The sequence below is a fragment of the Cajanus cajan genome, chromosome 4, assembly GCF_000230855.2.
Source record: "Cajanus cajan strain Asha chromosome 4, NIPB_CcT2T_4, whole genome shotgun sequence".
Taxonomy (NCBI): Eukaryota; Viridiplantae; Streptophyta; class Magnoliopsida; order Fabales; family Fabaceae; genus Cajanus; species Cajanus cajan.
The window spans coordinates 70,737,185-70,881,363 of NC_138520.1; the positions used below are offsets into that span (position 1 = coordinate 70,737,185).

At 30.5% G+C, this 144,179-nt stretch overlaps 7 protein-coding genes across 16 annotated transcripts in view; 5 read left to right on the forward strand and 2 right to left on the reverse strand.

The window, feature by feature from the left end:
• LOC145956948 (uncharacterized) overlaps positions 1-7,671 on the forward strand; it is a 16,962-nt gene extending 9,291 nt beyond the window's left edge. The window contains exon 3 of the mRNA XM_083072962.1: positions 7,321-7,671. Within this exon, the coding sequence (XP_082929088.1) occupies positions 7,321-7,358 (38 nt within the window). The 3' untranslated portion in view covers positions 7,359-7,671. The remainder of the gene's footprint in view (positions 1-7,320) is intronic.
• Positions 7,672-22,955: 15,284 nt separating this feature from the next.
• LOC109803047 (gibberellin 20-oxidase-like protein) lies at positions 22,956-24,649 on the forward strand. Its single transcript, XM_020364504.3, has 2 exons — positions 22,956-23,358; positions 23,839-24,649. The coding sequence occupies exons 1-2, from the start codon at positions 23,003-23,005 to the stop codon at positions 24,446-24,448; spliced, it is 966 nt and encodes a 321-aa protein (XP_020220093.1). The 5' UTR covers positions 22,956-23,002; the 3' UTR covers positions 24,449-24,649.
• A 12,136-nt stretch (positions 24,650-36,785) lies between these two features.
• Positions 36,786-41,028, forward strand: LOC109802295 (rop guanine nucleotide exchange factor 3). 6 transcript variants are annotated; one of them, XM_083072966.1, is made up of 9 exons: positions 36,786-36,803; positions 37,464-37,772; positions 38,126-38,245; positions 38,559-38,713; positions 38,802-38,876; positions 38,972-39,265; positions 39,559-39,714; positions 39,909-40,253; positions 40,705-41,028. In XM_083072966.1, the coding sequence occupies exons 2-9, from the start codon at positions 37,499-37,501 to the stop codon at positions 40,825-40,827; spliced, it is 1,542 nt and encodes a 513-aa protein (XP_082929092.1). In that variant the 5' UTR covers positions 36,786-36,803; positions 37,464-37,498; the 3' UTR covers positions 40,828-41,028. The 6 variants fall into 6 exon arrangements, with proteins under 6 accessions (XP_082929092.1, XP_082929091.1, XP_082929090.1 ...); XM_083072965.1 differs by lacking the exon at positions 36,786-36,803 and adding an exon at positions 37,076-37,093; XM_083072964.1 differs by lacking the exon at positions 36,786-36,803 and adding an exon at positions 37,100-37,380.
• A 7,600-nt stretch (positions 41,029-48,628) lies between these two features.
• On the reverse strand, positions 48,629-60,750 carry LOC109802691 (mediator of RNA polymerase II transcription subunit 12). Its single transcript, XM_083072969.1, has 12 exons — positions 60,486-60,750; positions 59,214-59,273; positions 58,802-58,907; positions 58,491-58,559; positions 57,806-57,859; positions 57,535-57,642; positions 56,517-56,663; positions 56,065-56,412; positions 53,537-55,944; positions 50,477-53,044; positions 49,691-50,009; positions 48,629-49,520 (listed from the first exon to the last, which is right to left on the reverse strand). Exons 1-12 carry the CDS (start codon positions 60,596-60,598, stop codon positions 49,080-49,082), a joined length of 6,741 nt encoding a protein of 2,246 aa, XP_082929095.1. The 5' UTR covers positions 60,599-60,750; the 3' UTR covers positions 48,629-49,079.
• Positions 60,751-60,848: 98 nt separating this feature from the next.
• LOC109801938 (pre-mRNA-splicing factor CWC22-like protein (DUF3245)) lies at positions 60,849-62,544 on the forward strand. 3 transcript variants are annotated; one of them, XM_020363111.3, is made up of 5 exons: positions 60,849-60,980; positions 61,281-61,423; positions 61,567-61,654; positions 61,937-62,016; positions 62,122-62,544. In XM_020363111.3, the coding sequence occupies exons 3-5, from the start codon at positions 61,583-61,585 to the stop codon at positions 62,384-62,386; spliced, it is 417 nt and encodes a 138-aa protein (XP_020218700.1). In that variant the 5' UTR covers positions 60,849-60,980; positions 61,281-61,423; positions 61,567-61,582; the 3' UTR covers positions 62,387-62,544. The 3 variants fall into 3 exon arrangements, with proteins under 3 accessions (XP_020218700.1, XP_020218701.1, XP_020218702.1); XM_020363112.3 differs by having other exon boundaries at positions 61,281-61,414; XM_020363113.3 differs by lacking the exon at positions 61,281-61,423 and having other exon boundaries at positions 60,872-60,980.
• A 1,108-nt stretch (positions 62,545-63,652) lies between these two features.
• On the reverse strand, positions 63,653-71,653 carry LOC109801860 (uncharacterized). Of its 3 annotated transcripts, XM_020363003.3 has the most exons (9): positions 71,126-71,653; positions 70,957-71,016; positions 70,548-70,653; positions 68,148-68,421; positions 67,666-67,733; positions 65,836-67,483; positions 65,578-65,714; positions 65,226-65,406; positions 63,653-64,897 (listed from the first exon to the last, which is right to left on the reverse strand). In XM_020363003.3, exons 4-9 carry the CDS (start codon positions 68,296-68,298, stop codon positions 64,251-64,253), a joined length of 2,832 nt encoding a protein of 943 aa, XP_020218592.1. In that variant the 5' UTR covers positions 68,299-68,421; positions 70,548-70,653; positions 70,957-71,016; positions 71,126-71,653; the 3' UTR covers positions 63,653-64,250. The 3 variants fall into 3 exon arrangements, with proteins under 3 accessions (XP_020218592.1, XP_020218593.1, XP_029127989.1); XM_020363004.3 differs by lacking the exon at positions 70,548-70,653; XM_029272156.2 differs by lacking the exons at positions 70,548-70,653; positions 70,957-71,016; positions 71,126-71,653 and adding an exon at positions 69,034-69,182.
• A 44,244-nt stretch (positions 71,654-115,897) lies between these two features.
• On the forward strand, positions 115,898-122,739 carry LOC109801932 (U-box domain-containing protein kinase family protein). The gene is made up of 9 exons (XM_020363102.3): positions 115,898-116,688; positions 117,097-117,218; positions 117,293-117,414; positions 117,890-117,994; positions 118,619-119,060; positions 119,329-119,466; positions 119,766-120,293; positions 120,732-121,496; positions 122,303-122,739. Exons 1-9 carry the CDS (start codon positions 116,442-116,444, stop codon positions 122,483-122,485), a joined length of 2,652 nt encoding a protein of 883 aa, XP_020218691.1. The 5' UTR covers positions 115,898-116,441; the 3' UTR covers positions 122,486-122,739.
• Positions 122,740-144,179: the final 21,440 nt, after the last annotated feature.

A 144,179-nucleotide genomic window follows, 5' to 3' on the forward strand; every position in this document is an offset into this window, starting at 1 on the left:
ATTATTCTGGAAGATACCTTGAGTAGGATGATCTTTCGCCTACCACATTTGATGATTTAAGGGTTGGATTTGACTAAAGAACTTAGAGACTTAAGCGTGATGTGTGAGCTCACCCTTAGGAGCATTGAATTTAGTATGTTGAAAGTAACTAAGGAATTAATGGACGAGATTAGAGAAGCCTAGGAGTTAGATTCTTTCCTAGTGAACCAAGTGGAGAGGATTGATAGGGGTATAAATAGCCCTTTACGAGTGGAAATTGATGATGTTTTGGGGTTCAATGATAGGATCTATAGCCTAGGAAGATGATCTTAAAGGGAGGACACAAGAGTATTCTTAATATCCATTTAGGGGCTACTAAGGTGTATCAGAGTGGTGCAACGGAAGCATGGTGGCCTTAAGTGTAGAGAGGAATAGAGGATGGTGTGTACTCATATTTAGTATAGTATAAGTCTGAGATAGAACATTAGAAGCCTTTTAGGACTTTTGTAGCCTTTAGATGTTCCTATTTGAAAATGAGATAATGTGTATAGACTTTGTTGTGGGTTTTCCTAGGAAGTTTAGGAAGAATCTTGAACAAGATATGGATGGAGTTTTAAGGTACAAGTGCAGAATTTGTATTCCACAAGATGCAGAATTGAAGAAGTTGATACTTGAGGAAGGTCATAAAAAGCAAGTTGAGTGTACATCAGGGTATGACAAAAATGGTGGAATGGTATAAAGAGGGAGGTGGCCGAGTATGTTGCATCTTGCATTGTGTCAGAAAGCTAAGGTAGAACATCAAAAACCAGGAGGTTTATTATAGATGATGGAAGTGCCAGAATGGAAATGGGATAGTATAACTATGGATTTTGTTGTTGGATTTCCAAGGTCTATTAAGAATTGTGATTCTATTTGGGTGATTGTGGATAGATTAACTAAGTGTGCTCATTTTCTTCCAGTGAATATAAAGTGGTCCTTGGAAAAGTTAACTCAGTTGTATATTAAGGAGATTGTTAGATTACATGGTGTGCTCTCCAGTATTATTTCTGATAAGGATCCTCGTTTTACTTCTCGATTTTGGCAGAGTTTGCATCAGGCATTAGGGACTAAGTTGAGACTCAGTTCTGCTTATCACCCACAGACTGATGGACAGTCTCAGAGAACTATCCAATCTTTGGAGGATTTGTTGAGGGCTTGTATTTTGGATCATCTAGGGAGTTGGGAAGAAATGTTACCTTTGGTCGAGTTCACTTATAATAATAGTTTTCACGCAAGTATAGGAATGACACCATTTGAGGCTCTATATGGGAGGAAATGTAGAACACCTTTGTGTTGGTTTAAAGAGGGAGAACATGTATTTTGAAGGTGACTCCTACCACAGGTGTGGGAAGAGCTATTAAAGCTAAGAAGTTGAATCCTAAGTTTATTGGGCCGTATCAAATTCTCAAGGGGATTGGATCAGTGGTATATCAGATTGCATTACCTCCATTCCTGTCTAATTTGCATGATGTGTTTCATGTTTCACAACTGAGAAAGTATATTCACGATCCGAGTCATGTTTTGGAATCAGAGGCAGTACAAGTTAAGGAGAATTTAACTTTTGAGAAACAGCCAGTCTCAATGATAGATAAGAAAGTTAAACATTTGCGGAGAAAATCTATCAATTTGGTAAAGATTATTTGGAATGAGGTTACTAATGAAGCCACTTGGGAGTTGGAAGATAAGATGAAGGATCAAATCTCTTTTCAAGTAAGTGAATTTTCGAGGACGAAAATTTTTGTTGTTGGGGAGAATTGTAACATCTCAGTTTTCAACATGATTATTACTATTATTATTATTATTGTCATTATTACTATGTGGTATTTGGTCATAATTTGGTGGTTATATTTTACTTCAATTATAGATAATTCACACTCCATTTATGCTTAGAAAGATATGTGTGTTGTTAGATCTAATTAGATAGTTGTGAAATTTTTTTTTTAGAATCATTTCTCGCTAGGCTGACTGACTAGTCTCAGTGTCCGAGGCATAACTTGGGCTGTGATGGTCCAAATGATGCAAAATTGGTGTCAATGGAAATATAAGAGAAAAACGCACAACTTTTGCAGAAATAGCCATTTGCAAAATCGGTCGTTTAGGAGGTCAAAATTGGACTTTTATTAATACAATTGTTTCTCGCTGGGCTGATTGGCAAGCCTCGGTGTTTGGGGTATAACTTGGTCGGGGGTTGTTCAAATGATACAAACTTGGTGGCTATGGAAAGATAAGAGAAAATCCTACAACTTCCATGAAGGAAATATTTTCAGATTCGGCTGTCTATAAGGTCCAAATCAGTAGCCAAAGTCGGTGCGGAAAAGAACATGGCACCAACTCCATTAATTCACACCAACTCCATTAATTCACACCAACTCCATTAATTCATCCCACCAACTTCTATAATTCATTCCACTAATTCATTCCACTTAGTTTTGTCTATCTTTTTCTCCATTATTTTACATTTTTTTAATGTGTTTTGGAGGCTATAAATAGGCCTTCACTTCTCCATTGCAAACCATCCCAAGAAATACTTCTCATCCCTCAATTCTCATTCTCTCTTCTCTTATACTCTCTTCTTTCCCTCTTCTTCTCTTTGAAGACCAAGAGAAATCCAGAGGAAGAGGTTCTGTCCTAATTTTAGCTCCGGTCCCTGTTTTAGACGGAAGGAGCCTTGGGGAGGCAGCTGTGCTATAGTCTCAGTTTCTGCCCGAGTTTCAGTTCAGGATTATCCAAGTAAAGGTGGCATTTATAAAATTAATCTAGTATGGGTAGTACTTATAAGACTTAATCTAGTATACATGAGCATGATAGGAGTAGTATAACTTTTAATATGCTATTTTGTTTGTATGAAGGTTGTTATTTATTTAAATTGATGGTTGTTATTTATTCAAGTTGGTGGTTGTTTTGGATATTTAATTTGGCATGGTTATGATTATGTTTATATATATAATTATGAAGTATGTGTATGTGGTTTGGAAAAGTAAATAGGACTGAGAGGAGTAAGGTTATGGATGGGAGGTCTCTTGGTGAGATCAGGGATATAATCTTTGGAGAAAATATGGTATTTCGGAATCCCATTGTGAGGATTTCCAATTTGGAAATTTTCCAAGGATTATATAGTAAACCGCTTCAGATGTTAGGTGGATTCTGAAGTACTCCTCTAAGTATCTATTTGCTACCGGTATGGGTCTGGGTCGAGTCATACCGATGGATGAGGTGACCCCACCAGGGTTACGTGACGACGTAATCCAACTGTATACTTTCCATGAGAGGTTAGGCGTGAGACATGGGTTGCTGACATGTTTCACCGTATCAACACTTGGTTTGGATAGGTGTTGAGGCCAACATTTGGTTTGGATGTGTTGGTTACATCATGGATTATACGGTGGTGTGACTTTGCTTTGGATGTGGATTATGTATACATATGGTATGGATTGTATACTAGGGTTATGGATTTCTTTAATTAATATGTATGCTATTGGTTTATATCTATCTTGGAAATACATGTTGGTTTGAACAAATAATTGTTAAATGATATTTATACTATGGTTGGTTTTATACGTGCTAACCCTTATGTTTCCATGTGGTGGAACTGTGATGATCTCACTATGTGGGGGAGCAGATCAGGTGTGAAGCCATAGGATAGCAAGGAGTCTTCTGGGTAGCTGCTTTGAGAAGTGGCTAGGCTTAGAGCTTGACCAGCACCTAGGGTGTTTCTGTTAATGGTTAATGTTAATATATTTTGGATGACTGTATGATTTTACTGAGAATGACTAATATACTTATGTTTGCTATTATGAAAACAATTTTTACACTCTAGCGTAGCTGGCTTTTGCTCTATTTTTTTTATTATAAATGCTCTTTTATTTTGGTTGGTTATTGATGTGATGACCTAAGGTGGGTCGTTACAAAAACTATCCTACCCATGACCTTGAGTTAGCTGCAATAGTTTTTGTGCTCAAGTTGTGGAGACATTACTTGTTTGGGTCTAGATTTGAGGTTTTTAGTGACCATAAAAGCCTTAAGTACTTGTTTGACCAAAAGGAATTGAATATGAGGCAGAGGAGATGGTTAGAGTTTCTTAAGGATTATGACTTTCAATTAAATTATCACCCTGGCAAGGCTAATGTTGTAGCTGATGCTTTGAGTAGAAAATCTTTGAGAATGTCTTCCTTGATGATTAGGGAAATGCAAATGATTGAGGAGTTTAGGGATATGAGCTTAGGGTGTGAGTTGACCTCTAAGAGTATTAAGTTGGGAGCTTTAAGAGTGACTAATAGCTTGATAGATGAGATTAGAGAAGGTCAGAAGATGGATCCTTTCTTATTGAGTCGGGTAGAGAAGTTGAATCAAGCTGTGAAAAGTGAGTTTAGAATTGGAGTGGATGGAGTTTTAAGATTTAAGGATAGGTTGTGCATTCCTAGTGTGCCAGAACTTAAGAGAGCAATCCTGGAAGAAGGTCATAAGAGTATCCTTAGTATCCATCCAGGAGCCACTAAGATGTACCAAGACCTTAAGAAGATGTTTTGGTGGCCTAAGATGAAGAGGGAAGTGGAGGAATTTGTGTATGCTTGCTTAGTATGTCAGAAAGCTAAGGTAGAACACCAAAAACCTTCAGGTTTGATGCAACCTTTAGATGTGCCTGTGTGGAAGTGGGATAGCATCTCTATGGATTTTGTAGTTGGGTTACCTAAGACTGTGAAGAACTTGGATGCTATATGGGTCATTGTGGATAGATTGACTAAGTCTGCCCATTTTATTCCCATTAATATTAGGTACTCTTTGGAGAGGTTAACCAAGTTGTACATCAGTGAGATCGTGAGGTTGCATGGAGTTCCTACTAGTATTGTGTCTGATAGAGATCCTAGGTTCACCTCTAGATTTTGGGAGAGTTTGCATAAGGCTTTAGGCACTAAGCTTAGATTGAGTTCAGCTTACCATCCCCAAACAGATGGCCAAACTGAGAGAACCATACAATCTTTGGAAGACTTGTTGAGGGCTTGCATCTTAGAACGTGGGGGTAGTTGGGATAGTTTCCTACCTTTGATAGAATTTACCTACAATAATAGCTACCATTCTAGTATTGGGATGGCACCATATGAGGCTCTGTATGGTAGGAGATGTAGAACACCTTTATGTTGGGTAGAACCTGGAGAGAATGTCATGTTAGGACCTGAGATAGTTCAACAAACTACTGAACAGGTTAAGATGATCCAAGAGAAGATGAGAGCAACCCAGAGTAGGCAAAAGAGTTATAATGACAAGAGGAGAAAAGACCTTAAGTTTAAAGAAGGTGATCATGTATTCCTTAAAGTCACTCCTTGGACAGGAGTAGGCAGAGCACTGAAATCCCGTAAGCTTACTCCACGTTTCATTGGTCCTTATCAAATTCTTAAAAGAATCGGTGAAGTGGCCTATCAAATTGCTTTGCCTCCATCTCTTTCAAATCTCCATAGTGTCTTTCATGTTTCCCAACTCAGAAAGTATGTCCATGATCCTTCCCATATCATTGAGTCTGACAACATTCAGTTGAAGGATAATCTTACTTATGAAACGGTTCCTCTAAGGATTGATGACAAGAGAGTGAAACAACTAAGAGGAAAGGAAATCCCTTTGGTTAAGGTCGTTTGGGGAGGAAATATTGAAGAAAGTGCTACATGGGAATTAGAAAGCAAGATGCGAGAAGCTCATCCATTTCTGTTTTCAGGTAAATTTCGGGGACGAAATTTCTAAAAGGAGGGGAGAATTGTAACACCCAAATTTTTATTATTATTTTAATGGCATTTTCGTAATTTTAATAAAGTTATAGGGGTATTTTGGGTTCTGGAACGGGCCGTTCCAAAAGTGGAACGGGCCGTTCCAAATGTTGAAAATGTGAGGTTTTTGTAGTCCCAGAACGGCCTTGGAACGGGCCGTTCCGGTATGGAGAACGGGCCGTTCCGGAAGGAGAACGGGCCGTTCTTCTGAGATTGAGAACGGGCCGTTCTGATTTCAGAACGGGCCGTTCTGGTTTTTTGGGAACGGGCCGTTTCGATTTTGGAACGGGCCGTTCCAGTTACAAATTTTGCCCAGATTTGAAGGATCCGGAACGGGCCGTTCCGAAATCAGTACGGGCCGTTCCGGGTGCGTCAGATTGCCTATAAATAGGGGCAGGGGGGTGAAATTTTTTATACAGAGGAAGAAAGTGAAATTTTAGAGAGAGAAAGAGAAGAGAGAGAGAGAGAGAGAGAAAGAAAGAGAAAGAAAGAGAGAGAGAAAGGAAGAGGGAATCCAGAGGAGGAGGCTCTGCCTAAGTTCAGCTCCGCTTATCCAGGTAATGGGGAGTGAGAACCTCGCTCAGGGGTGTAGGGATAATTGTTGGATAGTTGTTTGTCGGATTGGCCCCAATCCTTTGTCGTTATTCTGTTTAATTTCTATTTACTCTACTTTGCTTTTTTGTTGGAGGTGCCGTTGTTCTGTCTAAATTTCTATTTACTCTACTTTGCTTTTTGTTGAAGGTGCCGTTGTTCTATCCGATTTTCTATTTATTCTACTTTGTTTTTGTTGAAAGTGCCGTTGTTCTGTCTGATTTTCTATTTACTCTACCTTGTTCTTTGTTGAAAGTAATAAATGAATATGAAATTAATGTTAATAATAAATGAGTTTTAATATGAATAAGAATGCTCTCTGGATCTCTGTGAATACCTATGCGGACCTTAAGAGGAGTATTGATGACATGACCATGTGAAATATGGACAAATGACATGAGACCTAAGAATTGACTATTGAGACAAACTATGATTATGAGACTATGACAAATGAGGACATGATGTACTAAATGAAATCATGTAAAAAGTTAAATATTGAGTCAATGAGATTATGATGGTATGACATGCATCATATGCATATATTATTCCAGGTGTGCCGCTGAGGCCGCATACCAGTGATGTAACATGCTAACAAGGTGTATCTTAGGGTCACCAGTGATGTAACTTGTAACCAGGTGTACCTTAGGGTCACCAGTGATGTAACCAGGTGTACCTTTGGGTCACCAGTGATGTAACCAGGTGTGCCTTAGGGTCACCAGTGATGATATGTGAAACTTCCTTATGGCGCCACATGCATGCATTTATAAGTCAAGATCATGACATCATTGCATGATAAATGAATATATATGTGATATTGATGATGTATGTGTATTATTTATAAGTGACTTATATTTGTTGTGTGTGTGAGTGCTATCTAGCCTTTATTTCTGCACCTGAAACTGAGTGAGATGTTTCTCACTCCCTTGTTGTTTTTGTATATGTTTAAATTATGTTGCAGGTGATCAGCATCATGAGGATGTTGGTGATGAGGCTTAAAGGCTTCAATTGGGCATGCTCTGATAGGATGTGACATCGGGGCATAGTTATTTTAGTTTAATATGTTATTGTTTTTATAACTTTAGTTTCTCTTCTTTTGTAATTTCTAACGAAGAAATAACGTAGATAACATATATAATTCAAGGAAAATATATGTTAAGAATTGTAATTTGAACGTTCTTGATAAAAGACCAAGATGTACATTTTTGTTATATTTTTTATTATATGATTTGGGAGTATAAATTAATTCCTAACCAGGAGGCACTGCCACCTTTACTGGAGTTAATTTATATTTCCTTTATTATTATTTGTATATATATGATTTCTTGTTTTACACTAAATTGTATTAAAAATCTTAACTTCTTTTCTTTTATAATTTTTACACTGGAGTTATGATTTATGAGTTACGAATGTGAATCTTCTACCTTGTTATATTTGAAATATTTGTCAACTATGAAAGATTTCATTTACCCAAAAAGAAGATAAGAAATATTTTATTGTTACATTTGTTGTATATTAATAACGGGGTAGAGGGTGTCACAAAAAGTATGTCAAATCATATATATAAAATGTTATATTAATCGAAGATGATTTCTTATAAAACAAAATTAAATCTGTCGGAAAATTTATATTTTTGATGAGAAAACTTTTGTAGGAAAAGCTATATTATTGATAGAATATTTCAGACAAATTTATATTTGTCGAAAATGTAAGAACTGGTTTTAAATTTGATATGAAAATATTATGATATAATTAGATAAGTTTTTAAGTTAGTATTTTATTAATGGTTGATAATTAAAAAATAAAACAAGGATAAATACATTTTTTGAATTTTATATGTTTGATTTAAGATAATTTACAAAATAACTCTTGGTAAAGTTATTCCGCTCAATAACTCATGGTGTGTGTTGAATTTCATCGATCCAATTAATTGTTAAATTAAAAGTTATTAAATTTTACTATTAATTAATTAAGAAAATTAATTAGTTTTGGAATAAATTATTTGCTAATTAACAATATAATTGAAACATTAATTATTTTAAATTATTTAACTAAAATCTTATTGACAATTTACTATATGATCTTAATATTTTTGTATAACTAATATATGATTTTAAATTTGATATGAGAATATTATATATAATTAGATAAGATTTTAAGTTAGTATTTTAATAATAGTTGATAATTAGAAGAAGAAAAAAAACAAGGATAAATACATTTTTTGAATTTTATATGTTTGATTTAAGGTAAATAAATATATTAAATTAATTAATAATTTATTTAAAATATTAAAATTTAATTTATAAGTATGTAATAAATAAATATATAATTTTATAAATTATATTATCATTATAAATTATAAAATTAAATAATTTAAATTATAATTTTAAATAGAAATAAGTAGATGTTAATTATAAAAGTAAGTACATATAAATAAAGAATAATTAAATATATTGTTATTATTATTATTATTATTATTATTATTCGTAATATAAAATTATTATATATTATTATTATAGTACAAATATGAGATTGTATATTTGAGGATGACTTAAATGAATTAATTTGAACAAGTTATAGTGACAACATACATATATATTTCGGTAGCTTACTCATCAGAACTTCACAGTTAAGCGTGCTTGACATGGAGTAGTACTGGGATGGGTGACCTTCTGGGAAGTTTTCCAGAAACTGCACAAGTAAGGATAAAACACGCTAAATAGTGAAATATTGTGAAATAGAACCCTTGAGAGGCCAAATATGAGGGTTGTTAAATTAATAAATTTATTATGCTCAATAACATTATATTAAATGTGAATTTTATAAATCTAACAATTAGATTACTATAAAATATAATAATATATAATAATTGTATTACGAATAATAATAATAATATATTTAATTAATCTTTATTTATATATACTTACATTTATAATTAACAATCTACTTCTTTCTATTTAAAATTATAATTTAAATTATTTATTTTTATAATTTATAATGATAATATAATTTATAAAATTATAAATACTTATTTATTACATACTTTTAAATTAAATTTTAACATTTTAAATAAATTATTAAATAATTTAATATATTTATTTATCTTAAATAAAATATATAAAATTCAAAAAATGTAATTATCCTTGTTTTATTTTCTAATTATCAACCATTAATATAATACTAACTTAAAATCTTATCTAATTATATCATAATATTTTCACATCAAATTTAAAACCAGATATTAATTATACAAAAGTATTAAGACCATATAGTAAATTATCAATAAGATTTTAGTTTAATAATTTAAAATAATTAATGTTTCAATCATATTGTTAATTAGCAAATAATTTATTCCAAAGCTAATTATTTTTTTCAAAATTAATTATTAGTAAAATTTAATAACTTTTAATTTAACAATTGGATCGATAAAATTTAACACACACCATGAGTTATTGAGCAGAATAACTTTACCAAGAGTTATTTTGTAAGTTATTTGATTCCTCCACTCTCTCTCTCTCTCTATATATATAGATAGAGAGAGAGAGAGGAGGGTTATATTAATACCGATGTAACTTTTACTAAGTATTACACATCGCTCAATAACTTTATATTAAATGTGAATTTTGTAAATCCAACCATTAGATTAAAAGTTCATATCACTTTATATGTTTATATCAAATTTTGTTAAATTTGAACAATAACGTGAAGGTACTTAAAATGTTCATATTTTAGTATATTTTGAAATGTATATATTACATTAATTTTGTTTTATAAGAATGAAGTATCAAATCATCTTGGATTAGTATAAAATTTTGTACATATGATTTAAGAGTAAAGAATTTTCAATTTAACGATTGGATTTACAAAATTCTCATTTGATATAAAGTTATTGAGCAGTGTAATACTTAACAAAAGTTATACCGGTGTTATTATAACCCTCATCATATATATATATATATATATATATATATATATATATATAATTTTATGGACCTTTATTTTTATATGATTGTCAATTTTCGTAAAAAGTTTTTACATTTTTTACAAATATAAATTTTTCGGACATATTCCATCGGTAATATAACTTTTCTTACAAATTTTTTTCCATCAAAAATATAGATTTTTCGATGGATTAATTTGTCATAATTTTAAAAAACAATTTAACATATATTCTTTAATTCTGCATAATTCTTGCATATAAAAATTTCATAAATAAAATTTATTATTTTGATAGGGATCAATAATTCTTCATAAATGTTGACAAAAATTTTCTCGTAAAATCCGTTACTAACTTATTTATTATAGTATTATGACGCATTTTTGTGAGAGAATATTTATAAAGAACTTAATCCGTCACAAAATCCGTCACTAATTTTATTTTTTTATTCAGTGACGGATTTTGTGATGGATTAATTTTTGTCTCTAAAAAATCCGTCACAAAATCCGTAACTAATTTTATTTTTTTATTCAGTGAGGAATTTTGTGACGGATTAAATTTTGTCTCTAAAAAATTCGTCACAAAATCCGTCACAAATTTTATTTTTTTATTTAGTGACGGATTAAATTTTGTCTCTAAATAATTCGTCACTAATTTTATTTTTTTATTTTGTGACGGATTTTTTAGAGACAAAATTTAATCCGTCATAAAATCTGTCACAAACTTCAATAAATGGTAGTCCGTCACAAAAATTAAAATTCTCTCACAAAATTCGTCACTGTTAGTGACGATATTTTTTTCGTCACAAAAAATCGTCACAAATATTAATTTTTCTAGTAGTGGTATTATTAAGATGAAATTTTAATTCTAATTGAATAACAACGATCACACCTAAAAATATATAATTTTTTTTACAAAACAAAAATCTTAAAAGTCGTCATATATATTAGTTGTTGTCCCATATGATGTAAATTAACATTAAATAAAGTTGGAAAACCAAGACATTTTATTTATTGTTCATTTAAAACATGCATTTAATAATGTTTTTCATGCGTTAAAAACATTATTTAATAACCCAAGCATCACATTTAACATAGTTAAAATCGTTCTCACATAAGATTAATAAAAGAGAAATATCAGTGATATATTTTTAAAATTAAAAAAAAATCAACATATTCTTGAATACATTTTTTAAAACATATTTTTCTACTATAAGCTAAAATTTATTAAGAATTATAAAAAATATATGTGATGTTCTCATAAATTATTTAATGAGTATCATTCATAATTTTATAGATTTTAATCGATTTCAAGTAAATATAATAAAAGGTGTTAGAATAAATGTGACACTCTCTATCCCATCATTAATACACAATAAACGTAAACAACAATTAAATTTTTTTTTCTTTTTGAGTAAATAAAACCTTTCATAGTTTAATAACAACTTTAATGAATAAAATAATTCCTTCAAATATCAAAAGGTAGAAGATTCACATTCGTAACTTATAAATCATAAAAAGTCATCATGTAAATATCAAAATTCAAGAAGTCATATAAAGGAAAATATAGATTAATTCCAGCAAAGGTGGCAGTGCCTCCTAGTTAGGAATTAATTTATAACTTTCAAGTCATGTACTAAAAATAATATGACAAAGATGCATATTTTGATCTTTTATCAAGGACGTTCAAAATTACAAAAGAAAGATTTCGCTAAAAATTACAAAAGAAAACAAACTAAAGTTATTAAAACAATAACATATAATTAGACTAAGTTAGCTAAGCCCCGATGTCACATCCTATCAGAGCATGCCCAACTGAAGCCTTAAGCCTCATCACCAACATCCTCATGATGATGATCGCCTGCAACATAATTTAAACACATACAAAAGCAACAAGGGAGTGAGAAACATCTCACTCAGTTTTAGGTGAAGAAATAAAGGTTAGATAGCACCCACACACACACAACAAATATAAGTCACATGTAAACAATACACATACATCACATCAATATTACATATATACTCATTTATCATGTAATGATGTCATGGACTCGACTCATAAATGCATGCATGTGGCGCCATAAGGAAGTTTCACATATCATCACTGGTGACCCTAAGGTACACCTGGTTAGCATGTTACATCGTTTGTGACCCTAAGGTACACCTTGTTAGCATGTTACATCGTGGGTGACCATAAGGTACACCTTATTAGCATGTTACATCGTGGGTGACCATAAGGTACACCTTATTAGCATGTTACATCGTGGGTATGCGACCTCAACGGCACACCTGGAGTAATATATGCATATGGTGCATGTCATACATTCATAATCTCATTGACTCAACATTTAACTTATTACAGAATTTCATTTAGTATATCATGTCCTCATTTGTCATAGTCTCATAATCACAGTTTGTCTCAATAGTCCATTTTTAGGTCTCATGTCATTTGTCCATATTTCACATGGTCATGTCATAAATACTCCTCATAAGGTTCGCATAGGAATTCACAAAGGACATTCTTATTCATATTAAAACTTATTCATTTTTAACGTTAATGACATAATTATTTATTATTTCCAACAAGGAATAAAGTAGAGCAAATAGAAAATTAGACAGAACAACGACAAGAGATTGGGATTATATAATCATTTATTATTCAAATAGAAAAACAGAATAACAGGCAAGGGATTGGGGGCCAATCCGACAATAAAACTATCCAACAATTATCCCCACACCCCTGAGCGAGGTTTCTCACTCCTCCCCATACCTGGATAAGCGGAGCTAGAACTTGGGCAGGGCCTCCTCCTCTGGATTCCCTCTTTCTTTCCCTCTCTTTCTTTCTTTCTCTCTCTCTCTCTCTCTCTCTCTCTCTCTCTCTCTCTCCTCTTTCTCTCTCTAAGATTTCACCTTCTCACTCCGTATAAAATTTTCACCCCCCTTGCCCCTATTTATAGGCATCCTGGTGCACCTGGAACGGCCCGTACTGATTTCGGAAAGGCCCGTTCCAGATCCTTCAAATATATGTAAATTTCTCAACTGAAACGGCCCGTTCCAAAATCGGAACGGCCCGTTTTCAAAAAACAGAACGGCCCGTTTCAAAAAGCAGAACGGCCCGTTCTGAAGTTCACGTTAACACTGATTGACCATAGTTGGAACGGCCCGTTTCCAACTAAGGTCTTTAGGCAATTTCATAACCTTGGAACGGCCCGTTCCCCTTTGGAAACGACCCGTTCTGGAAATACAAAAATGGGTCCTTTTCTTCTTTGGAACGTCCCGTTCCACTTTTGGAACGACCCGTTCTGGTCCCTCAAAAACAACTTATTTTCATTGTCTGGAACGGCCCGTTCCACTTTTGGAACAGCCCGTTCCAGCCTAAAATAGAATTTATAAAAAATTTATAAATAATTTTAAATTAATACAAACCTCTATAAAACCCCTTTAATTAATAAATAATAATCAACAAGAAAATTCAGGATGTTACAATAAATGTATTAGAAAATCAAAGTCTATTAATTAGTGTAACACTCATGTTAATGTATGGTAATCAAACTCAATATCAAAAAAATTTACAATAATTCATGTACATGAAAATATATTTTTTTTCTAATTATATATTCATTTTCAAGACTATACCCTAACATGTTATAAGTCTAAAATAAATGTTAAAGTAAAACTTTTGAAAATTAATAATAATAATATCTTTGATAAATAAAAAATAAAAATATTTTAGAGTAAAATAAATTTTTAAGAATGCAAAATTTAATTTTAAGTTACAAAAACCTTAAAATATATATATATAAATATTAATATAAAACATTTTTTTTAAATGGAACTTAAAACAAGAGCTTTTATTAATTAACCTAGTCCTTTGGCCAATCTGACACACCGTTCCACCTATATAAAGAAAGATTCACAATAAGAAATAGGATTATTAGAAAAGAGCAATGTCTTTATTTGCCAAAAGTGTTTTTTTACTTTTGTTGCTTACTCTACTATCATCCAACAATGTTTTGGGAAAAACACAGGTAAGGGTCACAAGTAAATTAGAAGGAGAACTAGACCAAACCGTTCACAGCAAATCTAGAGATAATGATACTAAAGTGCAATATCCTCGTCGCATTTCAATATTTCCCAAAACACATGTAAGGGTCACAAATACTTTAGAAGGAGGACTAGACCTAACCGTTCACTGCAAATCTAGAAATGATGATATTGGAGTGCAATATCTTCGTCCCAATGCTTTTTTTCAGTTTAGTTTTAGGGCTAACCTCTTTGGATCAACATTGTTCTTTTGTGGCTTTAGATGGAAAAATGCCTTTCATTGGTTTGACATATATGTTGCTAGCAGGGATGAGAAAAGATGTGATAATTGTTTTTGGGTTGTGAAAAAAAATGGACCATGTTTGTTTGCAAATGACAATTCAACCGATTGTTATCCTTGGAATAACCCATAAGAGGGGAAAAAATTATTTATTGTTTGCTCCTAATCTCTATATACATGAGGGCATTGAGATTCCTATTTCAGTGGTTATTAATAAATAGTGATGAATAAATTTTTTTAAGTATTATTCATGCCTTTTGTGGTTATATATTTTGTACTTTATTTTTTTTTCTTCTTCTTCGTTTCACTCGGTGAGACTTTTGTCCAAACAAATGATGTGATATAATCTTTGTGTTAATCTTTGGTATTTTATACGTCTTATTAGTTCTATGTATTAAATGCTCCACATTGTTATACTTACAATATTTTCTTCAAATTTTTACCGTGAAAATTTTTTTTCTATGATCATTGAAATTGTAGAAAAATTTGTAAGAAATATATGTAAATTATTTTTCGCAAATAAATTCGCAAAAAATTTCTGCAAATATTTTTTTGCAGGAAAATTCGCAAAAAAAATTTGCGATTTTTTTTTTGCAGGAAAATTTACAAAAAATTTCTGCGAATATTTTTTTGCAAAAAAATGACACTTTTCTCGTAGTGTCACCTAATCTATTTCCGGAAGAGATTGGGTGCAAAATCTTAAAATAAGTATCATGTTTATTTTTTAATGTAATATTAGTTATCGTTTCTAATAAAAATTAGGCTTAATTGCATTTTTTATCCCTCAAATATTGAAATTGTGCAATTTTGATCCCCAAAGTTTTAATTGGGGAATTTTAGTCCCTAAAGGATTGCAATTGTGCGATTTTGGTCTTTCAATTTTTAATTGAACAATTTTAGTCCTTCAAATATCATAATTGTACGATTTTAGTCTCTCCTATTAAAATTTAATAATTTTAATATAAATATATATACAATGTTTTAAAATTATACAATTATTTGTCTATTCAAGTTAACGCATATTATAATTTTCTTCAATGTAAATGATATATATTTATTATTAATAAATAAATAAAATTTATATATTATTATTTTATAATATTACTGATGAATTAATATCAATAATATTATTAGTATATTTATAGATAATAAATTATATTTATCAGTGATATTATTAATATCAAATTATTAGTTTATCTATAAATATACTAATAATATTATTGATATTAATTTATCAGTAATATTATAAAACTAATAATATATAAATATTTATTTATTAATAATAAATATATATAATTTGATACATTGAAGAAAATTATAATATGCATTAACTTGAATAGACAAATAATTGTATAATTTTAAAATATTATATATATATATATAATAATAATTTTTAATGGAAGAGACTAAAATCGCATAATTATGATATTTAAGGGACTAAAATTGTTCAATTAAAAATTGAAGGACCGAAATCGCACAATTGCAATCTTTTAGGGACTAAAATTACCCTATTAAACCTTTGGGAATCAAAATTGTACAATTACAATACTTGAGGGATTAAAAATGCAATTAAGCCTAAAAATTAATCATAAGTTTATTATTATAAAATTACTATTTCTTCATCTTTTTCATCTATTTCATCTATTTATTATATATTAGTTTTTTATATATATAAAATAACTTAGAACAACACTTATTATGAGACGAAAGAAATTAATATTGTTCACTTATTATGAGACGAAAGAAATTAATATTGTTCATTTACAACATGTATTTATTATTTTTAGATGCAATTCAAACATCATTTAATAACCTACTCTTCATATTTAACTTCATCAAAATCATTCTCACACGTGATTAGTAAAATTGAAATGTTAGCAACATAATATATATGTTCTCTAATTTTATTATAAACAAAAACAAATTGATTTTATACATATTAAGAAAGTTAACTATCAGCATCAAATTTTATTATTTTCATGAAATTCTTCCTAAGTTTTTTGTATTATAAATGTTAAAAGAATAATGCTACTGAAATCATGTATTAAATATTAAAGGACAAAGAGACAAAAATAATTAATATTTACTTATATTTAATAAAAAAATATTTTTTCCCTTACCATAGAGAACAAAGGGAGTACTCTAGTATATTTTTTTAAACATACTTTTTATTATCTGAAAATTTTAAAAACTAAATTCTGAAAATTAGCTTTTAGTTTTGTTTTCTTATCATTGGTTCAAAAGTTAGTTTTGGAGTAAAATTCTTAGAGCATCTCTAGTGAGGGTTGCTTATAAGCAATCCTGTGCCACATTATTGCCACATCAGCTCTAATCCACTTTATGGGTTGCTTAAATTTTAGCAAAATTGCTTAAAATTGAAATGTTAGAAGTAACTTTGCTAAAATTTAAGCAACCTATAAAGTATATCAGAGCTGATGTGGCAATGATGTGGCACAGGAGTTGCTTATAAACAACCCCACTGGAGATGTTCTTAACTGATTTCACACTCTAATGGAATCAGAGTAATTCAATTCAATTTTTTTAGTTTTATTTTTTTTATCATTGATTTAAAAATTAAATTCAATTTAAATATATTTTGGTTTCGATTGAATTGATTTTCAGTTTTTCAAAACTAACTATAATATTTTTATGGAAATAATAATAATAATAATAACAATAATAATAATAATATATGAAATCAAATAATCTATAACATAAAAATTACAAAATCACTGACTTTAAAAGTAACAATAAGTTGTTTCAATTTTCAATTACTTCAATAGTCGATATATATATATATATATATATATATATATATATATATATATATATATATATATATATATATATATATAAAATTTACCACACTGTAGAATATCATTTCAAATTTTAAAAAAAAATAAATTGCATTGACTAATCAAATGATTCTTTGTCCCTTACGAGAAATCGGGAGATTAACTTTAATGTGTGTGGCGGATCAGTGGACATTTAGCGTAATTTAAGTTAGCAAGTGAAAAATGTGGACACGTACTAACAATTATTTTAACTAGTTAAAAGAATAAAAACAAAAGTAATATACATCATTTTAAGTATAGGTGATAATTTAATTTTAATAATAGTAGTATATATTTGATCATAAGAAAGTTATCCGTTTGTTTTGAATTGAATCAATTTTTTTTTTATTAGAATCGAAATCGGTCTAATCCAATTTATAAAAAAAAAATAGTTTTTCGATTTTTGAATTTTGAAATTTATTTTATTTTTTTTATTTAATTGTTATAGTGATCGATTACGAGCACTCCTAATATACTTAACTTCCGACCATTGGTAATTAATTTACCATTGAACTTTATTGTCCAATTTTATGAGATTTGTGTAAAATAATTGATAGAAGTAATTAGAAAAACAATAATGTAATATTAAATCGTAAAAATTACAAATAAAAAAGAATATTAAATAATGACACTTAAAAAGCAATACAAGTCCTAAATTGAATGTTTTCTTAACTTTTTAAAACTTTTTTATTCTTCTTCTTTACATCAATAAAGTACTGAAGTCCCGAATTTTGTGTTAAAATAAAAAAACTAAATTATATTAACTAATTTTAATCAGCTACAATTTTAAGTTATATATTACTCATAGTTAAAACTAATTATAATAATTTTTACTTTAACTCAAACTTTCAAGGGGATTTAATCATTTTAAAATAACAGATAATTTGAAAAATAATTAAATTGAAGTGATAAAATATAATTTATTTATGTTATCAAAATTTAACTCAAATTCATGTTCGTTTTGTTGCTTACAAAAATTTCTAAATTTCATAACTTAAAAGGGATTTTATTTGGTTGACATTATAATTTGTTGTTCTTCCTGGTTTCTAACTTTCCATGCTTAAATTAACAAAAGTAAATTAAAAAAGCATTTGACTAGTGCCAAACGTGACTAATCAAAAAGACACTTTGGTGCTAAGAGCAAATTTGCAAGCAGCTTTTTTTTTTTTTTTTTTTTTTTTTTTCTGGATGTAATGATGCGATGTAATCATAATGTATCCCACTGCAGTTTAGTGGCAAGATTTAATTTTTTGTCTTACGTTGTTTGAAATATGGCATAAACTTCACGCTCAATTTTGTCCCATATAATGGTCAATCCTATCGTGTCCCGCATATCATTTTGTCTCATTTCCGGTTTAATTACAAAATGATTTGGTGAAAGCCACATTTAAAGTGTATCATTTGCTAATTGCTACAGAGAAAAGTTATGTAACTCAGGTGAATTTGAAAGAAATTATTACAATTTTTTATCAGAAAAAAAAAATCATATATTAGACGGATAAATGTACCCAATCCTTATACAAAATTTAAGGAGTTACAAAACCTTCCATATAAATCATAAATCATAGGATTCATACAAACGTAATAGCAATTTTTTTAAATATATATATATATATATAAATATAAGATAAAAATTGTTTGTTACTTATATACATTATTACAACTATTTTATTAGTTAATGTGAAATCTATAACACTGTATAATTTTATTTAGTTGTTAATTAATTATATGATTAATTGTTGTTTGGTTGTAGTTGATGTTGTATTAGAGCTCTATGAGTTAAGTGACCTTGAGATTAAGAGTTAAATTGTCATTGAGATTGTTGAATTAGAGTTAGGTTGTTTCAACATTAAGAAAATGTTATATAAGATTTTTCTTAAAACGTGAATCTCATAAATTCATGTTTTAAGAAAAATTAGAGAGAAGTTAAAGAAAAGTTCTCGACAGTATGAAGAACTCTTCTTCATCTTTTTCTATTAAATTCTTCCTTCAACCTTCCCTAACAATTGATCCAATTGCCTGACTTTGAGATTCAAGCTCTTAAAGTAGGAATCTCAAAGTCTAAGTCGTGCAAAGTTCTTCTTCCTCACTTTTTCTAGGTTGATCAACTAAAGATAAGGAAAAATTGTGTTTGATGATTGTTGAGTTGTATTTGTTTTATTGCTGGTAGAAATCACTTATGAATTAGTTGTTCAATCAAATTAAGATGAGATGGTAATTGTGATTGAGTTTTGGTTTTCTTGTTGATAGCTGAAAGAGACTAGGTGATTCTTGAAATGTAGTAGTTGCATATTGCTATTGGAGTTATTTTTAGTTGTTTTTGATGCATGAGTATTGAATTATATGTTACATGGTCATTTGCTAGATTTCAAGTGGATTGAGCCAAAATGAGATTTTGTCAAGTGCGAAAATTCTCATCACATTGGTCGTGTCTTTGTGGTGTTGGGCATGACTTGAGTTAGGATCTCTCTACCCTAATCACGCCAGGTGTGTAATTTGTAGCGTTGGGCATGGGTTAGTGAGGAGCTCTCTAACTTGGTCATACCGAGCATGGAAATGATATGCGTCAAGCATGAGAACTTGAGAAGTTTTCTAACTTGATGACATTGGTCCCTAGAGGAGTGGTGCCAAGTGTGACCTATTTAATAGCTCTCTGCTTGAATGATGCTAGGCGCAAGTGGAGTGGCCTTGGACGTGGGTCAAGTAGAGACTCTTTGTTTAAGTGAGGTTAAGCATAGATTTTGCCACGTTAGGCGTGAGAGACTAAGAAGCTCTATGCCTCATCCACGTGTGTGTGCATAGGTGAATTGGCATCAAGCGTGGGTGAGACAGAAACTCTTTGTCTCAATAGCACCGGGAACACAAGGAATAACATCAAGCATTGGTTGTTTGATGAAATGTGATTTTTTTAAGTTATAGTTGAAGAAATATGATTCAATTATATGATGAATGTTAAATGATGATAACTCATTATGCATTGATATGAGACAATGTATATTGATGTTTTATGTTGCTAAGGTTGTAAGTTAATAGTTGATTGAATGTTGAATAAGTGGTAAGGTTGTATGATGTTTTATAGTTGACTAAGTTGATAAATCTATTAGACATGCAGTGGAAATACATGTCTTAGTTGAGATACATAAAGACTAAAGAAGAGTGAAGTAGTTTCTTAAAAAATAAAATATCTCATTGTGTGAAGATAAGTTGTGGTTATTAGAGAACCTAAGTTAAGAATTCTTCAGTAAATAAGTTGGTTTCTAAATGGGTAATTATTTTAAGTTATTTCCTCTAGGTTTTATGTGAAATTTGTATAGGGATCAAATTAAGCCATACATGTATAAAGTGACCAACTGATTAAGTATGAAGTCAATGGTTAAAATCCTTAACTGGATATTGTTGAAAAGGTACATAATATTAATTTGGAGGGTAGTCGATAGACTAATCCTATACAAGGTTTAGATATGTATGTTAAGGTCGTGGTAGGTTCACACCTAAGTTGTTCCACCCTGAAAGTAGTATTAGACTTTTCTAATTTAAATGGTGAAACTTGTGAAATTAATTTAAGTTGTATACCTAGCACTTTGAAAGACCTAATGTTGTATATACTTGACCTGATATTGATAGGTTAGACATTGTGGTTTGGTAGGTCTAGTCACTTAAACTACTCGTCTTAGGTTGTAGGAGATCTTCATAGTTGATATGTGTGACGATGCATTAATTGTTTACCGTTATTTATGTTATGATGGAAAGTTGTAAATTGATGTGAATGGTGATAAGTTGATAACATGGATTTTGAGTTACTTATGTTGAAATATTTGTCACTTCATGTTGATAATGTATATTGATTCTTTCACAAGCTTATCCTTCCTTTCCTTGGTGGTTAGAATTATGTTGATCATACTTGTTATAAAAGTAAGATGGTTTGAATGATGGTGGATGGTTAATTTGGTGGTGGCCCATTATACATGTTACTTTGAAGCAATAGTTGTTGTATAGAGATGTTGACCAACGATAAAGTTGTTTTATTTATAGTTTAGAGTAGTTGTGCAGATTGTATATATGTACAAGATATATGTATGTAACCCGTAAAGAGATTTATGTCTCCAATTGATTTTGTTTTCTACCCCAATACACATAGAATTGCATAAATGATCAAAAAATTGTTGCATAATAACTCTAGGTAATTGAATATAATTATCATTTTCTGATGTATACTGTACATTAAATATAGTGATTTGTAATGTCATTACAAAATTTTCAACATACACTTTTTAAACGAGAATTGAACATTTCAAATGTAAACTTTGTAAAACTAGAGATTCCCATATAATTCAATATAATGACTCTATATAACAGGTGATCTCATAAATCTACCACCAAACACCAATCAATAATGACCATTGATAGAATTTTCAACGATTGTTGATGCCTATTTCTGTCAATAGCCTTTTCAAAAATGGTAGCACACCTAATTGTTGTCAAGGTCATAGATTCTCATGATTTTCCATAATCATTCAATGCACATTATCGACAAATGACTGATTTCCAGTCATTTGGTTATTTATGACTCTTCACAAATTAAAGCACCAACCAATTAGTTTTTCTTTAAGGTAGTTATTGCACTTCCCATTAATTGGTAAAAATAATATATATGTCCTTTCAACATTTTATTTTGAGTTGAGAAAATAGGTTTTGCACAAATAATATTTTTTAAAATATATGTTTTTAATCATGTAAAATAAGCAAAAGTTGTCAATTTTTTTTAAATTTTTCATCTTTCTAAAATTTATAAATATTATTTTTAATCCTTATAAAATACTATTGATTCTTGTAAAATAAGTAAATTTTAGTTTTAGTGCTTGAATAATTTTATTTTTATTTTTATCCCTCTAAAATTTAAAATCATTAATTTTAGTTCTTAACAATGATTTTAAGATATATAAATAACATTTATTTTAAAAATTTATAAAACTTTTTAAAGATATCACACATTAATATAGTATTATTAATGATTATGAGTACCAAATAAGTAATTAATAATGATTGCATAATAACAAGGACCAGAACACAATAATTTTAAATTTTAGAAAAATAAAAAATATTAAAAAAAATTACAGAGACTAAAATAAAAAAATTTATTTTATAAAGACTAAAAACATATTTAAATATATTTTTTTATCTTTCAAAATTATAATAACGATATCTAAATTTAAACATAAAATCCTGTACATACTACTTTAATTATTTTATTGTTTAGTCAATTCTAATAATTTATATATATAAATAATTTACAATAATATTACATAATTACAATAAATTTATCAACTTTTATAATAAATATACTTTACGTATCCTAGAAAGAGTAATGGGTAATTTTTTTTATTGATTAACAAATTAAAACATTTTACATCCAATATTATCACCGTTAAACCCTTTTGAGTTTTCTTATGCAACTCTAAGCTTCTGACCTAACTTTCTATAAAATTAAGTAAACAAAAATTTAGGTGGCAATATGTTATACATATCTCTCTTCAATATCCGAGAGCACTATGTCTAACCCCAAATCTTATGCAGACTTTCCCATTTTAGACCTTTCTCAGCCATTGCAGGCATCTTCTCTATCCTCTCTCCATAAGCCAAGCAAAGATTGGGGGTTCTTCCACATAATCAACCATGGAATCTCCAAAGATCTTTGCAGCCAGATCAAGTCACTATCCAAACACCTCTTCAGTCTCCCTTATGATACTAAACTTAGACTTGGTCCTTTCTCATCTTTGAAATCTTACACCCCTCATTTCATTGCCTCTCCATTCTTTGAGAGCCTTCGAGTTAATGGACCCAACTTTTATGTTTCTGCTAATAGTTCTACTGAAATCCTCTTTGAAAAAAAGGACTCCAAATTCAGGTAATTCATTAACGTGTGTTTGTGTGCATTGTTTTCCTTTTCTTTTTATTTTAATAAGTAGGTATAATTTCTTCTCACCTAATGGATCTCTATAAAAATAAAAAATAAAAAAATTGACACTTCTAATGATAATTAATTCCATATTCAAGTCAAAGATTGAATTTTAATTTTAATTTAAGTAAGAAATACAAATATCAAACTATATTTGTATCAATTTTTATTTTTCCAGTGAGCTTTCAGTTTTAATCATGATTTTAAATTGTGATTCACAACCAAAATTGAGGTTACAATGTAAAGGATTTTACACTCATCGTTACCACAATTGTTGCCCTCTCATTTTCCTACAATTTCTCGTAATGTTAATGATTACGACTCCAACCAATTTAAAATCATGCTTTTAACTATTTTGACAGTCTCCCGCTTGTTTAATTTTATTCAATGGATTGTGACTTAATTTCTACTTTTGTGTTTTGAAAACAGTTTGATAATCCAAGAATATTGCAGTAAGATGGAAGAATTGTCTAAGAGAATTCTAAAGATTGTGTTGATGGGGTTAGGGGATGGCATTGAGAAGAAGTTTTATGATTCTGAGTTCAACAAGTGCCAAGGTTACTTGAGGATAAACAATTACTCAGCCCCAGAAATTACGGAACATGATCAAGTTGAGGGACTTGGCATGCACACTGATATGAGTTGTATTACTATCTTACATCAAGATGAAATTGGAGGGCTTCAAGTGAGGTCAAATGAGGGAGAGTGGATAGATATATGTCCTTCTGAGGGAACCCTAGTGGTGAACATAGGGGATATGTTGCAAGCTTGGAGCAATGACAAACTAAGATCCTCAGAACATAGAGTGGTTTTGAAGCATCATCATGTGAACCGGTTTTCTCTAGCATTCTTTTGGTGCTTTGAGGATGACAAGGTGGTTTTGGCACCAGATGAAGTTGTTGGAGAAGGAAACAAGAGGAAGTACAAGCCATTTGTGTGTTTGGACTATTTGAAATTTAGAGAGAACAATGAAAGAGGGAGATTTGATAAGGTGGGTTTCACAGTCACTGATTTTGCTGGGATCATGGCTCAGCTGTAAATGCTGGCAAAAGTAGTTAATATCTATTCTTCACACAAAAGAAAAGAATGTCATATATAGTAAGGTTAGGCGTTAAAATGTATCTTCCTTATAGTATGATGATGTTTGTTTAATATATGGAAACTAAATTGTTGTATAAACATTATTTATTAATATTGTTGGTATATATAATGCACCACACTAGTAAAAAATATATTTATTGTTGTATAAATATAGAGATTATCTCTATCTCTATATTTGATAAACCTTATATTATTTATTATTAAAAAATAAAAATAAAAAAAAAAACTAATTTTTTAGTAACTACAATTTTCTTTAATAACTAATTATTCTGATATTTGTATTTAATTTAATTTTTTAAATAAATATTAAGAGAGACAAAAGTATCTTTAAATTTTTAAATAATAAAAAATATTATAAGTTATTCACATTTAACCACTCAAATAAGTTAATCAATTTTAGTCACTTCAATATTAAGCATGAAAATTTAGAGTACAAACATTTTTTTATAATTCAATTAATAGTTACAAATTGTCGTTTTTTTTATCTTATTTTCAAAGACTTGTATGAAATTATTATTTTTAATATTTCAATACAAAAATCAAACTTTTATAATTATTCATAAGAATAACAAATAAAAATCATAAACAAAACAAAGATTTAACATTGTTTACCTTTTCCTATTCCTACTTTTGATTTGATGAACATATGATATAAGCTGCAACTTGGGTACTGTATGGTTGAATGGGAAGATAGTTAATCCCCACCATGCTATAGAAAACTGGTACCAAATAGCAATAACGACTGCTTAATATGCCACGATTATTTTATATGTGCTTCCACTTTCCAGCAAAAAAACTGTGTGCCTTTCCTTATTTCTTTATTGGATCATGCAAACCTGTGTGCTCTAAGTTTTGTTTGAGTTCCAAACAAAGAATAAACCCTTCGTTCATATAGAAAAATAAATGATAACGGTTATAGGCATATTGCATATACACAGGATTTGGGATTCTCATACATATCACTGGTATAAAACTTCATATTTGGTTTTAATACGAATAATTACAATGAATTCATAATAGTCTCCTACCTTTTTAAACACAGAAAAATGAAGTATTTTCGATCATTCCTCCATTTTGCTCTCTTTTTCTACCTTTTTACCCAAAAATAAAGCATTAAAATAGAAATGATATAAAAAGAAAATAAGATAATCAACTAACCACATATTACTTTGTTTATAAATGCAACTTTTGTACATGACATTTGACCCTTAAATCAGTATCCCTAGTATCTGTCTGTTAAATTTAATTTGCTCAAATTTGACAAGATTATGAACAAAGATCAAGGTCGTGTATTTCTCCCATCCACATGTCATAAGGGACACGATTTCACCGTTTTAAAGTACATGTGAATTTTCAGAGTTGAAAATCAGCATGTGTAACAATTTCATATATTTATATGATTTGTCCCCAACTCATATTTTTCTGGAAAATTTTCGTCATTTCTAAATTGTTCTAAATCAAACATGTTTAACTTTAAAGTTTTTAATTAAGTAATAAATTATAATATAAAAAAAAATGTATCTTGTTGGTAATTGTTAGAATACAAGTAAAGTTCTACATTGTTTAAATTAATAAAAGGATCAACATAAGTTTATATACATATAGTTGTCTTTATTGATTAGAGAGCTTTTAAGTGAAGTCCAAAAGTAAATCTGTAGGAATTTATTAAACTTAAAGTAGATAATATCTTACTAGTGTGGAGATATAGTGTATGAAAACCTCCGATATTTAACAAGTGATATCAGAGTCATTGGTTCATACAGGTGTTCGACACCTTATTTTTCACAAAGTTTGAATTACTTTCCAAGTCAAACAATGCTATCAAGACAATGTAGCAGGCCCACAATGCTCAGAGAAGAAAAGAGAGACTCAAGGCCCACATTGCACAAAAGAGAAACTGCTGAGAGAGCAAATGATTGGAAAGCAGAAAATGCCAAATTCGGTTATGGCAGAGGGACACGTGGAGGATCCATCTTGGATCATGCACCCACGCAGAGGGGACAGAAAACGACGCAAGAATATTCGCCTCTTGGATCACGTATAGTGCCTTTTTAAGGGAAATCTCTCGGGAAGAATGAAGGCATTGAAGATTGTTGCACTGTATTTCTTTTCTCATCTTTCTTCTTCTATACTCTCATCTATATTTCTTCGATTCTCTCTCAAGTATTGCTATTGTACTCTTCTGACTCCATCAGTGTAACAATTATTTGCCAACTAAGAATACAATCACATATTCCCTGCGTTTATTTACTGTTTCATTAAGTAATTTCTAAATTTTAGCATTTAGTTGCTACATTTTGGTGCTTTCATTGCTTCTGCAATGGCAGAGAACACACGTATGAAGGATATGCAAAATGACATCAAAGATCTGAAAGAGGCTGTAGAATATCTAAAGCAGAGAGACGTAGAGCATTCCCTTCAGAACCAACACACAAATGCTTCCTTCGAAGAACTGAAAGAGATGATCAGATCTATGTCTCCACAAGGGCCTATTAATCACCTAGATCCACCGCCATGGACTAAACAACCATTTCAAGTAAGAAATGTTAAGATCGACTTTCCTAGATTTGATGGTTCTGATGTTTTATCCTGGATTTTTAAGGCTGAGCAATTTTTTGATTTCTATGACACACCTGATGAACATAGATTGACTATAGCTGCTGTGCATTTGGACAAGGAAGTCGTTCCTTGGTTTCAAATGATCACTAGATTGCAACCCTTTCAGTCATGGCGACATTTTACTAAGGCCTTAGAGTTAGAATTTGGACCTTCACCCTTTGAATGTCCACGATCTACACTGTTTAAACTAACTCAATCAGCCTCAGTTAATGAGTATTATATGGAATTCATTTCACTTGCAAACCGTGTCTGTGGTCTTAGCACTGATGCCTTGTTAGACTGCTTTATTAGTGGCTTGAAACCAGAAATCAAACGCGATGTACTGACGCAAAGCCCTCTATCCTTACTCAAAGCAGTGTCCTTAGCCAAATTATTTGAAGAGAAATACCCAACCAAACCAAAATTCCCTTACAAAACACCAATAGCCACACAACAGCCATACACTTACCCCAAAATACACAACTCCCAACCCCCTCTGTTACCAACACCAAACCAAAAACCGGCTTACCAACTCACTACCAATCCACACTCAAATTTTCCTAACCCTGTCAGGAAAATGACACAGGCAGAAATGCAAGTTCGAAGAGAAAAAGGCCTATGTTATACTTGTGATGATAAATTTACTCCTCAACATAGATGTCCAAATAGACACTACATGATTTTGCAAGTGGAGGAAGAAGCCTCACAAGTTGAGAACACAATCTCTGAACCTGAATTGATAGAGCATGCGAATGAGCAGGATCATCATCTCTCTTTCAATGCATTAAAGGGCAATAGTGGACTTGGCACTATCAGATTTCAGGGGCGAATTCAAGGTCATGCGGTCAGCATATTGTTAGATAGTGGGAGTTCTGACAATTTCTTACAGCCTAGAGTCGCTCACTTCTTGAATTTGCCCATTCAACCTGCTGCTCAGTTCCATGTGATGGTAGGGAATGGCCATTCAATGACAGCTGAGGGTTTGATCCCTGATCTTAAAATTGAGGTTCAAGGGCATGAGCTACACTGTCCTGTTTATTTATTACCTGTTGCAGGTGCTGATGTGATCTTGGGAGCAGCCTGGCTTGCAACACTTGGTCCACATGTGGCTGACTATAGTGCCTTACAATTCAAATTCATGATGAATGGCAAATATATCACACTACAGGGTGATCGATCTTCTTTGCCTCAACAGGCACAATATCAGTATATCAGACGTTTGCAGCATACTGATGCCATAGCTGAATGTTTCACTGTGCAGTTACAGGATCCTGAATGCCAGACAGATGAATTCCTTGACTTCCCTAAGGATTTGGATCCTGAATTGGCACTATTACTTCAAACTTATCAGCAGGTCTTTCACAAACCTTCTGGTTTGCCACCACAAAGATCTCGGGACCATGCCATTCCCTTGCTGGAGGGTTCACACCCAGTCAAAGTGCGGCCTTACAGATATGCTCATAGTCAGAAATCTGTCATTGAGCAAATGGTTCTAGAAATGTTGAAAGAAGGAATCATACAGCCCAGCACCAGCCCCTTTTCCTCTCCAATCCTTTTAGTTAAAAAAAAGGATGGCTCATGGAGATTCTGCACTGATTATCGGGCTTTAAACAATATCACAATCAAGGACAGTTTTCCAATGCCTACAGTAGATGAATTGCTGGATGAGTTACATGGAGCTCAATTCTTCTCAAAGTTAGACTTGCGATCTGGATATCACCAGATTCTAGTCAAACCAGAGGATAGACACAAAACAGCATTTCGCACTCATCAAGGACATTATGAATGGCTAGTTATGCCATTTGGCCTCACTAATGCACCAGCATCCTTTCAACATTTGATGAATGAGATTTTTCAATCATTATTGAGAAAGTGTGTATTAGTTTTCTTTGATGATATTCTAATATATAGTCCAACTTGGTCTGCTCATTTACAGGATTTGGAGCAGGTGTTAAAGACATTGCAGCAGCATTCTTTATTTGCCAAATTATCTAAGTGTGTATTTGGCGCCACTCAAGTGGACTATCTAGGCCATACAGTGACTCAGCAAGGGGTTTCCATGGATCAAGCTAAGGTTACAGCCATTTTAGCTTGGCCAGAACCTAAGAATGTCAAGCAGCTGCGAGGATTCCTTGGCATTACTGGCTATTACAGACGATATATTAAGCACTATGCACATATAGCTGAGCCACTCACTGATTTACTCAAGAAAGATGCATTCCTTTGGTCTGCTAAAGCTGCTGTTGCTTTTCAAGATCTGAGAAAGGCAGTGACTACAGCACCAGTATTGGCCTTGCCTGATTTCACTAAGCCTTTTACACTTGAAACAGATGCTTCCGGGATTGGTATTGGAGCTGTTTTGAGCCCAAACAAGCATCCCATAGCATTTTTTTCAAAAAAAATGTCACCTAGAATGCAAAAGCAGTCAGCCTATTCTAGAGAACTTTATGCTATAACTGAGGCTTTAGCAAAATTCAGGCACTATTTGCTTGGACATCCCTTCACTATTAAGACTGATCAGAAGAGTCTTAGACACTTGGCCGACCAATCTATACACACTCCTGAGCAGCAAAATTGGTTACACAAGTTCCTTGGTTTTGACTTCAAAATAGAATACAAACCAGGGAAAGACAATATAGCAGCAGATGCTTTATCAAGGTCCTTCTTCCTTGCTTGGTCAGAATCAGTTCCTCAATTCTTGCTCAAATTGAAGAATGCAATTGCTGCAGATACTCACTGGCATGATGAAATGCAAAAGTGCCTCAACAATCAACCTAGCAATCCACACATTTCTGCAAGGGATGGACTATTGTTTTGGAAGGGAAGACTAATTGTACCAAAACAACATGACTTAATTCAGCAAATCCTTCACGAATACCATGATTCCATGGTAGGAGGTCACTCAGGCGTGGCTAGAACAGCAGCAAGAATTAAGTTGGAATTCTACTGGCCAAAGATGACACAAGACATTCAGTCTTATGTTCAGCAATGCTCAGTTTGCCAGCAAGCTAAACATCTTAACACTCCACCAGCAGGGTTACTCCAACCTTTGCCAATTCCTTCTCAGATTTGGGAAGATGTGGCTATGGATTTTATCACTGGTTTGCCCATTGTGAAAGGATACACTGTCATCATGGTGGTCATTGACAGGCTTTCTAAATATGGCCATTTTCATGCTTTGAAAACTGATTTTTCAAGCTTACAAGTTGCTGAGGCCTTTTTGCATTCAATTGTCAAGCTTCATGGCATTCCAAAGACTATAGTATCTGACCGAGATAAAGTCTTTATAAGTAGATTTTGGCAACAGTTATTCAAGCTCCAAGGCACAACTCTTGCTATGTCCACTGCTTACCATCCTCAGTCAGATGGTCAAACTGAAGCCCTTAATAAGTGCTTAGAAATGTACCTGAGATGTTTTTCAAGCCAAAATCCTAAAGCATGGGTGCAATTTTTGCCTTGGGCTGAGTATTGGTACAATACGGCTCATCACAGCAGTTTGGGAATGACCCCCTTCCAAGCTGTTTATGGAAGACCACCCCCACCACTTATCAGATACTATCCTTCTCCAAATGACATTCCCTCAGTTCAGGAATTGCTCCAAACTAGAGATGCTTTACTCGTTACACTAAAAGAGAATTTAGGGCAGGCTCAGCAACATATGAAAGTGCAGGCCGATAAGCATAGAAGGGACATTAATTTTGAGGTAGGAGAAACGGTGTGGGTCAAGTTACAACCCTACAGACAACATTCTGTTGCCCTGAGGAAGAACCAAAAGCTGAGCATGAAATATTTTGGTCCTTTCTCCATTATTAAGAAAATTGGTACAGTAGCTTACAAGTTGTTATTGCCGGACGGTGCTAAGATACATCCAGTCTTCCATGTCTCTCAACTAAAACCATTTAAGGGCAATGAAGTGATCACACAAATGCCAACTCCTTTACTGCTAGATGAACAAGGAATGGCGTTGCAACCTCATTCCATACTGCAGCACAGAATTCTTTTAAAGAAAGGCAAACAAGTGGCTCAGGTTCTCATTCAATGGGAAGGTCAACAACCAGAGGAAGCCTCATGGGAGGATGCAGAAACTAGCAAACAGTCTTATCCTCACTTCAACCTTGAGGACAAGGTTGTTTTTAATGGGGGAGGTATTGTAGCAGGCCCACAATGCTCAGAGAAGAAAAGAGAGACTCAAGGCCCACATTGCACAAAAGAGAAACTGCTGAGAGAGCAAATGATTGGAAAGCAGAAAATGCCAAATTCGGTTATGGCAGAGGGACACGTGGAGGATCCATCTTGGATCATGCACCCACGCAGAGGGGACAGAAAACGACGCAAGAATATTCGCCTCTTGGATCACGTATAGTGCCTTTTTAAGGGAAATCTCTCGGGAAGAATGAAGGCATTGAAGATTGTTGCACTGTATTTCTTTTCTCATCTTTCTTCTTCTATACTCTCATCTATATTTCTTCGATTCTCTCTCAAGTATTGCTATTGTACTCTTCTGACTCCATCAGTGTAACAATTATTTGCCAACTAAGAATACAATCACATATTCCCTGCGTTTATTTACTGTTTCATTAAGTAATTTCTAAATTTTAGCATTTAGTTGCTACAGACAAGTCAACATCTTAAAAAGATGAGTATTAACTTGACTTGAGAAGTGTAGGATATGAAGACAATGTCACATCCAAAGTCGATGAGTTTAACTCGACTTAAGCAATGTAGGATATCAAGACAATTAAGTTCACACCTTAAGTCTACAAGTATATTAACCTAACTTAAGAGATGTAGGATATCAAGACAAGTCCATACCTTAAGTTGACGAGTATTAACCTGATTAGTGGATAGGTTCATTAGCCACCACTCGTAGCATAAGTTTTAACTGCGCTTGAGGACTGAAATGACTATGATCATTTATAGGGATGGTAATAAATTTGTAACCGTGGGTAATACCCGAACCTGTCTTGACTGTCAGTGACGGATCCAAAAATTTTAGGTAGTGGGGGTAATACTTACTCATATATTTGTAATATTAAAAATTTTACATATAACTTTTAAAAGTATAAATATATATCATAATTATTTTTACAATTTTTTATATCTACAATTATGATTAAGGATGGAAATAAATCGGGTAAGACTAGATTATATTATAATTTAATAGATTTGAACCTAACTTTCTTTAAAATTACATGTCTTTAATATGACTTATTTATTTGTCATAGATATTTTTTAAATGTTTGGTTAGAATTACAATCTTAAAGACCTACTTGATAATAATTTAACACTAATAAAACCATAAAAATAAATATGTTAAATTTTATTAAAAAGAAACAAGTTTAATTTATTTATGATATAAAATGTTTTTAATATCTGATATAAATTTTTAGATGATAATTTATTTTAAAATATATTTTATAATACAAATTCAAAATAGAATATAAATCTTCCAACCTTTCCTATTTTGATTTTTTTAATCAACATATACAATCTTACAATCTTTACTATTTTAATATTTTTAATCAACGTATACAATAAATAGAAAGTATAAAAGGTAAACATGCATAGTGCAAATTTTATTTTATCAAAAATTAATTTTTTTAACATATTACTTTATATAAGTGAACATTAATATATATATATATATATATTATAATTAAACTTTTTTTAAAAAACTAATTCATTATTAATGGGTATTCTTTATCACATATGAGAACTAATCTCTTTCAAAAATTTAAAAAATATTATTATAAATTTTATTTTTTAAAATATATTATTTTTTGGATAAAAAAAATGTATATGCATAAAATGGTAGTGGGGGCAAGTGCCCCCACTATCTCCTATGTAGATCCGTCCCTGCTAAGGATGGCAAAAATACCCACACCCGCGAGTATCTGTGGTAAAATTCGTTACGGATAATAAATGGATAGGCTAATTGGGTACTCGTGGATAATGGAGACGGATAATTTTTTACCCGTTTATAAACGGGGTGAGGGCGGATATGATGATATCTATACCCGCGGGTACCCATTTAATAATATTTCTTAAATATCCTAATTATCCTTGTACCACATAACTCTAAAACTACATTCTCTCATCTTATTATTTTTTTACAAAAGTGAGGTTGATAAAGTTACCAACATGTGTTAAGCATGTTATAGAATTATGTTGGATGTAATTTGATTAATTTTCTAGCTTTGATTAGACCAATAAAATTTATGTATTTTAAGTTGTTTACTTTCGTTTGGAATTATGAGATTGAATTATTGTAGCTTTGTGATGAGACTTTATCTTATTTGTGAGATTGATGTATTTTAAGTTATTAATTATCTTATATTTTTATTATTATTTTAACAAAATTAACGTTAAATACAAGTTTAAAATTAACATTGAATTTTCATTTTTAATATTTCAATGACATTAAATATACTTAAAATTATTTGTAATATAATTTTTTTAATTTTTTAAAAAATTTATAAATACTCATGGATATCCATAGATATCCGTGGGTATTCAAGAAATTTATGGATACCCGCTTAATGGATACCCGCACAGATATGGGGTGGGTATGAGGCTAATTTTCATCTAGCGGGGCGGGGGCGGGTTTACTATTACCCGCCCCCATGGGGCCCCATTGCCATTCCTAGTCCCTGCTGACTGTAATGGAGAATACCCGATTTGATCAGGTACGAGTACGGATACAGGTAAAACCCGATATATTAAACTGGGTATGGGTATATACTTACTCACCCCGTACCCGTACCCGTCCCCATCCCCGTTTTAATACTCATTCCTAATTTAATTGAAGATGGGGACAGGTATCATAAAACTCATACCCGACGTGTCTCGGTGTCATCCCTAATCATTTACCATTATTCACAACGCAAGTTTTTATCGCGCTTAGGGATTCACCATATTCGGGTTCCAAGAGAGTCAAGTCCATCAACACTACTTGTAGTGCATTGTTCTTCATCCATTGTGATTAGTGGTGGAGCTTCACGCACAAAAACGCTTGGAGGGGGAAAATTTACCAGAAAAATTAAGTTTATTATAAATTGAAAATTTATATGAGAATAAGTAGTAAAAAAAATCAAAAATTCTTATAAAGCTTTCAATAAGAAATAATCAGAGTTTTACAAAAACCGTGGCAAAATTTGAAGAAGAAACATAAAGTGTAGACAAAATTCACAAGAAAATCATAAAATTAATAGAAAAAATGTGTGAAAAAAATGCATGAGAAAATTTTGCATGCTCGAGAAGCTTTCTTGGCCCGTAATAGGATGAAGTTATAAAAGTCATAAATTAAAAAGATTGTAAAAAAAAAAAAAAAAAAAAAAAAAAAAAAAAAAAAAAACAGACTTAAATCATGAAAATAAAATTAACTAATTAAATCCATAATGTATAAAAATTGTTATCTAATCAGTCAAGATTTAATGATATAAAATTTTTTGGACTTGTGTGGCCCATAATAAATGTTTAAACTATTTTTTTTTTACAAACACTTGTTTAATCTATTGTTATATAAACCATTTCATGTCTACAAAAGTAGGTAATCTATCTAATGCTTATTTTTACATATCTCTTACAAAATATTGACTTAGGTGTTAGTGATTATCATATGTATCACCATCAATCATAATTGCTATCACACCGGAAATGATCTTCCTGGAGCTTCTAGTGTTCACCCACTATAACAAAATTGTCATATAGTGACACACACCCTATAGTGACACTATACATGTCACTAAAAATTACTTTACCCACACAATAACTACAATATATGTTGGTATATTATTAAAAAAGTGTGGGTATAGACTATAGTGACACACAAAATATGTTGTTAAATCTCATCTAAAATCAACACTAAAATTGTGCATAACTATATGTCAAATAAACATATACCTACATATATTGTATCTATAGTGACACTTTTTGTATGTCGCTATATGTAACATTTCTTGTAGTGACCATCCGAACAGTTTTTGCCAACAACGGCATAGATAATATATAAATGCAACCTTGAAATGCATATCAAGAATTAATTTAAGATTGTTCTGAACTCTTAATTTGTGGGAAATGGGGTGCACGTCTTAGTACCTTCAATAGAATTATTTTTCATTTTCTCTATAAAAATAGCATATGATTAGCTAGCATTAATTATGATCAAATAACTAGTCATAATCAATTCAGCTCACTCCAAAAATAAAACGCTAATATAAACATGCATTTCGACAAAATTAATGTTTTTTTCATCAATTTTAATATTACTCACATGTGTGGCTTAATTTCTAACTAATCCTGATCCAAACAGACTAGCTACCCATGAGTTATACTAAATTTTCATCAAGAAAAGCCAAGTGGCAACAACAGGATCTTAATTATTTCTAAATCTTAGTCATAATAAGCTTGATTAGGAGTCTTTATCTTAAATATTATTAGATGTAGACAGCTAGAAGGGATTTTATGTGGTAATAATGAACATATTATATAAATTTCAGAAGGTACTGGAATTATTATGATGTAGACAGCTTGAATTTCATGTAAATGCAGAAACTTGTTCTTGGTGATCCTGCTGTTCACATGTAACTGTGTCTTAACCATAATTCATCAAACTATTTCTGGAATTCTAAACAAATGTCCAAACAAGATTTTATATATATATATTAATGGATATATAAAAAATAAAATTGTAAATTTACAATCATTAGTTAAATTTCGCTTATCATATTTTTTTTATACACATAATGTGATTTTGCCACATGCCACATACATGAATGAGGGTGTTGTTTCATATAGAAATGTCCAACTTACCTAACATTTTTTTTTCTTAAATTTTTATATTTTTCATCAATCTAGCTAGGAAATGTCAAAAAAAATGAGAAATATAACAAATTAGTTTTCGAAATTACGGAACATTAATTGCGAAATATAACAAACTAATTTATGAAATTATCAAAAGTTATTCATTTTAATATTTATTTTATAATTTTAAGAACTGAAATGACTATAATTTAATAATGTCAATGAATAAAAAATTTATCGTTTTTCTCACCATGTTATCAAAATAAACTATCCTTAAATAATTAGAAAATCTAATGATATTTTGTAATTTCAGAAATTCAATCAAGTAATTTCATAAACTTACTTAGTGTATTATTAAAAATCATAATAAAGAAACTGAAAAAAAAATCATAATAAATACTCAATAATTTTGGACTAAAGTTGTGGTTTTGTCCTTTGGCCGGAGGCTTCCTTCGTGATCAGATGCATGCAAACGACATTCCTTTTTTCTAGTATTTTCAAATTCAAAACAAAAGTATAAGCAACCGAGACTTTCCATTCTCTAATATTTTTCCATTTCTATAATTTTATATTATTTCTTTCTTGCTTTCATCCAAGTTTATTTAAAATTCAACCATACAAAAGTATATGCAAACGACTTTCCATTTTCTAATATTTTGCGCCGATTTGCATAATTTTATATTATTTCTTTTTTACAATCTAAGATTATTCAAATACAATTAATAAAAAAAAATTATAATTTAATTTGCACACTATCCTCTGAAGCAAAAGTCTTGTATTTAATTAACATTTTTTTCAACTATATATATATATATATAGTCTGAAGATTCTCATCTTAGCTTAATTTTCAACTGGTACAGGCCTTGCATTTATCCTCTGAATCTACCCAAGAAGTGAGCAATTTCTGTAACTTGATTATTCCTTTTTAGTTGTACAATTCAATGATTAATTTATCATTACAGTAGAAGGAGGCCAATAATTAATGTTGCCTTTTGCATGGAAAAGTGTTGAGGGAAGAAGAAAAAGGTACAAACGCTTAGGAGGGAACTGTTTCAAACCTTGTTAACTATTCATAGTTCAAACTTCAAATTCAAATCCAACACATTAAAAGCTAACACCAGAAAAGAATTCCGTGGACCCTTCCTTTTTATGCCAACCGTTATCTTTGAAGTTTTAAATTTCAGTTAGTTTTATCCTCGGAAAGTTGTCCAACATTGCTTTTCCTTTTAATTTTTTGTTCCCTTCTCACAGCCCTTTGCTGCGTTCTTCAGTGAACCATTTTGGGTCTCAACAGAAGGAGGACAAGACAATAGCATTCAAATTTTTCTGCTTTTTCTTTTGATCTTACCTTTTTTTTTTTGTTTCCTTTTTGTTTTCTATATCTATAGTTTGATTTCAATGTGAATTGTGTGTTTTAAGCTGAGTTCTATTCTATCATTCTATGACATGCTTTTAAATCTTTTATATATAGTATGTCTCAAAGTGATAATGAAGTAATGGTATTTAGAGGCCACAAGCTCAACTTGTGACTTGACCCTCATGTTTATGTGCAGGTTTTGAGAAGTTAATCACATATTCTTGAGCTAAGATGGATAAATCATCAAACTTTGATGAAAACTCTGATGTGGGGGGCTATCACCCTTCACCTTCCAATACTCCTGCTTTTTCCACAATGAGTGGTGATTCTTTTGCGTGCTGCCAAACTTGGACAAGCTCAGAATCTGAGACTATAGATGAGAGCAGCTATGCCAGTGAACCTTCACCATCTCGGTGGAGGGCTAAACAAGATGTTCTTTCAAAGCTAGGAATGAAGCTTCGCAAGCATTCAATGGATGATAAACTTGATGCCTGTGAGGATTCAGGTTGGTTTGCACTTTGCATAGCTTGTGTGGTTATTTGTTACTCCCTTCCTCCCAAAGTTACTGCAGTTTTAACATTTAAAAAAATATCTTAAAATTTCTAGATTATGGTTATTTGTTACCCTCTTATAAATTCTTCAACCACTACAATTAAAAAAAAGATCATTTGTTGAGAGAGTGAGGTTAATTTAGTAAAATTGTATAAAAAGTAGTATATATTTTTTGGTTATGCTTAATCTGTATGTAAAAATCTTAAACTGCAGTTATTTTAGGATTAAGAAAGTAAGTTTTAGGACACTTTGAAAGAGTACAAATTTCAATAGTGATTGAGTTTTTTTTTTTTTCATACACATTAGCCGAGCTTGAAATGATGAAGGAAAGATTTGCAAAGCTTCTGCTGGGCGAAGACATGTCTGGTAGTGGGAAAGGTGTTTGCACTGCTGTTACAATCTCAAATGCCATTACCAATCTCTATGGTAATTTTTTAACAGTGTCAATACTCAATAGTATAGCCTCATAAAAAAGTTTTTTATATCTGATGTGCTACCTATACATTATCAAACACACACTTTACTATTGCCTAAACTTTATTGGTGTTCAATGTCCACACAATTATGAACGCAGACTCATTAAATAAGAAATGAGACATATCATTTCAAGAGTTCCAATAAAATTCAACTTTTAATAGTGTTGAAAAGAATGTTTTGTAAAATGTAAGGTGGTAGCATTTCTCACATTTGATGGTTAAATTTATTGTCCTTGAATATGATTGATGTGGAAATTCTGCAGCAACTGTATTTGGACAAAGTTTAAAGTTGGAGCCACTAAAGCCAGAGAAGAAGGCTATGTGGAAAAGGGAAATGAAGGTTCTTCTATCAGTGTGTGATTACATCCAAGAATTTGCTCCAACAGCACAATATTTAGAAGATGGCACAATTGTGGAGGTGACCATTTCTAATGATAATTATAATTTCAATGGAACTTGTGTGGCATCTCCAAATGTATGTGACATGATCTGATGTTCTCTTTCAGATGATGAAAAGCAGGCCAAGGTCAGACATCTATATCAACCTCCCTGCTCTCCAGAAGCTTGACACAATGCTCATAGTAAGACAAACCTCAATTGCTTCTATGTAACATCTCAGTTTTCAATTTTCATCAAAACTTTTTGACTTAAATCACAAACACAATATTGTTTGCAGGAAATATTGGACACTTTCCAGGATACTGAATTTTGGTATGCAGAGAACATACCAGGGAATTCAAGTCGTTTACGTGGTGGAACCTCTTTTCGAAAAGTTGTTCCAAGGAAAGATGAGAAGTGGTGGCTGCCAGTTCCTTGTGTTCTTCCTGGTGGTCTCTCTGACAAGTCAAGAAAGCACCTGATTGAGAAAAGGGATTGTGCTAATCAAATTCATAAAGCAGCAATGGCAATAAACAGCAATGTTCTTGCAGAACTAGATATACCAGAAACATATATAGATAATCTTCCCAAGGTTAGTCCTCATTGGTAATCCCTATTGTTAAAGAAATAGTTTCTGTTTCTGAAAGTCAATTTGAAACTTTCTGCTGAAATCTCAAAATTAGTCTAGTTATGAAACATGGTTGAGAAGAGTGATAAGAGAAAAATAAAATTGCTATTTGATTGAATTTGAATGAGTAAAGGTAATTACATCAAGTTTATAGGCATTAACCAAGTAGTAACTAATTAACCAGATAGTAACTAATCTCCAATCAAGTAGAATCTCCACTAAGTACATCTCTAACAAGTCTGCATTTTTTTTGCCAGCTGAAATTCTATTGCCAAGTGATTGAGGATTCAATTAAATGTGACCCCATAAAGCAAATGTCTTGGAATTTTTCATCAAATTTCATAAGCCTTTTATGGAAGCCAATAATAGCAGCTGAGACTTGTAGGAAACGGGATGATATAGTTTCATTTAAGGTACCAATAGCGATCAAATCCGATTAGATCTATTAATCTTATGCCTATTCCCTTTAATCATAAAAATTCAATGACTGGTTAAGTTAATGCAGGAGAAGAATTGATTTCATGTTACTATAGTACATGCATTCACATCATTTTTATCAAAATGACTAAACTCTAATCTTACTCTTTTCGAACATTAATTTCTTCAGAGTGGAAGATCAAGTCTAGGGGACTCAATTTACCACTACATGTACAATGCAGACAAGTTCTCACCTGAACAACTTCTTGACTGTCTCAAAATAAGTTCTGAACATGAAGCACTTGAGCTAGCAGACAGGGTTGAATCATCAATGTACACGTGGAGACGCAAAGCTTGTCTGAGCCATTCGAAGTCATCATGGAGCAAAGTAAAGGATCTCATGGACGACACAGACTATAAGGACAAAAACTACACATTAGCTGAGAGAGCTGAGTCCTTATTGTTTTGCCTGAAGCAAAGATATCCTGAACTTTCACAAACTTCTTTGGATACATGCAAGATCCAATACAACCGGGTAAGCTTTTGCAATCTACGAAGTTATGTCATTTATGCAGCATTGTGAAATAGTACAAGGCTATTATATTATTATATTCTTTTCCCTTAAAACCAAATAAAGAAACTTTATCTTTTATCTATGGACATAGTTCATGCAATATTTCAAAGTTGACAACCAAAAACTAATTTGTACTCATAGGATATGATTTCTACTGATTAAACATTATTTTAACACTACAAGAATCGACACTAGACACTAAGTCGACACTCCTCTTGAAAAAAATTATATCTCTTCAAACAAATACAAAAAACCTATCTGGACCAAGAGACTTGGTTAAATAAAGAACAGTTTAGGACACCATTATGTGAATATCATCTACTTATTATAGAGAAAGGATAAGATAGATGTGAAGTAAACATGTCTGAATTTGAGATCAAGGACTAAGAATGATGCTTCTGATCTTTTGCAGGATGTAGGGAAAGCAGTACTAGAGAGTTATTCAAGAGTTTTGGAGGGCCTAGCTTTTAACATTGTTGCATGGATTGAAGATGTTCTTTATGTAGATAAAACAATGAGGAATCGAGATGTCTAGAACCACAACTTGGTTTTACAACCGCATCCTAACACTTGTTTTCCTTCCAACAATCTTTGTGGTAAACTATATCTTTGGTAGAATGTAGACAGATAGTAGATGATTGATTGTATGAAAAATATATGCACTTGTATCTGTGTGAATTATAGTTGTTAAATGTACTAAAGTAAAAAAAACAGTTTTCACATTCTTTAAGCGTGATTTATAGCGGCTTCTGAAAAAATTAAGGATTCAACTCCTTAAAATGAGTAACTCGTCTTAGAATGTAATAATTCAGTTTAAAAGATACTTAAAATAAGTAATATCAATTGTTGATGAGAAAATTAACAATTGCATGTATATACATAATAAATTATATGTTGTTGAAATAATAATGGTTGATTACATTTTCGAAAATTAATTTCGAGGACATCTAAAAATTTCTGAAAAATACCTTCAACTAATTTCTGAGAAGGGTTTTTTTTTTTTCAAGAAAAATACAAGAAACTCGGAGGAGATGCGAAGAGGAAAAAAAAAAGTTACAAAATGAAAAGGCCTTTCATATAACTCCAACTTAGTCTGTTAACTTGTTGAACTGGATGTTTCGGCCTTTGAATTCAATGAAATTTGAGCTACACCGTCACTGTGGATTGATCGTTAGGATTAGAGGGTCACTGTGAATATTACTTACCTAATTATATATACATGCATGAGGTCCAAATGTTTACTTAACATTGTAATTCAACCTACCAAATCCCTTAAAATCACTGCAGCCGAACGAATGTGTAAAATTACAAGGACAACTGCCCTTAGTGATACATATATGTAGCCTTCAACAAGTAAAAAAAATTAAGAACAATTTCAAAAATAAACATAATTACTTCATTCTTGCTAATAAAAATGACTTCAGAGTTTTTGTTCTCGTTTTTATTTCAGGATGCTATATAGTCAATGAAAGTTATTGCTCATGTTATATTGATCACTTCAAAAAAAAAATATCAAGTATCTAGCTTAATTTCAAGGGTATTTTTATTTTGTAATGAATAGTTTTGTATAGGTACAAATTCTATTTTGTAATGAATATATATATATATATATATATATATATATATATATATATATATATATATATGAAAGATGATAATTTGATTTTGTATATATCATTTGTTAGAGTGGTTTTAGTATTAGTAATTATTTTGAAATTATTAAGTTTTTATTTTATTACGTTTTCTTGCTTTGAGTCAAACATTACTTTCTATGTTTTTTCGTTTAATAAAATTATGGAGTATTGTGAACTCTTTCATATAAGGTATCATTTAGAAAGATTTATTGTTTTTTTTATAAAATTGTTGAAGTTAAATTATTTGTTTGTTTTATTTATTTATTTATTTGAGGTAGAAGAATATCACAAAGGAAAAGGAATGTATTAGAAAATAAAAAGTATGTTAATTACATAGATTTCATATTAATTTATAGAAATCAAACTTTTTACTAAGATAATTTATAATAACTTATGCACATAAAAAAGAATATTTTATTTTCATTAATATATTTCTTTTCGCCTATATAAACAAAGATTCACAGCAAGAAAGGATTATCAGAAAAGAAGTAATGTCTTAATTTTTACTTATTGGCACTCTATCATCTTAAATCAATCATGATTATTACGACGTTACGAAAATGATTATTTTTTTTTCTTAACATTATATATATATATATTAGTTATTTATAATTTATCTTCTATTTCAATTATTTTATATTTTCTTTTATTTAAATAAAATATATAGAGACATAAACTGTCTCAACTTCATAAATAATAATAATAATAATAATAATAATAATGATGATAATGAATTTAGAGATGTCAGAGTGAGTCTAACTTCAATGAATCATCTCGTCTCACTACATATTCGAGTCATGTCGGATTAGAAAAAATAGTGTACCAATTTTAAAATTAGTAGTTTACTTGATCCGTGAGGCAATAGGTTCAAATCAAAATGAGTTGAGTTAACTTGTTTAACTCACAACAATAAAAAAAAATAAAATCTATGTTTATGTTTTGTGTAGTTGTCATTTAAAATTTTGATTGATATTTTCTTTTGTAGTTGTATTTAAATTAATGATAGACTTGATTTTTTTTATTGAAAAAATTATAAATCTTTATTTTATTTGATAAAAAAGATTATTAATTATTTTGTTTTTGTTTTTAATTTTAAAAAATTTGATAAGTTAATCCACCTAACCCTCTAACCCATGGTAGGTCAAAACGGGTTGAAATTTTTCTAACTCATAAGAAAATGAAAACCAAGTTTGATTAATCCATTTAAAATATCAATCCTTGTTAAGTTAACCTATAAAAGCCAAATTAACTTATTTTGAAACCTTTAATAATAATAATAATAATAATTATTATTATTATTATTATTATTATTATTATTATCATCATCATCATCATTATTATTATTATTATTATTATTATTATTATTATTATTATTATTATTATTATTATTATTATTATAACATTTGTCATCCCATTTCTCAAGTATAGAATTCAATTAACTTGATGACTCCAGTCATTTTGGTTTCAATTAAAAAATCACGCTCGGAGGAAATCACAACCGTAATGAAAATACGAGGATGATTAAAAAAGAAGCGTGCTCAATCTTTTTTTTTAAATCTTTTTTACTTTCTTTTCTAATTTGAAAATTTGTCCATACAAAGTGATTGATATGATAATAACATTGAGAAGCATTTGTCAACATGCACAGAGTACCAAATATTAACACAATAAAATAAAATGAAATGCAGAAAATAACTACAAAAGCCATGAGAAACACTTGGCAAAATTAATTCATCACTATTTATTAATAAGCACTAAGATAGGGATCTCGATCCCTTCATCTATACATAGATTAGGAGCAAACAATTTTTTTAGGAAAATTATTTTTAGATATATTTTTTAAAAAAATTATTATATTTAAATATTTTTAAATTCAAAATAATTTAAATTAAATAAATAAAAATAAAAAGGCCTAAAAAAATATGTAATAGATATTGTTCATCGTCATATTTCTAAAAAATAAAAAATAATTTTCCTAAAATAATATGTAATAGATATTTTCTTAGAAATAAAATATATCTGGAAAAAATTATATAACTATTTAACAAAATAATAATTTTGACCTAGTAGATGCAATAAATTAAGAAAAAAGTTAGGAGAATCAAAATAAAAAAATTAATAAAAAAAATCGTAACAGAATGATCAGTTACACTTTTTAAAAATCAAAATTAAAATTAAAAGTAATGATGTAATTAAGATGTCATTTTGTGATTGGAGGGACAGAATTTGAGACAGGAGTTAGATTTTGATCTTGTTAATTACATAAATTTCATATTAATTTATAGAAATCAAACTTTTTACTAAGATAATTTATAATAACTTATGCACATAAAAAGGAATATTTTATTTCCATTTATATATTCTTTTTCACCTATATAAACAAAGATTCACAGTAAGAAAGGATTATCAGAAAAGAAGTAATGTCTTCATTTGCCAAAAGAGTTTTGGTACTTTGGTTGCTTACTCTACTATCATCCCACAATGTTTTGGGAGGTAATGATACTGGAGTGCAATATCCTCGAGGCTTTTCTCTTTTTCCCACAATACATGTAAGGGTTACAAATACTTTAGAAGGAGGACTAGACCTAACCGTTCACTGCAAATCTCGAGATGATGATATTGGAGTGCAATTTCTTCATCCCAATGCTTTTTTTCAGTTTAAATTTAAGGTTAACTTTTTTGCAACAACATTGTTCTTTTGTGGCTTTAGATGGAAAGATGCCTTTCATTGGTTTAACATATATGATGCAAACAGGGATCAGAATAGATGCAAGAACTGTTATTGGATTGTAAAAAAAAGTGGACCATGTTTGTTTGCAAATGACAATTCAACTGATTGTTATTCTTGGAATAAGTCATAAGAAGGAAAAAAAATTTGTTTGCTCCTAATCAATGTATAGATGAAGGGATCGAGATCCCTATCTTAGTGCTTATTAATAAATAGTGATGAATAAATTTTGCCAAGTGTTTCTCATGTTTTTTTGTGGTTATTTTCTGCATTTCATTTTATTTTATTGTGTTAATATTTGGTACTTTGTGCATGTTAACAGTAGTACTATGTATTAAAGGCTCCTCAATGTTATTATCATATCAATTATTTTGTATGGACAAATTTTTAAATTAGAAAAGAAAGTAAAAAAGATTTAAAAAAAAAAAAAATTTGAGCACACTTCTTTTTTAATCATCCTCGTATTTTCATTACGGTTGTGATTTCTTCCCGAGCGTGATTTTTTAATTGAAACCAAAATGACTAGAGTCATCAAGTTAATTGAATTCTATACTTGAGAAATGGGATGACAAAGGTTATAATAATAATAATAATAATTATTATTATTATTATTATTATTATTATATTATTATTATTATTATTAAAAGTTTCAAAATAAGTTAATTTGGCTTGTATAGGTTAACTTAACACGGATTAATACTTTAAATGGATCAATCAAAGTTGGTTCATTTTCTTATGAGTTTGAAAAATTTCAACCCGATTTGACTTACCATGGGTTGGAGGGTTAGGTGGATTAATATCAAATTTTTTAAAATTAAAAATAAAAAACAAAATAATTAATAATTTTTTTTATTAAATAAAATAAAGATTTATAATTTTTTCAATCAAAAAAATCAAGTCTATCATTAATTTAAATACAAATACAAAAGAAAATATCAATCAAAATTTTAAATGACAACTACATAACATAAAAATAGATTTTATTTTTTTATTGTTGTGAGTTAAACGAGTTAACTCAACTCATTTTGATCTGGACCTATTTGTCTCACGGGTCAAGTAAACCGCTAGTTTCAAAATTGGTATATTGTTTTTTCTAATCCGACATGACTCGAATATGTGGTGAGACGAGATGATTTATTGGAGTTAGACTCACTCTGACATCTCTAAATTCATTATCATTATCATTATTATTATCTTTATTATTATCATTACTATTATTATTATTATTTTATTATTTATGAAGTTGAGACACTTTATGTCTCTATATATTTTATTTAAATAAAAGATAAAATATAAAATAATTGAAATAGAAGATAAATTATAAATAACATATATATATATATAATGTTAAGACAAAAAAAAATAATCATTTTTGCAATGTCGTAATAATCATGATTGATTTACGATGATAGAGTGTCAATAAGTAAAAACTAAAATTTAAATTAAGGTCATTTTTAGAGTTAAATAAATGTAGTTATTAGAAGAGATGAATGTATTATTAAAGGGCATTGACTATTAAAAAGTGGAATCAAAAATTCGGTATCCTTTTTATATTATTATTATTATTATTATTATTATCATTATTATTATCATTATAATTATCACGATTATTATTATTATTATTATTATTATTATTATTATTATTATCATCATCATTATCATTGTCATTATCATTATTATCATTATCATTATCATTATTATTATTATAACATGTATTATATCTTTCTTTAATTATGTGTTGTAGTGTTTTAAGGTGTGTTGTTGAGAAACTCTGGGAGTTACGGAACTCCTAAGAAGTCTTTAGATATTTTAGAAGGTTTCTCTAAACAGAGGTCCAATTTGATCACGAATTGATAATATATAATGTTTCTTTTGAGATTTAAACCTTCTAATAAACTCATTTCTCAGAAAACATAGAAAGATAAACTACAGAGAATGACTCTAAAATTATTATTCTTCTTTCTTCTTTCTAGACTCCTCGAAGGCATAAAAGATTCTTGTTGATCAATTGAGTTGCAATCCAAGGTTGTTGAAGTTGAGGATTGGATTTGGTGCGAAGTAGCTCAAGGATGTTCCTTTCTTCTTCTCCCTTCTCAGTTCACTTTGACTTTGAGCTAAGAGAAGCTAGTCTTGATCATTGTTGATTGTGTGTGGTCTATGTTGATTTTCACTTTGGTAGGTGCTTGAATTTCAAATATTGGTGGTTGTATTAGTTGATTCTAAGAATAAAAGGTGATATTGGTGTTTGTTCATGATGTGAAATTTGATGTTTTGATCAAATTGTATGTTGCATGTTGATTTTAAGATTGGATCGATATGAGTTGTTCATAATGAATATATATAATTTTTGTTGTTGCGTGTTTGGATTTCTGGTTTTTAGGTGAAAGGAAAACAAATTTGTGATCTACTATGAGTAGTATTCATCATCACATGAAACATGTCTTGATGGCACCGAGCATGGCTCAATTCAGGGGCCTATATCTCACTTGTATTGAGTGTAAAATTAGTTGTGCCAAGTGTGAGGAAAAGGAAAAATCTTTGACTCGGCCAAATTAGGAGTAGTTTGAATAGCATTGGACATGAGATGAGAGAATTAACTTTTCCTGAATTGACATTGGGCGCTAAAGAAGTGATGTTTGGCATGAGGAAAAAGACTCATTTTTGCTAGGAACAAGATCATGCATGAGACTTTTCCATGCTAGGCGCGAGGGCCCAAGGGTCACTATCTCATCCACGTCGAGCGTGATTAAATGGTGTCGGGCATGGGTAAGGCAGAAGACTCCTTACTTCAATACTATGTATTAAAGGCTCCTCAATGTTATTATCATATCAATCACTTTGTATGGACAAATTTTCAAATTAGAAAAGAAAGTAAAAAACATTTATAAAAAAAAAAAAGATTGAGCATGCTTCTTTTTTAATCATCCTCGTAGTTTCATTGCGGTTGTGATTTCCTCTGCGCGTGATTTAGTAAATGAAACCAAAATTACTGGAGTCATCAAGTTAATTGAATGATATACTTAAGAAATGGGATAACAAAGGTAATAATAATAATTATTATTATTATTATTATTATCATTATTATTATTATTATTATTATTAAAGGTTTCAAAATAAATTAATTTGGCTTGTATAGGTTAACTTACAACGGATTGATACTTTAAATGGGTCAATCAAACTTGGTTCATTTTCTTATGAGTTAGAAAATTTTCAACTCGATTTGACCTATCATGGGTTAGAGGCTTAGGTGGATTAACTTATCAAATTTTTTAAAATTAAAAATTAAAAACAAAAACAAAATAATTAATAATCTTTTTTATTGAATAAAATAAAGATTTATAATTTTTTCAATCAAAAAAATCAAGTCTATCATTAATTTAAATTCAAATACAAAAGAAAATATCAATCAAAATTTTAAATGACAACTACACAAAACATAAACATAGATTTTATTTTTTTATTGTTGTGAGTTAAACGAGTTAACTCAACTCATTTCGATTTAAACCTATTTGCCTCACGAGTCAAGTAAACCACTAGGTTCAAAATTGGTACACTATTTTTTCTAATCCGGCATGACTCAAATATGTGGTGAGACGAGATGATTCATTGTAGTTAGACTCACTCTTACATCTCTAAATTCATTATCATTATCATTATTATTATCTTCTTTATTATTATCATTATTATTATTATTATTATTATTATTTTATTTTTATTTTTATTTTTATTTATGAAGTTGAGACACTTTATGTCTCTATATTTTATTTAAATAAAAGATAAAATATAAAATAATTGAAATAGAAGATAAATTATAAATAACTAATATATATATATAATTGAATACTGCATTTCTCCTGATGAAGGCACAGATAACTTTGATATTCTGTATATAGAAAGAAATTTTAAACAAGTGCACTGGTGTGTGCTTGTGGACCCAAAAGATACACTGAACTTGTTGAGACTTGAGACATGAATTATAAGAGAACAACTACAGATCACTGGATATATATTTTCAAATAAAAGATAGACTGAACTTTACACGTTGAGACATGAATTAGAAGGGAACTACAGATCGCTTGATATATATTTTCAAATAAATTGGAAAAGTTGAAACAATGATCATATATTTACAACGAACCACTGAACTGTGTCTGGAAGGGCACAAGTCCAGGGTGTGGGGGGGATCAACAGGTTAGTAGTCAACGAGGCCAGGACAACCTTCACTTTTCGTCACCAAAGACGACATCCCCCCTTCACCTGTTTCTCAAATCGATGTCCCCTCAACTTCCCTTCAACACAAGAAGGGCAAGCACAAAATGCCATCATATTCATGCCATCAATTATAGACATGAGACATGGAATCAACAAATACACTTGATGAGGGGATTGCATACTCCAAGCCAATCAAATTCAAAAATCTTTTAATCAACTATCCTCATCCACAGCACCAACATATGTAAGGTCTGTTCGTCGCACCCTTACAGCCCCTTTAAGCCAGCTTGCAGCACGAATATTAGCACGGTCACCACTTCCCATGATAGTAGTATTACTTGCAGACGGGCAAGATCCAGCGCCATCTTCTAAAAGCATCCAAGGGTCAACGACGTCTGAATCATTGTCCTGCTGTTTTGACTTCCCTGATGCTGGAGTCCTTGATGATGGAACCAGGTTCCTATGAGGGATAGTTGGACTGCTGGAGTTAAACCCTGAACTTGTAGTGTTGGATTGAAGAGAAGCAAGTGCGGAAACTGGTACAGTTGGCGGCTGGCAGTAGAAAGAGCACCGAATAGAGGGAGGGAGCACAGGCATTGCTGCTTGGATACGCCCACGGATAGTGTCTGGCAGTTGCATATTATCAAGGTGATTCTGTTTTATACAAAAGACCATAAGAAAAGTATGAAGACCGCATGCATTCTTTATAATCAGTGCCACCCAGAAGATAATATCAAGAATTAAAATTCCTTCCTATATATATAATAACATGAGATCAGTGACAGAAACTTAAAGCTGTACATTCATAGGTTGAAGGATCATACCTGCAATGCCTCCAAAGGCTCACGTTCAAATCCAGAAAATTCCCTTTTAGGTTCATTAGTTGTCTTTGAAACAGGTTTCAACCTAAGCCAACATGGAGGAGAACTACTCAACAATCCATGCAAAATCAACAACAGACGATCAAACAAGCCCTCAGTAGAAGAATCTACAAAAGCAGCTTCAGCAGGTGACTCCACCTCCCTTCTCGATGAAGAATGGTGCATGGCATTTACCACTGCATCCTCATGCACAACCCGGCTGCCAAGGAGACGAAGAATTACAAAGGCAAGTGTGTATCTCACACTCCGTACAGAGGACTCCCTGCAAAATTGAACATCTAGCTGAATCGCCTCTATCAACAACCTCTACATATGATACACTAATGTGACATACAAATAAACAAGCAAATTCCTCCATAGCGCCAATGTCCATATTTCACTTCTGAAAATTCCAGAAGCAAATTCATTTTTGGCACCCATAAAGAACTCTCACCGATGCAAGTAGCTGGAAGCCATGATAATACAGCAGATAGTAGATAACTAACTGTATTGTTGAAAATGTTCATATTGCAATTATCTCCATTTTTTAAGCATTTCAAGAAAACTGAAAATGATATAGAATTTTACCCCCACAATAGTTAACTATATAAAAATGTTTCAAGAAAATCTCATACTACTTATCCGGTGAAAAAGTATAACTTTAGTGCAGCAACAATCTAGAAAGGAGAAAGAACTTAATGACAGCATAGAAAACAGTGTTAAGATTAGAAGAAATTTAATCATAATTACCCGTCTGTGCAAAGAATAGGAAGAAATCTCATGAGTAACTGCACACGTAAAGATATTGAAGCTCGTAAAGCAGCAGGAGAAGGTGGGGAAGAATCTGGTGCAGGTGTTGGTCGTTTGGCTAACCCAGGGCTGCCACCTCTTGTAGCTTTGCGGCTATTTACTTTATTTGTTTGACCTTCACTGACAGGAGTACTTGCTGGTGGCTTTGGTCCTCGAGTAACTACAGCTATTTGCTGCTCAATATAATTTAATTGTTTGATCAAATCGCTTGCAAAAGAATTACGAGATTCATCAGAGCTTTGATCTATGCAAGGAAGAATTAACTGAAGAAGAGCCCTCTCCGTCCCATGCTGCTGCTTACTGGTTGAGCTTTCAGAGTTAAGCACTTGAGAGAACGCTTTTATGGGCCTTTTCGCATCTGTCCCCTCTTCAACAACTTCTCCTTCTTCAAGAGGCACAGAATCAACAGGGATGCACCAACCCCAGGGTTCTGAAAACTGTGTCTTAACAGAAAATCGTTTATTCTCTGCAATGTTAATTAGCCGTTGCCTAATGGTCTTCCGACCAAAGAGGACATCTTGACCTCCAAGGAACCATTTAGCCTGTAACAACATTGAATCCTCTAGTGACTTCCCAAAAAGATGAACCAACTCCGAGTAAAGGGGTGCAGCATCAGGTCTCACTAGTAACCTTGTGAGTATTATTTCAATAAAATTGTTCTCATTCTCAGAAGCAGCACCCTTCTCTGAACTAGGTGAGGACAACTGTATAGCATCAGCTAAAGACATATCATGTGCCCCAAGTTTTTCAACAAGGGCTTGTTCATTTAAAAGCAGCCTGAGTTCAACCCATTGCCAGTGAAACTTGGCAGGCTGCAGAGAATCTAACACATCTACAAGCTTGTCCTTAAGTGTAGATTCACTATTTGTAAAATCAATTTTAGATTCACCATGTCCAGAATTCCGGCTTCCATCATCCTTTGTATAAATAGATTGTGGCATCTTACAATCGATCATGGCATTTAGAAAATGTCTAGCAAGGATGGGAACAAATGCCACAGATTTTGAATGCTTATCAGAGCCATTCAACTCAAGCAATCTTGCAAACTCTGCATCACTCATATCCGCAGCCATAAGATCATAAAGACCCTGACAATCTCTTAAGCATACATCTCTGAACGGCAAATGTTTGATTGCATCACTTATGGCCATTGTTACAGATTGATAAAGTTGATTCATGTCTTCACGAACTGCTACATTGGCATTCATAACAAAGGGCCGCCACATAACAAAAGCAAATATTGAATAGGCAGGTGGAAAGACCGAAGTTAGTGGAAGCATGCGCTGCATCCTTGAAAGAGCGACAATGGATGGTTCACCCAAGAGATCCACCACTAAGCCTTCACAGATGGTTCTGCAATTCCCAACAAGCAATCTAAACAAATGGACATGAACTTCAACTGAACTATCCACCTTAAAAGCCCCAACTGAACGCACATTCCCATTTGAATTGGATCTTGTGCTTCTTACAAATTGCACAACATCCAGGCCCTCCTTTAATCTGAGTATGGTTACCATTCTTTCCAGGCTGGTAACACCGCATATAATTGCACCAACAAGAAGTGCAGAAACAGCAGCACTAATTTTTGTTGTTCTTGCAACCACAAGTTTACTAGTGTTGTTCGCAACATCATTGGAAACAGTACCGGTATCAAGGGTTTCAGGAGACATTTGAAACTGTGCTCGAGATGCTTTACTTGGAGCAAAAACTCCAGCAAGAGCAGTAGAAGCTTCCATTGCAAGAGCAATCTCAAATACACGGCTTTGGCGTTCTCCCAAGGCTTCCTTAAGCAAGCACAAACAAGTTATATGCATTCGCAGGATGCATTTAGCATAGTTCAATGAACTTGTAGCCAAAGACATATTTGAATGATTACTGCCAGCTGAAAAATCAGGCAATTTTGCTAAAGTTGGACCAACACTGCCAACAATGGCTGAAACAGCAGAAGTAACCAAAGAAGGATCCCCTTCTTGAGCAGCACCACCAGTCTGCCTTAAGCAATCTATTAGACCCATAACTATTTGTTGAGCAATTTGATATCCATTATCCCATCTTTCAAAAGCAGGACCTTTTGGTGTACCAGCAGCAAAGAGCTTTCGGTCTTTCCCAAAAAGATAGTGAAATGCTTCTTCCACATTACGCTGTACAACATCTCTCATGCCTGAACCTACTCTGGACGGTAACCGGCCACCAGTTATCTTTTGACGGAAAAAGTCATCAGGATCCTCAACTCCAGCAGGAATACCAAGTGGAAGCCCTAACTCTCCATCAACTAATCGCCCAGACTCTAGTTCAGAAGCAAGTCTCTTGTCACATGTATTCTTAAAATTTCTCTCCCACTCAACGACACTGACAACATTGCCATATTTTTTTAATAAATAGCGGGCAAAAGCTAGGGCAACTGAGCCTGAAACCCTCCCATTAGATGCTATAATAGCTGCAGCACGATGCATTATAGAAGACAGAGCTTCAGGAATAAGATCTGCTGTAGCAAGAATGTTCTCATATCTGCATCAAATACGAAGACAAGACAGACAGACTAAACAAAATCAATATCTTACTTAAACATCCATTATAAAAAACAAAATAAAGGTCCTATGTTAGCATAAAGACAAAAAAGTAAAAATACTCATTAGATTAAAAAAATAATGAAGGGATAATTGGGAGCTCATATGACAAAGGAAATTTACTTAATTAAACCTATTAAAAAAAAAAAAAAAGAGCACAAGAAGCACCACAATGCAAAGGTTTAACAAGCACTAGTTAAAATTAAAACAATAAATAAAAAAACAAAACTAAAAATTTGAAGTAAAATGTATGGTATATCACATATTCAAAATTTATACAGTAACTAAACACAGCGAACAACACAAGGATTAGAAGGGAATGTCAGGAGAGGAACTAGGAAGAGCACATAAACTGATAAAAGGAACAAAATAACAAATTGTGGCAAATAGATCCAAAAAAATGCAAAAACTAAGTTGAGTACAAAGTTCGAACCTTCTCAGCGATGATAATAGAAAAGCCTCGCCAACATCACAAGCTTGGTTCTCCACATTCCTTGGCAGCATTAAAACATTTCTTCCACTATGAATTGTAGAATTAGGGCTACTATAAGCCTTTGGAAGCAACCATAAGAGGAATTTGACAGCGGGTACTAAATCATCTGAGACATCCATCAGATAAAGTAAAGCAGAAACTTCATCCTCACCAAGTTTCCACCTAATTGAACTTTTATCATCCACAGTGGCAAAAGGCCTGCCAAATTGGTTAACTTTACCAACATTTTTTTCATTCTCTTCAATAAGCTGCCTAACTACAGTCATCAGCCAAAGTGATATTTCCTTTCTCTCAGCAAAGCGCAGATGTTTTAGTGCCCTTCCAATTGAAACAATGTCCTCACAGTGAGTTGATCGAATTCCATCAACAGACCTTGCTGTATCTACATCCATAGCAGTTCTATGGTGAGGACAGCTAACCTTATTGTCACATACATGACTTGTTGATGCCCCTTGGCTACCTTCAATTCTAGAAGCTGCCAGTTGAGCAAGACTCTGGGTTTTCCGCACAGTCTTTTGCCGATTCTTAGTAACCTGCTTGGTAGGCTTAAGTGGTTGATCAACTTTGAGAGGCTCCAAGGATTTTAGCCCCTTCTTCACCCACCATGTATCTTCATCATCAGACAAAACTGGAGAAGGAGCTTGAACAAATGGACTTCTTTCCTCGCTCAATTTTTGTCTCTTTGCTTTTCTACATTCTTCACACCCAGGTGTAGCCTCCACTACATCAACCTTGCTTTGAGACCCAATAGGTTTTCTGCCACTGCCTTGAGATTCATCCAAACCTGTAGTGTTCAAATTAGAAAAACTTTTTGGTATCTGTAACAGTGTTGAGATGAATGTCTTCAGTTCTTCAACATTATTGTCATCCTTTGCATTTTTAGAGGATATTTTACTAGAAATAACACTTTTCCATTGATCAATTGACACCATAGAAGCTCTGTCTTTTGTTGAAGATGTACAGTTTTTTTGTTTGAGAGAACATATATTTGCATTACTGACATTGCCGTGATTCTCCCATAAGGAACCACGGAGTATGAGGCGGCGTTCATTCAAGTAAACTTGTAATGCTTCAGTGAGCCGTGTCCCTTCACTAATCCCTGATTCTACCAAAGCATCACGCACAAACTTCCCAGGAAGCTGCTTCAGGATTCGGCAATGTCTCTTCTGTCTCTCCAAGTCAACCATATTTACATTTGTATCCATGATCCCACTCACTATAAGCTGGCGTACATATGCCAGTGGATAAAATATGCCTGCCCGTATGAGTTCCACTATAAATAGATGTAGGCGTTTGAGGCCTTCCCCTTTATGCACCATATGTTGATCAATCCAACAAACTATAATATCATGTAGAGGACCTGGGCTTTCAAATATAGCCGAAGAACGGATATTCTGTTCCATATTTCTTGAACCAGATTTTATTTTGGATACATTGTCCACAAAATTCCGATTACTCTGCTGACTTGAACATTTTGCTAAATAACTGACTCCATGACCACGAGTGCTTCCACTCTTTTGTCTTGGTGAAATCTGCATATCCCTCAGCTTAATCTTTAAAAGTCTAATTGCTATTTGCACTTGGGAAAGATCTTTCCTGCCTGTGAACTTTACATCACAAGGAGGAGCAGTCCGAAAATCCCTGAAATCACATGTTGCCCACTCACACAAGAAAAACACTGAACAAATAAGTGATGTATTTACAGTCAAAAACCACTTCAGTGATAACCTTAAGCAATGGCTGACTTTTGCAACCCAAACTTCAGATGCAGTTTCATCACAAAGGTCTTCAAAAAGAAATTTGTAGGCAGCATGTATATCACCAAGTACAAGGGATTTATCCAAGGCTTGTGCAGCTTTAGCCAGATATTGACCAGGATAGCCTGGGCTTACAGCCTTTGTGAGATCTTCTACACATTCTTGAATGCACGAAATAACATGATCAAATGCCAATGATTGGTATTGTGCATCAAACCCTTTACTTCTAAATAAACACACGTCTTCTGAACTATTTTTTATCTTTCCTGCAGCTTCAGTTGCCTTAAGTACCAAATTCCCATCATTTAGTGTATGTGAAACTACAGAAGATGGCAAAGGAAAGAAATCCAAAGCAACAAAAGTATCTGGAGCCGCAAGTATTAAATACCGGAGCATCTCAATCAGAGCAGACGTTGTATAAGCCCTCCGGGAATTGTCTACTAGATCTGATCCACCAGGAGCAGGATCACGGATAATACGAAGAGCTACACCAGCAAGTGTGCGAACATATGTTTGAGATAGAACAACACTTTCTAAAAAGCCATATACAATAGGCAATAGCAGCTGCCAAATCTCAAGCAATTGCTTTTCCTGCAAGGAGCAGAAGTGTGAAAATTCAAAACCTGAAGTCTAAAGGATTGAAATTGGCAAAAGATATAAAGCGTTCAGTTCAATTTCCAAGAACACATAAGACTTGTTATAGGCAATCACCTGTAACTGACGCAAAACCCAGTCAATGATAAGAGCAGGAAGAAGTAACCCTTCAGCATGATGCCATTGCAAAAGCCGAACAATATACCACCATCTAAAATGTAAAGATGGCTCTTCACCATCAGAAACAGATAATAACTGGTCACTTCTCTGCTGAAGTGATGTAGTATAAGGTACTAGGTGTGATCGATCTCGATTATGAGGAGTAAAATGAGAATTATTTTTTGAGAAAAAATCATCAAGAAGAGTTTGCAAGTATTCAATAACATCTTTGGTCCAAAGCTCAGAACAAGACAGCTGAGTTTTGTCAGCAGTCCCAGAAGGAATACTAGCAGAACCCGGCCGAACCTGCAAAATTCAACCATAATCTATATTAAATATTGAGAAAAAGGTAAAGGAGGACTTCAGGGTATAATAAGTAGGCAAATTACATAACATTGAGGCATCCATACCAGATTTAGGTAAGTAACCTTTATAAACCAGGTAGCCCTCAGCAATGGAACATTATTCCTAATAAGAACCTCTAAAAGTGATTTCCTTCTAACATGAGGAACAAGATCCGCCAATGAACGTAATCGCTTGTGTTGTTGAGATAAGCCCTATAATAAAATTAATTGAGTTAAAAAAAGAGTAGCAGAAAACATCCTAAGACAATACACACTAATAAGTAAGTCTTAATAAAATGTTAAAGGATATAATAGTAATATCAGCATAAACGACAAAAAGGCTATGTGGTCTCTTATAGAATGCATTTAACAATGGCTCTCCTAAAGTCATGAATAGCTATAGACCGAACTGGAGTATTTAGCATATAAACATTTTCTGTATCCATCTATATTTGCACACTACCTCTAGCTCTAGCCAGATTAAACTATAACCATCCACAAGAACATACAAATGCCTCAACCTCATGCTTTCATTTTTTATTAACATAACCTCATGCTTTCTAAATATAAATTTAGTAAAACTTAATGAAAACGGTTATAATACCAAGGTTATTAGTTTTAGTTAGTGGGCCTGAGCTTAAATTAGCTGAACTACTAGTTGACTTATAAGTTATTAGTATAAATATGAATATTAGGCTAGGGTATTGTGTAACATTCAATATCAATCTCCATCAAATTAAATGTCCTCTCTTTTCCATCATTTTTACCTAAACCCTACTATTTCAATATGCTACAATTATGTTTGGGTGAAAAGAGAGAGAAATGGCTAAAGTAAGCTGAATATCGATAAATGAGTTGTACAATATCTAATGCTCTTAATAATTTATTTATACCAACAATTATGTCTAATACCAACAATTATGTCTAGTACCAGTACAACTAGTACAAGGCAACAAGCCCAACCAAGTTCACTAACAACAAACCAATAACCCATTCTAACATAAACTAATAAGTAGGGAAGCAATAGTTATATTGGAGAGTTGTACAAAGAGTAAAGCAACAGGAGAAAGACTTCCATTAATACCTCAATCCATTTCTTCCGGAAGTCTTCAGGACATGGCCTTTGATCGGGGAAAACACCAGGCTTAGCAAGTTGTGATGCTGAAAGAGCCACTCCATATACTTGACCAGCCTGCCAAAATAAGCAATATCATGCAGATCAAATACCTTCATAATATGTAGGACGCACTAAACCCAAAATAAAACATAAATATGGAATATTTTAGAGGCAATGAGGCATACATATTGTTCAGAAAGCATAATAAAATAAGAGAATAAAGATCATTTGTCATCACCTTCCGCTTCTGAACACGGGATTCATTGATGGCCCTTAGACGTTTTCTGATGGCCTGGAAAGAAGATGAAATATTCAAGAATTAACCTACAAACACTTCCAATGAATATAAATACCAAATGGAGAATGTGCAGTATATTCATGGCATAGGCTATGTCTGGCAAAACTACCTAATAAGTTAGCTTAAAGCACATAAGTCAGCTTAACACTAATAAGCTAGTATTAGAAGTGTTCAATAAAATCTGTTATTGAAAGTAGCTGATAAATGTAAAATGGCATAAAAGGACATATTTATATGATTATTTATATAAACGATATTTCTTTTTTGTATACAAAAAATATATATTTCAGTAATTATAGTTTTAGATTCATTGATTAATTTTTTAAAAGATTAAATATTTTATTAAAATTAGAATAAAGAAAGTACATTAAAATAGTAAGGATAAAAATGGAAGAAAAAATAAGGTACAAGCTCATATGTTATACATTAGTTGAAGTAGCTTATACATTATAAACTATTAAATTCAAGAAGCGAAATAAGCTCGTTTATCAAACACCTTAATTTGGCCAAATATTATAAGCTAGTCAAATAAACTTAAAACTAGCTTATTTGACATGCCAAACATACTCATAGTTATAGAAACAACAGGGCATATATCTCACAATCACAAAGACCAGGGAGTCACCTCTTTGCAACTAAGGACAACTGTCTTGTTAAAAGTTGGAACCTGGGTGAGAGAAATTTCTCTAGATTCCTGAAGACAAAAAAGGTAATACATGTTATGAAAACAACAAACAGTCAGTTTTACAAAGCATAAGTTGAGATTCATCTTATAATATGAATCAGTAGGTAGCTGAATCATATCAAATCTTAGGATTCAAACTGGTGATCATAAGATTCTAATAGCTATGTCTAGAACTCAAATATTCATAGCTAAATAGCTACTTAACATTATCCATTTGAAATTAATACTGAAGTTTAAAAAAAAAAATGTACCTCAAGCCCCTCAACTGTGTCCCTATATCCAGATTGCAAATATTCTCTGGTAAGAGTCTCTTCAGGACAATTTGGTGTTTGGGGGTTATAGTCTGGGGGGCCAAGCCTGAGATCAAATAGTGAAATTTAAAATTTATACAACTAGACAATAAGTAAAGATAAAGCTAAAACTAAAAGTAATTACAAGCAGGATTTAACAATTGCAATCCTAATGCCAGTAAATAACAACTAACAAAAACAGATACTGATGATGATAAAGGGCATCAAGACAGTAGATCAACAATCTTTTTGGATATTAAATTAACACTGTACATGCAAATTTTACTCTTAAAATCTTGGAATGTTTGTTATTCATGAACTAACAAAAGTGAGAAATAATTTGAAAACAAGTTCTATTACAAGCATGAACTACCTAGAGTTCAGAGGTTCTTTGTCACACTTCAACTTGAATGGGGTTAATGGTGGTTGTCGCCTGCAAAAATAAAATCAGTGTGTTTAAAGTGATTAACAGCATCAAATAACTAATTTATTATGAAGTATCGTACAGAAAAAAGGACTAAAATTATAAATGACTCCATTTTTTCCTCTGTATCTTTAAAGCTGTCGTAAATAGTAGACAATAATGTAGACCCAATATTTCTTTTGAATAGGACTAATAACTTCTCTTGCATTATAATTTGAGTTGGGGGAAAATATGTATTTATTATGAAATTTTCTCTGGGGAGAGAATATAATCTGATGGATAATAGAAAGACATGTAACTATGGTTTTGTTATGATTAAAAGTATTTTTCTATTAAATTATGATCATCCTCCACAAATATAGTCATTTATCAATGAGAAATTAATAACTATTATGCATGGACATATTGAATATTAAAAAAAGAATTCAAGCTAATATCTGGTCCTTTTTATAAGAAACAAGTAGTAGTGTATTTTACACTACTACTTGTTTCTTATAAAAAAGACCGGAGAAATCATAAAAAGTTTAGATTATTTAATAGAAAAACATCAGTAAAAGAAAACACCGACGATACCAACTTCTGCAGATTAACTGCTATCATTCTCTAATTTTATATGAAAATTACATGATTACTACTCCTAATTTCAAAGTTCAAACACTACTTCATGTATTTCCAATCTCAGCCGAAAATACAATCAGATATTACAGTTACGTGCGTAACCAGCGAGTGGCCATTTCTGCGTTTTTTTCTCACAAAGGAGCGAGCAAGTAACTTAAGTGATGACAGTAACTTCGTGTTCCCAACCTCAATACATTTCGAAAGTTAGGCTCATAGATTCAGAGAGGTCCCTAATAATCGGACAATCAGTTCAACAAACATTTGCCAAATTTTCAGTTAAAAGAAAAGAAACTAAATTCCCCGCCTGCATAAGCACTATAACATCTACTTCACTTATTTAGTCAACACAAACAATTGAACAATTCCTACACAATCTCTAGTGTTTCGAAGTATTATATTAGGATAGAAAATAAAAATAGGTTTAAAACATAAAGCATTACGCATAATCAAAGAAACAGATACTAGTTTCGAACACTGCATACACCAGTTTTGCTAATAACAGATACTTAACCTAATTGAAAAGAAGTAAATGAGGATGAATCAGCAGCGCAACATAATAGGTAACAAGAAATTGAGGAGAGGAAAAGTAGGTTAGTTAGTTACCTGGAAGTGAGAGGAAAGTTAGCTGAAGAAGATGAAGAAGAATCGGTTCTTCCAATGGATGGCCCACTGTTATTAACTGCACTAGTGCAGCTACCAGCATGATACCTTTGCATTTCCCCCAATTACAAGCAGCATAATGCAAATACCATTGAAGGAGCGATCTGTGTTATGAAGAAGCGAAACCCTAGCGATCACGATTGTGCCTCTGGATCGTCGTCGCGGAACAAGATCATCATCATCATCATCGTCAACGGGAGGAGCGGCGTGTTTGTTACGAGTAGGGTAATCATCTTCGCGGGTTATCGGGTCGCGTTCTTGGGCCTGTGGGTCGGGTCTCAGGCCCAATTTAAAAAAAAAAACAAAAAAAAATGCGTTTAACCCCTCTCTCTCTGACGCACTACCTCACTGAACATAACAAGGGTTCATCACTTCTTCTTTTTTTCTCTCTCTTACTTTCTCACATTTCTCATCAAATTTCCTAAATTTTTTTCTCAGGTATGCCTCTGTAACTAAACCCTTTTCATTAATCTTCATTATCCTGCAATTCCTGTATTATTATTATTATTATTATTATTATTATTATTATTCATTCAAGAGTAAATTTCATCTTCATGTTTCAGAAAAAAACCAAAAAAAAAAATCTTCAAGCTTTTTTTTTTTTCAATCTAACATTTATAGATGAGTTATTTATTAGAATTGTTAGATTGGGGTGAGGATAGAATGTGATTTAGTCTTGGAGTAACTTAATTCTTCTGCTATTATTTTTTTTTTAACCTCTTTTGTTCTGCTTTGCAGAATTCTCAATTAAAAACCCTAGTTTCTCTAGTGCTGGACTATCCCTAATTTTAAGCTCCGTAATTAGCTCGCGTGCATTTCCGAAGTTGGGGAACCACGGAATAGTAGTCTTAATTTTATTCTCGAAAACCCTGGTAGTGTTGGTTCGTGCTTCAGAGTTCTAATTGATCTGTTTTTATTTTTCTTACATTAAATTTGATTGTGGATTTTTGCAATTGTTGTTTGGCTTTTGATTTGATGTTATAGTGGGTATGAGTGTATATTAATAATTCTCTTCAATATAAAGGCACAGGGAGCTTGAAATGAGTGTCACGGAAACATCAAAGAAAACTGGTGCTGCCCAAATCGTTAAGCTGGACAAGGCATTGAAATTGGTAAATATTTTTTTAAACATTATTGCTATGTGTTGAGAATATGATTTATAAATTTTGTGGTTGTCAAGTGGATGGTAAATTAACTTATGTGGTATTGATGTGTTCATACTTCATACAGATTAAGTTTTCATTGCACTTTGCAGTGACTAATGAATAAAGTAGTTTGGTTAAAATCTAGAACTTATTACGTAGTAATTTCCATCTTTTTGAAGGATTCATTATATCAAAACATTGTTAATTTGGTGCTGCCAATACTTAAATTTCAACCATTCCGATTGGCAGGCCCAGCAATGGTTGAATAATATGAGTGAAGAGGCAGATGATGATAGAACAAATGCAGATTTACAGGGTCGACCTTCTGGGTTAGTATATCTGCCACCATTAATTTGTTAATTTGTCTTTAGCAATTCTATATGATGCAGTTATTTGTTTGCCATGATAATTATTGCTTATTTTGTACTTTGTAGGCTTGGTCTCGGTGCAAAGGTTTCACGGCATTCAAAAGCTGGGGCTTCAGATGACCCTGTGGAAAAGAAATTGTATGCCAAAATGAATGCTGAAAAAAGAAAAGCAGCTAATATTGCTAAAGAGTCTGCCACAATTGCAAGAGATGCTTTAGATGACGATGAAGACAGTGAAGATTTAGATAGTAGAACTAATGCATTTGCTAGTAAGAGGAAGGCACCAATTCCTTTGACCTCATCTATGTTGCGAAATAAGAAGCAAAAGTGACATTTATTAATGAGCTACTTTTTTATCATTTTATTAATGAGTTATTTTCACTGTAAGGATGTAAATTATCACACATTATACATTTGCCAAGCTGACAGTTTTGGCTTCAACAAGTTTAACACATTTTTTAATTAAAAATCATTAGGTATTTCATGGAACGTGGTTATGTACTTGAGAAAAGTAGATAATTTTACTAGTTTTTGGTCTACCCTATTGCTATCTAACTTTACCTTAGGAATTACTAGTATTTGATAAAGGATAAAACTTAGGTCTTAGTCCCCCACTTTTTTACTGTTTCTCCCACTTCCCTCTTCTGGTGTTAAAGATCTTAATTGTAACAAGAAAAATAAATGAAGTGATTCAAAGGGAAATGGTATGTAGTTTAATATATATGTTTAATTTTATTTGACATGTTAACTTTTGAGAATATATGCTTTTACGTGTAATTGATAATATTTTTAACCAAAATTTGGTCTCTTTTTAGGGGACACATTACTGGTTTGTTGTATGCTTAAGTTGCTTATCCTTAATGTTGTATGATATTTAATTTAACTTATTGGCATATAAAATTTGTGTCCATCGGTAACTTAGGTTATGGAATCATTCCTACGTCCAGTTCTTTGCGCATTGTATTGTGAATTTACTAATTAAATGTTGACACCTTTTTTAACATAAAATAATTGTATATTTGTGTTGGTTTACAAAAGTTGTCGTGACTTAGCTAATTACATATTGACTCGTTGCAATTTTATATTAAGTTATTAACTGAATAAAATATAGTGCAAAACTACTATTTTACTTTTCAAATAATGAAGCTTCTATTTGTATTTAGCATATATAACTTGTTTCTCAAGTCTAACTAAGCTTTGTTCTTTATGGATTTGTCATTTTGATCGGCAATTAAATTTGGCAATTATAAGAACACGTTTGTAAAATGTCAACTATTTGTCGATCTAAACTCGAGGCATTAACAAAGCGGCCTTAATCTATAATATATATTTGGAATGTAAATAATTAAAAATTCAATTTGCAATTCTGAAAACATTTTGGATCAGATATACTTCTAAAATATGTAAAACACTACACCTGAACTTCATAATTAATAAAACTATACTTGACAAGTTGACATCAATATTCAAACTTTTCTCTAATTAATTTAAAGACGAAATATCAGTTAAACTATACGAAACATTTTAGATGTCATTGATTTTGGACAACTTTAGAAAGTAAGTTATCAATGAGGAAAAGAACAAGCAAGAGCAGCAATAATTCAAATGCGCAACCTTCAAGTTTCTATCTTGTCACAATGTCATTCATATTTTTGCTCAATTTTTCCCTCTGAAACCACAAAAAAAGCCGAGTTTACATTCCATTATTTCCAAACTTTGTGAAATCAATAGGTTAACCAAAAAGCAAATATACAAAGGATCATACAAACAAAATTATAACACACCATCTAATGGGATCAGCAAAACAAACTTTACAAAATCTACAATCAAACACCTTTGACCTTCACCAGGTGAAGTGAGTCGCACACTGAGTAGAACTGTTACTTTGTCCGTTTGTCACTGTAAACAAGCCTAATTTCTCACTTTGGCAAGCAATTGCAACTGGCTCCCCCATTTTAATCTTGTGACATCATGTTTCCTTATTTGAGTATCTCGTTCACATTATACTACTTTCCGAATATCATAGTAGTCAGTTAGGTTGAAAAGAAATGTACCAAAGTCCAAGCATGCTTTAAAGAAGTCTATAACTCTCAAGAACTCTTCATGGTCAATTTTCATCCCCTCTTTACTTCCCTTCCACCTTGCACAGGAATTCCCTTAACAATTTGCATTAGCAAACGGCACCAAGTTGTCATTTACAAGTGAATGTTGTTCTTATTGTCCTTCAACTCAAATTGAAGCATTGAACATTCACTTTCTGGACTTTCACACGCAAGGCTCAAAATTGTGTCTTCCATCAGCTCAGTGAGAATGGTCTCACCCATGTCAAAACCAATCGTTTCAGCGTCAAGTCCAAGGTCCATCCATGTTCCCCTTCTTGCCATGTCTTTCCTTACAATTTGCTCTAAAGTGCGTGGCAGGGGCAAGGGAAGCATGTGCCAGCACACTCCTTCCCAGACCTTAAAAATAAGCCTTTTCATACTTGGAGATGGCCTCATGCTAGGATTTACAAATGAAACCCAAGGTGAGACCCCAAAGTAATGCTGACAAACGTCCATGAGAACTTCATTGATGGAGTCAAATAGCAGCTTCTGATCATGGCAAAGCAGGTTTGAGAAGAACTCTACCTGATCAAACAAGGAAGGATCTAGTATCTTGTCTGAGGAAAGGCATTTCATCAACATTTGATCTCTAGTCAAACCAGAGGCATGCAAGACAGCTTTGATGTAGTCATATATCAAATCATTTTCTTCAAGACAATAATTTCCTCTGTCCAATTGTTCTTCCGGTGAAGAGTCGTGTTCTTCGAATTGAATTTGTAGAGGTTGTACTGGTAATATAACTGAATAATTAAAAGAAACATGAGAAATAAAAAAAGTTAGTTGATCTCTCAAAAACGGTTCCAACTTTGTTGATTTGAAGGGAATAAAAGCAACACAAATATGAAACCAAACAAATATCCAAGACCGAAACTATTTCTAGATCAATTTCTGGATAATGATATACAGAACCCCACTAACCAGCATGCTGTTGTTATTTCTACTTTTAGAGACAATAGAACAACTGCAACAAAAAGTTGCTAGTTTTGTTTATAAAATATGCTTTAAATTTTTAACTTTTAAGAACATAGCTAGAGATTCCCCTCAAGGCTCTAGTGAAGGGAAGCTTACCAGGTTGACATCTGGAGTGCCCAGGGCCAAAGTCATCATCTGAGAATGATGTATCAAGAACAGATACAGGACTTGGTCGTCCAGATACATCCGTGCCACTTTCTAGCTCTTCAGTTTTCTTAGTGATGGAAGAGTTAGGAGATGATGGTAGGGATGATGGTTCATTCTCTTCAGTTATGTCCTGCAGAAGAATCAAATGATAGTTTAGACTTCAGATAAAATCTTACAGATATAGGGGTTTTGGAAGAAATCTTTGGGAGCCATTAAATAACTGTGATTATTTTCTAGCATCATAAAACTTATGCCTGAATCAATTATTTAGGTAAAAATATAATGCAGTAAGTGACATTACCTGATTCAAACATTCAGAACATCCTGCACCATCACGAATTTCTGAGATGTCCATATTTTGGTCCTCTCCTGTGGTGAAGCCATTTGGATCCAAAGATGAATCCAAATCATTTTTCTCTTTTTTAGATTCTACATTACCTGCATAAAAGTTAAGAAATGAATAATCATAAATGAAAAAATAAGAATGAACATGCTTACACCACAAAGTTTATCATAGCATCTACAACTTAAGCATGTACTTTGAAGTTGAACATGGTACCTTCAGTAACTATCTCGTCTCTAACAGGAAAGAAGGCTTTGAATGTATCAACATGACCAACATCATGGGAGGAATCTGACACCGAGTTAATTTCTAGGACTTTATTATTAGAGCTTTCATCACAAATGCTCGATTGCTTCTCTGAAATGTTAGTTTTCTGATCTGGAAGACCAATAAAGGTTGCTGGTTTGGGGGACAAAATATCCTCACTAACCTCCCTAGTTTTGTCAGAGGAAGAAAATCTTGCCTGTGCAGTCACAAAATGATGCTCCAAATCCCTTCCAGGACTTTCTACAGGAGAAAAGTTGTACTCAGGAAGAGATAGTATTCTGCCAAGGGTTTTAGGAATCTGCCTGCTTGAAATGTTTGTGTTCTCATCAGCACTATCTAGCATCTCACACAGATGTTTCTTAGCCTCAATATATATGTTAGAAACTCTTTGCATGGGAGTACCACTTTCATGTTCCACATTCAATTCAGAGTCTTTCAATGTACCAGTCTTGTTTCCTTTCACAACATCAAACATAGGCCTTGCAATTTTTTCAATGAAGAAATGGTCTTTATTAGGAGATCTCATTCCAGCATTATCTTTACATTTTCCTCTTGCCATCTTATTTTGACATTCAACAGGGAGCTTTTGTGAGATCACTCCAGGGTTTCCATGCCTCTCCTTTCCCATAGCATGTTTCAATTTCCTTTTTATCTCTGTAAGAGAAAAATGTGAACCAACTCTCACAGAAGGACCTTTGTATTGGGCAATATCATGAGAATCTAGCAATGAGGCAAGGTTGTTTCCGCTTTCAGAAACTTGCACGCCTGTCAGTGCAGGTTTCAGGATGACAATTCTATTTGATAACTCAGTTTTCCCATCTTCATCTGTTGGATCTTTTGCCTGAGACTTCACCCTTTTCCTGAAAAAGCTACGATGTTTGCGGTTGGCAATCTCCCTAGTTTGTTTCAGATTAACAAGTTCTTGTCCAGAACAGTTGGAGCCGGTAACTGAACTGCATTCTTTGTCACCTCTCCCTTGAGCATTCTCCAACTCCTGAATGTATTTCAATAACTGTGAATTTGGGTCTTGTAGAAGTCTGAGAAACAATTGCTTATCTGAACTTATAACCTGAAGTGCTTCCATTAGCTCACGTGAGCTAAGGAATTGTCCATCTTCAGGCAGATCTTTCCCATTCATCATCATCTGATTCACAAATTCATGGATTGCATTAGCAAGGTTTTCAGACATAGCATGCTTTTGGTTAGACTGTGCATCAATTTTGCCATCATTGTCATGCATCATGGAACAAGCAGCTTCTACATGACAAAAATCATCCATTATTTTGTCCAAATCTAGATTATCTTTTGACGGTTGCCTTGAATGCTGGTTATTTGAAATTTCAGATTTCAAGGTTGCATCAGAAGTCAAATTATGGTTGTCCATATCGCGGCTTTTCTTGCGGGATTTCTTTTTTCTTTTGGAATCTGTCTTTGGGGGGTCTTCACGCCCTAATCTGGATTGCTTTGATTCTACTTCAGCATTACCTTGATCTTTTATTTCATCCTGATCAATGATCATTTCTTCTTCTATGAGTTTCTTCACACTAAACTTATCAGCATCAGTTTTCGGTACTAGTCTCTTACTCTCTCCTCTCTCCTAAAACATAGATGATATAGTAATGTTAACAAAAGACAAGACATGCTATTAGCACATGGCAGATAACCTAATGTTACTTCACAATTTTCCCAATTTTAATGTAATCAAACTTCAATTTTTTGGTTGAAAAAAAGAGGGGGGGAATCCAAGATTTCTAAAAGTATAAGGATGGACAGACTTACAAAGTTGTCTTGATATTCTTCATCCAAATCGCTCAACACTTCAAATTTGTTCTTGGTAAGTGCAGCACCTGCAGATACAAAATGAATTTCAATGATAATTTCGGTTCATTTTCACAAATGTGGCACAGTTGAACCACAAAATATTCCAGGGTCATTAATCACTATATGCAAGGAAAGCATATTATGATGAAAGATTTCTACTAAAAGATATTGTAAAAAGATGATTGATATGCAGACATCAGTCCCAGCAATATTGCTCTAAAAGTAAATGTGACCCCAGAAAAGATATATATAAAATAGCACAGAAGTCTATCAATTTTTTCCCATTCCAAATTATATTCAGCATAAACACATTTTCTTAAAATTATAATTATATTTAGTATTAGACACTCTTCCCAGTTCCCATGGATATATAGATATATGTACAAAAGCAAAACTGTCAATTTTGTAAGTACAAATTTAGATGTAAAAACATTTCTTACCAACACCATACTTGCTGCCATGCCTCTTATCTGCTATCAACTTCCGAGTAAAGCGGCCATGGCGAAAATCAAATATACTAATAAAACCCCACATACATCCTGATTGATCTTTCTCATAATTCACAGGGAATCTTTGGGACCTCTTTGCCATAATGATTGACACAGTTGACTTCCTTCTTTCTTCTTTTCCCGTTTCTCAGGATGCTAATAAGGTAAAAAAATGGCCTTATGTTGCCTATGTTCAAAATTCCTCACAGGTACAATCTTTCACAACCTGATTGATGGACAAAAACATGAAGTCAACAAATGCTGTTCAAAATCATGGTTAAAGGATGGTTAGAGCAAAACACCTTCACAAGGGAAAAATAGTGTGCACTAAATATATGTAGGCCAAACTAACTTCTCCATGCTAACAAGTTTGTTAAAATCAACTCATGCAAAAGAAACATATCAACCTCTAACATTATTAAAGGATTTAAACTTAGTCGCACAACAACAAAAACAAAAAGCCTTATCTCGCTAGATAAGGATGGCTAAATGGATTCACAATGCCAATAAACTAGATTAAATACGATTCCCAGGGATATTATTCACCATGACTAAACTTAGTTGCCCAGATTCACCGGAAAAAAGAAAAGAAAAAAAAAAGTCACAGTTGATCATCAACTCCTTGGAGCACAAAACTATTGGTTTCCATGGGAAACAGAAGAAGATGCAACTTAATTGAGTGGTTAGCAATTTCACGCATGTAAGGAAAACTAAAAATTATATCACAAGAAACAAAAAATTTCAGGCATGTAAGTACAAAAAATTCAGGCTTTTTTTGACTCAACATGCTGAAGGAGCAAAGCAAAAGGCTAAGATGAAGCTTGGTGAGTCCACTCACAAAGCATATAGGAGTTCCAATTGAGTGAATCTCACAACAGCAATATAAGATTTCTTTGGAGGGTAAGGTATCAATGCCTTCTTTCCTTCGTGCACAGACCCTAACCATGACAGGTTCTACAGAAAAAAGCTGAAAATTCCAGTCCAATCTTCCCACAAAGGAAAAAAAAAAAAAAAAAAAAAAAAAGTCCAATTGAGGACACCCAGCCAGCCTTATTCAGTGAATCCCCCTTTCTTCCAATAGAGGAAAAAGAAAGGTGAATGATTAAACGTAATGGAAAAGTTTGATAATAATCACATAAAAAAGCTTCACCCACACAAAAGCTTGGCCCCAACACTGTCAAAATCCAAATCACCAACTCAAGTAGAACCCCATAATTTCTCCATAACAGAATCATGAATGAAATCAACCGTCAATTTATCTTCTTCCACCACTTAAACAACACAAGCACAGAAGAACATCCAAGTAGTTCCCCGAAAAAGTTAGCAGCAACAACAACACATCATCATGGAGAACGGAAGTAGAAAGCATCCCAAGACAATACACACTAATAAGTAAGTTTTAAAAAAATATTAAAGGATTTTTAACAGTAATATCAGCCTAAACGACAAAAAGCCTATGCGGTCTCTTATAGAATGCATTTAACAATGGCTCTCCTAAATTCATGAATAGCTACAGACCGTACTGGAGTATTTAGCATATAAACATATTCTGTATCAATTTATATTTGCACACTACCTCTAGCTCTAGCTAGATTAAACTACAACCGTCCACCAAAATATACAAAATGACTCATAACCTCGTGCTTTTTTTTATTAACATAACCTCATGCTTTCTAAATATAAATTTAGTAAAAACTTAATGAAAACTGTTATAATACCAAGTTATTAGTTTTAGTTAGTGGCCTGAGCTTAAATTAGCTGAACTACTACTTGACTTATTAGTATAAATATGAACATTAGGCTATGGTATTGTTAAACATTTAATATCAATCTGCATCATATTAGCTTTCCTTCTCTCTTTTCCATCCTTTTTACCTAAACCCTACTATTTCAACATGCTACAACTATGTGGTTTGGGTGAAAAGAGAGAAAAATGGTTAAAGTAAACTGTTATAAGGAAGTGAAATAGGCTTGTTTATCAAACACCTTAATTTGGCCAAACATTATAAGCTAGTCGAATAAACTTAAAACTAGCTTATTTGACATGCCAAACACACTCATAGTTATAGAAACAACAGTGCATATATCTCTCACAAAGACTGGGTCAGAGAAATTTCTCTGGATTCCTGAAGACAAAAAAGGTAATACATGTTATGAAAACAACAAACAATCAGTTTTACAAAGCATAAGTTGAGATTCATCTTATAATACCTATCGTCATATCAAATCTTAGGATTCAAACTGGTGATCGTAAGATTCTAATAACTATGTCTAGAACTCAAATATTCGTAGTTAAGTTGCAAGTTTACATTATCCATTTGAAATAAATACAGAAGTTTAAAAAAAATGTACCTCAAGCCCCTCAACTGTGTCCCTAAATCCAGATTGCAAATATTCTCTGGTAAGAGTCTCTTCAGGACAATTTGGTGTTTGGAGGTTATAGTCTGGGGGCCCAAGCCTAAGATTAAATAGTGACATTTAAAATTTATACAACTAAACAATAAGTAAAGACAAAGCAAAAACTAACAGTGATTACAAGCAGGATTTAACAATTGCAATACTAATACCGGTAAATAACAACTAACAAAAACAGATACTGATGATAAAGGGCATCAAGACAGTAGATCAACAATCGTTTTGGATATTAAATTAACAGTATACGTGCAAATTTCACTCCTAAAATCTAGGAATCTTTGTTATTCATGAACTAACAAAAGTGAGAAACAATTTGAAAACAAGTTCTATTACTAGCATGAACTACCTAGAGTTCGGAGGTTCTTTGTCACGCTTCAACTTGAATGGGATTAATGGTGGTTGTGGCCTGCAAAAATAAAATCAGTGTTTAAAGTGATTAACAGCATCAAATAACTGATTTATCAGAAGAAATAATAAATAAAATAATAATAATAATAATAATAATAATAATATACCATTTTATTAGGGAGTATCAAGCAGAACCAATATGCATCACCAAGACTATCACTCAAGTCTCACCAAGACATATAGAGAGAGGAAAAAAAATGCCTTGGAAAACACTATTCTCACACAACAATGTTAGGGGCTAAAACTGGTAGCAATCTTACCCCAAAAAGAAAATCTCCCCAAATGAAAAAAAAAAAAAAAAAAAAACAAGACTTTTCCAATTGGGTATCTTTTTGACAACCCAAAGGATAAGAAAAATGCAAACTAGCACCGACCCACGATTGTTTAACGCGGAATTTTGATGCGGGCAGCCATTAAAGACAGAGAAAAAAGCGAAGAGAAAGAGAGAGAGAGAGAGAGAGAGAGAGAGAGAGAAGGGTATTATGGGATTGAGAGAAAGTGAAAAGAGAGAACTTTTACAACGTTGTTGTAGTGTGGCAGAAGAGGAAGAAGAATACGTGAGGGTTGGGACAGTATGGTAGAGTGTGTGGGCCCATACGAAGAGCTTTTGCTTTTTTGTTTGTGTTTGTGTTGTAAAATTCTACGGAAAAAAAAATGTTTGTGTTTTTGGGGTGTCACCATTTTCAATTTCAGCATCAAAGTCATCACTGCAAATGCACACACATCCATATATGGATAGCTAACTGCTCTTCTCTGCTGACTTTCTGTCTCTAGTCATTTCGACTTTGGATTCTTGGCAAAATAGCAAAATTAAACTTAAGTGTAAGAATAAATAATCATACTAAATTTTTTATTATTTTTTACTTCAAGTGTATGCATTTTTCTATGCTTCAAAAATCATATAAAAAATTTAATATTTTATACTTAATCTGTATGAGTTATTTTTATTTATAAGTTTTATAACATATATATATTATATGAATATGATTCATGTCAGAATTGATAGTCAAAAATTTAAGTGATCGGGTATCTCAATTGTTTTAATTAAGTAAAAAATCTACTTATGTCAAATAATTTTACTTTCTATGTAAAAGACAGATAAATAAATAAATAAATTTGAATATTATAATTATTTTAGTGATTTTTCAGGAGAAGAGAGGAAAAATAAAAATTATAAGTCGCCCTGATTTTCTTTGTCTTCCTTAAATTTTTATTACAGTTAAAAAAAAAATAGCTTTATTCTTGTCTTGACTCGTCTTTCTGCCTTTTTTTATTTTTTCAATTTGAATGATAATTGTTTTTGGTACAACATTTTTTTTTTTGGTACAGATTTGAATGATGATTTAATTATGGTAGAGATTGATTGTGACATTAATAACGTGTTTAGTTCTAAAAAGGAAGGAAAATGAAGGTTGGGAATCCTGATTGAGCAACAAACCAAATATTAAAAACAATTTAATGAAAAAAGGAGTTGCCAATAAATTTTATTTAAGAAAAAAAGACTATTAAAACAAAACAAAAAAAGGTTCATATAAGAACCAAACAAAAAATATCTAATCGCAGGTTTGAACTTATACTTGTAATATTTCTTTCTGACAAAAAATTCTAACCAAAAACAAAAGAAATGTCTATAAAATTAAACTAAATGAGTGTCATTTAATTGATAACGTGCATCAACTTAACTTAAATGTATATAACTATAGTAGCTGAATAAAAATAATTTTTTTAAAAAAAGGTACTAGATCTCTCTTTTTTTCCTCAATCTTAAAAACAAAAAACCCTTCGGAATATAAGAAAATATATTCTCTTTACTATATATAAGTCCATAATAACTTTAGTTCTTTCTAATCTCTCTAGTTTCTCTATTTTCTCTTTTTTCTTAAAAAGATCATTCTCATTTCTAAATAAGGAAATAAATGCAAAGCATTATAAAATAGTAAATTAAGAATTCATCTTAAAAGATTAGTAGTAATATAATATGCAATTATATCCTCATAAATAGTATAAAAAAAGGTCAAAGAAAAATAAACTAATGGAACAATTTAATTGATATAGTACAAAAATTATAAATTGCCCTTTTTTTTGCTTTTCAAATCTCTCTAATGTCGAGAAAAAAAAATGGAAGGATAAAGATACTTTAAAAATTATAAATTGCCCTTTCAAATCTTTTCTTTCTCTTCTCTCCATGTTTACTTCTATTGAACCAAATACTTTAAAAAGATAAAATGTAATAACAATTAATAATTATAATTATAATTATAATAACTTCATAATTTGTTTATGCATACCCTTTATACAAATCTATAAAATAATTGGGCAAATGAGAGGAGAGAGTAAGTGAAGTAGATTGAATTGTAGGCCACTTTTAACCGAATCTGTCTGAGGATACGACAAAATCATGAAATTAAACAAGAAACTAGAGTGTAAAAAAAAAAAAAAAATTCTTTTGAAAAAGTTAAATGATTCTGTTTAAAAGTGAAGACATGAAATCATGTCTTCACCTAAGACAAGAAGAGCAAGCAATCATATATCAATATTAATATCATACGTATAATTTGTAAATAATAATAAATAAATAAAAACTCATTTTAAAGTGATGATAAATTTTATGGAAAAACATATATTATGAAATAAATTGCAAGAAAATAAAAGAATGCCTATACTCATATCTTCCAATTCAAACTAGTTTTCCAGATAACTAATTTGTTAAAAAAAATCATCTATCATTACATGAACTCTTTTGGTGGAAATAAAACAAATCATTTTTTACATTTTTATATAATCCTAAATTGTCATATTAATATTTTTATTTGTAGTAGTCATATTTTAAAAATATTTATTGTGGATTTTAATTAATTTATATTATATTTTTTATGATATATATATATATGGAAAGAAATCAAATTATATTAGTGTAATTTTTATAACTATTATATAACACTGTCAGCTTTTCATTAATTATTGCCTTTTAGCAATATTTTATGTGTTATGGTGTTTTGAGATGTGATTTTAAAAGACTCTAAGAGTTAAGGAAACTCTTAAGGAGTATTTAGGAGTTTTAGAGGATAGAGATAAGATTTGACCGTGAGTCAAAAGTATATAAAGTTTTCTTTAAAAATTAAGTTTCATAAATTCAGTTATTAAAAATCTTAGAAATATAAGCTAGAGAAAAGTGTTATAGAGTCTATGAGTTTCTCTTTTTCTCTGAACCTTCTCTTGAGAAGGTGACTCTTTCTTTGAAGTTTTGATTGGGTTGTATTTATTAATTAAAGTCAATAGAATCGTGAATCAAGATTGTTGTGTTGTGTAGAGCTTCTCGAAGCTCAAAACTTGTTCTTTTTCCTTTTTATTGTTTCTTTTCGACTTCAAGGTAAGGAAAGTTGGAACTTGAACATTGATTGAGTTGGTTGTTGAATGTGTTCAATTGCATCTAAGTTGTTGGCTGTATTGGTGGTTTGAAGGACAAATTCTTCCATAGTGGGGTTTTTGGGTCACTTGAGCATGTTAGGGTGATTCAGATGATTGTTGATCAATATTGGTTGCATATTCATTTTGTTGTTAAAAATGAGATGTGCATGATGAATATATGTGATATATTGGATTGCATGCTTGGAATTTGCTAGTTTTTAGGTGGTTTGAGCCAAAATCATGAGTCTGCAAGTGCAAAACTCATCTTCGTGTTGGACATGCTTTCATGACGCCAAACATGGTTTCATGACGCCAGACATGGTTTCATTCAAAGGTTATTTGTCTTGTGTTAAGTCAGACAAAGCAATTCTCAGCGGAATTTTGAATATGACAAATATAATATATATTGTTATTACTAACCTGTATAGTAGTGTTTCAAATATATATATAAGAACAGACAAAACTAAAGGATGAAGCAGGGTCAAGCAAAAAAAGATCGGACAAATCAAGTCAAATAACATAAGGATCATGACTTGCGCACTAGACGACAATAAATATCAAACGAAGATATGTCAAGAACAATCCAGAGCGCAATATAAGAAATCAGAAACAAGAGCAAAACAAGACCAGGACAAAGTTGGCTCAACACCAAATAAACATCAGACGAAGCTCAATGGTCAACCACATAACACAAGACGCAGAAACATTCCAGACGAAATAAAAAGTCGTTCACCTTCAAGACTGATCAAACGAGATGACAAAGTCAAAGTCTAACCCTTAGACGTAGACTCAGATTTCCAAACGCAGACGAAACACGGTGAAAAAGCGTCTAAAGTCCACTAATCAAAACGAAAAAGATCTTATATCATCTCCATTTATAAGAAAAGCACACGGAGTTATCAAAGATATGAAGAGAAAGAAGAAAAATTAAAGAACGCGAATTCACAAGTCAAGGTTGCGTATGTCAGGACAAGTACACCTACTTTTCAGAGAAAGACAACACTTCCGCAACTACAATGACAGAAAAAGGACAAACATACCTAAGCCATGATTGAAGTCAGAAATAAAAGGGAACAAATTATGTAAAGGACTTCACATAACAGATTTAGCAAGCAAAGCATTTAATGCAAAATCAAATGCATTAAATGAAAAAGATACGTGCAGCCATGAACGAACGTTTATCTGCACCAACGGAAAGCTCCGCCTCAACGGACACATTCAAATTCAAACAACGGGCAGATTTATCACAAGGCTATAAATAACAAGATCTGAGAAGAAAAGAAAAGAGGAGAGAAGCAACAAGCAATAAGCAAAAACAAGCATCAAATCAATCTCTCTTCTTGTTCAAAGTTGAATATCCGTGTAAAACTAAGATAGTTTATATTAGTGAGTGTAGAAACTATTTTATCCTCTCTGTGAGAGTTACATACACACTTTAAACACATTCTTGTAAAACTAAGGTTGAATACCTCAGTGAGTGTAGAAACCATCTTATCCTCTATGTGAGACTCACATACATACTCAAAACATCTATCATCTGTAAAGCTTAAAGAGGCTAGCAAAAGAATACTTGGAGAACCATAAGTGGTTTAAGAATACTAGCGTCAGCAAGTGAAGTTGACGAATCAGGAGTGGTTGAGAATACTCGGGCAACCAAAAGTGGTTTAAGAATACTAGCGTCAGCAAGTGAAGTTGACAAACCAAGAGTGGTTGAGAATACTCGGGTAACCAAAAGTGGTTTAAGAATATTAGCGTCAACAAGTGAAGTTGACAAACCAGAAGTGGTTAAGAATACTTATAATCCGTTGTGATTAGTGGAACCCTTCAGTTGAAGGAGACTGGATGTAGCTTAGAACGAGTGAACCAATATAAAAACTTTGTTCATTGTTATTTAATTTAGAAACGCAATTTTACTTATATTGATTTATCACATTGAAAAACTTCATCCAATACTACCCATTCTCTAAACAATATTTACACGAAGTTATATTTGTTTGATAAAGGAAACCATTTTCGAACAGACGATAAATCTTCGGACGCAAGTTTCTCTTTACCAATCTTACACTTGAAATATTATTTCCTAACGGAAAGTAGCACCTCTATGAAAACGTTTTTAAAATCCTTCGTTCACACACATTCAACCCCTCTTCTGTGTATTTTTTATCTAACTTCATCTTGCTCACGTTAGGAGCAAGATTGGTGGTACCAAGCGTGAGGAGAGACAATTACCTCAAGTTGAAATGGTGCTGGATGTGAAGTGAGAGAATTGATTATGCCTAGATTGGTAGCCAAATGAGTGGCACCAAGTATATATGAGGCCATGCGGGTGAATGAATTATTGTTAATTTTGTTGGGTTACTCTGATGTAACTAGTGTGTATATCTCTGTGTGTGTGCGTGTGTGCGTGTCTAATGTAACTAGTGTGTATATCTCTGTGTGTGTGCGTGTGTGCGTGTCTAATGTAACTAGTGTGTATATCTCTTTGTGTGTGCGTGCGTGCGTGCGCGTGCATGTGCGTGTACGTGTGTGTATGTGTGTGTGCGCACATTTTTCTATTGCTAGTAGTTAATTTCGTTAAGTATAGAGATCACAATGGAATGTTACATATTACATCGTCCAATTTTATATATAAAAAAAAGTTAATTTTATTGATTTAACCATTAAACTATAATTTTATATTACTTTGAATGTTTATGTTAAATTTTTCTCAAATTTAATAATAATAAAAAGATAATCAAATTACTTATATTTTAGTATATTTTGAACAATATATACTACGTCGATTTTGAATTATATAAATGAGATATCAAAGATTTTTTATTAATAATTTTTTATATATGAGCTAAGTGAAATAAACTTTTATTCTAATAATGAGTGTAAAAAAAATCTTTTAATTAAATATTGTTTATTAGTATAATGTAATTAGATTCTTCTTCTATAAAAATCAAATTATTCCAAAAATAATTATGAATAAAATTTCTTCATACAATAACTCACTATATATATTAATTTGAAAGATTCAATTGTTAAATTAAAAAAAATAATATAACAAGTTTTTAAATGATGTTCAAGCTGAGAAGAGACCAAAGTTACTCCGATTAAAATCAGATGTTTAAAAAATATTTCATCTAAGAACGAGTTGAATGTGATAGTATGAGTCAAGTAGAAGATGTTTCGATTGAGGCCAAGCAGAAAATTACTGAGAGAGTAACCAGAGAGAGAAAGACAGTATTTAAAAATAATTATTTAATTTTAAAATATTTTTTATATGAATTAGATATTAATATATATAAATTCGTTAATGAGTGAATTAAATTTTTTTAAAAATTGAATAGACTGTATTTAAAAATAATAATAAATTCATATAGATTAATAAATTATTTTTATTCTAAAATCTAGTTAAAAAGTTATATAATTCATTTGTTTACTAACCTGACGTCGTATTAAAGCTTTTTCAACAAATTAGGTTGAATAAAAAATTGATGGGAAATTTAGAAGCACCAATCCATTAAACTATTGCGAAGTCAACTTTCATAGAGAACTAAAATTATAAGATGTCATTGAGATCAATAAATATAGGGAGAATATGATGTCACGTCAATAAGATAATTTATCTTTTTTAAATAAAAGGATCACAAGTGATTTGCTGGCATATGTTATTTTCTTTATATTGTGTTTGGGTTAAGAATTTTAATCAAATAATTTAATTTCTTTTAAGAATAAATATTTTGATATAAAATATTTTATTTAAAAAAAATTATAAAAAATTTATAATTTTAAATATTTGTAAAGTTTCTTAAAATTATATAATTTTAAATTCTTTTAAAAATAAAAATTTAAATTTCTTATTTCTCTTTTTTACTCCTATTTCTCTCGGTCCCCTTTTAAAGTTGATATAAAAGATACTGAGAGTTATTTTAATTATTAAATATTATCTAATATTATTTTTTAAAATTATTAAATATTTAAAAATTGACTAATAATTAGTTTTATGAAATTTAATCTTAAAATTTCATTATATATATATATATATATATATATTTAAAATCAATTTTAAGAATTTATAATTTAAATTTAAATTGACTTCTTCAAATAAAACATTTATAAAATGATGAAAATTAATATTAAAATAATTTAATTTATAAGAATTTTAAATTTTTTGAATTTTTTAAAGTTGCCATCCAAACACATTTATTAAGGATTTAATGATGATACACTAACAATGAAAGAGTAAAAAATAATTTATTATCATCCAATCACAAATTCACGATCCATAATAAATGATAAATTATTAACTTATATAATAATTATCTTAAAAGTTATATAAACCGTGATTTCTGAATTTTTGACTATGTATAATATTTTACACTGACAATGCATCACCGTTAAACTCTTTATTTAAATGTTATTGAATTTAGTTTTAATATATTATTGGTATAATTATTGTACCTGTCTTGGGGTACAAAGATGTCACCGCATACTTAGTTTCTTTATTCGTGAATCTCCTTCTTGAGTATTTAATTGTTAAATTTTTTGAGTAATTGAACACCTAAAAGACACTTCAAAGCTTAAGTCGAGATACAATTCACATCAATAAATACAAGTACTAAATAAATGAACAAAAAATAATAAACAATATTTTATGTCAAAATTTGTATCCTTATTTATATGTACTTTAATTGGCTTATGGACTATGTGTATCTTTGTCAATGAGGTAATTTGACCTTGATAATGATTCAATGTGTTTAGTAACTAAAGTGATCTTGATTATTGTATTCTCCCACTTTTGGTTTGATTATGTTATTGGGTCATCTAAATAGCCATGTATCAAAATGATTGTTGTGATCTTATCTTAGCCACTAGGTACTCAATTTCATAATGGTTCAAAGACTTGAGTGAGAATTTGGCTACTTGGTAGGCTAAATACTCACGTATAATGCATAATGAGAAAGAGTATATGTTTCGTTTGATTATTTTTATCTTACAACTGATATATATTTTTTCACTTCATCTAATATAAACTATTTTGTAGATAATTCATTTTATTTAAAATAATTTTTTTTGTTTGTTATCATTAAAACTTAAGATATCTAAAATCATTTTTTGACTTAACAATTATATTGGTAAGAAGTGTTTTATGTTTTCTGCTCCCTATACATAAATTTATTATATGAATATTTAAGTATTATTAAATGAGAACCCTAATATAACTAATTATTTTATATTTTTACTACATAATAACTATGTTATACTAAATGTAGTGACATGCTGAATCATTATATTATATGAAAGTAAAAAATCAATCTTAAAAATTATTTTTGTTAACATCCAATGAAGTGAATGAACATTGATTAAGGAAGACAAAAAGTATATAAAAAAAAATGTGTTGCTTACTTAACTTTGAACATTTATCGTTAAAGTGAATGTTATTTACTATCTACTAGACATTTTAATTCGCTTAACAAAGAAACTATAATCAAGATAAAAATAACACTCAACATGAAAAAATTTAAATAGATTGTTAATAACTTTTTTTACTGTATCTTTATATATATAATAGAAAATAATAAAAAAATGGTTTACAAAAATTATGACTTTGAAAATTTATTGCCAGTTTCATAACATGGAATCGTCAGACGCAAATTTTAAAAATAAATTTTGACGGAATAATGAAAAGGAAAAAGATAATAATAATAAACACAGTAAGCATACCAGGGTAGCAATATTTGGTGAGAAGAAAAACAATGATTTTTTTTTCTTTTCCCAGGAGCAGCTAGCATACAGTTGTTGATTTTAACTCGTGCTTAAATCAATATATACTATTCAAACTATAAACAATTCAAGTTCTGGCCATTCAGAAGCAAGTGGGAGATTAGGTTCATTGTTGAAACTTGAAACTATAATAAATTAATAAACACATACAATATTTATTTTGGGTATATGACTACACCTTTTTTATTCGATATGCTATATTAAAAAAACAACTACACGAGTTAGCCAATTATAATATAATACGTATGATAATAGATTTGAAAGCTAGCACAAATATGTATAAATTAATTCCAGTTCTGACTCATAATTATGGCGTGCTTAAATCGTCAAATGTCATAATTATTTGAGTTCAATTTAATACAATTAAAGAAAAATTTGCCTACATAAATTAGTCATTGATAGCTAGTTTCACCTTTAGACCCTCTAAAGTCAAATACAACGTTTATTTCAAAAAGTAGAGTTTAGATGTAATTTAGTAATGTTTATTTCAATAAAGGTTAGATGTAGTTTTCTTAAAATTAAAAATAACATAATATTAAAATTAAAATTTGGTTATAAATATTTTTAAATAATCAATATTGTTATTACAACTATTTTCATGAGAATCATCATTCTTACTCTTGTGATTATTGTCTTGATTAGAGATGTTAATGAGGCAGGTATCTACGAGTAACAATCTTTTGTAGGTATCTGTTAAGGGGATACTTGTATATTCTTTTAATATCTTTAAGTATTTACGAATATTCATTAATATTTATTTTTAAAAAGTAATAATTTATCAAAAATATATTAATAATTTTTTTATTTTAATAATTTCTTTAAAAATAATAGTTTAAAAATCAAAACTTAAATTGTTCAAATATTATACATAATTTTATTAATTAATATTCTTCAATTTAAAAACTAATTTTAATTGTTAAAATAATTTATTCCTATAAGTTTAAATAAATTTAATATGTAATTATATAATTGAATATTAGTGGATATCTAGATCTGTGTGTACGGATATTATGACATTTGTATTTATCTCATTAACATAAAGGTATAGAAAAATAGTTGTACCCATTACCTGCAAGTATCTCTTTATAATATTTATTTTTTACTTGTAATGGATTTTATTCGCAAATATTTGTGAATACGAATTTTTGTAACATCCCTAATCCTTACCGATGTTATCACATGACAGTGGTAATGGTATAAGTAATGGTAGCTATAATAGTGATAACGTGATGGTCATGTGTTTATTTTAAGCATGTTGGTCGAGTTGAAATTGATAAATTGTTTATGATGATATTGTGTGGTGTTGTAAGTTGTTGAAATATTAGTATGATGATGTGGTTTATAAGTTGAAAGTTGACATGTAAAGTTAAAGTAAATGATTTATTTATTTATATTGTATTGTTGTAAGTTGATATTGTGAATGTATGTTGATTTTTTTTTTACAAACTTAACTTTTCTTTTTCTTATAGTTGAAATTGTAATAATCATATTTAGTACGTGAGTAAAACATAATTAACAGGTTTGTTTGAATGGTTGGGTGATGAGTCATGTTGGATTGCTGGTAAATTAGTGATGACTCGTTTGTTAATACTATTCTAATATAATATGACCGATGTATAAACATTTAATCAATAAATATGTTTATTTTGCACATGGTGATGTGATCTATGAAAATTGTATATATATATATGTCACAATAAATTAAGTAAATAGTTATTGCGTATCAATCCTAAATTAAGTTAAATGTTGTTTCATTAATTAGAAAATAAGATTTGAAAGATAAAGTAAATAGTTTTATTAAAAAAATTTATGTGGCAGAACATATTAAAAAAATTCAACTTTCTGCCACTTAACCCAAAGAAGGAGACCAATTGATAACCCAAAGTGGCTGAATAACAAAATTAAAATAAGATGGTAACCTACGAACATTTTAAAACAGAAAAAGAAGAAAAAAATGAAAGAATGGAATGATATAGTTTCATATATTTTCCCTATCTATACTAAATTTTTAATAGATATTTGGGTTCTATCACAATTAATTTCTTGTATGAGTATCTCACATGCCACTTTCATGCGTTGCACCTAATGCCTTTAATTGGTTAGATAGAGAAGATGTGGACCGATTAACTTACAAAGGTACGTGGAATTTTTGGCTTAGTTACATTAAGTTTTATTAATTTAGTCATGCGATGAATAAGAAATTGTCATAAAGTGATTAAATTGTGTTTATAATCTTTTAAAACTAACTAATACTTTATTTAATTAATATCACTTTATTAGATAATAATTTCTAAAACATGCAAATGTCTATATACATATATATTGACACATTTTTTTACAACTTGTTATTATTTATTTTTAAATAAATCTCAAGTAAAATTTATTAAATAGAAAATAAGACCTAGCAAATCGCATATAAATCAACAATAATAATAAATTAATAAATAAGTGCGCTACTAACTTATTTTTGTTGTTTCATTTACAAATATTTAATTTTTCTTAAATTTGAGATTCATCATTTCCATTCGTCACACCATTATGATAGTGCAATGAAAAGCAAGCTATATACACATGATGACTACAAGATCTACAATGATTTTCGTTGTAATTTAGCAAAAAGTAACTAATATGAATAACATTTGAACATGTGATTGTGTATTTACTAATTTATCCATTACATAATTCGTTTCATAGTATATTAATGAATTATTAGAATGCAAATAGGAGTCAAAAATTGTTTTAGGTAGAGTGAAATTCTCAAATACACTATTAATTATATTTATATTCATTTCATTTGATATATATACAGGCTGCATTATGCTTCACAAGGGGTTTATATTTTAATTTTTTCCATTATCAACTCTTCAGACTTATTTTAAAAGAGAGAATTTAGTAAACCATTAATAACTGCACTACTACGCTAATTATACTAAATTCTTTTTTTAAATGATAAACTAAACACTTTTGTTATATTATTAGGATTTAGTGATGAAAAATTAAAATAGAATTCGAACCATAATGTTATTATTATAATTATGATAAATAAATAAAAAATCAAAAACTTTCTTAAAATTAGGAGAACAAAAAAAATAAAAATATTTCATTTTTATATTTATTTTTAAAAAAAAAATAGAAGTTATATAATAATGAAAGTAGAGACAAATTTTTGTAAATAGGGGAATTAACTTCCATTTGTAAAATAGAAGGAAAGAATGTAAAAAAAAATGGAGAATAAATAGAGATAATTTAATCATAAAATTGTCTTAAAAATTGAAAATTAATAATTTTTTTCTTATAAGTATAGATTATAAATGTCTAATTAATATTGGTTGAAATATTTATTTTATGTATGCTCATAATCTCCAACAAATATTAGTTGTTGATATGTAAAATTACACTGTCATTTTATTACAAATCATTATTTATAGTAAGATTATTAATTTTATAATAAATAAGAAAAAAGTAGTCATCACAACAATGACATTTGAATATTTAATTAGTTAATTGGTAGTATATGACCATCAAACTCAATAATATTTAATAATATTAAAGAGTAAAATAAAGAATTTATTTAAAACAAAAATTTATTCTTATTTACAACATTATGATCTCTTAAATATGTATTAAAATTTAAATATTGACTAACATACATGTGATAGTTTTATTAAAAGTATCTATTTTAATAATTTCAGAGGAATTGTGAATTTGTGACATTATCTTCATATATAATTAGCATTTTTTTATTATGTTACAATAAATTATCATTTAAAATTATGCTTTTACAAAATTATTTTATATGTTTATCTCTCTATTATTAATATATATATATATATATATATATAAATATAATAAATGAAGTGATAGAGAGAAATAAACATATAAAAATAATGTTGTATAAATTATTATACAAGTATCATTTATAAATAAAAAAATATTTTTTATTATTTTTTATTACCAAAGAGTATCCCTATCAAATATATAGAAACTAACCTTCTTTCTATGTTTAATTGACACCAAATATAGGTAGACATTTTTTTTCTAACTTAAATTCTTTGCATACACAAAAGTCAAAATTTAAAATTCATCTATTTAGTTAAATAGCGAAAATCCCTCATCACTTACACTAATTCTAATTAATAATATTTATTAACTTTATCAATAACTAATTTTTGCGTGAACCAGTCCAAAAGTTTGCTTAAGAAATTAATTTTCAATCCTATTCAAATTATCAATACATAGATACACCACTTTTACACTTTGATTACGTAATTCAAATGACAACAAATATTTTTAATTTAAAAAAAGCACCTAATCCCCGATCAAAACCCTTCCAAACCTACATTTTACCTTCACTTATTTAACCACAAATTGATGGGAAAAAAATTATTTTTTTTATGCAAAAATACGAGAAACACATAAAAAAATAGTACCACAAATAAATAGGAAATTATTAAAAAAAATTATTTCACAAGGTTCGACCTTCATATTTACGTTTATAAGGATGCTCATTGTGTATTCATGTATGTTCTCGAAAATCCTTCTTCAAATTTTATGGATGAAATTTGAAAAATTTTTCTCACGAGTTTTATGGGTAAAATTTAAAAACTTTTTTCTTACAAATTTTATAAATGAAACTTGAAAATCTATATTTCACAAGTTTTTTTAATGAAATTTGGAAACTCTCTTTTATATAACCTCTCTCTCATTTTAAGCGGTGATCACGTCTATAAGTTAGATGATTCTTCTTATTTTAAGAGTATCTTTTCATTGATCTAACATCCTAATTTTAAAAGAAGAAACACATTTTTAAAATAAATACAATATATTTTAATTTTAAACAATACATATCTTAAAAAAAATAATATCTTTTAAAATTTGAATAGTATTTTGGATATTTAAATTTAAATTTTGAATTATTTTTCACGACAAATAAGGATGCATTGGTTTTTTTCTTCATTCATCTTCTCGAGCCATGTGTCTCGTTGAATCACAGGGCCATAGAAATTTCTTTAAACATAATTTCATGCTGAACTATGGTTCTGCGTAGCTAACTCAAACATCTCTTTTGGTGCTTAACATCTAATGCTAAGCCGTTTTCAGGATTAATAACTATCCTGACAAGATAACACTTTTTTTTTTCATAACGTTTATTCTTAGAACTTAAATTTGGTTAATTCAACTCTAAAAAAATTCTGATCGTAAAGTAAAAATTATCCATACTTTATATTTTTCAACGCTCATTCCTCTAATTATCAATTATATATTCTACTAACTCGATTGAGGATCTCTAACATTTATTCTCACTCATACGTTTTTCTCTTTAAGTCTAAGAAACTAATTATGCTAATTAATAACAATATTGCTTCTTCCGTTGTAGAAACATCTCTTAATACAAAGTGGGGCAGGTTTTTAGTTTTTACAGGTGTGAGGCATGTAGTTTATGTTAATTTTGGGTCTATGCAACATGTGAGGAGCAGTTGGGCCTAGAAATAGTCCAGTTGGGCCCACATCTCTTTTTCCACCCCCAAACTTCGACGGTGATTTATTGTCCAATCCCTATGAGACAAATAAGGTGTGCATGCATGCATGCATTCCCCTTGCACCATGCCATCACACACTACAGTTGCAGCCAGTGACACTTCAATTAATATTAGCCATGGTTTTCACAATTAATGCCAATCAAATTATAGCAAACACAAAAGAAAAATATAGTGATGCAATTTTTATTCCTTCCTAGTTGTACTTTAATCATGTGACTCATTCATTCATGGTCGTCGTTCGTTAGTCATAAATAAAATTTGATTGAATATTTATAATATATACATCACGAAGCAATCAATTGTGTCTCATATATATTTTGTTCTTACATGCAGCGGTTGAATCAAAATTCTGGAATCTATTGGAGCCATCGATAGTGTTTTTGTTTTGAGTAATCACAAAAGGTCTAGGTTGGTCCCATCTTTGGGACCACGAGCATGGAATCTTATTCTATATATAATGCATCATTGCTAATACTTATTAGGTGCAACTTAATTATTGTATGTATACATTATGAAATAATGACTAAGAGAAAGGGATAGGGCACCCTGTGCGTAATACACCTTCAAAATTAGACTCCAGTCCTTTTCCTCTCCCTAACTCAACATCTTAATGTGGATTTGAGCATAGTATATTTTTGTGAAATAGTATTTTCTTTTCTCTGCCTTGTCCTTAAAGGAATACAATGTAACTAAAGGTTTGTGGGGTACATGGTGGGTGCATAGCAACTTATTGAGGACAAGAAAGAATTGCAAAACATTTACTCACTCCTAATTCAATCATGAATAAACGATACATAGGTTTCCCTTATATATGTTGTTAGGATTTGATTTCTGGTCATGTATATGAAAAAAAAAATGTTGAGAGGTAAAATTCACATGAGTAATCTTTACACTTCAAATAGTATTAGTGGTTGACTATATGTTGGAAGATATATTTTTAGTTCAAACAAAAAAGAATAGTACAAAAATATTTTATATTGTTATGTAATCACAAATTAACCATCATATACCGTAATAAGTTTATTGATTTATGTAATAATTCTCAGATTTTACAATACTAATTAAACTCTTGAATGATTGATAAACCAAATTTTCAATCTTACATGCAAATAGAGAGACATAACCATTTTACGTTGACACCTCAACTCTTGAATTCTGGTAAAAAGTTGTGATTGCCTATGCCTCGGAAATTGACCATAAATTCATGCTTGTTCATGATACCAATAATCACTTTTTATTATATATTTGTATATATATGTTGGCGGTGCCACTTAATCTTACTTTTTGTGGCACTTTCCTTTGTATTTACTTGGTGGTGGATGAGGGTGCAGATTTGGAAACGGTTGATTGAGTCACATTGAAATTGTGTCACTAAGAAAAGGTGTTACGTCTCACGAAATATTGTCAATTTATGCATGTACTTCGGTTCGTGTTGTCACCGTTGTTTGTACACGTACAAAGAATATCATATAGTTTGGTAGCTCATATGTTGTTGTGTGACTGACTTGTCATGGTTTACAATTTTATTTTTAAAAAATCAAGTGTGACTCATGTTTGTAATATTAAAACATTAATCGAAGTTAAAAGGTCAATTTTGTCACGGGGAAGGATTTCACAAGGATATATATGGAATAAAGAAAGTTATCAATATTTTTTTTTATCAAAGAATGTTAATGACATTTTTCCTAACACTTTTTTTTTTTTTACTATTAATTGACGAAATTTATTAAAATAAAAAATTATGTAAATCTCATATATATTTAATTTAATAGTAGATTTTACTAAAATTTATGATTTTCAAACAATAATAAAGAATATTAATGAGAGTATTGCTAATATATTCTGTTTTATGTTTTTCTTTTAGTTTTCTACATACATTTTTCTTTAGAAATGATCTAATTTGATTCTACATCACGTCGAGTTCGATTCATGTCACATAGACTACATCTAATAAGAGTAGTTTACGTTGGACGTGCATTTTCTGGAAAATGGAGTTTAGCTAGGAACACAGATCTAAACATACTCACATAATTAGATATTAAATATGGATATCTCTCTCACCAAGAATTCCAATCTTTGTGGAGGTACCCTTCCACTGTACCCAATTCTCAATATTGGTCTAATAAGAAAATATGATATAAAAAAAAGGTGTCATTTTATTAATATGTTTAAATATGATTTAAAAACATCACATAACTATATTTTCCAATCTTGTTAATCCCAATTTGTTTTAGACATCATATTCCTTGTGATTAAACAGTTTTCAATATTTCTTCTAAAAGAATAAATTATATTGAAATTTAATGAACTTGTATATGCATTTCTTAAATTTTCATTCTATCTTACATTAACTTCTTAATTGTTTTAAAAAAAATTATAGTAAAAACTCTTAAAACATTACGATTTTATAATTATTTGAAAAATATTACATCGTATAAGAGGGATAATTATAATTAAACATTAAGAAAGCACATATTAATCTCACAATAACTTAGAAAATATATGTCTAATTTACTAAAAATAAGGTATTAAGTGAAACTTGTTATGGAGTTAACTTCATATTCCTTATACATTAATTATATATCACCACTACTGATTTTTATTAATGATAATAATAATAGTGGGTGGGCTAACTACAACTACTGCCTTCATTGGATGCCCCCTTTTCTACCTGCTATATCTACAAAAATAAAGTAAAAGCAAAGAATTGCACGACACTGTTCTCAGAGGGTGGGGACCAATTCATGACATTTCACATAAAATAACATTTACATAGCAAACTTTGGAAACAGTGAAATCTTTTTAGAATTATTACTATTGTAATGGTTTCAAATCCTACTTTTTTTGGACAAGAAATGGCAGCAAAATGAGTTGCACAACTAGTTGAGATGACGTGGAAAAAAAAGGTATGGTTGCTTGTAAAAATTACTGTTGCAAATGAAAGAATAGAAAAAATCATGAGAGAAGAAAATATGCCACCGCAAGTTTATATAATATAAATTAATAAGATATCATTTGTCATTAGATAAAGTAAAAATAATAAGATTCACATAATTCACATGTTATAAAGAATATAATACTTAGAATACAATAAAAATTAAAATAAAGTGCAACCACATATTCAATAACATTTTATATTTTGTTTAAAATATTGATACGAAAAAAATATAAAATAGTATTGGTAAAATTTATGTTCAAATCAGTTCAATGTCCAAATATTATATATTTGTTAAATAAACTATGTGATCGAAGTTATTATATATAATAATAAATATCTTTTAAGAATATTTGGATCACTATTTTTTATACTTAGATATTTAGATTTATTGAATCTAATAGTGAATTCAGATAAGTCTATCAGAATGTAGAAATAACTAATTCAATTAATGCTTATAACAACAAGGATTGTCGATCAAACTAATTATCTTAATTAAAACGTTGAACTATGATTAGTGAAATCAAGTTAGGATCCTTTTAGTTTGGACAAATAATTCAAGATTAATTTAGGAAAATCTAAATTGTGTAAACAATAAATTAGAGAAAACAATTACTTAAAAGACTTTCTTTAAAACATAAGATAAATGATTAATGAAAAATGACAAAAAAATTTTATTTTTATATATGTTGAATTTAAAAGTTGTTGTGGGAGAGAAAATAGGCTATAAATCTTTGAAATAACACCATAAATAATATATATATATATATATATATATATATATATATATATATATATATATATATATATATATATATAGTTTAGAAGTTATGACTATACTTAAAGCAGTAAATCAGTTGTACATATCAACTTGTATATATATGTGGAATGGATAATTAAAAGGCTAAGAAGTGCATACGTGCATGAAGCTACATGAATACAAAACTATGGCATTTAGTGGAAACATAAAGGAAGGACTTTCTGTCTAATTAAGAACAATATAAATATGAAAAAAAAATTGACGTAAACATGTTCTCAACCAAATCAACATAAATTGTCTTTTCATTCATGTATTTTTCTTTATTACTATTCAGACTCATCCATTTACATTATTTTATATATATATATATATATATATATATATATATATATATATATATATATATATATATATATTTACATTTCTGCTGTTTACCACAATTCATTTACCACATTTCAATTAGGCATAGCATAACATAGTTTCTTTTAGTCTCACAAATATCAAAAGGTTCTTTTAGTAGACTGAAAACCCACATTAAAGAACAAAGTATTTTATAAAGTAAATTATCTTTAAAAAATCATTGAATTAGTTATTAGTCATTCACACGACTAATTCATTCACATTCAACACCAACATAATTTTGGTACACTGGTTGAATGTCATTTGTTTAAGCTGAGTAATATATATATATATATTTCCTTAAGTATCCAAGGTACGTGATTACCATTAATTTCATTTATATTACATTGAGACTTAATTGGTTTGATTTCTATAATTAACCTCATCCGTTAATTCTACATAACAAATCAAGTCATGTTGGTGAGTAATGCAATACAAACAGAGCCGAAAACAATTGCTATGTACCAAACTTCATGTTTGACAAGTCATGAATTGTTCAATATATAATCCATCCATATTATAATTCCACAATAAGAAAAAATCGTTTTAAAATGATGATAAGTATAAAAATAGACATTGTGCACTAAACAACTTTCTAGTGACTAATCATTCATTAGAATTTCGAGGAATATAATTAAAATGTGGAGATGCTTTATTGGTTTATGTTATCCAATTGGGATTGGGCAGTTTGCTTACTTTTGAAATTTCTTGTAGAGAGAAACATCAGTTTGATGTTCACCTTTGATTAAGAAATTTGAAAGGAGCTTTAGAATTTTCCTATTGGCACTTAGTGTTGATAACTATACTTTTTATAATAATTTATTCTTCTCTCTTTCTTGAATTATTATTTATAGTTTCTAAGATAATAATGATTGTACTTTAATTAACAGCAACATAATATATAGATATTTAGGTGGTATATGCTCATTTTAGAATTTCATTGCCGACACATCCCACCTTATCTTATCTTAATTACTTTATGTAGTGTCGGAAACTCCTTGACTTTAATTAATTTGTCTCCGATGTTTTGTTTTTATATATAGAAAAACATATTTAAAAATCAAACTTAAGCCTTCTTATATTTACTTCAGTTTTCACAAATTGGTCGGCTCTATTAACTTTTTTTTAATATTATTTCTATGGGGTTTAAGTTCTAGTTACAAACAATGCTTATATAAAAATAGTGAAAATATTTTCACAGAAAAAAAATTGCTTTACATATCAATTTTCACACTATTTTTAATGTACTAATTATGGTTGTCAAACTTGCGAGTCAACTCGTAAACTCGTACGAGTCTACGAGTTTAGGGTAGCCAAACGGGTTAACTCGTCTATAGACTCGTTTTTTGGTAGACTCGGGCTGACTCGGGTAGACTCGGTCAGCATCGCGAGTCTGAGGCCGAGTCCACGAGTCTGGTTCCGTTTTTTTTTTTCACCCCTAAATGGCCCAAAACGACGTCGTTTTACTTAGGGTTAGGCATTTTTCCCTTCGCGCGAAGATGCTTTCATCATTCTCACGTTTTTGACCTGGTTTCTCTCCCTCTGAGCGTTCGAACACTCATCTCCGCTGGTACGAACGTGCATCTCTGCTGCTACGAACGCCCATCTCCACCGCTACGAACGCCCATCTCCGCCGCTACGAACGCCCATCTCCACCGCTAGGAACGAGCATCTCTGCCGCTGCATACGAACGCGCGTCCTCTTGCTGGGAAGGACGCGGGTCTGTTTCTGTTTTCTCTCCCTCTGCTGCATCCCTGCTGCATACGAACGCGGTCTGTCTACGTGAGTGCTATTTCTCACTCTAGCATTTTTTGATTTTTTGGTCTGTTAGTGTTATTCACAATTTATATACTTAGTCTGTTACTCCTAAAATTAGCAAGATGTCTGAAACCGGTGGTGGCTCAAAGTCTTCAAGCAATGCAGTTTCTTCTTCCAGAGCAAGGAAAAATGCCCCTGAAACCGGTGATTTAGATCTTGTTTTATGTTTTTGATTTGTGGACCTATGTGTTTTTGACTTTTTGTTGATGTATGGTTTAAGATTTGTATTATGACATTTTATTGTTGTTATTTGACTTATTTCAGACTTAGAATGTTGAAATAGTGATATCATATTGTGTGTGTTCATATTTTTTAATATTTTTTAATATTAGGTAGACTCTTACGAGTCTACGAGTCGAGTCTACGAGAGCTCCACGAGTTTGTGTAGACTCTCGAGTTTGACAACCTTGGTACTAATAAGTCATTGGTTAAAGAAGACTTGACTTAGTCTTTTTAAATAAGGTCTTAAATTCAAATTTTATTGATATAAAAAATATGATTAAAAAAAAAATATTAAAAATAGTCAAACAAATTTTTTAATGAAAATTAATTATTGATATAACTGAAAACTTCAAACTTCATGTTTCATGCCAATAAAATGGTTAAGAAAAATCATCATCATAACTTCAAACTTCATGTTTCAAATGGACCATATGTTATGATAACTCTTGTTCTAAAGTACTCACATATGATGAGGAGATCCAGATATTTGCATGTATTTAGCTTTGATAGGACTAGTGTTTGTTTACTCACGATTTTAAGTCCACCCCACCTGGAGATTGTCCCTCTGGAAATAGCTAAAAGTGCCCTACTTTGATATAAGTGTTCAACCACAACGATTCCTTATGTTATTATCAACCCATAAGTGAAAAAGAAAAAAAATTATTATCATATTATAAGGGAAAGCTTAATTAGGTAAGCTCATGCTTCACATGCAATTCAAACCAAACCTAATTTTTCTAAGAAATTAGCACAAAAAATGCATTAAGTTTATCTAATTGACGTAATGTCCGCTACGTTGTGAGATGATGTGAAATTGTGGTTATTTATATCGTTATTGTTGTTTGTGAGTCAATTATATGTTACTCCCATTTTTACTTTCTACCAAATATCCTTCGAACATATCAATCATAGTGAAAAGTTGAAAGGAAGTTATAATTCGCATGAAAAGCATAGTTAACGGGATAATGTATATAATTTGTTATATTCTTTTAGATGAAATCACTTAAAGTGATTTTCCAGTTTCTAACACAATTTTCTACCATTTTTCTGCCACATATTTTTTTTATACCAAATATGAATCACTATTCATTAGCAAGATTGTTTAGCTGTACGCTTAGATGGCCCATTTGACAAAAAAATTGAATGGGCTTGAACATGAGGCTTGTAAAGGTGGACTATCACTTTTTGTGTCTTTTTTTCTTTTTCTTTTTCTTTTTCCTAGCATTAGTATTCTTTTAAACATTAATTTTAAAAAATCAATTCCAAAATTATCTAATACGTTCTAAAGTTTTAATTGCATATGATACAATTATGAAATATATTAAACATTTTTTCAAATTTAATCTCGGAAGCAATTTGTAATTTAGACCAGAAAGTGAATTACGAATCACTTTTGAATTAAATTTATAAAAATGTATTTAACATATTTTAAAATTAAATTTTCAGAAATGATAAAAAAAAATAATAATAACATAACACGGTTAGAAAAGAGAAGAAAAAGTGTTACCAAACCCAATTCTCGCAAAAATGTCATCAATAAAAGACTCAAAACATGAACTTATAAAATGCCTTCAAGTAAAACAAGCCAGGATGACTATAAGTTTATTTGTTTATTTTTTTTAATTTCTAAAAGTTTTTAAATTTTTTTTAAATTATGTGTTTGTCTAAACTTTTAAAAAATTAAATAAACAGTTTTTTTATTTTTTAAAGAAACAACTTTTATCCACTTCTTAAATTTTTTTAAAATATTTGTTAACAAACACTTATTTTTATGTTTAAACAAAGAGTCCCTATATTTTATATTTGTCTTCAATACATTTTTAGTTCATATAATACGAATTATTTTTTATTTTGGTCTTTATAAATTATTTATTTATTTTTTATCCTTTTAAAATTGAATCTATTATTTTTAATCTCTAATATTATGTGATTCTTAATAACTTCTTTAGTATTTATCATATGTTCAAGTGATCATTCATACTCGCTAGTGACACTCACAACTATTTGATGCTACACTTTTAAAATATTTAATAAATTATTATTCTATTTTAAAATGAATATTAGAGATCAAAAGTAATGATTTTTAATTTTAGAAGAACGAAGATAAAAAAAATAAAATTATAAGGTTTAAAATAATTTTTTTTCATTTTTTAGAGACAAAAATAATGATTCTAAATTTTAGAGAACTAAAAAAATATATAAAGTCCTAATTAGGATTTTTAATGTGGGTTGAACTCGATGGATCAATCAACCTGTCAACTCACTAATTTTGGTGGGTTGAATCGGACAAATAAACTTGCAATCCATATAATCTGTTCCACCAAACTCACCAATCCGGCAAGTTTAACCTGTCAACTTGATGAGTCAACCCACCAACCCATTTTTTAATATATTTTTAAATATTTTTAAAAGATAAATTTATAGTGAATTTATATTGAAACAATATTTTTATTTTATAATTTAACTTATTTTTCTATGTAATTATTTTAATTTTATATGAAATAGAAGTATATTATTTTAATCACATACTTTTTATTATAATATTTTCACATATAATATCTTTTTTAATAAAAATATATATTATTTTATCTTTTTTCATGAAGAATATAACACTTCAAATCATTTTTATAAATAACAATAAAACATAGATTAAATTTATAAATAACAATAAAACATAGATTAAATTGATAACATATATTAAAATATTTTAATTAAGATTTCTTTTTAAAAAAATCGATGGATCATAAATAGATTAATTTATCAACTCACAATTTTTAACTACCAAATCACTAAATTGGACCAACCTATCCCATCATTAAGTGGGATGAATTGCATTTTTCAACCCGCTTTTTTTATGAACTAATCAACCTATTTTTATTTTTAAGTAAGTTAACTCACTTTACTATCCCTAATCTTGATTAAATGTATTAATTCATATCTAATCTCATATACGTCATATTGAAAAGTCAAAAATTGATCACTCCTACTAAGTACATAACAATCAAAATGTCCAAATAATCATGCTGGTGAAGGAATCTTTACAACAATTAGTTAATTACCCTATGTTATCAAATACGTCTTATGACTTTTTTCATTTAATAAATTTGAAGTAACTAATTTGGGTTTTGAGAACCAAGTACTTTATGGGCCTTGGCCCAATTTGCATGCTTAACTAGTCCTTATTTAGTACCTTACTACTTATGATTCCGTTGGAATCGAAACTCCCCTCCAAAACAAAACACTTATATAATTGAAATTTAAATAAATAAATATTTTTTAATGTGTAAACTATATTATAATTTGTAATAAATAAATATATAAATTATATTTTAGATTCATAATGAGAATTTTAAATTATGATACAACGATGTTTTTAACTATTCATAGTTTTTTTTAAAAAGAAAAATATTGAAAGTTAATTTAGAGGTAGAAATTAAGTATGGTAAATCGAGAGAAATAGATAGTTAAAAAATCTTTTAAGCACAATACATTTGTTCTGTAAGCAGTGTCATTTTTATTATCTTTAACATTATTAATTAAAGATAATAAAGATTGTATACATTACAAAAACAAATGCATCAAGGATAATCAAAGATGATCAACATTAGAATTATGCAAATTATTTTAATAATCATGTATATTAAATTTTAAATTTTAAATTTTAAATTAAAATATTAATAATTTATGATGACTTAGGCACGACCTGCAAAATGTAAATTTACTTTTTTAACAGACTTTATATTTTAAAACTTTAGTATTGTTTATTTGACACGAGAGAATTTGTAAACCCAAACAGTGAGTAGTTTTAATGGATGGTTATAGTGGTTTAATAAAATGTATATATATATATATATATATATATATATATATATATATATATATATATAATCTTCTTTATTATAAATTAGTAGAATTTTTTTTAGTATTGTATATATTGAATTAAATTGGTAGATATAAAATAAATTTTAAGTATATAAAATTTTATAAGCTGGATATATTTAATAATTAAGAATGAAGAATGCAATGACTATAAATTGACGAAATTGAATGTTTATATAAAAAAATAAATTCGAAAGAATGACGTAGAATAAGTTAAACATAACTTATTCTTAAAATTAGTAGATCCTTGTCTAGCAATTTTTTTTTATTGATAAGATTATAAATTATGTAACGAAAGATTTGTAATTAAAAATCAGATAATGTATCTGTCATGAATAAGAAAGTCAAAGAAAGAAGCCAATCTCTTTTCACTCCGTTATCCTTTTGTTAATATCATACTTTGATTTTTGAATATTTCTATCACCATCGTTATCAATTTGGAAATCTAAATTAATACATGCATTTTTTTAATAATACTTCTAATTCCTAAACCTAGTCAATATAAAAATAATGATAAAATCCTAACAAAATTTTCCCCCTTCGTCTTCTAAATTTCCTCCATAAGGACCACAGTGACACTGGATATTTCTTGGCACATTCCTCTGCTTGTGTTGTCTATGGCCCCAATTTCCTTACTCTTTTTTAAATTGATTGGTTCCAATTAATATAATAGATGAGTCCATAATTAAATTGTATTTAATTAACTACTAGGATTAGTCTAGTAGTTGGATGGGAAATGATTTAGGTAGTTAGAAGCATGATGATTTAAGTTCAATATCTTCATTGCAATCATTTTTGTAATATTTTCTATCTTTATCGAGAAAAAAAATTGTATTTGATTACTCTTAACTTTTAACATCATAGTAGTTTAATTCATTTCAATAAATTCAGGTGATTAAACACAATTTGAGAGGTTATACTTGATTTCAAGCCTTTAGAGAAAATTATCGAAATATGCGTAACAACTACAAAATAAACACAATATTTCCATTCTGGCAAAGAGTAGTTTAAGAAAATAAAATACATTTTTTTAACAAGACTATTAGTAAAATTAAATTATTAACTATTTTTTAATTAGTCTAAACCAATTTTTTTTATCTTAATTATGTTTTTAATTTTGTAAAATTAAGGAGTTTTGATTTTCATATCTTATAAAGTTTTTTCTTTATTTTTCTTCTTCCTAAAATTTATAAATACTATTTTTTCTCCTCATAAAATAAATAATTTTTTATTTAATTTATGTGAAAATACTTACCTTTAATTTTCATCCATTTTAAATTTAAAGTTATTATTTTTTTAAGATAGATGAATAAAAAATATTTTAATGATATATATGAAATTTTAGAAGTGTGAAATATTAACATGATATTACTAACAATCGTATATAATACTTAGGATAGTCATATAATCTTTTAATAAACAAAAAAGTGATTAAAACTGATCACACAAAAAGAAGGGACTAAAAATTATAATTTTAATTTTAGAGGGATGAAAAATAAAGAATTTTGTAAGAATTAAAATCAAAACCAACTAATTTTGTAAGAACTAAAAAAATATTTTTAAATCTAGTTTTTTAATATTCGAGAGGGAGTAAGGAGTTGTTTAATTAAGAAGTTTAATATATCAATTTGGCTCCTAATTTTTTGAAAATTTATAATCAGGTCCCTAAACTAAAAATATAATTAAGATCTTTATCATTTTTTATATATATTTTTATAATTTAGTTCCGTGGTTATAATTTCATTTTACCGTCTATAAAATTTTACAAAATATTTTTAATATTCACACGTTATATAATTATATTAAATTATTATTCAATTTCATCATCCTTATATATCATAATATTTTATGAAATTTAATAGGTTTTAAATAAATTTCTAACTTGTTAAGGACTAAATTAAAAAATTAAAAATTAAGAATTAATTTTTTTTTTTGTTTTTATTAAAAAATTCTTGAAAGTTTGGGTACAAGTGAGTGAAATAATATTAAACCTAATTAAGATTGGTAGATCAAGACATCAAGTTGCAGTGTGGATACATTAATTGCAAATTTTTGGTGGGGACAAAGAAACATTGTAGTAGTTGCAAACGTTGATGAAGATCAAAAGAAGGTGGAATGTGGCGCAGAAGCTGAGAAAATCACTAATATAGCCAATTCCTTTTAAGTTTGAAAATGTATTAAAAGATAAAGAGTGAGAGTGAGAGTGAGAGAGAGAAAGAGATCATATATAGATGAAGACAAATTTAATTACTTTGGATCTTCTTCAAGCAAGTTAAGCAACTACATTCTAGATTTTTTCTTTATTCATTGGAAAATAAATATTAAAAAAAAATTGCGTGTTTGGAGTTTTCAAAATCATGTCCTTCAACGCAGAACTTCTTTATATTAGTTTCATATTTGCATGCAAAATTCGCTAGTGTGATGCATGGATGCGAAACCAAAAGATATTATAAGTGGAGATCATGACAATTCTATTCATGTTTTTTTTTTTTTTTTGGTTACAAATTCTTCTTTAATTTCTGTATGTGGGACATGCATGCTTCCTTTGTCGCATTATTGATTCCAAAACAATATGATGTTATTTTGCCTTAATAGGTCCTTCCTCTCTCCACGAAAACGAACAAAAAAGTCTTTTATGAAAGCTGCGTGTAACGTCCTGCTGCTAAGTATACTAATATAATACCACCCACCACATTTTCTTCACTTAATATTATTTTCCTTTGGCAAGAGAATTTATTTATTTTTCTTAATTGTGATCCACTTGCGTGTACCTGTGGCATCACACATTTACTATCATCTGACATTTTGTATACTCGTCAAAACTTCATGTCACTGCTAACGTTTTTATCCCACTTAATTAAAGGGTGGACCAACTCATGGGAAGTGGTTGTTTAAGAAGAGTACGACAGTTTCAAATCTAATAGGTTTAGCATGTTCAATAATTAAGCTTTTTTTTTTTTTTTTTTTAAGTTTAAAGACTTTTTCTGTGTATGAATTGATATATACAAATGGAAAATGCTTTCTTATAACATATGAGTTGAGACAATGTATTAACAAAAGAAGTAAGTTGAGATAACATTTTTGGTGTATCCTTTGAATTTTAGAGAAATATTTTTGTGAGTGTTTACTGTATACTAAATATAATAATAAAAAAGTATATATATATATATATATATATATCACTGATCATGTGAATTAATTAGTATGAGTTTCTTACAAGCTTAATCAATATTTTTGAATTTTAGTTTTAGATATATAATTTTTAAATTAATGATCATACTCAATTTTATTAAACTTGAACATATTATCTTGTGTAGAGGATGTAGATGTTGCTTATATTTAGAGGCAATTATATATATCAACCATTGTGGAACCTACATAATGTTAACTTAATCAATTTTCGTTTTCTTTATAAGTATTTTTTTCCACAAAAAGACAATCTTAATCAATACATTGTTTGGATAAAACTAAACTTAACAATCCAGTACGATATTTTGTTTGACTGACTATAATTAGTTATCCTTTAATGCAGACTTATTTGTAACATGAGATAAGTAATGAGATCGATATATTAACATGTAATTTAAACAGTGTCACGTAATTGGTGCAAAAGGGTATAATAAATATTTCACATATATATGGAAAGAGATCATAAATTGAGAGAATATATAGAATTAATTTGAGTTAGGTATAGGATTCTGATTTGTAGAGTTTGATAGTCAAAAACGAAATGATCACATCCAGGTCTTGACTTGTGAAATCGAGTTATCTCGTTAAAATCCAAAGATTTCTCTGTCAACTTTTCTTTCCATTGGACTCTATTATTCAAAGATCATCCACGTGATTAATGTGCATGTGTGTACACAAGCCTTTACCCCGAAAAATAGGCCTGAAATTAACCATCTAAATTAATACATGTTTAAGTGCTTCTAATAATTCTTCTTGCTGTATTTCATGTTAATCTTTTTTTTTGGCTATATATGTTATTTTTTTAAAAAAATTAATTTGGTGATTCATTAACAATAGAGTTCTATATACCTCCTAACAGCTTTCAATATCCAAATTCAAAAGAATATCAATTAAATTAAATTTAAATATTTTGATGTTGGTTACATAATTACATTATGATTAAATTTTGAGCCGTTTAACGATGCTGAATAACTTCAAATTCAGCATTAACTTAATTTTTTTTCTACCACACTGTTATTGCCAGTTCGTTGATGCATACACTGATACACTAGTCTAGCTTATAATTTTCATGACGAATTTTCACAGATGGCATATATCGAATACAGTCCTTTATTAAATAAATTATTTCACAATATAAGTAAAAGTATATATATAATATTCACTACGTTAATATATATCGAATTAACTTATTAACTTAATAAACATTACATATTGTAACAGCAACAGAATATCTTAAATACCAAATAATGTTAGAAATTATAATGTTGTGACGTTACAATTAAAATGAAAAAGTTCACTAATAATTATTAATTATTACGTCATATATTTAATATTAAGTCATATCAATGTTTTAATGTTAAATGTTAATGGATGACACTTCCTTATTCTATTTTTCTTTTATTTATTCAATAGATAAACATTAAAATTGCAAAGTTTACAAAATCGAAGCACTAAAACTTTAAAACTAAAATTAAGAGATCAAAGTTATGAATCAAATATTATAAGAATCAAAAGTATTGGTGTAAAAAAATATATAATTTAGATTAATTTTAATCATGCATGTTCATTTTCATTACAGGTTTTTTTAACCATACCAAAAGTATATTGCAGTATAACCATTGTTTTAGATCAAAATATACATAGGCTAGATTTAGGTATATGGTTATGAATTCAAATACTAGTAATATATAGCGATTTTTCTTAATGTGTCGCTTAAAAATTTATAACTTTATTTTATACGTAAATTAATGTATTATCTAACATTAAGATAAGACTATTTTTTTTTTAAATACTAAAATTTATTTAAAATATTGACATCTTTCTATAAATATTTGTGCTTTGTTATAACTTGTGGTCGGTATGTCAAATAATTTTTATTTTTTATTTTTGTTTGTTATTTGTTTTATTCTGTTTGGATCGAGTGCAAGCTAGCTACCTGTGTGTGTTGCGCATATGGTGGACAGTTTAGGAAAATAAGGTTTGATTTCTATATATCCATTTATTCGTATATGCCAAAACTGAGTGGGGACAACTAAGGATTTCAATGTTTTTAGGAGAAGAAAAAAAAACAAATTTCTAATGTGTACTTTTATTCTAGAAAGACAAGTGATTTAAATTATAAAAAAAAAGTGATATAAATATAAGCGAATGTAAATGGCACAAACCGCGTTTCGGATTTTCTTGGTTGGGCCATTCATTGTACTAATAGCATAAATTGCTTCTTAAACAAAATGACAATTATATGTATATTTTTAATATATAATATATGTAGTTTTTTTTATGTTGATGTTTTAATTTTAAAATTATACGTACTTCTCTTATTTATGTAGTTTTATTGTGTTTGTGTTTGATGTTTTATTTTAAAATTATATGTACTTTTGTTATAATAATAAATGGGTAGTTTAAATAGATTTTTGAATAATGAGTATAAATATTAATTGTTTATAAATGGGGCGGACATGAATATAATAGTATATATATTCGTAGGTATTTGCAAATGTAACATTGTAACTAAGTTAGGTTAGGTGAATTGTGAGAATTTCTAGCCAAAGGTTCAATTAACCCCGAAAGGAAAAGGGTATACAAGATTTATGTTTTGAGTAGAGTTCATAATCTCTTGTTATTTAAAACCTTAGAGAGGGGAGTTTAGAGAGAGGAACTTTGACATGTTTCTTTTCTTCTTCTTCCTATATCCTCCTGGTGTATGAGACTCATAACTAGAGGCGTTGAATTCGTAGTAAAGGCTAAAAGTCCCAAATCAAAATTGGTGTGGAGCTTAGAATTAAGCTCATCTTCTCCTTCTCATTCTCAGTTGCTTGAAGTTTGAGGTAAAGGAAGCTAGGGCAACTTGGTTTGGGTGATTTGATGAATTGTTGTTGTTGTTTTCATCAAATGTAATCATTTATATGGTTGGAATTAAATTAAATGGGGAGGAGGATGAGTTTTTGGTGTTCTTCAACTATGAGGGTGATGTTGGCAAATGGTGCTGTAACGACCCGGCTGGTCACTACACACTACACAGTACACCTGAAACCGGACAGAAAGGAACAAGCGTATACATATAGTGTCTAGAATATACATATATACATGTCCAAGTCTGACTAAATTCAAAATATACAAAAATACATCCAAAGCTACTACACCAAGTAGCTGAAACAACAAAACATCAACAAGGATCAGCTCTGCCTGTCAGCTGCAGACTCACCACTAGCCACCAACCTATCCATGCTCTGCTCCCATACATAGTACGATCATCGCAGTCCAAACCACATGGAAACAACAAAAGGTAAGCTATTCTCCTCTAAGTCTTAGTGAAAGGAAACAACATACATATATAAATATGTGAATAGGAAACAACTACAGTTATCAGCACATCAACCAGCTTAACAACATCAACTTAAAATACCACAACATTCAGCAATAACAGCACACATCTCACATCATTAGCATACAATTCATCATCCATACATCATAACAGCAATAAAACATACAATGCGTCGTCACGCATATAAGTTAGTATTGGTCGCTTGTAATCGGTATAGCTCGACCTGGCCCCTATACCGTGGTCGCTTTGTACACGTGTGCCTCGACCTTGCCCACACACAAGACCACTAAGACTTAGAGGAGAATAGCAAGTTACCACTCCAAGAGTCAGCTTTCTAGGGAGGGTTTTCAACAAATTGGGCTCCAAGAGCACCACAACCACTCAATCCACACAATGGGATGAGGAAGTTTCGAAAAACATTTCCTCTAGCCTTAGTGATCAAAAACTCAGCCTTACGACCTACAACAACTCAACCTTACGGCCTACAACAACTCAGCCTTACGACCTACAACAACTCAGCCTTACGGTCTACAACAACTCAGCCTTACGGCCTACAACAACTCAGCCTTACGGCCTACAACAACTCAGCCTTTCGGCCTACAACAACTCAGCCTTTCGACCTACAACAACTCAGCCTTTCGGCCTACAACAACTCATATCAACATACAACACAACACAACTTACAATAATATACAATTGATACAGCTCAACATATCAACTTACAACAGTATACAACTGATACGGCTCAACATATCAACTTACAACAGTATACAACTGATACAACTCAACATATCAACTTACAACAATATACAACTGATACAACTCAACATATCAACTTACAACAGTATACAACTGATACAGCTCAACATCAACAAGCAACATTAATCACAAGTCATCACATTATATTCATCAACTCAGCTCAACAACATTCATCATTAACAAGTTATACAACATACGACATATTCAACACATAATACGGCTCATCCACCTTATTTACAACTCATATATCTTGTCAAATTACCCACCCAAACAACACCAATCAACCTAAGCACCTAAAACAATTTTCAACTTAACCAAATCACTAAATGTGAAATGGCAACCTTCACAGAAAATAGCGCATCAGGAGTTATACTACTCCTACCATACTCATCCTTATCTCATATGAAAGATAAGAAGATTTCCTACAATTCTCATGAATACACAAAGACCTAATTCCTTCATGTACCTTGTTAAAAATGATAAAAGCCGCAACATCTATAAACAAAGCTAGCAGCTCGACCCCTCTTCACTAAAACAGCCATATCTAGAGTTCTAAAACTCCTTTTTGGGTGATTCCAGCGCCATTGGAAAGCTAACATCCAAGGCTACAACTTTTATGAAGACTATAGAGTCAAATTCTGAAAATCAAATGCACGCCCGGCGCATTAAAATAGAGCCCGGCGCAATTCTCAACCAGAGACCTACAAAGGTCTATTGCGCCCGGCGCAATCATCCTGTGCCCAGCGCATAGTGCGCCCGGCGTGGTCCTCCCCACGCCCGGCGTGGTCCTCCCCACGCCCGGCGTGATTCATCCAGGGATTCCCAATTTCAACTCACGCCCGGCGCGAAGAACTGCACTTGGCGCAATTTCAAACAGGAATCCTCACCTACTTCGAAAATTTCACCAAAATCTGCGAAAAATACCATAAAACCAACATGCAAACCATCCACAAGTTTACATTTCCATCAAACATCAATAAAAGCATCTCATTTCCAACATGCAACCTCAGATCAATGAAAATCCCAAAATTTTCACCCAAACCTCGAAACCCCGGAAAAATCCATTTTTCGTCAATCTCATCCAAAATCATCCATCATCAAACAACAATGAGCTTCTAGAACTCATCTTCAGCCAACAATCTACAAAAACTAGCTTCCCTTACTGGAGAAGATTCCGAGCTCCGGGAAGAGAAGAATGGAAAAAGAGAGAAAAAGAAAGCTCCGCGCCCATAGCTAGCTTCGAACGTCCATGAGTTGGGAGAGATGGATCCCTTTGGTGCTCAACACCTCAGCCTAAGAGAAAGAATCTGAGCCTTAGGGAACCAAGAACAAATACAAGTGAAGAAAAAAGGAAAATGAGAAGAATAGGGAAGGATGTGTTACGGGTCTTACAGGTGCAAACTTAGTTGTCTATGTTGTTTCTTGATGGTCCTGGGTCATATAAGATGTATATGGACTATTAAATACTTTGTATGTTTTGGACCTTCTATTTTTCAGGTGCTTCAAGTGATTTTCTTGATTTGTATTCTGCACAAATCATAGTCACACTAGGTGTGCCTTCATGGCGTCGGTGTAGTTACAACTAGAGAGTTTTGTCTTGATCACATTGGATGTAGGATCGATGGTGTCAAGTATGAGGAGAAAGACTCATCTCAAATTTGGATGGCATTAGCCGTGGTTTGAATGACACTAAGCATGAGAGTGTGGGAAGTTTCTAACTTGGTGACACTGAGTGTTGTTCAGGTTACGTCGAGTATGAGTCAAGTAGAGGCTCTCTATCTGATATGAGATCGGATGTGGGTTTTTTCATGCCAGGTGTGAGGTCCCAAGGGATCTCCACCTTGATCACGCTAGGAATGGTTTGGATAGCATTGGGCATGAGCAAGGTAGAGAGCTCCCTATCTCGATGGCGCCGAGCAAGAGGTATGTTGTGCCAAGCGCGGGATACCTTGATGATATGTTGGTATTTTGGTAAACTTGTATGATGAACATGGGTAGATTATGTTATTCTATTCAATGTTGCATGGTGTATGAGGATTGTTCTATACATGTTGATTGGATATGGCATATATAAATGTTTTATGGTATATGATGGTTATTTTATATATGTTGATTGGATATCACATATATAGATGTTTATGTGATGTTGGATAACAATGAGCATATGTATGTTGTTTATATATGTGATGTTGTTGATCTCTATATGTATTGAATGGATGTGATGCATATAGATGATGTATGGTGAGCTGTGGATATTGAGAATGCAATATGATATTAAAGCATGTTAGCTAACTTAAGACTTTTGGAGAGGAAAATGTTTTGAAAATTGAAGATCCCACATAGGGAATCTTGGACTAGTGTTTGATTAGGCCACTATTGAAAAACTCTCATTGAGTAGGTGTGTCTCTTGGAGTGAATTTTGAGGTGTGTCGAGTCTTCTTCAGGTCCTTAGTTAGTGGTTGAGTAGGGTAGAAGGTTAAGGACTACAACCCTTAATCAAGTACCTGGAAAGGTTACGTGATTCCTTGAAAATAATTAATGGGTAAATTTCATGTGACTTGGTAATACATGTTAAGGTCGTGGTAAACATATACTCAGTTGTACTATTTCTAACAGTGGAACCAAACTTTCCTAGTATAAGTGACAAGACTTAAGAAACCATAGGAAGGATTGTTATCCCTTTTTGCTATGATCAAATCGACACTTCGGGTGCAAAAACAATTGGGTTAGTTTGATAGGATAGAGTCACTTAAACTACTGATGTTGTTAGGTGATTTCCGTAGATGAATGTGTAATGACGCATTGGTTGAAACATTTACATATGATATATGTTATGGTGTGATCATGTGCATTGTTGAATATCTTGCTTGACATAGTGTAGATTAGAGACATGCTTTCTTTGAAGTGTCTGGCTTTCGTGTATGTTTTGCTATGATGTTGTAGGTTATAGAATTATTTTTTATACTTACATATTTTCAAACTCTAGCTTACCTTTTTTGTTTCCCATGTGATTTAAACTGCGATGATCATACGTTGTATGAAAACAAATAAAGAGGAGTTGCTGCTGGCAGGTGGTGTGATCTTTTGTTGATAGTGATGCTACTACGTGTAGCTTGTATAGTGATGTTCATCTAACACTAGAACATACGATTATTTTAGGGTTACTATATACAAGTATATAACTTGGTTATAATAGTATAGATATATTTTTTTTTATATTCATGTTCTATATATATGTATGACATGTCCTTTCCTTTAATCTTGTATATTCTGATAGTCTAATTTTCGCTATTAGTTGTAATGATTCCTAGTAGTATAGCGACCAAGACAGGTCAATACAACGAATAATACTATAAGATTGATGCATTTTAAGTTATTAATTATCTTATTTTTTTTAATATTTCAACAAAATTAAAACTAAATACAAATTAAAAAATAATGTCAATTATTTACTTTTAATATTTCAATAGAATTAATATCAAATACAAATTTAAAATTATTTTAATACTAATTTCTAATTTATTAAAAAATTATAAATATTCATGAATATCATATGTAATATTTACTTATAAATAATATAAGATGAGTATGAAATAAATTTATGTTTGACGAAATGTGAATGATGGGAAATTTACTGTCCGCTCTACGAAAATTCAGTATCTACTGTAGTTGTGTTAATTCTTTAAAATATTATTATTTTTATGTGTTTTAAGACTCTATTTTTAATTATATACCAGCTAAATGTGATTTTCATTTTTTCCTTTTATTTTCTTTCCTAAACTAATCATATCATCAAAAACTCATAGCAATGAATTAGATATTAGCACTAGTAGAGTAATGCAATCATATTACGGGCTTCTCTCCTTCCATTATTATTTTTTCTTATTTTTATTTTATTTTCTTAATTATAATTCTTACATGTTCTGAAGAAAAAATATAATTCCTACATTTCAAAAACTGATTCAGACTCCAACAAATACAAATAAATATATCAACCATTCAATAGTACACAAGAAAAATTACTCTCCTAATAACTATTTTCTCATTGAATAAAAAATTAACTGTAATCACCATATATCTAAACAAAAAAAAATTGTAATTATCAGTCAACCAAACGACACTTTATTGATTTGTACTTTATGGATGTGCATAACTGTATGAGGTAGACACGTATTAATTTCATGCAAATTAAATGAAGAGATATTAAATTTTTTTTTTAATTTAAAGTATATTTATTTTTAATTGTTTAAATTTAAATTTGATTTTTTAACTTTTGCAATTTTTTTTTATTTGAATCTTTATACTTAATTTTTGTTAGAAAATTTATCAAATATTATCATATAAAATTTACCTATTAATATCTTTATTAATTAAAATATCACATTAAATTCAGTTAATAATGTATAATTGTTTAAATTTATCATCTTCAAATATATAATTGGTGAAATGAAGAATTAAAAGAAGATTTTTAAAAATTATAAAAACTAAAAATAATAATTTTAAATTTAAAAATTAATAATAAATTTATTTTAAATTTAAAAATTTTAAAAATATTTAAATCAATATTTTTTATTTTTTTCTTTATTGTGAAAAACTATAATAAGAATTTGCTTTATAAATAGTTAAAGGGATTGAATCACTTCGTAAGTTATACATAAACAAATATTAAAAATTACCAAAAATTGTTCAGAAAAGATATAATTTTTTTTTTTTGCATTCTATAGTTATAGATATTATATTATTCGCGTTTTCCAATAAAATTGTCACATATATTAATAGAGATGGCAAAATGGGCCAACTTGGCCTGTCATTGGCCCGCCAAAAAGGGTCGGGCCGGGCTGACCCGCCAATGTAAAACGGGCTGGGGATGTTGGCCTGCCCCGCCTAAAGACGGGCTAGCGGGTTGGCGGGCCAGCCTACATACGAAAAAAAAATTAAAAAAATAGAAAAAAAAAACATATTTTATTTTCAAATAAATTTTTTTTGCTACAAATAAATAATATAACCATATAAAATTAAAAATGCATATATATTGTACATAATATATGTTCAACAAAAGCAAATTACAAACTTATAATAAAATCAAATAGAAATTAGTCCACTAACACCAAAATCAATACCAAATTATATATAAACTTACAAATTACTTATAAACTAAATTTTTTGATAGTCCACAAAATAAGTTCAAATATAATTAATTAACTTTGAATTTTTATTTTAAAAATATTATAAGCTCTCTTGGAAGAAATTGTCTCTACTTTTTTTCTTAATTATCTTCATCCTCATCTTCTACATCAAAATAAAATAAACATAAAAATAATTAAATTAAAAAAAAATATGCAGGCCGGCAGGTTGTGACAGACCGGCCCGCTATTTGGCCCGACGAGTTGGCGAGCTTGGCAGGACAAGCTTGACGGATTGGCAAGTTGAAATGATAAGCCTAACCCGCTAATTTTTGTCGAGCCAACATGCCAGCCCCCGGGCCACGCCCACTTTGCCATCCCTATATACTAACTACTTGCTAGTTGCCATGGAGAAGTTGCCCAACGGTTTCAACAAGGAGGATATACACTTTCTTACAGCATATTCCTCACCTGTGACCTGCCTATTTAATTTTAATTTTATTTAATTTATTTGTACTTTTGGTCAATATCTTTTTAAAATACAATAGTAATAATAATAGATATTATATACAAATCACAGAAGCTTGTGATTGAATTTCGGTCACATCATACTGCATACCTCAAGTATGTGCGAGGTAACCGGCAATCTCTTTTCGGTCAATTACTTTAATAAATTTAAAATAATTCACCTTAACAAAATAATATAGACATTATGAAGAATTTGTTTTAGCTCATATAAATACTTTATAATTTATATATATATATATATATATAAACTAATTCTTTAATTTATTTCAGTAATGTTTTTAAAATTTATTCTATATATTAAAAGTTATGCTATAATTTTCGTGTAATAAAAATTTATTAATAAATAGTTAAGTAAATATGGAAAGTGTAGACACATTAGTTTTGAAATTAAAAAAAAATGTGAAATAAGTATTTGGAATATCAAATAACTTTCTAATTTATTTATTTTCATTTTTGATTTATGAGTGTACATCAATATAAATTAGAACAAAAATTAATATAAATTATTTATAAAAAATCTAAAATATAATTTATATGTTGAATTTTTATAGGCTAAAACCCTATTTTAGTCTCTTATAATTTTTTTTTGTTTCAATTTAGTCCCTTATTAATTTTTGGTCTCAAACTAATTAATTGGTTTCAATTTAGTCCTAAATTAATTAATTGGTTTCAATGTGGGACTTTCTGTCCAAATTGCTTTAACGGTGTTAATTTTTGGCCACGTGGACGCCACGTAGATGCATACGTGGCATCCACGTGGATGATAATTTTTTTGAAAACACCTGGAACCAGAACGGCCCGTTCTGAACCCGGAACGGGCCGTTCTGGGTGCACTTTTGGTGTGTTAATTTTGCATCCGGAACGGCCCGTTCCAAGTGCAAAATTAACACACCCAAAATGCACCAGAATGGCCCGTTCCAGTTTCAGAACGGGCCGTTCCGGTTTTATTTTATTTTTTTATATGTAAAATATTAATAATTTTATAAAATATATATTATTAATTATATTTTAATTATGTTATTATATCTAATAAAATAAATATATTAATATTTTTTTTATATATTTTATTTTATTATGTTTATCTTATTAATTTTTATCATTTTATTTATTTAATCTTAAATAAGTTGCAAAAAAATTATAAAGTGATATTCCTTTTATCTTATTAATTATTATATTTTTTAATAAAATTAATTAAGAATATTGGTTTAATTGCATTTTTTATCCCTCAAGTATTACAATTGTGCAGTTTTGTGATCTCCAAGATTTTAATTGCATAATTTTAGTCCTTAAAGAATTGCAATTGCGCGATTTTGGTCATTCAATTTTTAATTGAACAATTTTAGTCCCTCAAATATCATAATAGTATGATTTTTGTTTCTCTCATTAAAAATTAATAATTTTAATATATATATATATATATATATATAATATTTTAAAATTAAATAATTATTTATCTATTCAAATTAACGTATATTATAATTTTTGATATTATATCAATAATATTATTAATATACTTATAGATAAACTAATAATTTGATAAATATAACTTGTTATATATTAATATACTTTTACAAAAATATAAGTATATTAATTAGAAATATATATCTGATCTTATATATTTATATTTTTGTAAAAGTATATTAATATATATTAAGTTATATTTATCAAATTATTAGTTTATTTATAAAAAGGGTAAAAATATTATTGATATTAATTTATCAGTAATATTAAAATACTAATAATATATAAATTTTATTTATTTACTAATAGTAAATATATATCATTTGATACATTAAAAAAAATAATATACGTTAATTTAAATAAACAAATAATTATATAGTTTTAAAACATTATATATATATATATATATTAAAATTTTAAAATTATTAAATTTTTAATGAGAAAGACTAAAATTCTACAATTATGATATTTGAGAGATTAAAATTGTTCAATTAAAAATTGTGAGACTAAAATTACACAATTATAATCTTTTAAGGACTGAAATTACTCAATTAAAACCTTAGAGATCAAAATTGCATAATTATAATATCAAAAACACAATTAAGTAAAGAATATTTTATTCACAGTTCTGGAACGGGCCGTTCTGAAATCAGAACGGTCCGTTCTGATTTCAGAACGGCCCGTTTTGAAATCAGAACGGCCCGTTCTTGTTTTAGAACGTCTCGTTCTGCTTCACTGGTGGTGTTTTAATTTTGCAACCAGAACGGTCTGTTCCGGTTTCAGAACGGTCCGCTCCGGGTCCAGGTGTATTAAAAAGAATTTTCTCATCCACGTGGATGCCACGTATGCATCTACGTGGCATCCACGTGGCCAAAAGTTAACTCCGTTTAAATAATTTGGACGGAAGTCTCACATTGAAACTAATTAATTAATTTGGGACTAAATTGAAACCAATTAATTAATTTGGAACCAATTTGAGACCAAAAATTAATGAAGGACTAAATTGAAACAAAAAAAGATTATAAGGGACCAAAATAGGGTTTTAGCCATTTTTATATTATAACATAATTTATACAATCAAAATATTTTTTTTAATAGAAATTTATACTTAATGATGAAGATTTTTGGGTGAGTTTTATGATGTAGAATAGTCAAAGAGTTTTTGTTTTTGGGGTTGGCAGTAGCTGTTGATGAAACTTCCATAAAACTACTCGCCAGCACCAGCAGAGGCTGTGGGGTCCACCTTTCTTCTTTGAAGCTTCCACTTTAGCTTTTAGAATTTACATTAATGAAGATGGGACCCACCGCCAAATTTTTTATGTACTTTTCCGAATTGATAGTTTTTTTTTTCCAATATGTGCACGAATACTAAAAATATGAAGTTCCAGTTGTAAAAAAAAATGTAGTTTGAGTAAATTAATGATTTAGCTCTTTAAGAATTATTCATCACCCATATTTTAATTTTAATTATTTTATCTTAACAAAAAGGAAATAGGTTGATAGAAAATATATATAAAAATAATAATAATTCACACAAATAGTAAAATTCAGATAAAGGATTAACAAGTATTTCGTACATTGTATGTTTATTATTTAGCGTTACCACAACACACATAGTGTATACTTAAATTTAATAAAAAAGATTAATAGTGACATTTTTATTTGATACAAAACAATAATATATTACAGTTGAACAGTAAAAAAGCTTGTCTGGTAAAAAATTTACTTGAAAATTAATAACATTAAAAGAAATAAAATATTTAACTTTTTAACTACAAGAATATATAATTGATTCTTAATATGAAACTAGTAAAATTTATATATATATATATAACAAGGTATTTATATCATGCATATGAACATTATCAACTCACATCACATCACATGCAAACACCACATTTAACATTTATTTATGGAGATCTCTTATTTATCTCTCGCTCTAAGCAAGTGAGTACTCGCTTTAAGTCACGAAAATTTTCTTTGAGCGATTATGTCTCGCTCTAAGCGAGCCAAGTTAGACAACACACTAGAATTGCACAAGCTTATTTGGAGTGAGTAAGTTCCCTCTCTAAGTGAGCCTAGCCAAAAACTTGCATAAACCTCAAGAGCAATTCATTACCTAAAGGAAAACAAATTTATAAATTTGAAATCATCACATTCAATATTCAAGACTCAACATGCAACCCATCATATACCATATATTCACCACATACAATCTAGAATAGAAGGAAATTTCAACATGCAACAAGAACTCCAAGTAAGATCACCCAAGATTCAAGTCACATGCTTCGTGTAACAATCCGCCATGACCATCACACTACAGAACAACACTACACACTACTGGAATATATATACTAAAATAGTATAATAAAATATTTAATACATAAGTTGCTAATCAAGCAACCAACAACAACCAGCTATATACAACAAAATATGCTACTATAAGGTAGCCTACAAAAAAATCTAACTCCAGGTACCTCTTGTGGCTTCTAGCAGCTATCTCTCAGCCTATCCATGCCCTGCTCCCATACATCGTATGATCATCGCAGTCCAAACCACATGAAAACATGCAAAGGTAAGCTAGAGACAATAAACGACTCATAGTAATTAAATATGCAACACAACAACTATATAATCATCTTCACATCCGACACAGAAGACAAACAACACATATACTATATACATCTTAATATCATTTCAACTTGATTCAACATATCAACACTGATCAATACTTCAATAGAACTACTGTACAAACCATTGGAATAGTTAACATATTCATCATAACAACAACCAACACGTGTATTACACACCTCTCAACAACACATGTTTAAAAGCAACTTACAACACAGGTAATTTAGCGACGCTAGCATCATCATCAACTTGTTCAACATACAACGCACAACACTTTAACAACACACATTTCAATAACACATTCACATCACATCAACACATACAACTCATATCATCACAATATCAACTCATCAACACATATGCGTCGTCACGCATTTCAACTCGGAGATCTCCTATAATTGAGGTTGAGCAGTCTAAGTGTCTAGGTCCTACTAAACCGACAACACAGAACCTTTTTGGGCTTGCTAGGTAAACATCAAATTTGGATATCAATCTACAACACGATAACGATTTCTCAGACTTTGTCACTTAAACAAGGAAGTATAGTACTCTATCAGGATAGAACAACTGAGTTTAGGCCTACCACGACATTAGCTAGCTCAACTAAGCCACCTATGAAATTAGCATATCGACTATCCTCCAATTACTACAACCCTCCGATACTCGGTTAGTAACTAAGTTCTCGACTTCGTACTTTACTCAAGTTTGACAGCTTGTAATCGATATAGCTCGACCAGTCCCCTATACCGTGATCGCTTCATACATGTGTGCCTCGACCTTGCCCACACACGGGATCAACTAAGTACTAGAGGAGAACAACACAACGTTCACTCCAAGGGACAACTTCCCAAGGAGGGTTTTTCAACAATTTGGGCTCTTAGAGCACCACAATACTCTCAATCCACACAATGGGATGAGTAACTTTGAAAACATCTTTCCTAATTCTAGTGATCAACAACTCGTCATCACAGCTCAATCAACACAGGTTTCATCTTATCAACTCATTTCAACTTTAAACAACACTGTCAACTCAACAACTTATTAGCTCAACTCAGAATTTACAACTCAATCATCATAAAGTTATATCTTTTCAACACATGGCACAACCTACAACTTTATAGCAACATACAACTCTCCTCTAACAACTTAGCAACACAGTCTACTAATAACTTCTATATAAATCTCAACACATCTACACACTTCACATCATGCTTCTCACAACGCACAATATTATCATCATGCACTTCACAACTCTCAACTAGATCATCTCATCATATTTCACAATATATAAATAGTCCACACATAACCCATAACAACTTTATCAACATAAAACATATTCAACACATTTCTATTGAGCACAAAAACCCATTTAACACCCATACACAATTACACAACTTCACAACTCAACTACAACATGCATCTCATTTACATCCCATCTTCATCACAAAAACATCACCAACAACATCATTAATAAATATTTAATCATATATTATCAACAAACAACATTTTCATCACATAACACAACTCATATTACATGTTTACAACCTATCTATCATGCCAACTTACACACCCAAACAACACCAATCAAACTAAGCACCCAAAACCTGAAAATCAGCAACTTCAACCACATGCAATCCATGAAATGAAATGCATAGACTTCATTTAACTCAAAAACAACCTCAGATTCAACATGCAAATTTTCAAGGCATCAAAATCATCAAAAACCCCATTTTTCCCAAAACCCCAAAAAATGAGATGTTCATCAATACAACCACTGATTTCTCAACATTCATGTACCAAATGAGTTCTTAACTCACATACAACCAACAAATCTATAATCTAGCTTTCTTTACCTGAAGATTGGCTCCGAACAGCCAAGAATTTGGGAATAAGAAAAAAACTTTCCTCCGAGCTCGACTTCCGAACTTCAATCCTTCAAAATCAAGCTTCCTAGCCTAGAGTCCTTCTCTCTAAAACTTCTCTCTAAAACTTCTCTCTAATTTCCCCTTTTTTCTCCTCAACTGCATGCATGAGGCCTATTTATAGAATTCAGGAGTGGCCAGAACAACTCATTTCGAATCTGGAACGACCCGTTCTACACTCCTTCAATATGTATAAAACTCACACATAGAACGACCCGTTCTTAACTAGAACAACCCGTTCTCAACTAGGATTTGTAGGTCCATTTAGTAGTTTGGAACAGCCCATTCCAGTTTGGGAACAACCCGTTCTTGGCTACTAAATCACCCTTGTTTTAGTAGTTTGGAACGGCCTGTTTCAATTTGGAAACGTCCCGTCCCAGTCTACTAACAACGTTACACTTCGAAGGCAACAACCTAATCCCCTTTAACATCCCATCCAAAAATTTTAACCATTATCCTCATTTTAATTAAAAGTAACAACATGCAAATCAACAAATCAAACACCAAAATCAATCCTAGTTTTCCTTATCTCAATTACGAGCAACTGGGAATGAAGAAGAGAGAGGAAGAGGGGAAGAGACATTTGAGCTTCGTGAAGCTCTGCACCATACTAAAACTATCTGATTCTCAACTCTAAGCTATGAATCCCAACCAACTACACAAATCAACAACTCAGAGTCTTATGAGGCTCAAAGAAAGAAAAAAAAAAGAGAAAGATCAAAATGAGAGACCCTCTCACTAGTTTATTTTTCTACAATTTTTAAAAATAAACTTATAAAACTTAATTTTAAAAAAAATCTTATATGCTTCATTTCTCTTAAAGTTAACTGGATCTCTGATCACTGCAACATCCACTACACCCAAAACTAGAAACTAGGTAAAGTTACAATGTTATAAATAATGAATAAAATGAATATGATTCTTTCATTTCATTCCATTGTATTCCCATTACTAATTTTATAAACTAAACAATCGGGCAACTTATATAATCTTATCTCTGTGGTCTCTCTGACAATATTATTTTTCTAATACTTTGATAACTGTTATGTAAAATTCATTAAAAAAACAAAATTTCAATAGATTAATAGATATTATACCGTGAACTACATACCTGTGTTTCTAGATTATATAGATTATTACAAAATGTTAAATTTCTCACTTAACAATTTAAAGTCAACAGTCTACGTTCAGCCTCAGTTATTGCAATTTTCATTATTAAAATGGAGAGCTTATGTTTGTACGCTACAATGATTTGAACGTAAGCCAAGGTTACTCTTTTCATGTGAGTGATACAATCTCTAGGTGAGAGAGAGACCCATCGTTTGATATTGCCGCAAATTCTCAACAACACCATCAACCCCTTCTCCTTTTTCTCATGCCTTTCCATTCCCATCACACTCTGTGTGAATCTTTGAAGTGAGTTGGGGATAGAGACAACGGGTTAAGGTTTTTTTTCTTTTTGTTTTTATTTTATTTTTTGTCTCTTTGTTATTAGGGTGAAAGTTTTCTTCAGCATCCTATCTGCAAATTGCAGGCAACATAGAAAATTTCAATTTTTGTTGGTTTTTTGAGTTCCGGTGAAAGAATTTTTGGTGGGTTTGAGAGATTTTGATGATTAATTTCTGGGTTGAAAGTAGTGGGGGTTATAGAGATAATTACCAATTGTTGAGAGAGAAAGTTGAGTTTTTTTTTTGGCCGAGAGAGAGTTGAATTCTTTGTTTTTTGGTGGGTGATTCAATAATCTTGCTTAGAATGGCTGTGGTGAGTCCTGTGCCTACAACTACACAAAGGATGGGTTCTGAGAGGTCTTTTTCTGTTGATGTTGGGGGAGAAAATTTGGAGGAACCTAATCCAAGTGTGGTTGATCAGCCAATCTATGTTGCCGTGTCAAAAGAATTGAAGGAGAGCAAATCAAATCTGGTATGGGCAATACAACACTCCGGAGGAAAGAGGATTTGCATTCTTTATGTTCACGTTCCTGCTACAATGATCCCCCTATGTATGTATCTACTATGCTTCTCTATGTGTAGTTGTTTTTAATCAGCAAAAGGAAAAACTTCTCTATATGTATTTGTTCTTGATACTTAAATTTTTTTTCCCATCAGCTTAACTGACTCAACTTGTTACTTGGGGTCAATGTTTGGTAAGGCACATGACATAATCAGGCTAACTTCTGAAATTTAGTTATAAGGATCATATGTTGATGACCTTTGAATTTTAATGTGTAAACTTTATGATGTTGGGTGGCAATTGTCGACTTGATCATTTGATGTATTGGTTTATTGCTGATGTAGTTAATTTCAGGAAACAAATTTAGCTGTAATGTATAGTAACCATTGGAAATTCTCTCTGATGTGCTGTTTCAGTATCTGTTAATGGTCTAAAACTTCAATTTTCTTGTTTATAGTGGGAGGTAGATTCCCAGTCAGTGCTCTAAAAGAGGAGCAGGTTCAGTCATACTGGGAAGAGGAAAGGCAACGCATGCATAGGACTCTGGACGAATATCTACGTATCTGTCTACGGATGGGGGTAACTATTGCAATTCCATATGCATATGTATTTAGAAAGTTATTTAATTTTGCACTAATAACTTTATGATACAGGTGCGAGCAGAGAAACTGCATATTGAAATGGATAGCATTGAAAGAGGAATTTTAGAACTTGTGTCCCAGCATGACATCCGAAAGCTTGTTATGGGGGCAGCAGCTGATAAGTTCTATAATAGGTAAGAAGCAAAATACCCCTCTAGTTCCCTAACCACATTATTGTTTACAGGAGATTTGATGATACTGTAAAAGGTATTGAAGATGATATGTTGGTATTTCGTGAGGAATAAGATAAATAAATTGCTATATCTGTGGATGACCTTGCAAATTCAGTACCTTCTGGGTGTGAAACTTCTGAGTAAAGCATATTATAGATTTTCTGTTTTCAATAACTAGTTCAGTGACTTTCTAAGCTATGGAGCTGGATCTATATTTCTCCACCATGATTCTATTATCAGGGTTGGGTGTATGGAGCAATCATATGATTCATATTCATGTCTAATCCATATCCACTTATAATTTTGCAAAAACTAAGCTTTCTTGCATATGTTCTGATAATCAACTAATAATGTCTCACGAGTTTCTCAGTTTTTTAATCCATTTTGTTGAAGTCAATATTATGTTTTCAATGAGCTCACTTGCATGACATTGCAGGAGAATGATGGACATCAAATCTAAGAAAGCCATCTATGTGTATAAACAAGCTCCAGCTTCTTGTCAAATACAGTTTGTCTGCAAAGGGCACCTCATACACCAAAGGTTCAAGGCCTCCTAAAAGATTTGTGTTTTGATATTCATTGATATAATGATTTGTAGTTGCCTGGGAATACTATATTGAAGCACATGATATTTTTTTTCGTATTTCATTATTTCAGTTTTTATTTGTTTATTTCCCTATAATTTAGTTTTTTTTTTTTCAATCGTAATATGACAGCAATATTGAAGCCTGTAAATATTAGGATGAGTCTCCTTATACATATGTATATTGACCATCTAATCAGGTGCATGACCACCATGCGTGGCCATCTTAGCCACCACTCTACACTGAACCAGTCTATTTTGTTTGTTTGGTTTTCTTCTTTATGTTATCCAGCCCAGCCACGGTCTTTGGAGCTGTCATAAATTGACTTTCCTTTTAAAATTGTAATTATGACAACAATATTATAGCCTGTAAAAATTAGTCACCTTGTACTCATTATCAGAAAATAATATTCAATTCTTAATTCCTTTTTCTAGTTACTAAGCTCTAATTCGCTTTTTTTCTTGCTTTAACTAAAACTTGTAATTATTATGCTGAAATTATCTCTGCCAATAGCTTTCATTGCTCTCTGATTTTATTATTTTGGGTACTGATTTACTGATGTAAGTACAATATTATCACAGGGATCGCAGTTTGGATGAAGGTAATTCAGAGTTAGCGTCTCCTTTGGGGCAGCAAGTGCCAAATTCCGTGAGATCTTTAAGATCTCAATCTACTCTGGGGCAAGATCGTCGATCAAATCTAACAAATCCTGCCCTAGATTTATTACGCAGAGTAAGGTCTGCCAATGATAGACATGGGGCGGGCTTTTTGCCTGCTTCTTCTCCAGAAGAGACTGAAGGGTTTTCAACTCCACGTGACAGGATGGGTACAGAAGTAAGTTCAGATGAATCCGATAGGTTGTCAAGGATGAGTCCTTCTGCCTTATCAACATGCTCTGACAGTGCAGTTGAACTAGCATTGACCCCAAGTTTGATTACTGAAGGCAGTGAGCATGCATTGGAGTTGACTTTGAGTCGCCTACTGACAGAGGATCTTCATCATTCAGCTCCTCCTAGTATACTGGTACACACAAATACTCTTTTCTCTTTCAGAGGTAGGGGATTGGAGTAATATGCATAGGGTCCTAAGTTTGAGTCCAGTTGTTATCTTTGTAATTCCTATGGATAAAAAAAATTATATATCTGTTATGGGGCATGTGAATATTTTTGTATGGTGAATTTTTGCAATTGATGAGAGACATTTTTACCTTCTAAATTTGCAGTGATGAGTAGAGTTTTAATTTTCAAGCTTTATGCTGATGTTTTTAAGATAATTGATTGAACACTAACAGGATGGTGGGACGAATGATACTATGTATGACCAGCTTGAACAGGCTATGGCTGAGGCTGAGAATGCTAGGCAAAATGCGTATCAAGAAACGTTTAGGCGTATGAAAGCTGAAAGAGATGCCATTGACTCTATACGCAAGGTTACTGTTTGGTTGTTGAGTGCTTATTATACTTCAATGATCATGTTTATGATGTAAAATCATAATTGTTCATTATCTGCATCCAGTTTTATAGTTTAAATTCCTTTGGATGGTAAAGCATTCATTAGTCACTAAGAGTAAAATAAGAAAGGAGAATGTATGACTCAACATTAACTAACGCTAAAGATCATTTGAATAAACAGAATCATTTTAAGTTGTATTATCTATAGTCGTAGGTTGATGTTGCTGCTCGATACATCCTCTAATTCTTTTCATTTTTTGAATTGCGCAACTGACAGGCTAAAGCCTCTGAAAGCTTATATACGGAGGAGTTGAACATGAGGAGAATGGCAGAGGAAGAACTTAGAAAAGAAAAAGAAGAACTTGAGAATATGAAGAGCCTGAGAGACAAGGTTAAGGAAGAACTCCGCCTTGCCCTTGATCAGAAAGCATCCCTGGAGAATCAAATTGCATCATCTGAACTTATGATAAAGGAGTTGGAACAGAAGATTTTATCTGCTGTGGATCTATTACAAAGATACAAGAATGAACGAGATGAATTGCAGATGCAGCGCGATAATGCATTGAGAGAGGCTGAAGAGTTGAGGAAGAAACAAGGAGAGGCCTCATGCACCCACGTCCCTCAATTGTTCTCAGAATTCTCTTTTTCAGAAATTAAAGATGCAACAGGTAATTTCAATCCATCCACGAAGATCGGAGAAGGTGGATACGGAAGTATATTTAAAGGTATCTTGCGTCACACTGAGGTGGCTATAAAAATGTTGCACTCTAACAGCATGCAAGGGCCCTTGGAGTTTCAACAGGAGGTAGGATGGTTTGACATTTTTGGGATAGTTTAAACATCATCTTATTTTGATCAACAATAATATTTTTGGCATGTAGGTTTTAGCATTTATCATATGAAAAATCTTGTGTAAAAGTTGTTAGATGTCTGACTAAAATAAATTTATCCTTAACCAGTGACGAATCCAAGGGGGAGCAAGCACCGTCCTTCCCCCCAGCCAATTTTTTCTTTTTTTTAAAGGAAACTGTGACAAGAGTTGGCAGCAACAAGTTTAGAGAGTTTCATTAATTTTGCCTAATTTCCAACCCCCCATGCTTTGCATATTTTTTAAAACTTGTTTCTTTTGTTCCTTGGTATATATCATCAACCTTGCCTTTAAAGCTCTGAATGAAGGGAAAGAAGATCCAGGTTTGTAGTGAAAAGAATATTTATGTTGATCCCACTTTTGGTTTTGTATCAGGTTGATGTATTGAGCAAGCTAAGGCATCCAAATCTTATCACACTCATAGGAGCCTGCCCAGAATCATGGACTCTTGTCTACGAGTATTTACCCAACGGAAGCCTTGAAGACCGACTTGTCTGCAAGGATAACACCCCTCCATTATCATGGCAAACTCGAATTCGCATTGCTGCTGAACTATGTTCTGCTCTCATCTTTCTCCATTCCAGTAAACCTCACAGCATAGTGCATGGTGACTTGAAACCCTCCAACATTCTCCTTGATGCAAACCTTATTAGCAAGCTTAGTGACTTTGGAATATGTCGTATATTATCCAACTGTGAGGGTTCTAGTAACAATACTACAGAGTTTTGGAGAACCGACCCGAAGGGAACTTTTGTCTACATGGATCCTGAATTCCTTGCCTCAGGGGAACTGACTCCAAAGTCTGATGTATATTCATTCGGAATCATATTGTTGAGATTGTTGACTGGGAAACCAGCCTTGGGAATAACAAAGGAAGTGAAATATGCATTAGATACTGGAAAGTTGATGTCCCTATTGGACCCTTTGGCTGGAGACTGGCCATTTGTGCAGGCTGAACAGTTGGCTCGCTTGGCTTTGAGGTGTTGTGATATGAGTCGAAAGAGCCGGCCGGATCTTTATTCAGATGTCTGGAGAATACTTGATGCAATGAGGGCTTCTTCTGGAGGCACAAACGCCTTTGGACTAAGTTCTGAAGGGCTTTCACAACCTCCTTCATATTTTCTTTGTCCAATCTTCCAGGTAACTAGTTCTGTCTCTACCTTTGTTCTTGAGTTTCAGCTCTTCTAAAATGTTATGTCCTCATGCTGTGGTAGAATCTCCACCCTAATGAACACTTGTCTAAGCAAATGAAACCCATCCTAATTCTCATGTTTCATTTCGAAGTTGGTCAATATTTCATTCTTGCATATTCCTTTAGTGTGTGTTTTTTTAATTTGACTTTACTCTATATCTTTATTTTCTTCACTTGAGAGCGAGCCATGGCGCCAAGGTGGCCGTAAATAAAAAAATCAGTAGCAGTCAATATTACATGCACATGTATGACAAATCATGAATGTATTGGAATATGAATTATTGATATTTTCATCAATGTCTAAGATTACTTATTGGATTAAATATATTTTTAGTCTTTGAACTTTTATTGATTTTTTACTTTTAATTCCTAAGCAATTTTTTTACTAGTTTTAGCTCTTGAATTTTTGTTGATTTTCACTTTTAGTTCTTGAACTTCTCCTCTATTAACATTTTTGGGTTCTGACATCAAGATTTTTTATTCATGGTGGAAAGTTTTAGAAACTAAAGCAAAATAAAATTTGTTCAGTAACCAAAGGTGAAAGTTGACAAAAGTTCAGTGATGAAAAACATATTTAACCTTTACGAATATTACCTTTTGAAGTAAGTTGCTTACTCTAGAAGAGCCAAATCCCCTATTTCATATCTTTATTCTCTACACTTGCAAATTATTTTCCAATCAGTGGAATGATATAGCTTTGAATATAAAACTGCCATCTAAGAAAATTCTCCTTGGTTTTGTTCCAACTTTGCAGGAAGTCATGAGAGATCCACATGTAGCTGCAGATGGTTTTACTTATGAAGCTGAGGCTATACGAGGATGGCTTGATGGTGGTCATGACAATTCACCAATGACAAATAGTAAGCTTGCACATCACAATCTTGTTCCTAATCGTGCTCTTCGCTCTGCGATCCAGGACTGGAATCAAAATCACTGATTAAGCTCATTATTTATCTCTGCTCATTTTGATTGAACTGTATATCTGCTTGTTTATAACGTGTCTAGGAAAGAAAGTTGTCGTTTTATTTTGTTACCTTCTATCAGTTTTGTCTCTTGTGGTGTTCATTAATCACATTTTATACCTACCCTCTTGTATAAGTTACATATCACGTGATTATCTTACATAAGTTGTAAAGTACATATATATTATAGCATATGTCATATCAGTTATGTATGATTGATTATCTTTCATTTTTGGTGAAGTTTATGCGATAGTATTTAGCATGAGGTAATGTTTTGAGTCATGAGAAGATTTATACAAATTTGGTAGCAGCAACGATGCATAACTTCAATGAGAATCTCATAAGGCAGTGACGTGGTTCTCTTTTCTGTGTGGACTTATCTGAAGCAAATAGTTACACGTCACTATGGTTTATGAAAGAAAGTGAAAGGAAAAAAAGTGAGAGAAAGAGTAAAAAATTATGATTTTTAATAGTTTGGTGGTAGGAGAGAAAAGAATGAAAAAGTATATTTATAAGGTGATATAAATAATCTTGAGCAAAAATAAAATATAGTAATTGATATAAAGGATATAATACTATTTTTATCTTTTGCACTTTTTTTTTATTGTTTTTTCCCAAATCGGAAATAATAATTTTTTTGATAAATTTCTTTTCTTTCGTATATTTTTCTTCCCTCTTCTTTTACATCATTCCAAATAAAATGGTAGTGCAAAGAGATTCAAAAATTCCAAGGAATTGCTTGGAAGAACTAAAATGGATCATATTTGTGTTTGTAAAAGTTGCTTGTAACTTCTAAGCTTACTACAAGTTTGTTTTAACTTATAGTAGTAAGTTTAATAGTGAACTTTACTATTGAATATGCGCTTAATTGAACTGTTTGTTTAATGGTGCCCTAAATCCATTAGAACATGAATGACTCTCTACAAATGGAACAAAATAAATGAGTAAATGAAAGGATGGAAAATTTTATGCTACAATTTGTGTTGTACAATGGCAACGCACATATATCACGCTCAAAACCAAATCCAAATATCTATATTTTGTACACATTTTTTAGTTTAATAAAGAGATATAATTTATTTTCATCATGTTAAACCTTATAGGTGTAAAGTGATATCTCTCATTATAACTTTGTTCAAATTGGAAAATGAACTTCAATCTTTAGTTAATGACTACAAGTGAACAAACCTTTGGTATTTTGTACACAGGTTAACCACTCACTAATTTTTAAAGGTTTTAAAAAATATAATTAATTATTTGATTCCACTTAAAATCAATAATGGTTTTGGGTTTGTGCATAGGCTTGTAAGTTTATATAGATTTGGGCCATGGGCCGACCTATTATCTGGCTTCAATAACTTGTTGAAAACTTTTATTCAATATGTTCGATATATTTGTAAATATTTTCGGTATACATTGTTGACCAAAAACACATTTTTCAACACATTTGTAAATACTAAATATATTGAGTCTTCATCATTAAGTATAAAGTACATGCTTAGTTGTTTGAATTTTAGGATTTTTATTTTTTTAAAAATATTTTGAACCATTAAAAGACTATTATTCTGTCCACGAGATGAAGTCATATGAACAATATAACTAATTGTAGATGTGGCTTCATTGTCAAGCATCTGAGATTGAATCACAATATCAAATTGATGTATTGACTTGTAATGCTTTGTGTACTTTTTTTCTTCATATATATCGAAAGGGGACATCGTGCAAGTTGTTGTTATTTTAAGAAAAGGTTGTTTCAACCAATTGAACTTTTTGTTAACTCAGATCAGATTGTATAGAGTGCAAAAGGATAGAAACATATCTAAGAGCACATCATCTTCACAAATGAAAAACAGCCAAGTTTATAGACTTAGCTCTACAACTGAATTCCTAGAAAATAGCCAAATAACCCACGTCTAACAGCATATTCCTAGTTGTGGGAAAACAGATTAACTGAAACACATAAAAAACAAAAATATAAAATTTCAAAATAGATTTCTTAAACTAAAAATCTTCTGACTCAGTCAACAATTCCTCCCTTAAACTGCATGCTCCTTGCAGCAGTTTATTTCAGAATCTTCAAGCATGCCTAGAGCACTTCGTAGGCGCTGGAAATCTTCAACCTTCAGAGGCTTCGTCATAATATCTGCTAACTGATTTTTGGTATTACAGAAATTCAGCTCAATAACACCATCATTGCATAAATTTCTCAAGAAGTGAAATCTAACATCAATATGTTTACTTCTTCCATGCAAAACTGGGTTTTTGGATAATTTAATTGTAGAAACATTATCACAAAACATCACAGTAGCTCCAACCTGATAGTGATCAAGATGCTCCAAAATTCTTCTCAGCCAAACACATTGACAAGCACATAATGCAGCTGCTATAAATTCTGCTTCTGTTGTGGATAGGCTAACCACCGGTTGTTTCTTTGAAACCCATGAAATCACACCACCAGCCAAAAGGAAAGCATAACCAGATGTGCTTTTCCTATCTTCAAGATCTCCTGCATAATCACTATCAGTGTAAGCAAATAATTCTTCATTTATTCCAGCCTTGTAGAAAATTCCCAGATTTTGAGTGCCTTGTAAATATCTCAAAATCCGCTTTGCTGCTATGAAGTGACTCTCCTTTGGATGCTCCATAAAACGACTAATCAAACTAACAGAATGTGCAATATCCGGCCTTGTAGCTGTAAGATACATAAGGCTTCCTACAAGTTGTTTATATATAGTACTGTCAACCTCTGTTCCTTTATCTTCTTTCAGCAACCTAGTACCTGGAGCAATAGGATTCTTCACTGAATTGCAATCAGACATATCAAATCTATTCAACATATCCTTAATGTATTTTTTCTGCCCAATGTAAATTCCAGTACAGCTCTGCAAAACTTCAATGCCTAGAAAATATCTCATCTTGCCTAAATCAGTCATTGCAAATTCATTCATCATTATAGTCTTAAACTGTTGAAACATCAACTCATCACTACCAGTATATATAAGATCATCTACATAAAAACACACAATTAAAATTTCACTTCCCTCCTTCTTCAAAAATAAAGTGTGCTCATGAGGACATTTTAGAAAACCGTTAGTTACAAGATGAGATTCCAACTTACTGTACCAGGCTCTCGGAGCCTGCTTAAGTCCATACAAAGCCTTTTTGAGCTTGTATACTTGATGTTCACGTCCTTGACATACATACCCCGGTGGTTGCTCTAAATAGACATCTTCATTGATTTCTCCATGCAGGAAGGCTGATTTAATATCAAGCTGATAAATACTCCATCTTTTTGTTGCTGCAATTGCAATAACAGTCCTGACAGTTTCAAGACGAGCTACCGGTGCAAAAATCTCCCCGTAATCTATGCCTTCCTCTTGAGTGTAGCCTTTTGCTACAAGTCTAGCCTTGAACTTGTCAATCTCCCCTGTTTCCTTCAATTTAGTCTTGAAAATCCACTTGACACCTATGACTTTGCAATTTGATGGTGGATCAACCAGCTGCCAAGTATCATTTCTTTGAATAGCTTGAATTTCAGCATCCATTGCATTCCTCCAATGCTGACTTTTTGATGCTTGATTGTATGTTACTGGATCTGCACCAGCAAACATGGCAAAATTCATGGCATCTTCCTCAGTTAGAGCATCACCTGTGACATAATCTCTCATCCATGTTGGTGGTCTTCTAGTCCTCCCTTGATCATGAGATTCTGAAGCTGCTGGAACAGAATAATCAGGCACATTTGAGGATGAGTTTGTTGTTGTTGCACTGGAAGTCGCAGCTGTATCATTAGATTTGTCTTGAGTTTTCTCCTCAGCTACTTGTGAAGACTCTTCCAAAGGATTCAACTCACCCGTATCAAGTATACTACTGTTTTTAGCTTCACTCCAATCCCAAGCAGCATCTTCCTGAAATTTAACATCTCTACTAATCAAAATTTTCTTCTTGACGGGATCATAAAGCTTGTAGGCCTTAGATTCCTCGCTTACACCCAACAACACACATTTGGTACTTTTGTCATCAAGTTTACTCCTTTGCTGGTTATGTACGTAAGCATATCCAATGCAGCCAAAGATCCTGAAGTAAGAAACAGACGGCTTGATTCCGCTCCATGCCTCCTCGGGTGTGATGTCTTTTACAGCAAGAGTGGGGCTTCTGTTCAGAACATGGACTGCCCACATTACAGCTTCTGGCCAAAATGCTTTTGGAACTCCTTTTTCTCCCAAAACACTCCGAACCATATTGATAATAGTTTGATTTTTCCTTTCCGCCACACCGTTCTGTTGTGGTGTATATGAAGCTGTGAGTTGTCTTTGAATTCCCTGTTCATTGCAAAATTCAACAAACTCCTTGGAGAGGTACTCTCCCCCTCTGTCAGTTCTCAACATTTGAATAGGAACACCAGCTTGTTTTTCAACTAGTGCTTTAAACTTCTTAAATACACCAAATGTTTCACTTTTCTCAAAAAGGAAATATACCCAAACTTTTCTGCTTAAATCATCAGTAAAAGTGAGTATGTACCTTTTATTTCCATTAGAGGTAGGACTAATGGGACCACAAATGTCAGAGTGAATTAGTTGCAGCAATTGAGAAGCACGCCAATTACTCTGTCTTGGAAAAGGGTCTCTTTGATGTTTTCCTTTGAGACAATGTTCACAGAGATGAGTTGGTGGCGTTAAGGAGGGCAGTCCTTTTACCATATTAAACTCCAATAAAGTTTTCAGCCCGCTGTAACTCAAGTGCCCATACCGAGAGTGCCAAACTTCTGCAGGTGGCACTGAACTAACCTGAAAGCAAGGTTGAGAAACTCCAGATTTAACATAGACAGCAAACATACGATTGGTAGTCATAGAGGTTTCAAAAATAATCCCCTTTTCTTGAAACACTCTACACTTATTTTGCTTCATCTCAACAGTCAATCCTTTCTCTTGAAGTTGCCCCACACTGAATAAATTATTTTTCAGTTCAGGCACATAAAATACATCTCTAACCAAATGCACAACTCCATTAATTAAAAGTTTAACAATACCCTTCCCAGCCACTTTTAGAGAATAATTATTCCCTAATTTCACTTCATCAGAAAAAGAAAAATCAAAAGAGGAGAACCAATCTTTTCTACCTGTCATGTGGTTACTACAACCTGAGTCAATAAACCACATGTCTTGTGGATTTGATTTTCCATCTGATGAGAGTTGTGCCATCAGTAACACCGCTTCCTCATCGACCTCAACATAATTTGCTTTGCTGTCTTGTGGTTTCTTTGGGCATTCATATTGAAAATGCCCAAAATCATGGCAGTGATAGCATTCTATCATCGTCTTGTCCACGTATCTGCCTCCTCTGCCTCTACCTCTTCCTTGAACATTTCCACCTCGAAAAACTCCTCTTCCACGTCCACGTCTAGCACCTGTCTCATCTTGCGCAACCTTTAACACTTGCTCGTCTTGCGCATTGTGGCCATTTATCCGTTGCTCGTGAACTAACAAGCTACTTTGGAGTTCATCTACAGTCATGGTGTCCAAATCATGAGATTCTTCAATGGAACACACTACATAATCGTACCTTGAGGTCATTGAGCGGAGAATCTTCTCAATGACATTAAGATCAGACACCCGTTCACCATACATCCTCATCTTATTTGCAATTGTGAGAGTTCGAGCAAAATAGTCATTAACTGATTCTCCGTTCTTCATCTGCAAAATCTCCCATTCACGTCGGAGGGCTTGAAGTTGTGCTCGCTTTACTCTAGCAGTGCCCTGGTATTTTTGTTTTAAAGAATCCCAAATCTCCTTCGATGTCTCCTTCTTCAAGATCGTTTCAAGCACAGCTCGATCAATTGCTTGAAATAAATAATTTTTTACTTTTAAATCTTTTAACTTGAGCTCCTCCACAGTCTTCTTCTCGTTCTCTGTTAATTCAGCTTCTGCTGCATGTTTGGGAATCCCTGGATCTATAAGATTCCAATATTCTTTTGACCTTAAGAAGTTCTCCATGAGCATTGCCCAATGATCATAATGCTCATTCAATTTTGGAATTGCAGGTTGCACAAAATTGCCATCCGTAGCCATGATTGAAGTCTACTGCTTCTTGCTATAGTGAACCTGGCTCTGATGCCAGATGTTAACTCAGATCAGATTGTATAGAGTGCAAAAGGATAGAAACATATCTAAGAGCACATCATCTTCACAAATGAAAAACAGCCAAGTTTATAGACTTAGCTCTACAACTGAATTCCTAGAAAATAGCCAAATAACCCACGTCTAACAGCATATTCCTAGTTGTGGGAAAACAGATTAACTGAAACACATAAAAAACAAAAATATAAAATTTCAAAATAGATTTCTTAAACTAAAAATCTTCTGACTCAGTCAACACTTTTCCCCCCTCCCATTCATTATAACTTAAAAAAAGTGATCACCATGCAGATTAGTTCTGGAAAACTTAAGGAAAAATATTTAATGATATCCATTATAATTTCCATTTGATGCTCATTGTCAAAAAAATTTTAAATCATATTATTAGTATGAACTATCTTTCTTAATTAGTAATTTTTGTTAAAAATCATATTGATCACTTTTATTATAATCTTTTCTTTCAATTACTCTTTTTTTTCTTTCAAAAGATTTAAACTTGAGATTTTTTTTTATAAAGTAATCTAGTTTAATTCTACTCGAACTAACAGTTAGTTAGTTCTATCTATAACTTCTGTAAAAAGGAGAATAACTTTACAAAATGTTGAAAACAAAAAAATATGACATAAGAGGAAAAAAAATTAACACATATTTAATGTTTTAATTAATTATTTATCTTCATAAATTTTACATTAATTATTTAATTCAAAATAATAATAAAAACTAAGTTTTTCCCTTCTCCTCCAAAATATCACTTCATGTTCCAAAAAAAATGAAATGGATTAGTCTTCGAGTTCCTATAACTTGCAACTCAATGCAAGGTTGACAATAAAAGTTTTAAAAAAAAATATTGCAATTCGAAATGCATAATCAAATATAAATTTGGCCTAAATTTAAAGGACTAGAAAATATTTAAACTAAAAAAATTATTGGCCAGGAATAGGATAACGATAATTACATAATGTGACGTGGGTCATGATGCAAATATGTAATAATAATGAGGTCAAGTTTCTGATTTGAATTTTGTGGCTTAATCTATATCATTTTATTAGAGCTACGTCAAATTAAATATATTTATTAAGATCAATTTTTAAGAGTGATTTTACAAATTCGAAATTGATAAATTTTTATTAGAAAAATAAAACATTTATTACATTAACTTTTTTTTCTTCTAATTAAATAAATTAGATTCTTTTAATTTATTTAATTAATTAAAAGGCCAAAATCTTTGAGATATTCCAAAAAAATTTATAAAGTTGACGGATTGGTTTATTTAAAATAAGAATTGATGAATGTTAGATTGATAAGTTTTATTCTTACTTTTTATAAAATAAATTTTCATAAGTTCAAGAGCAAAGTCTAATTTACTGGAAGTAGTAAATTTATTTCTTTTATGTAATTATAGTACATATAATGTAAAAGAAAGGGATATTTTTAGTTGGAGAATAAAATTATAAAATAAAAATAAGCAAAACAATGAAATGGTGAGAATTCAGACACAAGAAGACTCTGCTCAAGTTCCATCTCAAATTTAATTCTCCGTGATTGGTTTATTTTTAACTCACCAGTGTTCTAAAGCTTTACTTTATACTAATTTGATTTAGTTGAAAGGTAAATAAAGTCCAGTCATAAATTATTTTGTTAATTCAACTTTGAGTTCAGCACATTAATCATTTTATCAATTTAGAGTTTAATTATTCTTCTTAAATGACATTCATTCACTAATTTTTCTTCTTTTATTACAATTTCTTTTTCAAATATATCACAAATATGAATTTAAAAAGAAAGACAAAGAAGAGAATAATAAAAAAAAGAAATAAAAAATATTTTTTTTTTTTAATTCTAAATTATATGATTTAATATATAGAAAAGTGATATAAAAATAAAACTAATAAATAAGTATAATTTAAAATAAATAAATGATTGTTGATTATTCTTTCTAGTTTAATCCAATATAATATAAGAGGTGAATATATATATATATATATATATATATATAGAGAGAGAGAGAGAGAGAGAGAGGGAGCATATCAAGTGAGAGAAAATTTATTATGAGATATGAGAGGTTTAAAATATAACATGATTAGGGTTATAATATAATATGTTAAAATATAACATATAACCCTTAGATTAATTTCTCTTACTTGATACGCTAAAATTTGGGGATTCGTAAAATTAATCTAAGGGTTATATTTTAATCCTCTCATCTCTCATAATAAATTTTCCCTCACTTGATATGCTATATATATATATATATGTGTGTATATATAAGAAATAAATTTTTAAAATTGGTTAAAATTAAATTAAAATCAAGGTTATTGTAAAGTGGTAAAATTTAAGGATTGATTATAATACAATTAAAGCTTATGATATTTGTTTGTTAATATGATAAAGTTAAGGATCAATTGAGATTATAATATTCATTAAAGGATAGTGTTGGACGTGAGGTGCCTTGTAAAAATATGTTGTTGTTTAAATGAGAAAAATGGTGAACATGTATAGGTTAGTTGAATCAATTTACATGCCATATGTTGATATATCTTGTTAATTTTTTATACATTAATGTATACTGATGATTAAACTATTGATATTTGAAATATTGTTGAATATTGTTAGTTTTATATATATTGATATAGGATAATGTACATAAATGATTAATTTATGAATTGTTGAGGCGGTAATCCTAAGAGTGCTTAAGGCATTTAAGTATCAGGGTGTGTTGTGTTGATTGTGTATTTTCGAAAGTTGGATATCTCATTGTGCGAATATTAGTGTGGTGCTTTGTGAGCCTAGTTGTTGAAAAGCTTCTTTAGTAGTTGACTCTTAAAATGGGTAGTTGAGTCTCTTCTAAAATCTTAGTTAATGCGATATGTGGTTAAGGTGAGGAATATTGACTATAAATGACCATATTATAGGGGTTAGGTTGAGCTATACTGATTATAAATGACCAATGTTGATCTGTATGTGAGTAAGGTTGAGATATACGTGTAAAAAATGACCAACCGAGTAAGGTACGAGGTCGAAAGCTTAGTCCTTAACTAAGTACTAGAAAGGTGTAATATTTTGAGGGTAATCGACAGACTAATTCCACAAGGTCTTAATTATGCAAGCTAATGTCGTGGTAGGCTGACATCCAAGTTGTTTAAACCTAATAGGAATACTAGATTTCATAATTTAAGTAATGATATCCGAGAAACCATGTTGTTGTGGACTTTGATCTAATTTGATTGTTGATTTAATAAGTGTAAAAAGATTGTGTTGGTTCAATAGGGTAAAGTCACTTAAACTACTCAACTTTGTTATAGGAGATCTTCGCAAGTGAATGCGTAATAACGAATGTAGTTGAGGTGTTATGCATATGATAAAGTGAATTTGGTGTTGTTCATTTGTTGTATGATTTTGGTTGTTGAAAGGCGTTATTAATGTATGATGAAATTGTTGTGTGCCTTTTTAAGGTTGTTGAATGCCATGTTGAGGTGTTATGTTGTGTGATTTACATGTTGGTGTTGGTAATGTAGTTGTCTTTATTTGTACACTTGTTGTATGAGTATTCTTTTGATGAATACTAACTTCTCCTTGCATGTTTCCTTATGGTTGAATTGCGATGATCATGTTTATATAAAAGCAGGGTAGAAATAGGTGTTGAAATGTTGTTTGACCAACAACCTAAGTTACCTTATAGTTATTTCTTTTGAATTACTATATATACATATATGTGTATAGGATAGGTTGTTGTTCCAAGAGGAGCATCCACTGCTTTTAGTTGGTTTTATCCTTATGCATATATTTATATTGTCACATGTGCTTTTTAGAAACTACTTGTACCATAATTGTGGATAATTATTTATATTTTTCTATTGTTAATAGTTAAATCGTTAAGTATAAAGATTATGACAGATCATTATATTTAAATTAAAAATAAATATATTTTTTCATAATTTATATATTTTCAAAATAAAATGTCCTCATTAAATACTGTTTTTTAAATATAAAAAATTGTTAATAACGTGAAAAGTGATTGTTTGTATATAAAGTAATGTTAATGGATTTCGTATAAAAGATTCTCACATAATGCGTATAATAAAATTATTATTGATTTATTTCTTTTCACTATTGATGATTTCCATTATATGATAACCTAAATTTGTGTGAATTTTATATTTCATGTTCTATATTTTTTTTCTTTAAAAATATCTTATAAATTAACGTACGTATTAGTATAAGTGGTTTGATATTTATATTTTTATAAAAGTCATATTTTTATTTTAGATACGTAGTTTTCATTAAAAAATATTATTTTATTTTTAATAAGAATCAACCGACCAACCTGAGATGCATCCTTATAAGAAAAATAAAAATAAAAATTGAGAGATGAGTTAATGGTTGCACACTTCCACTAGTTCGTTGGGATGAAAAGTGGAATGATGGTATGGCAGTTATATCAACCACCATAATTTTCAATATATATAATATTGCTAGTGGGAGATTAAACTATTTGATTCATTGAATTTTCTTTTGAAAAAATAATAATATATTCAGCTTAATTATATATTTTGTTGGATATATTCTAAACATTCTAATACAACACACAGAAGAATCTAGCATAGAATATCCCTAAAAAGCTGCATCTTCTGCTAAAGAAAATGAAAAATGCCTTTGTAACTTTGTATAAACTTAGTATTATACACATTTACATGTTAAATATGTATCAATAAATTATAATTCATATAGATAGAGAGAGGGTATATTATTTTATACTGTGGGTGTAAAATATTTTTAGACAGATATTTAATAGATTAAAATAGTTTTTTAATTTCTACAATTTTGCTTATTTTACTTTTTAATTTATATAGTTTATAATAGATTTTTAAGTCTTTATATTATCTGTTTCAATATTTTTAATTTCTTTAATTTAATATAGATCTTTTTATTATTTATATTTATATTTTTTAATTCTTTAATCATTATTATTATATTTTTTTTTAACATTATGTCTGTTTTGTATTAATATAATAGAAGTTTTCGCATTGTGAGTAAAAAAGTATTTCAACAATAAATATTATAAATAAAGATAAAAAAGGAGACACAAATGATCGAGAAACTTAATTTATAATAACTTCAGTAAAATAAATTTAATATTAAACATAAAGTTTAATTAATATCTTTATTACGTCAACACAAAAAAAAAATATTACAAAAAAAAATAACGAAACTGATTAAAAAATTATAAGTATATAAACTTAAAAAGATCTATTTTAAATAATAGAAATTAAAAAGTATTTAAAAATTTATAAAAACTAAAAATATTTATTTTAAATTATATAAATTTAAAGATAAAGTAAGTGAAATTATATAAATTAAAAAAATATTTTAACCTATTTAATGTAAATTTATATTTTACCATGTCACCCAATTTTTTAATATGACGCGACAATAAAACGAATATTTACATATGTTTATATGTAAAAATATTTTTAAAATATGTTATTAGAAGTTCATTCATAGTTAATATTCTTAATTGAAAAAGAAAGCTAAAAAAATCATTATTAATAAATATCCTTAATTGAAACCAACCAAAGAATCTGAAAAAAAATATCGATTAAAATCTTCCTTTAACTGACGTAAAAAGAATGACGTATATGAGCTTTCTTTGCCCTAGTGAACCTGAACCACTTAAAAAAATGAAAATAATTTTCTGTTAAAATAATAATACAGAATAAAATGAGGTTAAGTGCATTCTTTTACTATACTTTATTAATTTCCTTATCTTTATATTATTATTAAAAGCGTTTCTTATTTTTGTATATTTTAATTAAACTATTTTGTTTTTCTATTTTAATGACTATATTTTACATTTTAACTTGCCTTTTGCCTCTCATTTTTTTTATTTAAATAAAATACATAAACTTAGAAAGTGTTTCTTTGCTACAGTCTACAGATAAAGATAATGCAAATTCTATTTCAAATTTAATTGCGTTCTCACTGTTTAATTTCAACCAATTTTTTAATTGGATTTTGCTTTTTGTTAATGTTCGAGACAATTTGAATACTAGCCTACCTATTAATTTAATTTTTCAGAGTCATTAAAGATTATTTATGCCGCCACCATTATAAAAATAGACTTTACAGCTTAATTACAGGTAATTAGTATAAATATTTTTTATAAATTAATAGCTCTATGCCCACCTAAAACACTTTTAATACTCACTTTGTGTATGATATGGTGTACAATAATAATATCATCAGTGGGTTTATATATAGATAAATCATTAAAATAATAAATGAAAAATGTTGTAAAGTTTTGATTTGTCCATAAATTCAAGGATTCTATTTTTTAAAGTCAAAATAGTTAAATATGTAGTGAGAATTTTCAGCAGAAATTAATTGTCCACAAATTAACGAATATTTTATACGAATAATGTAATAATAATTAAAAAAAAATCATCAAACTTTTATTATTACAACTGTTGGAGGGTTGATTGAATTGACAGGCTATTGTTCTCGATATCTAGTTTGAATTTTACATCTATGCTTTGTATAAATCATTATATTTTTGTGTTATGTTATGGATAAGAATTCAATATCACTAGCAATAACTACAATGATATGTGCTTTTTAACTCAATTATCAAACGTTTCAATTTTTGATCTTCAGTATCAAATATATTATATTAGAAAAAATTATTTATTTTGTGTATCATAACAGTTGTGAACAAAAATTAATTATTAATTTTTACCATGAATATTTTATATTTATATTATAATAATAAATAATAATAAAAAATATGAGTGAGAAGAAATTAAAGCGAGAAAAAAAAGAGAAAATGACAGGGGACAGTGCGTACAACAATGATGACGTTCAACACTGAAGAGTCCTATTACTGAGTCCACTTTGTGATATAACTTGTCTGCGATAATATGCAAATAATTTAAAGCAGTAAAATTCACATTTTTTTTGTAAAAATTCAATAAGTCATATTTTCTCACATACAAGGTTTATCACCAAGCCTAACCTGTAATAATATCAACCACCCAAAATAATTGACGTGAATGAATCTTGAATATATAATTATATTCAATATTTGAAAGTGGTGAAGAGTTTGAATACTACGTTGTCTTAAGTTTGAATATGTCCTCATCGTTGTAATTTTTATAAATAAAAGTTTATTAAATATTTTTTTTAAATATAATTTTATCAAGATCGGATAAAATTAATTTTAATAAAAAAATATGCAATTTTACAACAAAAAAAAACATAAAAAAGATATTATCTCACAACTGTAAATAAATAATAAAAATATATTGTAAACTTTTTTTTTGTCATGTTACATGTGTTTCTTAGTTTACTAGGTCAATGATTTATCTAGTTTAGAGTTTTGAAAGATTTTTGCATACAATGAAAATTAAACACAAAATTCTTTGTTGAATATATCATCCTCATAATGTTTCAACATCTAGTGAGTGTCTAATCACTACATTAACTCATCAAAGTTAAATTAGATTATTGATGTTGGATAAGATAAATAACAAAATATGAATTTAATAGTCACACATTATTGGTGTAAAATAGTTTTACATATTCAATCAATCAATAAAAAAATTACTATTAATATGACTTTATGACTTTTAAAGTAATTGTTGTAAAAGTCAACAAATTATCATACAAAATGATTTGATTGAATGATCATATAAAACAGCTATTTTATGGTGCTAATGTATATTATTTTTTTCTCATAAAATAGATATCATATACAATGAAATGAAGTTAAATTACACTATCTTTAAGTATTTTTAGAGAATTTAATTACCAAATTTATTATGATTAATTTAGTTGATAGCATTAAATTTATTCTATTTTTTTCCCTGAGGCTATTCCTAATATTGATTAAACTCATGTTATATCAATTACTTATTGAATTAAGGGAAATAAATTTAATAAAAGTAGTTCTTGTAAAAAATAAAATAATTATGGCAAGAAACATTTTAAGTTGTTTTTTGTTATTAAATAAATAAATAAACACCTAAAACTTTTAGTAAATAAACAGTGCAATTCCACTGTTATTTATTTAAAAAAATACACTTAGTTTCGAGAATGATTAATTAATATGTACCGTGTATGTTGGTTTATTATTATTCTTTTTTTTAATATTAGTCTAGTTTGATATGAATGAGTCTCCTAAGGAAAGTTTTTCTCTCAAACGGTTGACATAGTTGATTTTTTACTTTTGAGGAGGTATTATTTGTAAGTGTTCTAAGGGGTGGTGTTTAGAGACTTTAGGAGTTAAGGAACTCTTGAGGATTCCTTAAGTATTTTAAAAGATTTTTCTAAACAAATGTCTAGTTTGACCCTGAAGGTAAAAGTATATAAAATTTCTTTTAGGAATGAAGCCTCATAAATTCAGTTTCTAAAAAATATTAGAGAGACGTAGAGAGAAAAGCTTTGAGATTCTTACTTCTTCTTCTTCTTTTTTAGACTCCTCGAGCAAGTGAGGATTGTTTTCAGATTGTTGATTCAAAGCATGGGAAGCTGAGAATTAAAGTGGTGTAAGTGTGGAGCTTACGATGTTCCGAAGCTCGAAACCACTCTTCTTCCTTCTTCAGCTATTTGTTAGTAGTTGAAGTAAGGGAAGTTAGAACTCAGATTTTTGATAGATTGATGATTTATATGTGCCTTGAATTCGATAAATGCATGATTGTATGAATGATTTTGAGGTAGGCATTCTTGTTATGTTGAACTTTGGTGTTTTTAGTTCATGAAAGTGAATTTTTGGTGATTGATCAAAATTGTTGTTGCGTGTTGAATTTATGGTGCAAAATGAGGTGTAGATGATGTATGAGTATGATATATTGCTTTGCATGCTTAGGATTTCCTATATTTTAGGTGGTTTGAGCCAAAATCGAGGTTTATGATATGTATAACTCATCATTACGTCGAGCGTGTCTTCATGGTGTCGGGTATGGTTTCAATTAGAGGTTCTCTGTCTTACTCACGTTGGGCAAAAGATTGGTGGTGACAGGTGTGAGGAGAAAGAATTACCTCAGTTGAAATGGCACTAGGCGTGGTTTGAATGGCATCGAACATGAAGTGAAAGAATCAGCTTTACCTGAATTGGTGTCAGGCACCAAAGGAGTGATGTCGAACATGAGGAAAGAGAATCATCTTTGTCTAGTTTGGAGTCGAGCATGGGATTTTGCTATGTTAGGAGTGAGGGCACAAGGGTCTCTACCTAATCAACACTAGGCATGGGTTGTATGACGTCAAGCATAACCGAGATAGAGGACTACTTGGCTGAATGGCACCAAGCACAGGATGGATAACGTCAAGTGCGAGTTGCCTTATTTTAACTTGTTTTCATGGTTAATTGATGAGCATTGATAGATTATATGAATCTATTACATTTTTTATGATGAAATATGTTGTTATATATATACATATACATGTATATAGATAGCTATATTGATATAGATAGATAGATAGGTAGGTAGATGATTATAAATATTGAAATTGTTGAGGTGTGATGTTGAGAATTCTTTAAGCATTTAGGCATGTTGTGTTTCTCTCATCGCATTGACTCCACCTCAGTTGTTCAAGGTGAACTCTAGGCTATTTTTTATGGGTTAAGGCTAGCATTGGCTAAGGTTTCAACCACCTTCATATTCACTCAGACTTCACCCCAGCCCTCTCTATGGTTGGACAAGGGATTGGCAACCTCTTAAAGTTTATATCTTCTTTGGTGAGGATTGCTCATTCTATTAAATGAAGTCATAATGGAAGAGCACAACAACATTGTTGACGTGTTTGCTAAATATGATCTTCTTGAGATGAGGATGATTGTTTTCTTGAATTCCCTCCACGCTTTGTGGATAGTTCTTAACTCGAGTTGACCAATTTAGGTGGCAACCATATTTAGTTTTTGTTTCTTGGACTTTTAGCTCCTTTCCATCACCAAAAAAATATATTATAATTTTCTTATAATGTATAATAAATATATGTGATTCACATGTTTATAGCAGGAAAAAACGAAGAAAAAAAAATATTTATTTTTATTTTGACTATATAGATTATTCTTAGATCCAATTACAAATTGTTATGTATAATATGTTTGTTAACTTATTTACACACAAAATATTTGTTGACATTTACAATAAAAAAAAGTATTTATGTTGGTGTAAATTTTTTTTTTCACAATCTCATCTAATTACAAATTGTTATGTATAATAAATTTGTAAATCGATAATAATTACTTTAAAAATTATTTTAAATTAATTTTTAATTGATTGATTATTTTATACTAACAATTTATACAATTAATATTTTATAATAATTTTCTTACAAAGCATATTTACTATAGTATGGTGCAAAAAAACAAAATTATTTGACAATGTAAAAACTTTTATTAAAATAAAAATCTTCTAAGCCTAATGGGCTGATATATATCCAAATGAGAAGTGATGAGTAATTGGGCCAAAATGCAATAGAGGTCCCACATGTGTGAATCTGCACACGTGTGATCCCTAGCATCAATGAATGGCGCTACGTGTGAATGGATATGGTTTCCCGTAACCTAAGCTCATGTGAGGACCCTACTTTGTAGCCTTCGTGTCTTGTGCTTAAGGCAACCCTATAACTTTACCATGCCATCATGTCCAAATCCTTTCCATGCACCTCACAAAATCCATCATGGGATTCAGATGCACTGTTTACAATTCTAGGTTACATTCATTTAGTTTTAATTATGTTGATTTCATTTATATTCTTAAATTTTAAATTAATGTGAATTGAATTATTATGATTATTAACATGAGTTTTTTACTCAAATAATACTATTTAAACAAAAATTACCTAAATAATAATTGTGCAAATTTATTTTCCCAACTAACACCATTTATTAATCACGTTTCGGGTCGTTCTGAAATCAGAACGGGCCGTTCTGGATTAAAAAATAACACATGAAAAACAAATCAGAACGGACCGTTCCAAAATCAAAATTAGCACATAAAAAGTAGAACCAAAACGGCCCGTTCTGCTTTCAGAACGGGCCGTTTTGACCTACAAATTTTTTTTCTCGATTTTCACTTATCAAATACCAAAACTCAAAAACTAACATCAAATAATTAAATTTATTGAATATTAACATTATAAATATATCTAAATAAATTTATTAAAATTCAATACAACAATAAAGATCAATGGTGACAGAAACTGGTTATGTTATTCTCTAATATCCATCTCTGTTTTAATCTTGCTAGACTTTGACCGACCCTTGAAAGTTCGCTTGAGTTATGGATTTGGCCACAAAGTTGGATCATTGTAAGTAGGTCAATAATCTTCATGTCGGAGCTCTCCAAACTGTCCTTCGTATACCTTTTTGGAACTTGCCGCAATCATACCACACTTCATTTAGCCTTACTGTAAATCTCCCAGCGGGTCAAACTTTTATCAGATGTAATCTTCATGTCGAAACTCTCCAAACTGTCCTTCGTATACCTTTTTGGAACTTGTCGCAATCATACCACATTTCATTTAGCCTTACTGTAAATCTCCCAATGGGTCAAACTTTTCTCGGATGTAATCTTCATGTCGAAACTCTACAAACTATCCTTCACATACCTTTCTGGAACTTGTCGCAATCATACCACATTTCATTTAGCCTTACTGTAAATCTCCCAACGGGTTAAACTTTTCTCGAATGTAATCTTCATGTCGGAGCTCTCCAAACTGTCCTTCGTATACCTTTCTGGAACTTGTCGCAATCATACTACATTTCATTTAGCCTTACTGTAAACTCTTAGCGGGTCAAACATTTCATTTGGAGAGCTCCGACATGAAAATTATTGGCCTACTTACACTGGTCCAACTTTGTGGCTAAATCCAGAACTCAAGCGAACTTTCAAGGGCCGGCAAAAGTCCAGCAGGATTAAAACAGAAATGGACATTAGAGAACAACATAATCAGTTTCTACCACAATTGATCTTTATTGTTGTATTGAATTTTAATAAATTTATTTAGATATATTTATAATTTTAATATTCAATAAATTTAATTATTTGATGTTAGTTTCTGAGATTTGGTATTTGATAAGTGAAAATCGAAAAAAAAAATATTTGTAGGTCAGAATGGCCCATTCTGAAAGTAGAACGGGCCGTTCTGGTTCCACTTTTTATGTGCTAATTTTGATTTTGGAACGGCCCGTTCTGATTTGTTTTCCATGTGCTATTTTTTAATCCTCAGAACGGCTCGTTCCAAAACGTGAACAGTAATTGGTACTAATAAGGAAAATAAATTTGCACAATTACTATTTAGATAAAAAAAATTTAAAATAGTATTATTTGAGTAAAAAACTCTATTATAATCAAGTTAATTTAGTATGAATAGTTATATATTTTATATAATATCTTTACTTAATGTTAATATAGGGTAAAAAAAATATTTTCTTAAGGATTGATTATTTATTTTATTAAATATTTTCCTATAGTTATTATTTTACATATCTCGTTAATTTATTTATTTAAAATAGGAAGGAAAAATATACATATAAACATTACCTAATTAAGACACCTGGTAACACGGGATAAAATCATAAGAAAATGAGAATGACTAAAGAAGTATAAGAAAAAAATTAAGTAGTAAAATCTAAAAATGTGCTAATTCATTTTTTTTAATGATCCAGTCATGATGCAACATACGAAGCAAAAGACCCTAAACAAACTCAAAAGTCGAGCAAAAGCCTCGCAGAAAACCTAATTTCAACTAATTTAATTAATTTGGTTTGAATTGTGAAATTCATAAACACCTTTATAATTGAGAAAGTATATAATGTTTTGGTAAGAATGGTCCATATTTAATTTAATTTTATTAAAAATTTTGGAAAAAAAAGTGTAAATAAAAAGTGATTCCATTAAAGTTAAATCTCTCCTATTGAAAAAAAATCCCTCGTTTCGAATATAAATATTTATTTTCATGTTAAAATTGTAATCTTCTTTATGATTTTAAAATCTAAAAATCTTTCATTAGATTAAGTGTATACTATTTTCATTTTTATTTTGCATGTATCATTAAAAAATAAATTAAATGTTTTTAATTAATAAACTTTTAGGTAAGATATATTAGGTTTGAGTTTTATACTCTTATTTGTAAAATAAAAATTGTTATTAATAAAGTTAATAAATATTTTATACTAATAATATCAACTTAAAAAAATTAAATACTTTTTTCTTCTAAACGAATGTACATTATGCATTCAATCTTATAAAAAATATATACTCTCAAATTCAATAACTCAATTACTATTGATCTACTTTAATGGATTTGGCTGTGTGAGATATTATATATTTTTTTATATCGAGTTTGATTTTTGATAAATAAAAAAATTGATAATTTGATTAAACTTATTTTTCCTTACTTTTTTTTATTTTGTTTTGTTTGATACTTTTAAATTATCTTAATTGATTATAAAACTAGAAAAAAAATCTAACTTAAATTTAGATAAAATAAAAACGATACTTTTAATAAAAAAAATTAATTAAATTGAAAATATAAAACTATTTGACCAAAATAAATTATTTTAGTCCTTATAAAATTTATATTAAAAATATTTTATTCGTTTCACACATATTACGACGAAATAACATAGAAGAAAATATCACAAAATTTGGTTTAATTTATTGTAACCATTTATTAAGATGTTGATTAATTGTATTCTTAAATACGAAAATAAAATTATTGGCTCATGAAAATATTTATAAAAATGTGAAAAAAGAAGAAGAAAAGACTAAAGTAAATTCACTACGTATCATACATTGATATGTGAAGTGAGAGATCAAGTTACTTTTCAGAAGTAACTTTAAAAGTGTTATATTTTATTCCACTCTTTATTTTTTTTAATCCATTAATTGTTTAATTTTATATGTTATGATGTCTTATAATTTTTTTTTTTAAATGTTGTATAACTAATTGATAATATGATTTTTGTAATCTTAATATAGTTTTATTTAAGAAAATAAAATTTAAAAAAGGAGCAAATTGGTGAAGCCAACTTTTAAAAATAAAAAATAAAAAAAAAAAACTGGGCAACGTAAAAAACTGTAAATGTTGGAAGTGTTTTGTGAAGTCCAATGAAACAGTGACACGTGTGGGAGTATAGGTGTGGGACGATGCAGTGGATAGAGTCATAATTTTGATGAATCGTACTGCAGTCTTATCTGTACGGTTGATACGGAAAGAAAGGACGGGTTTAGCGGGTAGCCGGTAACGTTTGCACTTAACATGCATCTTTGCTCCACGCGCATCAAAATGCCACTCCGGTTTCGGTGGATCACAGCTTTATGTTTTTTTCTTTCTTTATTATTAATAAAAAAATTGAACAAAACTAAAGGATGAGTGGCTTGATGATTAAGTTAAATCAAATTGTAAAATTTTACGTATAAGTTTATTTTTACCTAATTTGGTATGAATTTGAACCCCGTTGACCCGTGATAGGTTGAGTATACTCATTTTAGAAATAAAATTTAATGTTTTATGTAATTAATGTTCATTTTAAAGTTAAGATTTTATATACTTTGAGTTTATTTTTTTAAATTTTTAGTACTTGTTCCAATTAATTAATATACTCTGTATTATTTCTATTGTTGCATATTATAATTTGTTTTTTCATATTACAAACGACAACCTTATTTATTTAGTTCATAGGGATTATTTTTTTTTAGTAACTTGCTATATAAAAGTTAGTTTATATATATATATATATATATATATATATATATATATATAGACACACGAGAGATGTGTTTATTTTATAAATAAGTTTACTTAGACTTATTTCGTTCAATAATTCATTTTTACATCAAATTTTAACGATTCAAACGTTAAATTTAAAGTTTTTAATGCATAAATCAAGTTTATAAACTTAAAAAAAAAATTAAAAATTATTTGATACTGTTTCCTTAACTAAAATTGATGAATAATCATAAAAGCATTTTATGCGTTGATTTGAATTAATAAAACGAAATATCAAATAATTTTTAATTTTTTAAAAAAATTACAGACTTGTTATATGTGTTAAGAACTTTAAATTCAACGATTAGATTGTTAAAATTTAATGTATAACATGAGTTATTGTATGGATCTCTCGTATGTATGTATGTATGTATGTATGTATGTATGTATGTATATATATATATATATATATATATATATATATATATATAAAGTCTTTGTAAACTTACTTCACTCAATAACTTATTTTTGCATCAAATTTTAATAATTCAATTATTAAGTTAAAAATTCTTAATATATAAAGATTAAGTCTACAATTAAAAAAAATTAAAAAAACACATGATACATCATTATTGTAACTTAGTGAGTTTTGTGATTGCTTATTTAATTTTAATAATTAAATGATTATATAATTGGTTGTTTTAATGCCTTAAAAACTCTAAGGATTAAGAAAATTCTTATGAGTTTAGTTGTTTAGTAGTTGTTTTGAGTTGGGGTCAAGTTGACCAAATTTAGAGAATGATGTCTAAGATTTTTTTGACAC

Coding starts and splice junctions, on each gene's coding strand:
- LOC109801860 (XM_020363004.3), bottom strand. CDS start 68,298: ATGGCAAAGAGGTCCCAAAGATTCCCTGTGAATTATGAGAAAGATCAA. Junction 67,484..67,665: donor AAGAATATCAAGACAACTTT/GTAAGTCTGTCC, acceptor TCTATGTTTTAG/GAGAGAGGAGAGAGTAAGAG. Junction 64,898..65,225: donor GCACTCCAGATGTCAACCTG/GTAAGCTTCCCT, acceptor TTAATTATTCAG/TTATATTACCAGTACAACCT.
- LOC109801932 (XM_020363102.3), top strand. CDS start 116,442: ATGGCTGTGGTGAGTCCTGTGCCTACAACTACACAAAGGATGGGTTCT. Junction 116,689..117,096: donor TGCTACAATGATCCCCCTAT/GTATGTATCTAC, acceptor TCTTGTTTATAG/TGGGAGGTAGATTCCCAGTC. Junction 117,995..118,618: donor GGGCACCTCATACACCAAAG/GTTCAAGGCCTC, acceptor ATATTATCACAG/GGATCGCAGTTTGGATGAAG.
- LOC109801938 (XM_020363111.3), top strand. CDS start 61,583: ATGAGTGTCACGGAAACATCAAAGAAAACTGGTGCTGCCCAAATCGTT. Junction 61,655..61,936: donor TGGACAAGGCATTGAAATTG/GTAAATATTTTT, acceptor TCCGATTGGCAG/GCCCAGCAATGGTTGAATAA. Junction 62,017..62,121: donor TTACAGGGTCGACCTTCTGG/GTTAGTATATCT, acceptor TGTACTTTGTAG/GCTTGGTCTCGGTGCAAAGG.
- LOC109802295 (XM_083072966.1), top strand. CDS start 37,499: ATGGATAAATCATCAAACTTTGATGAAAACTCTGATGTGGGGGGCTAT. Junction 38,714..38,801: donor AAGATGGCACAATTGTGGAG/GTGACCATTTCT, acceptor GTTCTCTTTCAG/ATGATGAAAAGCAGGCCAAG. Junction 38,877..38,971: donor AGCTTGACACAATGCTCATA/GTAAGACAAACC, acceptor TATTGTTTGCAG/GAAATATTGGACACTTTCCA.
- LOC109802691 (XM_083072969.1), bottom strand. CDS start 60,598: ATGCAAAGGTATCATGCTGGTAGCTGCACTAGTGCAGTTAATAACAGT. Junction 57,860..58,490: donor TTGTCCTTAGTTGCAAAGAG/GTGACTCCCTGG, acceptor TCTTCTTTCCAG/GCCATCAGAAAACGTCTAAG. Junction 50,010..50,476: donor CCTATTCTTTGCACAGACGG/GTAATTATGATT, acceptor TCAATTTTGCAG/GGAGTCCTCTGTACGGAGTG.
- LOC109803047 (XM_020364504.3), top strand. CDS start 23,003: ATGTCTAACCCCAAATCTTATGCAGACTTTCCCATTTTAGACCTTTCT. Junction 23,359..23,838: donor AAAAAGGACTCCAAATTCAG/GTAATTCATTAA, acceptor TTTTGAAAACAG/TTTGATAATCCAAGAATATT.